This window comes from Perca fluviatilis, chromosome 18, assembly GCF_010015445.1.
Source record: "Perca fluviatilis chromosome 18, GENO_Pfluv_1.0, whole genome shotgun sequence".
In the NCBI taxonomy this organism is placed as follows: Eukaryota; Metazoa; Chordata; class Actinopteri; order Perciformes; family Percidae; genus Perca; species Perca fluviatilis.
Window position 1 is genome coordinate 31,331,857 of NC_053129.1, and position 144,179 is coordinate 31,476,035.

A 144,179-nucleotide genomic window follows, 5' to 3' on the forward strand; every position below is an offset into this window, starting at 1 on the left:
GTTCTCTACATTGGCTCCCTGTGCATTTCAGAATAAATTTTAAGATTGGTACTGGTTTTAGAAGTCCAAAGGTCTAGGTATAAATGGGGGTGTTCAGACTTTTGCAGTTGCTGCCCCGAGACTCTGGAACAAGTTACCCCCTGATATTCGCACTATTACAGATTACTTATTTTTAGAGCCAAACTCAAAACCTATTTGTTTAGAACGGCTTTTAATACGTAGTAGTGGTGTGACAATTTCCCTCTCCTCCTCCTGATTCTAAGTAACCTTTTTCTGATTTTACTGTTTTCTATGTTTTTATCGTATGATATGTTTTATTCTTGGTTCTAGCATTTTGGATACCTGCTGGTTGCTGTAAAGTGCTATATAAATAAATGCTGATTAATTGATGTTGATCTAAAAGAGTACCCCAGCAATTCACTGCTATTATTTTTTTTAAGTTTTAAATATGGCCTAAGCTGCAAAACTGCTGGATCCTACACTCGCCAAAACTCGCTCCCCAGTCTGCAACAGCTACGCTTTAAATTTGTGGTCTGAGATAATTAGGGTGATATATGTCACCTGCCTATTTATTAGTAGTCCAACCCCTAGGCCAGTTTTTTCCTTTGACCACCTTCTCTCTTTCCTGTTGGTTTCTTGGGATGTCGGAGGTCTGGCAGCTGAGGCAGTCCCCGTCAATGAGCTTCTCTGGATCAGAGCATCGTCTACACATCCTAAAATATAAGACGGCTCAAAGTGCTCTGTGGCTCGCTGTGACAGTTTAATAGATGGAAGAGAGACTCCGAGAGGATTCCGCCACAGTTTGAGTGCAGGGTGTCTGCTTGAGGTCTGGATGTTGTGGTGGGACTTATGGGAAGAAGTATCTGAGCACACACACACACACACACACACACACACACGCACACACACACACAGCCTCACAGCCATAATGTTCCTGCAGTGCAAGACAATTAAGCATCATTGCCTCGATTTCCATCTGTTGCATATTTGTGGGAGGAAAACAGCCTCTTCCTCATGTATATTTGTGAGAGACGGACACCTATACAGAGTATATGTCTGTCAGACGAGGTAAATCCAGTCAGTACATCAAATAACTAACACTGCTCCTTTTGTTTCACATTTCCTTAAGGTTGTCAGTCTTCTACCTTTTTAAAATCAGGAATCATGTTGAGAGATGAGTGTCTCCTCTTTTAGGAGATGCAGTAATGCAGTCTGTCCACTGGGTGGTGTTCTTTTCACATTCAAAAAACATTGTTTTTAATTGTTGCATTTAGAAACCCACTCAGCAGTTGGATGGCAAGCTTTTTAGTAACTAATAGTAAACAGTTCTGTCAGATGGTTCAGTGTGAAGTAATATGATTTACTCCAAGACAGGGAGGGATGATCTTCACCAATGAACAGTCACAGATGTAAAACTTCTTTCACTTGCTTTTAGAGTTTTGAAAAAAATATAATATTTGTCCTTAAATGACTCATTGAAGCAAAATTAAAATTTTTGAAACATTTAAAATCACTTACAGGCTGCCTAGTTTTAGTGACTGACCTTGTGCGGGAGGCAGACTCTGCAACAGAGATGATGGTTCTGGTACCTCAACAATAGTCACCTGTATTAATCAAACCATGTTTTTCCAAATCTGTCACTCAGTTCTGAAAATTTGAGGGAGTACACTGAAAATATCAAAACTGACCAGCAGTCGTCTTATCAACTTAAAGTGGAAAAGACAGATGTCTTTTGGCAGGTTAAGCCACAAAAAGGTCAAAGGTCAGATGTCAAAAATAATTCTATTTTAATAATAATAATTCCCTACTATCTGGATAATTCATGTTTTACTCAAGGGTAGTCTATCTGGCTATCAGCAGACCTAGCTCGATCTTTTAAGACTGAACATGAGTCTGGGGAGTCTGCTCTGTATTCTCTACTGCACAACGGGCATAGCTCAAATGACTCTGTACGCAATTGGATAGTCCTTCAACCAATCAGACCAACGTGACGTAGCAGCGACCGCAGAGAGCATCAACCCGCCCAATAGCGCGCCGGGTGGATAAGCCAGTTTGGGATTGGTCCCCGCAGATTTGTAACGGAAGCAGGATAGAAGAACGTACAGGTTTCCCGCCTGAGCTGCAGGGAGGAATCAGATCACCGGCAGATCGGGCTGGGGTTACCCAGTCTAGGGTACCTCCGCAGTGTGAAGGGTTCCAGATGATCTCTGTACACACTGGGGGGCTAAACCAGTCCAAATAGTCCATTCGCCCCTCCAAGGATTCAAACAGGCCACCTTTGGGCCCCTGGTTAGCACACCTGGTAGAGCAGGCGCCCATATATAGAGGCTTATTCCTCGACGCAGCAGCCACAGGTTTCACTCCGACCTGCGGCCCTTTGCTGCATGCCATTCCCCCCCCTCTCTCTCCCCTTTCATGTCTAAGCTGTTCCATCCAAATAAAGGCTTAAAAATGCCCAAAAAGTAATCTTAAAATACAAATAAAAAAATAAAAAAATCAGGCAACCTTAGATGCTGCAGGTTGACAAAAATAATCTGAATTTCAGTTTCATATGAGTACATTTTTTTATTGATTACAGCATCTTTGAGGTGTTTTCACCATTAGAACGTTAAACAAAGACAAGTCAAAGACAAACATATAAACAAAGTAAATTATTATACAGCAGAAACAGGACATGTACAGTAATGTATAAAACAAAGCCTCAGTACGGTACAGAGGCACAGCTGTGCATCTACAAATGAGATCATTCACTCCTCTCGTACAAAAATAAAACTGCAATCCTCCCGCTCAAAACGTCGTCATCCTCCTCATTGTTACATGATTTCCTTCTTCTGGGTTCAATAAAAAAAAAAAAAACGTTTAAAAAAGTTTGCATCGGTGAAAAGTAAATTGGGTCCATAATGGTTTCCATAATGTTGATTCCAATGTCAAAACATGTTTGTTTGCCCCTGATCGGTTTGGATTTGATGATTTTTGGTGCAAGTTTTTAGCCGATATAAACATATACCAGCTGATTTATTTAAATATTGTACCGCAGTCAGTTGAAATCTAAAGTTCCAGCTTGAACTGTATTTCCCTCCGACCCTCCTGGAGACGATCTATCGGTATTTAGGCTTCTGCAGGTTTTCCAGGCTGGTGTGTGAACTGTGAGGACCGCTGGCGCCTCCTGGTGGCCAGCTGGTGGCTATGCGCTCTGCAGACTCAAGGACTCTGCAACAACAGCAGCACCACCACAATGAAATCAAACAAACAATATCAAACGCTGATCAGCACACCACAGTTATATTGGTGTCGGTATCGGCCAATAAGAAACAAGAAATTGCAGAGCACAAAATCTAAAAAAGTAGGGCTGGGTTCAAATAATGGAATCTTTGATCAAGTGATCTGATATCTATTAATAAAATCCCAAAAGCCTTTTTAATAACTATCGTGTCAGTCCTCTTAAGTAAGAAGTACCTTTTTGGCGATCAACTCAATGTAAACGTTAACCTGGTGCATGATAACAAATATTTGAGGGTTGCTCCTTGCTTGTACACTTTACATCCGAGCTAAACTGGTATTGTAACTAAAATGTCCCTAACTTAACTAACCCCCGTTGGCGATACCAAGCCGTAGCAAAAGAAAATATTTGAGGTCATTTAGAGACATGGTTTGTTAAAATGTTAATTGTTAATTTTAAAGTGGAGGAAGTCACTGCGCCTGGCAGAGAAATGGCTATAAATGCACATCCACATAAGTCGTATGAAGTCGTTTTAAGAGGAGGATTTAACCTTCCTGTTGTCCTCGGGTCAAATGTAACACGTTTACAAAAACTGTCTATATCAGAACTATGACAAAAGAACGTTGGAAAAATCGACAAAAACTCAGGAGAAAAAAACAAAAGTGACCAAAAAAACCATAAGCAAAGATGACAAAAACTTGTTTAAAAAAACATCAGAAAAAGCAACAAAACTTTGACAAAAATGGAAAATATTGACAAAAAAAACTAAGGAAAAAGTGACAAAAACAATTAAAAAAAAACCCACAAAAATTGACAAAAAAAATCAAAGTGTGGAAAAAGAACAAAATTTAGAAATTTCGACCCAGAAAAAGCCAAAGTTGCATGGTCGAGGGGAAGACAACACACGGGTTAAATTGTCTTGAGGGGAAACTATATCTGCCTGTCTGTCTGAACATCAACCTGAGTCAGCGTCAGTCTGTGAACACCCTGTCTCACTTAGTCCTGCTGTTACCTGTGTGCAGCGTGGCCGTCTTAATCCGGCTTTCCTCCAGCGTTAAGAAGCAGCTGCTCTTCTCCACAGCCGCGCCTCCTGTCCCGATATCACAGGTCATCACCGTGATGGGACCCTTCCCCCCCTTCAGATGGATCTGGATGTTGTCCTGCGTACACACGTACACACGTACACACACACACACACACACAGCTTTTAGTCTGTCTACCTGCTGAATGTATCAGCTACAGGAGAAACATCTATGTAATATTACCTGTAATATCTCCAATGTCTTTATTCTAATCTCACAAATAAATCCTCAAAGTATTTCATCATTACTGTAAAGTAATTTTTGTCCATTAGGGCTGCACAATATGAGGAAAATATGCGATTATGCGAATATCGCCATAGCGATTTTACTTGCGATAAATTAACATGTTAAAATGCACTTAGTTCTTAGTCTGCTAAAATGCAACAAATTGCTTGTTGAATTTAAAAACAAGTAAAAGGAAATCATTTCTAACATTCTTTTATTGAACATTGAATTGACAATAACAGGCACCACTAAAAAAAGGCAGTTACACTTTAAAGTGCAGATTTCTGATATTTTCTTTCAACTAACAAAAAATCCCGTCGTGTCTATTGCGATATGTCGCAACCTTTTGCGATATGTATATCACGCCAGCTGATATCGCGATGACGATTAAATTTTTTTTTTAAAAAGCGATATTGTGCAGCTTTATGGCGTTTTTCCATTACATGGTACCTGCTCGACTCGCCTCTACTCGCTGTGCATCCATTTTCCATTGCAGATTTTAGTATCGCCTCAGCGTGGCTGGTCGTCATAGCGACTGCCGTGGGCGTGGCTTTGTAGCTTGCTTTTCCCATTGACATATCCCCGCATATCCCCGACTCATTTCCTGGTTCTCCGTCTCCGTAAACAACATGATATTAAAGAGATAGTTAACGTTTACTGCTCCAGATTTTCCACCGTGGTCACATATATATGACTCTAGAGTCGCTACTCGCTTTGTTTCTCTCACATATATATGACTCTAGAGTCGCTACTCGCTTTGTTTCTCTCACATATATGACTCTAGAGTCGCTACTCGCTTTGTTTCTCTCACATATATATGACTCTAGAGTCGCTACTCGCTTTGTTTCTCTCACATATATATGACTCTAGAGTCTACTCGCTTTGTTTCTCTCACATATATATGACTCTAGAGTCGCTACTCGCTTTGTTTCTCTCACATATATATGACTCTAGAGTCGCTACTCGCTTTGTTTCTCTCACATATATGACTCTAGAGTCGCTACTCGCTTTGTTTCTCTCACATATATATGACTCTAGAGTCTACTCGCTTTGTTTCTCTCACATATATATGACTCTAGAGTCGCGCTACGCTTTGTTTCTCTCACATATATATGACTCTAGAGTCGCTACTGCGTTTGTTTCTCTCACATATATATGACTCTAGAGTCGCTACTCCTTTGTTTCTCTCACATATATATGACTCTAGAGTCGCTACTCGCTTTGTTTCTCTCACATATATATGACTCTAGAGTCGCTACTCGCTTTGTTTCTCTCACATATATATGACTCTAGAGTCGCTACTCGTTTTGTTTCTCACATATATATGACTCTAGAGTCGCTACTCGCTTTGTTTCTCTCACATATATATGACTCTAGAGTCGCTACTCGCTTTGTTTCTCACATATATATGACTCTAGAGTCGCTACTCGTTTTGTTTCTCACATATATATGACTCTAGAGTCGCTACTCGCTTTGTTTCTCTCACATATATATGACTCTAGAGTCGCTACTCGTTTTGTTTCTCACATATATTACTCTAGAGTCGCTACTCGCTTTGTTTCTCTCACATATATATGACTAGAGTCGCTACTCGTTTTGTTTCTCTCACATATATATGACTCTAGAGTCGCTACTCGTTTTGTTTCTCTCACATATATATGACTCTAGAGTCGCTACTCTTTGTTTCTCTCACATATATATGACTCTAGAGTCGCTATCGTTTTGTTTCTCTCACATATATATGACTCTAGAGTCGCTACCCCTTTGTTTCTCCACATATATATGACTCTAGGGTTGCTACGCTTTGTTTCTCACACATATATATGACTCTAGAGTCGCTGCACGGCTTGTTTCTCTCACATATATATGACTCTAGAGTTGCTGCCGTTTTGTTTCTCACATATATATGACTCTAGAGTCGCTACTCGCTTTGTTTCTCTCACATATATATGACTCTAGAGTCGCTACTGTTTTGTTTCTCTCACATATATATGACTCTAGAGTGCTCTTTCGTTTGTTTCTCTCACATATATATGACTCTAGATTCGCTACTCGCTTTGTTTCTCTCACATATATATGACTCTAGAGTTGCTACTGGCTTTGTTTCTCTCACATATATATGACTCTAGAGTTGCTACTGTTTTGTTTCTCTCACATATATATGACTCTAGAGTCGCTACTCGTTTGTTTCTCTCACATATATATGACTCTAGAGTCGCTACTCGCTTGTTTCTCTCACATATATATGACTCTAGAGTCACTACTGCGTTTTGTTTCTCTCACATATATATGACTCTAGACTCTAGAGTCGCTACGCTTTGTTTCTCTCACACATATTATGACTCTAGAGTCCGCTACTGGCTTTGTTTCTCACATATATATGACTCTAGAGTCGCTACTCGTTTTGTTTCTCTCACATATATATGACTCTAGAGTCTCTACTCGTTTTGTTTCTCTCACATATATATGACTCTAGAGTCGCTACTCGCTTTGTTTCTCTCACATATATATGACTCTAGAGTCGCTACTCGCTTTGTTTCTCTCACATATATATGACTCTAGAGTCTACTCGCTTTGTTTCTCTCACATATATATGACTCTAGAGTCGCTACTCGTTTTGTTTCTCTCACATATATATGACTCTAGACTCTAGAGTCGCTACTCGCTTTGTTTCTCTCACATATATATGACTCTAGAGTCGCTACTCGCTTTGTTTCTCTCACATATATATGACTCTAGAGTCGCTACTCGCTTTGTTTCTCTCACATATATATGACTCTAGAGTCGCTACTCGTTTTGTTTCTCTCACATATATATGACTCTAGAGTCGCTACTCGCTTTGTTTCTCTCACATATATATGACTCTAGAGTCGCTACTCGCTTTGTTTCTCTCACATATATATATGACTCTAGAGTCGCTACTCGCTTTGTTTCTCTCACATATATATGACTCTAGAGTCGCTACTCGCTTTGTTTCTCTCACATATATATGACTCTAGAGTCGCTACTCGCTTTGTTTCTCTCACATATATATGACTCTAGAGTCTACTCGCTTTGTTTCTCTCAAATATATATGACTCTAGAGTCGCTACTCGCTTTGTTTCTCTCACATATATATGACTCTAGAGTCGCTACTCGCTTTGTTTCTCTCACATATATATGACTCTAGAGTCGCTACTCGCTTTGTTTCTCTCACATATATATGACTCTAGAGTCGCTACTCGTTTTGTTTCTCACATATATATGACTCTAGAGTCGCTACTCGTTTTGTTTCTCTCACATATATATGACTCTAGAGTCGCTACTCGTTTTGTTTCTCTCACATATATATGACTCTAGAGTCGCTACTCGCTTTGTTTCTCTCACATATATATGACTCTAGAGTCGCTACTCGTTTTGTTTCTCACATATATATGACTCTAGAGTCGCTACTCGCTTTGTTTCTCTCACATATATATGACTCTAGAGTCGCTACTCGCTTTGTTTCTCTCACATATATATGACTCTAGAGTCGCTACTCGCTGCGGAGATAATCGCCGTCACTCTCTCACTTCTCCATCGCTCACTAGCTCCCCACACACACACACATACGGCGACTCGACACACACACATCACACATGCACACACTAGCGCACAAGTAGAACCATCAGGCCACTTGTATGCTACGGAGAAAGCTCTGCGTGGAGCCTCCGGCAGCAAAAAAACACCGCTGGCTAAACTATTTAAAAATGCTGTCTCTCGCTAGCAACGCAGCGATCAGTGACGATTCTTTCCGACCAATCAGCAGCCTGCAGGTTTTCACGTCACCTTCTCGGCTCGCTTGGAACATCGACTGAGGAGGTACTAAAAAAAAGTACCTGTTAGCAGGTACCAGGTACTTTTTTTCGTAATGGAAAACCAAAAACGGCGAGTCGAGCAGGTACCATGTAATGGAATAGCACCATTACTGTCTATCTACAAAATAAAGAAATCCTAAATGGAATCGGTTGCAGTTTTGAAAATATTGAAACCCAGTTCTGGGATGAAGCCCCTCTCTCCGTCTCTGGTGGTTTTACCTCTTTGGGCGGAGGAACCTCCAGCTTGGTTTCCTCGGGAGCTTTGACCACGAGCACCGTCTGCTCCTGGAAGGCTGCGAGCCGCCGGACGTCCTCGTGGGTCACGTAGGCCGACGTGCAGGAAAGGTTAAAGAAAAACCGGCTTCCATTTTATTTTTTAATGCACATTTACACAACTGTTTTATTCACACCCACACCAGAGAGCGGTGTTTAGTTTGACAGTTTCTAACACACCTGTTTCTACTTCAGTGGTCCTGTCTGTCTTGGTGCATAATGCGACATCAATTAAACACAGTATCTAATATTGTTGGGCAACGGGAAGAATGCATTGGGAACTGAGGACAGAACAACTGTTATTTTAACCTGCAATAACCAAAACAAGCTGTAGACACTAGGGCTGAGGGAAATATCTAATTGAGATTATTTTGACTGATATTGCGATATGATTCACGATATTGGAGGGAATTAGCATTTTTTGTATCAATATTCTCATTTTCACTGAAACATATGAGATTGAAGTGTGATTTTTGCGAGGATCTGTACCAAACAAAGATGTTTTCTGTAGGATACTATTTGTAGGCCGGGACGTCTCTGCAGCACCACAATACTATTTTAGAACGATTTGACACATATTTTGCCTTTAACAAATACTGCGCCCCCACCCCCCCCGTTTTGGATATTATAAAATTGCGATTAATTCTGCAGCCCTAGTAAACACAACACTGACTTATCGGCAAACTTGTTAGCAATACACAGAGTATTTACGGAGCAATCAGCGTTCATTCAAAGCCATGTTTCCTTCAACATGGTGAATGTAAGTCCCATATTCTCTCTTTAAGCTCGGTTTTTGGTCTGCAGTTTGGGGTCCAGAACCTCTGGGATTTGGGTCGTTAAGTTGGAAATCTATTCTAAAAGACAGGACGGAGGGTTTCGGTTTCCTTGTCTGCCTTGGTGCATAATGTGGCATAAATAGAAGTATGCACTGGGACCTTATTTAAACCTGCAATAACTGATGTTTGGGGGCCAATTTGGGGCGCAAAGCAAGCAGTAACTAAACCTGAATACCAACTTCATATACCGGCAAACAATTATAAACAGTTGTCCGTTATACTTCAAGCAATAAGCAGCGACTTAGCGTTCATTTGTTTTTTTTTTTATGTGAATGTAGGGGTTCAGGTTAGAAGAAGCTCTGGGATTCGGGCTCTTACGCTCCTGAAGCAGTAAAGAGCTCATAAATGATGAATGGAAAAAAATCTATTCTAAAAGACAGGAGGGACTACCGCTCCTCTGAGCCAATTCTGGTGTGAAAGGATATGCAGCATTTTCCAAGTCGTCGGTCATGTCGAAGAGCTGCTGGGCGCAGCTTTTGATGAAGGTGTCCAGCGTGTCCTCCACCAGCTTCAGGTTGTCCAGCTCCCTCTGGACCCTCTGCTGGCTCAGCCACAGAAAGCTGGAGATGTGACAGCTTCCTCTGCACAGACGACAGGCAGAGAGCAGGATTGTTGCAAAGCATACGGGCAACAAAGACTGTATAAACCCACAGATATTCCAAATTTTTAAAATGGAAAGAGGAAAATCCTCAATTTGAGCAGCTGAAATCAGCAAATGCTCAGCATTTCATGCTTGATAAATGACTTGAATTGCTGACTCGTTTCATTTTCATTCATTTTCTGACGATCGACTAATCGATTTATTGACTGTGTTGGTGTGTATGTCAGCCGATAGTTACCAAGAAATGACTGAAATGCCAAATATATAGGCTCATGTTAAAAACGAATAACACCAAATATATTTTTTAATCAGACCTTACTCGAATATCTGCTTCAGTATCAGTCAGGCTCTAATGCTAATTATGCATGTTTGTTTTAAAAGGAACACGCCGACTTATTTGGACTTTGTCTTATTGAGCGTATCCCCCAGAGTTAGATAAGTCCATACCTACCCTTCTCATCTCAGTGCGTGTCGTAACTCTGTCTGACGCACCCACCGCTAGCCTAGTTTAGCACAGATCCTGGAGGTAACCGGCTCCATCTAGCCTAGCTTAGCACAGATCCTGGAGGTAACAGGCTCCATCTAGCCTAGCTTAGCACAGATCCTGGAGGTAACCAGCTCCATCTAGCCTAGCTTAGCACAGATCCTGGAGGTAACAGGCTCCATCTAGCCTAGCTTAGCACAGATCCTGGAGGTAACCGGCTCCATCTAGCCTACTGCTCCCAATAAGTGACAAATGAACGCCAACATGTTCTTGTTTACATGTTGTGATTTGTATGGTCACAGCGTGTACAAATAACAAGGTCACATGACACAGAGCCATCTTCTAACCGTATACATACTGGGGACTATATTCTCAGAAAGGCGAAGCACTGCTACTTCTGCTACTTGGGCGGAGTGATTTGCTCGCAGCACCTGAGAAGCCCCGTGGTGAGGAGTGAGAGTTCGCCTGGAGTTGTGCGAGCAAATCACTCCGCCCAAGTAGCAGAAGTTGGTGCTAATTCGTCACTTATTGGGAGCAGTAGGCTAGATGGAGCTGGTTACCTCCAGGATCTGTGCTAAGCTAGGCTAGCGGTGGGGGCGTCAGACAGAGTTAGGGTATGTATGAAGTTATCTAACTCTGGGGGATACGGTGAATAAGACAAAGTCCCAATAAGTCGGCGTGTTCCTTTAACATGGAGCAATGGGGACCATTACAGAACTAAAGAGTACAAATGAGCTCCAAAAGCACCGAAAATGTAAAAGCAAACATGCACAGTGAATAATCCAACATGAAGACATCCTCTCGCATCCTATCTGTTCATCGGTTCGCTCACATCCACTTGACTTTGTTGGTCGACTGCTTCTCGATCAGGTTGATGCCTTCCAGGACGTTGGTGATGTCGTAGACTCGCCGCCTGCGGGTCTGCAGGCTCGTGGTCACCTGCCGGAGGTCGATGGAGCCGCCCGGCGCCGCCAGCAACAGCTCCAGGAAACGCTGCGTCAGCATCCCCAGGGACACGTCTGAATGCAACCCCACAGCCAGAGTTAGAGACAGAAAGAGACACATTTCCATCTTGCTAAGGCTTTATACGGTTTGCTCATATCTATGTCGATTAAAGAACTTGCTATCCATCAAGCTATTTGGGTTTCGTACAAACCGTTGTTACTGCGAAACTCCTTAAAAAGAATTGATTTGTTTAAATGAGAGAAGCACCCACCCTGCCTGGTGACTCTCTTGGTCTGGATCCTCTCTTTCTTCTGATGCGGGCTGACGCTGGAAAGAAAGAGATCCAAAATTTCTTGTTGTCATTTCTGCCAACATGAGCACTTCAGTGTGCCACTATAAACATCTCATCCCAGATGGGCATTACAGAAGAGAAATAGATAAGTACAATTTAAAAAATAAATAAAAATCAACTGAAACAAAATTTCATTTTAACTGAGAGTGAGAGCAGAAATGAACCAGCTGTGTGTAACATGTAAAGGCTCATTTATGCCCCCGTTACATACCAAAATAGATACGTCCAGTTCCAAACGATGTAATCGGCACTGCCCACAGTGGCGATTTTTGACCCTTTTTTTTTATCTCAGCCTAGAGCCTGGCAATATATCGATATCATATCGATATCGTGATATGAGACTAGATATCGTCTTAGATTTTGTATATAGTAATATGGCATAGATGTTGTCTTTTCCTGGTTTTAAAGGCTGCATTACAGTAAAGTGATGTACTTTTCTGAACTTACCAGACTGTTCTATTTGCCTTTACCCACTTAGTCATTATATAAACATTACTGATGATTATTTATCTTTTTTCATATCATATATTGTGTAAATATTTTGTGAAAGGAAACACTACAATAACGTTGCGGTATCGATAGAGGTATTTGGTCAAAAATATCGTATATTTGATTTTCTCCGTATCGCCCAGCCCTATCTCAGCCCCCCTAAATATTAAAATATTTTTTAATTTGATTTTAGAGTTTGCGAACTTGTCTGTTTGTGACAGAGGGCAAAAAAATGACAGCTTCACACATACCTGCAAACTCAGAAGGTCTGAAAAAGGTGACACTAACGTCTGTTTTCGGAGCATCGGAGAGAAGCGCAGGCATTTAAGCGGCACCTAAATAAGGCACCGATAACCGCGTTGCTATTCGGTCCGGTAGATAACGGTCACGTGGATGACATTTTCTCGTCTGTGGAACTCCCTGCCTTTAGAGATTAGAACAGCCCTCAACCTTGCTATCTTCAAGTCGTTGGTAAAAACCTATTTACTCTCATTAGCGTATTGATTTCCTCTTTAGGGTGGTCCTTCTTTTGTATACTTGAGTCAGTGTTTTAAGGTTGCTCTTAGCTTTGTTGTTTTTATTCCGTGTTTTTGCTTTGTCTTGCTGGTTTTATGTTTTTACATGCTTGCTCTGTAAAGCACTTTGGTCTGTCTAGCGGCTGTTTAAATGTGCTATATAAATAAATGAACTTGAACATTTTCCCATTCAAAACGGCGATTTTCACCGAAAAGCAACTAGTTTTCAGGTATGTTTAATATCCTGTGTCTGCTGCCAATTCTAGGCACCTGTAACCCAGTCAAAGTTTTATTTTTTATTTATTTGTATACCTCATTATCATTTGATTTGATTCTTCTAGTCCATAAAAAGGGATTTTCGCAGTATTTTGAGATGTTCAATAGTTATAATAATAAACATATTCATTGTTATCCAGTGAAATTACTGATTTAGGGAGGGGTTACACTTTTGCAAGGGACAATATCTGTGTCACATTCTCATTAGGGGCTGAGCCCCCCTAAAGGTCTGATCCTAGAATCGCCCCTGACTGCCCACATACTGATGTGTCCTGTACGTTGCCGTGGATGTTGAGCAACATCAGGGGCGTAGCACAAAATTCTGGGCCCTGTAGAGAGGCATGTTCTATGGGCCCCTCCCCGCATCCACAGCTATTCATTCTAGCATCTTTTCGGGCCCTGGGTACTCTGTCCCCTTTCTCCCCCCCAGTCCGACGTCCCTGAGCAATATATACCCACAACAACAACAAAACGGTCTTGCACGGACCTTCACTTTTCCTTTGCTACTGTCAAACTCACATTTAATTCCTGTTCAATCCCCCCCCCAGCTGTAATAACCGCTTGTCGCTGTGCTCGGGCAAAATAAGTACAGATGTTTGAAATGTCTAACTTGCCTAGCAGCACCAGTTTGTAACTTCTGGCTACACTGCCCCCTTGATTTCCGGTAGTACTGCTCTGTTTTGTCCGCGTCTGTAAGCTTTTAGAAAACGTGCACAAATACGGATATAACGAACACAGAGTACAGACAGAAGGCTCCGTCAGTATCCAACGATAAAGTAGATTACCTTTTGGATCTACTTGTGAACTATGAACCGCAGAGGTCTCTTAGATCATCAGGGACAGGTCTGCTTGCCATCCCCAGAATCGGAACAAAAAAAGGGGGAAGCAGCGTTCAGTTTCTATGCACCACGTATCTGGAACAAACTTCCGGTAAACTGTAGATCAGCACCCACGCTCAGCTCTTTTAAATCAAGGCTGAAGACCTTTCTTTTCGATACTGCCTTTGTTTAATTATTTGCACTGCACTGTATTGTGAATTTTATTCTTTTATTTTCCTGTATTTAATCTGTTTTTTATTAATTGTTTTTAATTTGGTATGAACTGCTTTTAATTTTGTATTAAGTTGTATTAATTTTTAACTCTGTTTTAATGTCTTATGTAAAGCACATTGAATTGCACCACTGCTGAAATGTGCTATACAAATAAAATTGTCTTGACTGGCCTTAATGTTGAGCATAAATGAGCCTTAAGCGAAAAAAAAAAAAAAAAAAAGTTACCCAGTGGTCTTGGCCCCTGAAGTCTTGTTGGCACCTGGATCCTGAAATTCAGAAAGTGAAAACAGCAGGTTACATTTAATACGCTGACTGGCTAGTAGTCCTTACCTAGCTACTGCGCATGTGTGACTCCCAACAAAGACGGAACAGAAGTGAGATGTCTCACTCTGTAGCTAAAACAGAGAGCTCAACACACAGGGTGAAAAGAGGAGCTGCAGCAATGTGCAGTACAACAAAAATGTTTTTTGAAAATGAAACTATGTAAACCTATTCTGATACAACCTCTAAATACAATTATGAACCTGAAAATGAGCATAATATGAGCACTTAAAACAATTTTTGGGAGTTGCTTAAGTCTACTGTTGGTGGATATTTCGATAAATCAAAAGAAAACAACTTTTTACTCAACTACAAAATCAATAAATATTCAATAAAATAGTCCAGAGTTACTGAGAGAAGAATCACGATGGGTATTTATCTGGCTCAGGACAGGAATGTTGAATGGGACCTACTTTATGGTATAAATGAATATACAAAAAGGTGTTCAATTTCACACATAGAAAAATATAATGACAGATTAACAGTCTCCGACCTGATGTGGTGGATCCACTGCAGGAGGTTCTGGCGCTGGAGGCTCCACGTGAGCAGGAGCATCAGCCCCTTCATCATCATCATCATCATCATCATCGCAGCCGCCACCGTTGGTCCACTGGTCCTCCTCCTCAGACGACTCGGCTCCCCAGGGGCTGATCAGGCCCATGGGCCCGTCCAGGTAGGGAGGCATGATGGGAATGGCATCGCTGTTGACCCCGTTGTTGGAGATGTCCTCCGGCAGGAAGTGGTCTTCACAGATTAAATGCTGCTCCGTCGAGTCCTGCTTGTTAGTCTCCCTCAGCGCTGCCAGCCACACCTGAACAAAGACATCAGTCTTACCGTCGGCCCACTGTTCATTTTTTTTTTTTACATATTAAAACACATATGTACAACAAATATGTTTGACATTAAAGTGCCCATATTATGAAAAAAAACTTTTTCTAGGATTTGGGGTGTTCTTTTGTGTTTCTGGTGCTTCCACACACATACAAACTTTGGAAAAAAATATCCATCCATGCTGTTTTGAGTGAGATACGGTTTCTGAATGTGTCCTGCCTTCAGTCTCCTGGTGAGCTGTTCAACATCTGCACGGCTTTCTACGACACAAGCCGAAACGAGCTGGCTAACTGCAACCGGCTAACATTAGCATGCTAGCTCGTTCTCAATAGCAAAGCACTGCTACAACACACACAAGTTCACCATAATCTACAAAAGAACTACTTACATGTGCGTCCTCGTTTAGAAGTCTCCCAGCTAATCCTGCCTTGTAACTGACCGAAAATGGGAGAAACAGCCTCTCTTTTACTGTCTCTAGAGCTAGCTAGCTGACATGCTCTACATCTGAGCTACTGAGCATGTGCGAGTGCAATCAAAGATAGTACAGAAGAAGAAAAGAGATCTCACTCTGTAGCTAAAACAGAAACCAGGTGAAAAGAGGATCTGGAGCAGTGAGAGAGAGCTGTGCAGTACTACAAAAATATGGTGTTTTTTGAAAATTAAACCATGTAAACCTATTCTGGTACAACCTTAAAATACAATTATGAACCTGAAAATGAGCATAATATGGGCGCTTTAAAGGCATACTTTTGCAACTTTTCCAGCTCCGGTCCCCCCTACAGGTTGTCTCATTGGAACTGCAGCTCGCAAGCTGGAAAAGTTGCATACTATGCCTTTAAGAAACAAATGGGTTGTATGTTTTTGTGCAAAAGTTCAGGGTATATGTGCGTTTAAAGGGGTGGTTCAGAATTTTGGACATAGGACCTTATTTCCAAGTTAGCCAGTGTGTTATTTATCAGTGGAGACCGTTTTTAACACTTTTCATCCAGTCCTTCCAGTTGCAGAGTTGGCTGGTGCTAGGCTAGCACAAGTCAACAGTATCTGCTAGCCTGCCACTAAAAACAGTCTTACCCGCTCCACAGTACACCCGAGGCAAATAAATTACAACGCCAAACTATCGATGTTAATGTCTGTGTTGATAGAATAATGTTAGAAATAAAACTAACCTTGCCTCGCATTGCAATAGTTCTACTTTGTTCCCTGTAGTTGGTAGCATAGGCTACAGCAGCGGCGGAGTGATATTACCTAGGCTACCGAGGAAGCCGGTTTCAATGACAATCACACGCGTTTATTTATTTACTCATTGCTACAGAAGCAGAGCACATTGCACGAACGTTATCTCCACTAACGTTGTCAGTCTCAATCTATCAGTAGCAGCTAGGCTAACGTTATGAAAAGGGGCTAGCTTTATTATCTAGAGTAGCCTACCAAAAGTTATTACCGGTCCATCAGTAGCTGTTGGTGCATCTGAAAAGACGAATGGGACTGCATCCGTTGTCAGTGACTTGTGCTCTCTTATATAGCGTTTTATTTTTATTTTTTTTAAGTCGTCTGGTCTGAAATGATCACTACACATTCGCCACTTGAGTAGAGTCTCGGCCGGTGTCTTGATGTCCAAGCCAGCAGAAAGAAGCCACAGTCGGTTCCTTTCTGGATCTCGCAATGGAAATTTGTGGAAACTTTGTGGTGCCCTACCTGTTTGATTTATTTTTACATTTTCTAAATGCGCACTGAAACACCATGTTGCCTAGCTAGTCCTTAGTTTCCAATCCAATGCTTCAACACCACTGCACTAGGCTACTACTACTACTAGGTGTCCCGACTGGGGACTAGTGATGTGCGGATCGATACTGAAGTATCGATATTTACGATCCCAACGTCTCCTGCTCTAGTATCGATTCTCATATAAAAAGATCGATATTTAAACTCAGTAATTTGGAGTGAGTGTTTATGTTATCATAAGTAACTTGTCGTCACCAGAAAAGTCTAATTATATCCGGTCAGGGAAAGGAACTACTTCTCCTTCCACCAGTCAATTGTGTGTGCACTGCGGCTCTGTGACTGTTCAAGAGTTACCCAGAATCCCAGCATTCTTACAACAAGCTAACAGAAAGCAGTTTGTTCAAATAGAAAATACTAGTGAAACATGAAGTAAGCTATCCTAATGAAATAAATGCAACAATGAGTAGCTTTCCCGAGATCAGTGCTAAGAGTGTATTGAGAGAGGCTGCATATAGCCCATAGTTAAAACTAATAGAATTTAGAGGGATCTTTTTCGTCCGCCTGGACATCATGCTGTACAACAACTCCTAGTCATGGCAGGGCGGACAATAGACAAAAGAACAATTTCTACCTCCATCTGTACTTTTTACTTCCATCTACACTCCATTTGCACTGCTTACTGTGACTACTGTGTTATAAGTTAATTTGATTTTTAATATAGGTTTAATCTATGTATGTTTCATATGCTACTGGATACTTGAATTTCCCTCTAGATAAAAAGTATTGGTATTGGTATCGGCAATACCAGCCTGGGTATTACTTGGTATCGGATCGAATAGGAATTAAGTGGTATCGCACATCACTACTGGGGACCACCTAGTCGACACCGTTGTTTACTTTTCGGCGCAGTGCTACTAACCGGAGCAAAGTAAAATTCCGCCGCTGCTGAGAAACTAGTCCCTCAAAATGTAACGCGATCACTGATGCAAGGACAGTTGTATTTCTAAAATTATTATATCAACACAGACATTAACATCGATAGTTTGGCGTTGTAATTTACTTGCCTCGGGTGTACTGTGGAGCGGGTAAGACTGTTTTTAGTGGCATGCTAGCATATACAGTTGACTTGCGCTAGCCTAGCACCAGCGAACTCTGCAACTAGAAGGACTGAAACGTTAAAAACGGTCTCCGCTGATAAATAACACACTGGCTAACTTGGAAATGAGGTCCTATGTCCAAAATTCCGAACCACCCCTTTAAACCACCGTATCGTAGCTTTAGGTTACGTAACGGTAACGTTACCTTGACCCGTGCTGGGTCTTTGGGGAAGTTGAAGAACCTCTTCGGTTTTCGGTGGAAGACCCCCCGGTTGACGTTCACCGCCTCGCGGTTCGGACACCCAGAGACAACACACTTCACCATGGTAACCGTCACTCCTCCACCCACACCGAACCAACCGGTGCTAACGGCACATCCGAGCCGTGTTGGTTTTTATAACGGTTAAACAACCGCGTTTGTCCGGTTTGTTTATGTCGCGTTTCGCTGTTGTTGTCAGACCGGAAAAGACGTCTTTTTGAACCGGAAATACAACAATGGAGCCAAATAAAGCAGAGCGCGCCAATTTAGCTCCGTATACTGTCTGAGCCCCGTTATTACACGTATTTAGAATATATTTCAAATGATAATATGAATTTAACATAAGGGTGTACTTACTTATGCCCCCCTGTATTTTAAGGAAGAACATTCATTTATTTATTTACGATACATTATTCATTCACAAAGAAAATTGGTGTCCTTAAAGGTTGGATTTTTCCTCATTTTTTTTAAATTAAGGCATTAAGATCAATTTCCAAAAGTAGATTTGTTTCATTCCTCTTTTTAGTCAACTTTAGCATGGGTGTATTCACTTGCTGAGCACTGTATATTATTTATAACTGTGTCACCACCTTGTGACCTGTACAATATAGGCCTACAATTTCTTATTCATCTGCAGCCTATATATCTGTATTCTCACTCATCTGTAAATAAAAGATGTCTGTGGTGTACTTATGTTTTTACTATTTCTTACTATTATTAGCTTACTCTTATTTTTTTGTTTTTTTTATTCCTATTAGCATATATATACATATATTTTCTATTCTATTTATCTGTATTTGTTTTATCTGTTGTGTTTCCATTTAAGTTTCTGTAACAAGGGAATTCTCCCAGTGTGGGATCAATAAAATCTGTTATCTTATCTTAAAAAGAAATGGAAACGCTCAAGTAAAGCAGGCTACAAGTACCTCAAAATTGTACTTAGTATGTATTTAGTTACATACACAAATGTCAACAACACCCAGCCCTGTTAACTGTGATGACTTGTTTATCTTCAGCAGGTTTTATGCTCCACAAGTTGATTTTAATTAATTGAAACTACTGCTGCCTTGAAGGAAGAAAAGATACACTTGACAGTAATAAAACATGCACACAAAAAATACGGGGTGATCCATTACTGTGTATTATGAACTTTCCTAAATATGAGCTTCCAATTCAAGACGAGAACAGGTCTTAATCAGTGTTGCAACACAAGATTTATTCAGAGCAAGAGATGCCAACACCAGCATGATAAAAATTGTACAAACTTCACAAGTCAAATGAAAATATCACGTAGTGTATCTCGTGACCTTAAACGTACAGCAAAAATATCAACAAAACCCATGCCATGTGGTAAGAAAACTGTTATTGAAAGTTTGCGAGAAACACAGAAAAAGGGGTAAAAGGAGAGAAATGAATGTTGTATAAAAACCCCTTATCAATGCACTGCTGAAAAGAAACTGTAACATTTTCATAAACTGATGATTTCACAAATAGTCATATGGATTTATTTTGCATTCTAGCATGTAACATGTTAGTGTTGAAATTCTCTATATGTAAATAGTTACAGTTTAGCTTTTACATCTGATATTACAATATCTAGTCTATTGACTTGTCTTTAAGTGGCAGAATTGTGCTTTAACTCCCATTTCCTTTGTTATCAGTAAGAATAACTGACTACATAAAAAATACAAGCCGTCAGTCTATCTAATGCAGTAGTTTACTGGCAGGAAGCTGCAGACACAAAGCTTTGGACAGAGATGGGAAGTCAGGGAATGAGGCTTTGCAGTAAAAGTCCAAAGAAGAAGCGTCTTTAAAGGAAACTCCCCCTGTTAGTACTTTCTTTTTCCAGCCTGAGGGAAACTATAGATTGAAAGCAAACTGGAGAAAAACATCAATTGGCTGTTAAAGGTGCAGTAGGTAAGACTTATAAAACTAACTTTCTGTCATATTTGCTGAAACTGACCCTATGTTCCAGTAGACCTAAATGAAGTAGGTAATAAAAAAAAAAAAATCCAGCTCCTCTGGCACCACCTACAGCCTGTAGTGTGATTTGCAAAAATCCACTGCTCCCTGTTCAGATGCACCAATCAGGGCCAGGGGGGGGGTGTCTAACTGCGTGTCAATCACTGCTCATGCACACGCATTCATTCTTCCTTGTGTGGGGAGGGGCTAAGAAGACTGTTTTGGGCTTTAGCAGAAAGTGGGGAGGGACTGAGAAGTTGTCAATGTTAAAAATGTTTGGCTAAGTCCTGGATCTTCCCAATCCTACCTACAGCACCTTTTAACATCACGTTTAGCCAGGAATCAGTCCCTCAGAGTCACCAATCAAATGGTTATGATTTGGTGGAAGTTATAGTTAACTCTTGATTTTTCCCTTAAATATCTTTACATCAGTAAATATTTCCCACACATTGGAGATATATAAAGTTGATGTCGTTTTTATAGTTTTAACGTAAAATCTGCTGGACATTACTCATATATTAGGACATTTGGGGTTGCTACTTGAATTTTAACGGTCAAAAATATGTTTTTATTTAACTGAGAGCAACATCGTTTGATCCATTTCTCTACTGAAAGGCATTCTGGGAAATGTAGGAAATCTCAAACTGAAGTAGAATGGGAAGAGGCGGGTTGATGTACGACACTGAACCAGACTGAGGGCTTTTAGCTTTTGAGTAATCACATTTTTATTTATTTTTTCAAAACAAAGGGCTGTAGTTGCCTAATTCATCCAAAATGGACCCAGAATCCAAAAGTAAATCTAAGCTGTAGTTAAAAAGAAGAATTTTAAATTTACATGTTATACATGTCTAAAGAATGCCTCTAAAACCCGAATAATACCCCACGTCTTAATTGGAAATTGCTATATTTGGAATAAGGCCTTATACTTGAGCGTACGTTCTGCGCGTGCACGTGACGTAATACGTCTCCATAAAGCAGGCAGCGCTAATCTGTATTGTCGCCCAAAAAATGAAAACCGTTAATGACGGAACATCTCTCTAGACCTCGTAAACACAGAGCACGCTGTCGTCAGTCACTGTTTTCATCAGAGAGGGTTGATAGTAGTCAAGAAGGATCGTTGTTGTCATTACTCGCTGAACGGAGGAAAATACGATGGCTAGTAATGAGAAGATGCTGGCGTTGTCCGCTCTCGGGCTCTCCCGTTTTCTCGTGCACTGATTCGCTAGTCAAGGTCTAGCACTCCACCAATCAGATTGGTCATTGAGTCCGACTGCCCACTGGCTGATTCAACAAGTCAAATTGGGCAAAAAAAACATACTGGAATGGTGGTTAACAATGTAAGGGTACCGAAGGGGGAGTTTTCCTTTTCCTTAACAAATCAACCAAGTGAAATTTGTTCCAGGTTGCTTTCAAACAGGAATCACCAGCACAAAGTCTTGTCAAAGTCACAGTTTCCACAAACTTGCTGTACAGTTTTTGCTTCATTTACCACGTGATAATACTTTGACATACTCCAATAAAGTGCATGCATGATCGACGGTATTCAGAAAACGTATTCCATCAGTACTGTGATTTCAGATTGAATGTCATCGTAAGGCCGATTCAGATCAAATACTCAGTCGGTGCGTTACGACTGCTGGCTCTACTTTTTATTCATCTTTTCAATAACAATCAAAGATAATAAAAAAAGTGCTGCTTGGTCATCATGTCGTCTGGCATCATGTCCCATTGTGGCTCACACAATAAGATGCGTGATTGGAAAGACGTTTTCTACAGAACAAGTGCAATATACAATGATGGATGGGGACGTTTGACCCTGTAAGTCCAGTGGAGCCGTCAGCCTTTAGAAAGAAAAATCATATCTACAAATCCTTTCGCCTGCCAAGTGCCTCTTAATCGACAATAAAAAACATCAAAACATGGAAACAAAGGTGTCCCTGTGCAAAGTCGAACATGACAGAACCAAAGTCCTTTCACCCGCGTCAGATTTCCTAAAACATGATTGTAGTAAAAGGTTTATACAAAACGCAATACATTTATAGTTAGTAAAAAGATCTATCAGCTCTTTGCTAGTTTAATTCATAAGAAATTGCATATACCCAAACATTTTTTCATATAGATTGCATCCCATATCTAAACAAATGATTTAATATTATCATACCAATATTGCTGACACGTTGTCCTATTAGCTAGTTCAAGGTTGATGAATAAAAGAAATTCAGAACGGCAGATTGTCTCCTACATTTTCTGTAGCCATTGGTCTTTCCGCTTCATTCTCCGCACAAACACAGAAAAGCGACAGAAACAGGACAGTCTGAAACCAAACAACACCGAAGGGGATGATGGGATTTGCACCAGTAAGTTTCCGTGTCATGATGTTTGAAATCTTCTTGCTTATAGCATTGGTTCTTCTCGTAATTTTAGCTAAAGATTTACAGTAATATAAGTGTCCACTTTTGAAACAATACAAAAATGAATGATGTACATCCATTAAACAACCTCCAGCTTTACAGCTTGTGAGAGAAGCCTTTCGAAAATGATTGCTCGTAAGGTTCCCCCTCGCTGCTCTGCTCCCCGTTAAAACCGTGAGGTCCAGTTTTTTGACGTCTCGCGTTAAAATAAGAAATGATTCAAGCTTACAATGAATAAATAAATAGATACATATACACTAGAATGTGCATACATTAGCAGCTATAAACAGTACATCACATTATATTAGGTCATATGAAAATGTACAAAACGTGAATGTTCGTTTTAAACGTTGGTAATTGTTTTCAAAGCAAGGCAACGACAAATAAACAATAAAAAAAGAGATACCCATGGAGTTGAGAGCATAACAGCAGAAGAATTAAAAGAACTATTGTAGATTACAGCAGCAAAAAACAACCCATTCCCCTTTTTTTTTTTTACTTTTTTGTTGTTGTTTTTGCTTTGCATTTGTTATTTTGGCCTCAATCAGGGCTAGACCTGGATACCCTGAACTGCCTGTTTGATGTTCTCCAGCAGCGCCTTGTTCTCCGGGCTCTGGTACTGGTCCTGGTGAGTATACATGTCTGTCAATGTACTCACATAAGTGTCAAAGTTCTGTTCATTCATTGGCTCCTGTGAGGGGAAAGAAACCCACGAAGAAACAAGACATCAGAGGGATTAGAGTTTGTGCTTTTAGAGAATAAGTATGTTTTCTGTAAGACAGTGTGGGGAAAGGTTTGGAAGACAAGCGGACAGCAACGGACGAAGGGAACATCATCAGGGAAGCATGGCTCGCTTACACAAACTCACTGAATACTCCTTTGTTATTAAATTGTAATATTATGATTAATAGCTATACTTCAGCCTGTGAAGGTCTACGCAATGCAACTCCAAAACATGCGAAAATCAGGAGAGGGATGGATAGCTGGTGGATAGATGAAAGGTTAATGTTTAGCATATGGAGACAAAATCAGAATGTTAAAAACTAATGGGAGGTTAATGGGCAGATGAATGAGACACAATTCGTTCCACTCAACTTAGCCGACTGGGAGTTTTCGTCTTTTAAGAGACAGAGCAGCTTTGGCCTTAAAAATAGTACAATTGGTTGAGTTTAACCTCAGTGGCTTAAGTGTTTTAAAAAAAAAGATAAAAATGTGATTATGACTTGTTTGTTTGGACGAGCACAGTTAGTTTTATATGTGGTGTCCCACAAGACTCCATTTTAGGCCCAGTTCTTTTTATCCTGTAATGTGCTTTCTAAGCCCAGTTTCCCTAGCAATTATGCCTAATGTGAATATTTCTGCATTTAATATCTGTGCCAAAGTTTATTGCCAACACTGGAAGTCGAGTGCCTGTAAGGGTGTAGAGCTCGAGGCAGGGGTGAGCATGCAACACACAGAGTTTTTTGTTATTTCATCAGAATTGGACTTACTTTACTTGTTGCGTTATTCAGGAATATGTAAATAAAAGCAAAATACAGATTTCTGTTGCCGGTGACCTAACCTGGATCCAACTGCACTTCGGTGAACTGCGGTTTAACTCAACCAATCAGATTATTTCAGATTTCAGAGCAGCTTTGCCTTAAGGTTTGTTGATCTAAAACTACTATTAGTATTTAGAATAAGAATTGTCCACAGGTATATTAGTTATTGTTACTAAAACAACTGAGTTACACTCTTGTATACTGCAGTATAAATGGATAGCTGTAATGTGTGGACACCACAGTGGGGGGGAAAGGGGGTGACAGAGCAGAAGAGAAGGATAATTGGATAAAGGATAAATGGATCTCTTACTCTGGGAGGCATCTGTAAACAGCAGTTATGCTTTACTGGGGCCTCTTTCTGTGGCAGCGGTCTCTACAGGAGAGGGTGTACAGAGAAGTCTATTAGCCCGCTACTTATACGGCGGTGTCACCGAGAAAAAGACACAACATCCGCCTTAGCAAGTGATTTCTCCCTCTGGCTCTGTTCACACTGCAGCTGAAAGTTTCCCCAATTTGGATTCTTTAAAATAAAAGACAAAACAAAAATTCTCTTTTGAGCGCTCAAATCAGAATGTCTGTTACTATACCACAAGTAGATTTTTAATCATCGACTTGAACGAGGCAAGACTGTGGTGGAGACACATCATGACACCTTTTAAAGGTAGCTCAAATTGGAAATAAACTGTACTGAAACTAAAATAGATATGACCTATTTTGTCATGTATTGTTTATTTCCTATTATTATTATTATTATTATTATTATTATTATTATTAATGGATGTATCTTATATCCGAGAGAACGTATCAGCAGAAAACACAAAAGTCTGGAAACAATAAAGGAAAAACTCTGCAGAACTTTTCACTCTGTCTGGCAAAAATCAACTAATTTGAGGAAAATTGAATCCAAACTAGTGAAAGTGAGCAAGATTTAGAGCTTATTTGGAAAGGGATGAATATCAAATTTCTTGTTAAGACGGACATTGTCCTTGCAGTGTGATATGAAGCAACATGAATGGAAAGAGATTAGGCTAAGAGTCCCGTTATAAAGCAACTTGGGGGCATACTGCTTAAAGAGAGATTATCCAATTAGCCCCAGTCTTCTTTCTACACTGAGACAACATGACGTCAAAACAGCCATGAGCACTTCACTCAAACTGAAAAAAGAGACCGTTTCTTTGTGTGAAACTCTGTGAGGCGTTGTAAAGCACTGAGGAAGCACAGCATGGACTGCTGGAAAAAAGAAGAAGAAGGTGGCGAACAGAAAGAAGCAGATGAAGAAAAAACTTGAGTGTTGCTACAGAAAAGGCTGGAGAAGACTTTAACACCTCGAGGGATTAAAATCGTGATGTTAGTTGGCTTCAGACCAGTTCCAGTCTTTCACTGTCCCACAAATATTAAAATGTTTAACATAAAGAAGTAAACAAATATAGCATTTTTGTTTTTTGACAGAAGTTCTAACCTCTGAAAATGAAGTATCTTTTATTTCAAGTTCATAATTGTGCAAAATATCTAAATTTTAACAAATCATTTTGTCTATTATTTAGTCATAAACATTATATTTTCTTCATTGAAAGAGCAAAAAATAATTCTGTCATGTTTCAAGATACGACAACCCTCTATAGATTCTAGAAACACTTATTTTGGAAATGGATTACTTCATATTAACATAAATCAGATCAGATTTCTTCGAATCAGTCGATTTACCTGCCAGTGTGATAATTGCAAATTTCAGGTCATTTGACTGAAGTGAATCTAAGGCAAAGCTGATGAGTCTAGATACAAGGAAATATGACTTTCCAAGTTTGTAATCTCCCTCTCTTTAAGGCCTTGATTGTAAAAATATTTTACCAAACAAACCATTCGCCTAAATGTGCAGTCAACTTATTTCTTACCATGTGTGGAAGCTGGATGTTAGCTAAGCTGTTGATGAGTGACTGGCTGAGGTTGGCCAGCTCGTGCAGCAGCGAGTCGTTCTGCTGCTCGATCACCTTGTTCTCCTCTTCAATGGACTTCAGGTTGGTCTCCATGGTGGTGATCTGCCAGACGAGGACATCAATTATTAGCAGCAGTTACATTTTGGGGGGTGAAATATGTCCCCTTCCTCTTTCTTTGTGTTGGCGTTCTAACCTCCGGTGGATTTCTGAGGACTATGGTTAACTGCTCCTCAGATCTCTGCAGGGTAAATCCAGACAGCTAGCTAGACTATCTGTCCAATCTGAGTTTTCTGTTGCATGACTAAAACAACCTTTAAACGTACACATGTTCCACCCAAACAAGTTCCTTCCCGAGACTATTTTGCAGAGTCACCGGGGCTCTGTTCCGCCCAAGACGATTGTGATTGGTTTAAAGAAATGCCAATAAACCAGAGCACGTTTTTCTCCCATCCCAGAATGCTGTGTGGAGTTGTTTTAGTATGTTTTAAGTACAAACATTTGTTATAAACTTAATCATTTTTTTAGATGTTTATCAGCCGGGGAAGGTTAACCTGGGATTGAAATGTGCTTTTTGGAGTCAGTGTGCATCACGGTTTTCAACAAAAAATCAATGTTATATCTTTACAGTAAATTACTGTAAATTCTAAATTAAATTAAAGCCAATTAAATAAAGGCCTGGATGCTATTTAAAGAATTTACAGCAAGCTAGTTCTCTAACTTTGCAAGATCTTCCGTGTAAAAGGCTGCATCATCTGTGAAATGTCTTAAATTAACAGAGGCTCTCCCTCTCATTCTACTGTAGTGAATTCACTTCACAAATGTTCTACACATTTTCTATATCTGGTATAAACCCTTAGTAGCAGGAATAGTGTTTGGTTTGTTACAGGATTCACCAGACTCTTAGCTGTTTTCCAAACCAGCATCAATCAACGTCATACTTTATGTATTTATGCTGCAGTAAACCCACACTCAGAAGTTTCTTACTTGTGTCCTCAGTTTTATCATGTCGGACTCCGCTTGAGTGTTGGACTCGTTCAGATCTTTGATTTCTTCATCCAGCTGTTTGATTTCTTCATCGTTTTCGATGCCTTACACGAAAAAGAACATTTAATTAGCTTTATTTATTTTATTTATTTTATTTACTAGCGTCAGGGATAATGCAGAAAACAATAACGTGATACAGATTGCATATAGGCTTTCAAGACAAGGCTAATTTGCAACCCTCCTTGGCTTAGCTTTTCTGCTCTTATCTGTCACTACCCGATCCGTACCGGAAACCCAATCCGTTCAGGTCCTATCCCCTGACCAATGGGGCTATCCTGACCTGAACCATTCAAGGGCTATTCCTAACCTCAGCCATCTACGCATATGCGTAGAAAGGATCAGGTTTCTGATATGGATCAGGAAGCCACAGCATCTTCTCTCAGTTTTAGGTTAGGGTTATGGGTTTGGGTTTGGCTCTGACCTTTGCTTGCTCTTTGCTTGATTGTCAGCATCTCCACACCGCTCATCCTGGCTTTCTTCATAGCCGAGGTGGCACGGGGACAACCGGAGAGACTGGAATAAAACACACATACACACACATTGACGAAAGCTTGACTGCAAATGGATTATCAATCTGCTTCAAATGTACATGTCTGTGCTAGCTGATTTTCATTTTAAAAACAAAAAAAGCAATGGCAGCCTGTAAGGAAAAAAAATGTATGTATGTGAATTATGATTTGCAAAATGGTCATCAGGATAAACATCAAAGCTGGGGGAAAAAAAGCTTTCAATTAAAACAGTTATAGTATCAAAATCAAATTTCTGTGATACAATTGAAACAGAATGACACAGAGCCACGCCCACCTCCGATGCGTCAGGAAGCTCCCACTGACGTGTCCCGAGCCGTCGCAGCCTGGGGTTGGGCAGCTCATGCCGTCCGTCTTGCCAGATTTCCAGACAAACTGCGAGCCGTTGACGTAGCTGTCCTTCTGCCTCTTTGCCGCCAAGGGACAGCCTGACGCGCTGCGGTGGGAGGCGTACTTCCCCGTCACATGTCCCTGTCCGTCACAGCCCGGCACCGGACACCTGAGAGGAAGACGAAACACTGAGGTGTCAAGGAGCTTCACAGTCAGCATTTAGGTTGCCTTTGTTTGGTTTAACTGTTAACACCGCCGAAAAGGCATGCTGGGTACAGCTCGCTCCCTTGCTGCCTACAGTACTTTCAAGAACACATGAAGAAAGAGACATCAGAGATGTTACATTTTAGCAAACTCAAACATTTCAAGCATCAGTGATATCATTTTCGAATGAATGCTTTTGTTCCGGAAAAATAGCCTTGTTCCAAATAACTAGCTGTTAGCATATGACACGTATATTCGGACACAGCTATGTCATGGCAGGTGTATTGCTCAGGACCCAAGGAAGCGCAGTGTCGAGTGCGAAGTTGTTTGGATGAGCGGTTCTCGAGCAAGCAGCGATACCACAGGCCAAGCAATCGGCCCGTTCCCCACAGGCACGTTTTCAACGGGCACTGCACTTGGAAATACTAATTGTCATTGCATACACTTCAATTACTGCAAGTCGTATACAATTTAAAAAAAAATACTTTTGCTATCCGGAAGGGCAAAAATACATATGAAGAATATCAGACTGCCACTTTGCAATGCCATAAGAGAAATCAAAATGTCTTCTCAAAGCCAGTTAGGGAATGGTCCTACCTTTCAATTGCATTACCAAGCTACAATAACATAATTTTGACAAAACAAAGTTGGCTAAATGTTGACTATGATGTGTTATCTATCTGCAAATGGGAATGGGAATGAATTGAAACCAATGGCTGTCTGAGAGGAAGCAAAGCAATCTAAAAACTGACGGATGATTTGAATAATGTTGCGGCAAAAGTAATCCTTATACGTATATGCAAAGGGTAGCTGTTGAGCTATTAAGGATCTGTTCAGGACTCTCCTTCTCTCCCCTCCAAGGCCCTAAGGCCACAGCGGTGTAACGACGAGCAGGACAAACAGCGCTTGCTCTGCAGGTGACACCTCCTCAACTTCCAGCCAGTCTGCTCTGCCTCCTGTATCCCAAAACGCCCTTCGCCGTGACATTTGTGCTGATTAGAATGAGCCGAGCGTCGGCGGGCCGCTCTCCAGCCGACCTCAGGTTAAGCTTAATTACGATTCCACTGTTAAAGATGATGGTGGATGGGAACAGAGGTGGCAGCAACAGCTGGCTGCAGACTGACACCAGCTGAACTTATTATTCACAAGGTCCTATTGGCTTAACATTATGGCTCCGCTTTAAGGTAAAATGTCAAACGCTCGCTAGTGCTAACCTTTAGCGGACTCGGCCTGCTGGGAGCGGGAGGTGAAGTGGAGGACTGTCCACAGCTCCTCTCCAAAAAACATTTTTTTTCCAAAGTTAGAAAGGTCAGCGCACACAGGCAGCATTTTAAGAGAGAGTAGATGGATGAATCTGTCGACAGCAGGACAGACAGAGAGCCATAGTTTCGTTTTACACACCAGGAAATATGAACCTTGAATTTATAAAGTTATAAAAACGGCATCAATACAAAAAGCTCAGTTCCAGGGGCAGAACTTTTGATACATTTTTTTAATTCAAATTACATTTTCAAACTACTGCTGGATTAATCGATTAGTCAACAGATTAATTTTAATTCATCAATTAATCGCCATTCATCAACAGTCACTTCCCTCTGTTTTGTATCATTGTAAACTGAACATCTTTTGGGTTTCGGACTGCTTGTTGACAAAACAAGTAGTTTATAGACTCTGGGCTGAAATAACTATTTTCCACCATCTTCTTGCATTTTATAGGCTCAAAAGCTGACCAATTAATCCTAAATAATAATGGCAATAATCATAAGTTGCAGACATAATTCTATATTACATTTTGTTACTCAAATTCAAGTGTATATATTCTAGCTTAAAGAAGTTAGAATGATCTCTAGGACTGACCGAGAGGCCACTGACTGAAGTGGCAGACACATGGAGTTTGCGCAAAAAAAAAAAAGCACCTAAAGGACTCTCAGACAGTGCGATAAAATAATCTGGTCTCATGAAACCAAGATTGAACTGTTTGGCCTCAATTCTAAGCGCTCTCTTATCTCATCACCTGCACAGTACGATTAAATGGCGATGTGGGATTTGTGGGAACAAGTGAAGAGTACTCTTCAATAAAAAAACCTGATCCAGCGCTATTAGGGCCGAAGGTTCAACTTCCAACAGGACAACAGCACAAAGCCAAGAAAAGACAGGAGTGGTTTAGGGAAGTGAAGCCAAAACTGCAAAGGGGGAGGGGCCCCCTGGCTGCAGTATCACTCATAAATCCTGCCCCCCTCCATGTTAGCGGATGGGTCATGGGCCAAACTAAAAAATCAAAGTACACATCAAATAAATTTCTTCCAAAGATGGTTTCTGTCATTTTGAAGGTAAAAAATATGTTAACACTACTTTTAATTAATAAATGTCCTCAAAATATGAAACTTTGCTCTGAAATAATTTTTGTTCTGTTTTTCTTTGTCCTCTTGATACTTTGCCAAAGACTGCTTATATATATATATTCTCTTCAGGTTTTGGCTGTGAAACAGTGTAACTGGATGTGATGAAGGTATATGGCTGTCTTCCATGACACAGAGGTTGGAAAGGAAAACATGAGCGCATAATTTAGTTAATTGAGGGAATGGAATGAGCGTATTAACTGCAAAAATTACTAATCTGAGGGTACGATTTCACATAATTCCCCTCCTGAAACTTCCCAGGCTTTATATCAAAGCTATATAGAAACCTTACTTGATTGGCTCCTGGTCGTCCTTGTCCTCTTTGCTGTGGAGGATTTTGATGCCGCTCTTCTTGGCTCGTGGACAACCGGACAGACTGCAGGACAGAAGGCCAATTTAGAAAGACACGTAGAGTGAAGTACTGTATCTTTTGTTGTTGTTGGCTGTAGCGCTGTGCGTGGCTGCAGCCAGTATAAGTCTAATGCGTGGATACTGTACCTCCTGTGGGAGGCGTAGTTTCCAGTGATGTGTCCGGATCCATCGCAGCCGGGGGTCGGACACCTGAGGCACAAACGTTAAACAGTGTCTTGATCTTGTACAATGGACTTGAACCCCCATTTGGACAACCTCCACATTGCTCAGATTTGGGGCTGCAGACCAATAGTCTTTTTTTTTTTTTGCTTAGGAATGTTCCAAACTGAGTGCGTTGACCTAACAGTATCAAGGTGTGGCAGCTTTGATCAGAGCAGGTGGAATTCTCTAAATGCTAAGGGAAGGCGCTTCAATGCTTCAATTTCTTACCTCCTTTAGCATAGGGTCGCAAAATTACAAAGCCAGGTGTGAGTGCAGTCGGATTCTCTGAGCACCGCAGTTGTCTTTGTCCAAGACTGTCCTCCCCCCCCCGAAAAAGGCCCACAAGCTCTTTCTTCAAGCAACAATTACAACTCGTATTTACGATTACATTTAAAGTTTAAAGTTGTGACGCCCTCTAGTGGCAGTAGTAGTTATGACGGGAGCAAAGAAGTAAGTTGACGAAGTATAAGAGCGCCAAAGAGGCAGGGTGAGGTGGTTCGGAGACCCGGGTTCATGTCTCGTTTTAAACAGTAAATATATAACCGTAAATGGCGAATTTTTTTTATCAAAGAAATGGACCCACGTCACAGTGTTTGATGCTGGTCATGTGACCTGTAAGGTTTCATTCTATCCGGTCAAATAGGAAAAGTTCCGGTCAAATATTTTCCGTGTTTATTGCGCTTATCACAATTGATTGGCAGGCTATATAAATAATATTATTAAGGGATGTAGATTTATACTATTATTATTGAAATATAGGCTACTTGCTACAGGCAGAGAGACTAAACAGATTAAATCAATGCACCTAACATTGTCATCCATCCATCCATCTTCTTCCGCTTATCCGGTGTCGGGTCGCGGGGGGAGCAGCTCCAGCAGGGGACCCCAAACTTCCCTTTCCCGAGCCACATTAACCAGCTCTGACTGGGGGATCCCAAGGCGTTCCCAGGCCAGGTTGGAGATATAATCCCTCCACCTAGTCCTGGGTCTTCCCCGAGGCCTCCTCCCAGCTACAACCTAACATTGTGCCGATCTGAATTAAAATAGGCCTATTGTCCATTTGCTAGGCAGAGGAAATAAAACATCACAAACTACGGTCTACAGTCGTTTTTTAAATGAAAAAACATGATCGTTCATTGTTTTAATAAAATGAAAGACATGAAAATCACTGTAGTCTATTTTAACACAATATAAATTATTTGGATTTTCGGTCCTCCCCCTTTTTTCCAGTCAATGACCAGTAAGTACCAGACAACAGAAACTCAGCCATGTCACGTTCATAACCGGAAGTGAAGTAAAGTCTGATTTTAACCCAAACCCCAATCTTTTTCTAAACCTAACCAAACTGCGACCGTTGTACAAAGTGTTTAAAACCGCGGCAGTTACGTTCTCTGGTTTAGATATGTATTATGTATTAGTGGGGGTAGGAATAAACAACCTGTATCGTCGTATGGTTCGAAGGACTTGTTGCTTAGTCCTTTTTTTAAAATTTTTTCTTTACATCTTCCCTTGACCTAGCCTGGCTCCGCCCCTCCTACGTACTTCCATTCAATTTTCATTTCCCTTCAGTACTCCGTCTGGGTTTGCGGTATAGTCTTGGGTTTTCTCCGGCCAAATAGTTACCGGTCCAATCAGCGAACAGAGGAAGTGGCTGAGAACGATGACGTTGAGGTCGTGCGCTAGTTTGAGTTGTAGTTCTGTAATGGCGGCGGAGAAAGATGCGAGCGAAGCCATTTGGTCCGTTATGGCAACGCTGCCGAATATCCAGAAGTTAAAGCCCGAGCAAGAACAATCTTTGCTGAGTTGTGTTGGGGGGCCATGATGTCGTGGCCCTCCTCCCCACGGGGTTCGGGAACAGTTTGATCTTCCAGCTCGCTCCGTTAGTGGTGAAGGAGTCGGCTAAGGCTAACGCTAGCGATGCTAAGCCAACGTCACGACCAAAAGTTAGCGATTGGTTACGGCAGATCCAGAGTGGCTCGGGGGAGATCCAATAGTTTTAAACTTCAACAGAGTACCCACCTTCAAGGAAGTTAACACTTGTCAATGGAGAGTGGCCAGACTCTCTGGACTAATGAAATGTACCAGAGTCTGGTAGGACCAGGCTAGTGGACCAGAGTCTGGTAGGACCAGGTTAGTGTACCAGAGTCTGGTAGGACCAGGCTAGTCTACCAGAGTCTGGTAGGACCAGGCTAGTCTACCAGAGTCTGGTAGGACCAGGCTAGTGGACCAGAGTCTGGTAGGACCAGGCTAGTGGACCAGAGTCTGGTAGGACCAGGCTAGTCTACCAGAGTCTGGTAGGACCGGCTAGTGGACCAGAGTCTGGTAGGACCAGGCTAACGTACCAGAGTCTGGTAGGACTAGGCTAACGTACCAGAGTCTGGTAGGACCAGGCTAACGTACCAGAGTCTGGTAGGACTAGGCTAACGTACCAGAGTCTGGTAGGACCAGGCTACCCTTGACCATCGAGGTCAAGGATAAGTGTTTAGGAAAAGACATGGGGCATACATGTTTTTTACTTTTCGACCACAGGCTTGGTCTTGTTTAGTGGTCTTGACTGCAGCCCTGCTCTGAACACACTCAGGATTATATTGACTTTGTAGGCTCACCTGAGTTCTTGTGGGTTGGGCGTCATCATCCCGCGGATGTTCTTGTCGGCCAGCTGGCAGCTTGACAACCTGCAGCAGTGAGAGAGACACAAACTGAACACCAACAACATTCTCACTTGATTCCTTCAAATGAAACATTTCTGTCTTGTGTCTTTGAGATGAGCAGCTTGAAATAAAAAAAGACGTTCTTCTTTTGTACCTATGGGTACTGTATTGCGTTTTTATAATTATGTTTATATGTACTGCACGTCTTCAAGGCCAGTTTCCCACATAGGGACAAGAGCAACAGTGAAGTGTGGTTGGCTTTGACTGAGTACTGCTATGACAGCGCTGCTTTGATCAGGTTAGAGGTACGAATGAGCAGCGGTGGAAGAAGTATTCAGATCCTTTACTTAAAACTACATTGTGTAAGCATTTATCCCATGTTCTAGCCACTCCAATATTAACTTTGGTCTTGTTGCTTTGCCTGTTGCGGTGTCGTTTTTAATTCTCTTTTTCCTTCACGGCTGGCATTCGTCACGATGCCACTGAGTGTAAAAGGGCGAAAGGCCGAGGTATGTCCCTCTTTGGCTAATGTATTTTAAAGATGAAGGCGCTACATGGCTGCTGCCATTCAGAGTTTTTTTTTTTTTTGACTCGCTAGTATGTATTCTGAATGATTCTGAATGTCAGATTCTACACTTATGAGAATACTTTGATTAGTTGGTGGAAGTAATTACACATGAATGAGTACATATTTGTGAAAGAATATATATGGAATGTAGAATTTGTTTTTGCTAAGAATCAAGTCAAAAAATTACACAATGGAGCTTTAAGTAAAAGTACTAATACCACACTGTAATAGATGTGAAAGTCCTGCAGTGAAAATGTTACTTAAGTAAAAGTCTGTACGTATCATCAGGAAAATGTTCTTAAAGTATTAATAGTAAAAGGACTAATTTAGTAATGCAGTAAAATCCTCTCATTTTAGAAAGTGTAAAGGATCCAAACTGTTGTGTGTTTAATGGTCTAATCATTTTAGCTGGACTTGTAGGCCGTTATATTGTTGGGTAGTTACTTTATTAAAAAACATGTTTTCTGTGCCAAAATCTTAATTTATAAAGTAACTAGTAACTAAAGCTGTCAGATGAATGTAGTGGAGTAAAAAGTACATTATTTCTCTCTGAAATGTAGCGGAGTAGAAGTAGAAAGTGGCATGAACAGTACCTCAACATTTGCACTATCTATACAGTCTATATTAGACTGCACAAACCACCCCCTACGATCTGAGTTTGAAACACTCCCCTTAGGGCGTAGATTTAGAGCACCCCATGGTGTTGGGTAAAATTGCGTTGTATATATTGCGTAAAGGAAATGTTTGTACGTTGTTTGCATGTGTTTTTTTTTCTTGCACTGCGATCAAGTTTCCCATTTGGGGTTAGGATTAGGGCTAGTAAATGTACTTAGTTATTGCACCACTGTGTGAGTGAGTCTTACGCGATGAGCTCCTTCTTGCTCTCCTTGCAGGGCGGGTACTTGTGGTGTTTGGGGCTGGGCATGGTGACCTCGGCCGGGTAGCGCTGCTCGTCCAGCAGCTCCTGGAAGGGATCCAGCTCGTCGCTCTGGTGTAGGGACGAGAAATAAGAAGACTACGACACGTCACTACGGGCTCCATGTGAACACATTAACACATCTCACTTTGATTTTCGCGAGAGGCAAAACGTTGTGGTAGGTTTTTCATTTGCAACACTGCAAGACATTTTATTGGAAGACAGATATTTTACACTTGTTAAGAAGTAGTTTGTCATTTCATCTTCTGGGGAACAGCTTTACTTTTTAAATTACTTTTTCCCTTAACCCCTAACGAGACATATGAGCGATCACCTCTTCTGTCGCATGGCTGAACAAGCACTTTTGTCGTAATTTAAGCCTTTTTAAGCCATTTAAAACTTTTAAAAGTCACTCAAACACAAGAAACTTCCTCTTTGTTCGCTGTTAAACTTTAGCAAAACACTGTTTTGGTGTATCGTGATGACATGTGTTTTGTAGCTTGTTTTTACTGCAACAATGCATGTTTGGTGGAAAGGTGTATTTATTCTTATAGGCAAGGAATTAATGACCATATAATGTAATTTTATGTATAAAGCATCATCTTTTGTTTAATGAAAAGGAATCTCTTCATTTTGATAACAAATTAATAAACTTATGATCTCGATCAGAGCTTAAACAATAAGTCCATCGACAGAACAAAATGAAATAATTCCAGTTCCCAGCTTCAACGTTGTGATGATTTGCTGCTTTTATTTATCTTACGTGATAATAAACAGAATCTTTTAGGATTTTGATTATTGGTCGGACTACACTGGGCCTAAGGTAATTATATTTTATAGGACATATGAAAATAAGTCAGTTGCAACCCTAATCACAATATAACAATGCCTTAAGAACTATGGCCATCAGCTTCTGTACGTTTCTGATTCAGACCAAAGAACCTACACAGGCTGTAAAAAGAAATGCATTCACTTTGAAATAAATATGCTGTTCAGTAAATAGAAAGGAGTCATTTGACAAATTATTATTATAGTTGGACAGTCTTGACAATCTCAAGAACCTGTTTTCTTTTCGTTGTTATATATGTATGTGTATGTACACCACCACCAGACCCCTCCGATCAGCCCATCGTGACATGTTGACTGTTCCCCGGTCATGGAAGAAAGAGGCCGGTGATATGGCGTTTTCTGTAGCGGCTCCTCTGCTCTGGAATAGCCTGCCAGAAGCCCTTAGACAGGCTGAGTCTGTGATGTTTTCAAGACGCGCCTTAAGACGCACTTTTATTCTCTGGCTTTTATGTTAGTTGCGTTTAACCGGTTTTCTTTCCTTTTTATTTTATATATATATAAAAAAAGAAATATATATATATATATATATATATATGTATATGTGTGTGTGTGTGTGTGTGTGTGTGTGTGTGTGTGTGTATGTATAATGGCATGCCGTTTAGGAAATTGTGTGTGTGTGTGTAGTTTGAATATATTGAATGAAACTCTGAATATATTGAATAATAGTCTGAATATATGGAATGAAACTCTGAATATATGGAATGAAAGTCTGAATATATTGAGTGAAAGTCTCAGTATATGGAATGAAAGTCTGAATATATTGAATAAAAGTCTGAATATATGGAGTAAAAGTTTGAATATATGGAATGAAAGTCTGAGTATATTGAATGAAAGTGTGAATATATGGAATGAACCATTAATATATGGAATGAAAGTGTGAATATATGGAATGAACCATTAATATATGGAATGGAAGTCTGAAAATATGGAATGAAAGTCTGAATATATAGAAAGTCTGAGTATAGTGAATGAAAGTCTGAATATATGGAATGAAAGCCTGAATATATGGAATGAAAGCCTGAATATATGGAATGAAAGCCTGAATATATAGAAAGTCTGAGTATAGTGAATGAAAGTCTGAATATATGGAATGAAAGTCTGAATATATGGAATGAAAGTCTGAATATATAGAAAGTCTGAGTATAGTGAATGAAAGTCTGAATATATGGAATGAAAGTCTGAATATATGGAATGAAAGCCTGAATATATGGAATGAAAGTCTGAATATATTGAATAAAAGTCTGAATATATGGAGTAAAAGTTTGAATATATGGAATGAACCATTAATATATGGAATTAAAGTCTGAAAATATGGAATGAAAGTCTGAATATATAGAAAGTCTGAGTATAGTGAATGAAAGTCTGAATATATGGAATGAAAGTCTGAATATATAGAAAGTCTGAGTATAGTGAATGAAAGTCTGAATATATGGAATGAAAGTCTGAATATATGGAATGAAAGTCTGAATATATTGAATAAAAGTCTGAATATATGGAGTAAAAGTCTGAATATATGGAGTAAAAGTTTGAATATATGGAGTAAAAGTCTGAATATATGGAGTAAAAGTTTGAATATATGGAATGAAAGTCTGAGTATATTGAATGAAAGTGTGAATATATGGAATGAACCATTAATATATGGAATGAAAGTCTGAAAATATGGAATGAAAGTCTGAATATATAGAAAGTCTGAGTATAGTGAATGAAAGTCTGAATATATGGAATGAAAGTCTGAAAATATGGAATGAAAGTCTGAATATATAGAAAGTCTGAGTATAGTGAATGAAAGTCTGAATATATGGAATGAAAGTCTGAATATATGGAATGAAAGTCTGAATATATGGAATGAAAGCCTGAATATATGGAATGAAAGTCTGAATATATTGAATAAAAGTCTGAATATATGGAGTAAAAGTCTGAATATATGGAGTAAAAGTTTGAATATATGGAATGAAAGTCTGAATATATTGAGTGAAAGTCTCAGTATATGGAATGAAAGTCTGAATATATTGAATAAAAGTCTGAATATATGGAGTAAAAGTTTGAATATATGGAATGAAAGTCTGAGTATATTGAATGAAAGTCTGAATATATAGAAAGTCTGAGTATAGTGAATGAAAGTCTGAATATATGGAATGAAAGTCTGAATATATGGAATGAAAGTCTGAATATATGGAATGAAAGTCTGAATATATGGAATAAATACTTCAGTGAGATATATCAGCTCCAGTTAACCACTTTAAAGTCCTGCTGCACCAGTTGGACTCAGTGAACAGAAGCCTCTGTGGCTGTGAGCACTGCAGTCTGCTCTGTAGTCCACACATCACACCTCCTCTGTCGGGAGCAGAAATCGTTCAGGACTGTCTGGAGAAAATCCCATCAGCTCCAGGCTCCGGTCTCCTCTGCAATGTCGTGCTTCATTAACAAACGCAATTACTCTCCTGATTAAAACCTTTCACTTCAGCGCTCCGAATCCAACGAGGCAAATGTAGCGATTTGCTGCATGGATTGCTCTGTGTGATATCAGATCTGCGAGGATTTTAAAGCGTGCAGATGATCTATCGTGTTTTACTTATGTATTAGTGGTGTAATTCAGCATTTTAATGCACCGTGCCCGAGCTCCTGAAGCGTTCATTCAGAGAGCTGCTGGGTGTGAGCAGAGCTGATGCAGTGCTGCGTTCAACCACATGAGAGCGCACCGAGCCTGCAGGAGAGAAACGGCTGCATCCATCCTATCAACCGGGGTTATTTATCAAGCTGGGAAAAGGAGAATTTAAAAATTAAGTTAAAAAATATAAAGAAAAACTCCTTTTGTTTGCTCCTAGAATAAATGCTTTCACATTTATTTTGTCTTATACATGCTCTGAAGTAAAACAAATAAAAATAAAAGGTCAAAGATAGCCTGTTAGGGTCTCAAATGTTCTGGAGTGATTGTAAAAAATGTCATTATTTTGAAGATATATATGTAGTAGTTTCAAAGTACTACTAGCAGCACAAAACTGATTTGGCTTGTCATACTAAATTCTAACTTGTTTATATTTGGATGGATTTGGATAGCTCTATTTATTAAAACCATGTATGTATTTGCAGAACAACATCACTGAGTAAAAATAAGTTTGTCCTATGCAAAGTAAATCTCTGGTTGTGTCTGAAATCACTCCATATTTGCAATATAGTGCACTGCATTTGACTTCCTCTATTTTATTTAAGTGTCTTTCTAGTTATGATGTAAATTATAATGGTTGATAGGTGTCCGAAATCTCAGTTCATTGCTCACTATTGAGTAAACAAGAGTCTTTATTATATAGGGAGTAGTGAATGAGTGAACACAGCTCTGTTCTCTGAGCAGGTTTGCACTTTGCTGTTAGTAATAAGAAATTCAATTGCATGAAAATCAGGGGCGGGTTAGGGGGCTCCAGCCCCCACTGTTTTCTCAAAAGCCCCGAATCTTTGAGGATTTTAAAATAACTTCAACTTTGTGTCATCCACCCTCAGTGTCTTTGACTTGACCGCCATTTATTCTGTAAACGCAACTAAAAGCAAGGTTTCAAGATTAGTAATTGCTGTTTAGTGGTGTGTTTAGTTAGGTCTCCCAAGAAAATCAATCAGACAGCTGCAGCTGATTCAGAACGCTGCTGCCCGAGTCCTCACTAACGCCAAGAAAGTGGATTGCATCACCCCAGTTCTGAAGTCTTTGCGCTGGCTTCCTGTGCCTTAAACAATTGATTTCAAAATAATTCTGTTGGTTCATAAAGCACTAAACGGTTTAGGGCCAAAATACATTTCTGATCCACCTCTCGGATCGTCTGGGACACGTCTGCTTTCCGTCCCCAGAATCAGAACTAAACAGGGGGAAGCAGCGTTCAGCTTTTACCACATATCTGGAACAAACTCCCAGAAAACTGCAGGTCCGCTGCAACTCTCACTTCTTTTAAATTAAGGCTGAAGACCTTTCTTTTTGATACTGCCTTTCTTTAAATAATTGTTCATTTCTTATAGTGCACTGTACTTTTATTCTCGTATTTCTCGCTTCAATGTTTTATGTAAAGCACTTTGAATTTCCCTGTTGCTGACATGTGCTATACAAATAAAGCTGCCTTGCCTTGCCTTTACATCCAATTCCTACCCTACCTGCGCTAAGTAACATAAGACAATTGATGTGTTCTGGTTTCAGAATGATGAAGACAGTTGGAGAACAATTAGCTACAAAACAGGATGTCGTCTTTACAGGATGATTCTTTTCCTCTGCAACTTTCATGTTTTTCCCAAATGATGTATATATTTTTGGGCATTTTATTATCATAAATGGCTTGAAAAATAGTGCAAATGCTGTAGCTGCCGTAAATGTAGCACTGCCTCCAAATGTTGACATCTGGCTTCGCCCCTGTTGAGAATGCGTCTTATTCTTCTCTTTCAGCGAAGAACTTTCTTAGTTTTTGTTTAGAACATTCTTAAATATAATTCTTTTGGGAGGTTTGATGAATACAAATCCTGATCTGATTCAGATAAGCTTCATGCTGCCTGATTGTTACTTATAGCATTTAAACTCCCTCTCTGCACTGGCTGTGACACATTTCCTTTAATATCAAAGTTTTTAAAACTTAATCAACATTTTCTCTTTTACAGCAACGGTCTTGGTCTTTTTTTAATATTATTATTTGGCTGCAGTGCTGAATGATTTCTATTTAGTGGCTCCAGGGTGAAGAATAACCACAAAAACCGTGCTGTGATGTACAACTTTGGCAAGCACCACCGTTCTGTGCAGTGTCCATGTCTTTGGTTAAGTAAAGTTGTACATACACACATACTGGACCTTTCCAGACTCACAAAATACCTCTAATGTATGTAAAGTGATGCAAAAATTATGCGTAGCAGCAACCAAAAGTACGCCCTCGCAAAATAAAGTCCACAACTTCTCTGTGGTGCTTTTCTGCTACGCATCATTGGACAATCATCCCTTTAAATGGCTTATAAAGCGCAATCATCTCTTAATCTATGCCTGCGCCCTTTAATATAAACTCCTTAAATCTCACAATTTCATGCCTCAAATTATCCTTTCTTGGCATGATTAGGGAACGGGCTGCCTAAATATTAAATTAGGTGGTTAAAGCCTTTAATCATAACTGTAAGGGCAGGGTGGAGCATGAGCAGCATTTAGAGCTTCAGTTGGGTCAGAAAATGATTCAATTTTTACAATTTCATATCACTTATTCAATGCATATACCGTACATTCATCTGCAAATGAAAAGTTTAAGGTGGTCGCCGAACTTTTGAACAGTTTAAACGGAATCTATTGTATAGAAATGACCCCAAGAATCTATTGATGTGTGCAAACATGACATGTCATCTACAAACTGCTGAGGTACTTTGGATATAAACTCACTGACGGATCAGCAGCAGCTCTTTGGCCTGTAAACTTTAAAGTTGTATGCTGATGTTGTTTCTGTGACGTTATTGTATATTGACAAATTCCGCCGGATGTCCGTCACCTTCTGCTTTCTATGTGTTGGCGTTCTAACCTCCGGCTGATTTGTGAGGACTATTGTTAACTGCTCCTCAGATCTCTGCAGGGTAAATCCAGACAGCTAGCTAGACTATCCGTCCAATCTGAGTTTTCTGTTGCACGACTAAAACTACTTTTAAACGTACACATGTTCCACCAAAACAAGTTCCTCCCAGGGGCTATTTTGCAGAGGCGCCATTGCCCCGTCCGATGATTAGCGGCACGCCCAAGACGATTGTGATTGGTTTAAAGAAATGCCAATAAACCAGAGCACGTTTTCCTCCCATCCCGGAATGCTATGTGGACTGGCCAGACCTTCCTCCTCAGCGCTGTGGAGGAAGGTCTGGCAATGCGAGAGTAATGTAACGTGGACCTTCCCGTTACCTCTTTGTGGTCCTGCTCGTCCCCCAGCCGTTTGATCTTGGTGTAGTTGACGGGCAGGTCCCAGCAGTCGGCGTCGCTCAGCTGGTAGCAGCGGCTGCTGAGCAGAGCCTGTCGCTGGGGCGACATCGGCTGCAGGGGGGTTAACACCGTCCCGCTGTCCTCCGGACCGCCGGGCTGACCGGCCACGTCCACCGCACCGCTGTCTTCCAGGTCGCCAACCGGACTCTGATGGAGAGAGGCAGGGTAAGGATCTGACGATCACTGGTGTGGCCTTAAACAAAATACAGTGCAATCCTGAGGGTCAGTGCATAAAAGCAACATTTTCTAAGTTGGTCACAATTCTTCATAAAGTCGCCACCAGCGGTCCACGGAAGCCATGCAAGTCGGACCTAAATGCCCAATGACAGGATGCAAGTTGCAGGTTGAGAGAAGAGTAGTATTTTTTTTAAATATAGATAATTTTTGGGGCATTTTAGGCCTTTAATTGACAGGACAGCTGAAGACATGAAAGGGGGAAGAGAGAGAGAGGGGGAATGACATGCAGCAAAGGGCCGCAGGTCAGAGTCGAACCCATTCCCGCTGCGTCGAGGAGTAAACCTCTATATATGGGCACCTGCTCTACCAACTGGGCTATCTGGGCGCCAAAGAGAAGAGTAGTTTGGAAAAAATATTGTTTGCGTTTTTCATGATTTTTGCAACAAATGCCCACCTAGCATGTTCTCAAAATTCTGAGAAACGGCGCTACCTAGTGGTCAATCCGCTACATATTTTGCCAACAGCATCAGGGGAACATGGGGAACTACTGAGTCGAGTATCGTGTTAATCAGAACTGTTGCCAAGATACGCAACACTTCTTGTTTTGACTGCCATCTACAAAAAGTTGTTCCTACAAAAAGTTGTGAATTTTTGGGATTATCAAAAAAACTTTTGATAACTTTTTATCATCAGCGTCCATCGAGTCTACATGCTAAGTTTCGTGCAGTTCAGAGTTACATTCTAGGAGGATTTCCAAAAGTATGTTTTGTATACAGTATATTGTTATATTGCTAATTGTTTAAGTTCTTTTTAAAAACAGCACCATCTAGTGGCCGATAGACGTCAAATTTTGCACACAGTCTCAGTGGACCATGAGGAACTTCTGAGTTGAGTTTTGTGTTAATCGGACTAACTATTGCCAAGATACACAACACTTCCTGTTTTGACTGCAACCTACAGGAAGTTGTTCCTCTATAACTTGAGCATTTTTTGGATTATCAAAATTCTTTTTGATAGGTTTTGTTCGTGAGGGTCCACTGAGTCTACATGCAAAATGTTGTGCTGATCAGACCTACAGTCTAGGAGGAGTTTGAAAAAGTAGTTTTCACATGTACATCCTACCAGCCATATGCACCCTCCCTCCAAATACCCACGTCTTTTTAAACTTCATGTCCCACGTTCAGTTTTCTGTTAAAAGTTTGACATCTCAAGATATGCGAGAATACCCTCATGGCCAGGTTTACAAGTCAGTCTACTCGTCAGTGCTAAACTGATCTTCAAGTATAAAATCGGTGAAAAATGTGCGTTTATGTTGCGTGTTAATGTTAAAAAAACAAACATTGGCTGAAATATTATCACTAGATTTTCTCTCTCCACTCTGAAATATCAATATCTGCCTAGAAATGTCAGTATCTGTCTGGGTGTCGTGCAAAAGTTTGATTTAGATCAATATCTGACTACCTGGTCCATATCTGGGTTCATATAATGGTGTTCATATTGAAGATTCCCAGATTCCAATTAACTGCCAGCATGAACGCACCCTTAAAGCATAATGTTCATTTTAATAAAACTTGGGTCGTGTTTTCATAGTTTAGTCTATCATTTCTATCAGTAATAATAACATTGTACTCACCAAGTTGACTGCTGAGATCTGGAAACATGGAAAACATGGGAAGAAACAGTTTAACCAGATTATCTAAACTACTTTATTCAGAGGTAAAACAGCAAATGTGCGCACATGAAGCGTTGGTAATAATCCCTCATTGAACAGGACCAGTATGTTTGTTAAGTAGTTCAAAGTTAAACCAAGATGTTAATCTGTAAACTGTGATAGATGCTTAAAATAGACATTTTGGGTCAAATTTGATTGCCGCTCGCCTTTGTTTTTTCTTCTAAATAAGTTTACAACCTGTCTGAACGTCTGACTGCTCGTGACCCATCTTTTTAGTGATTTCATCACGTTCCCAGATCTCAACTTTTAGGTTTTGTGGGTACATTGTTATCACTACTGATAGAAAAGATGGCCAAAACAATACAAAATAAGACTAAAGTTATAATAAACCTGAATTCTTCTATAAAAACTCGCCATGATGAGCATTAGTCAAACTTTTACCATCTAATTTTGAACACTTTATTCGATATCTTATATACAGTATATCCTATTCAGTGCTGTAATCAAGGCAACCTTTGTCGAGTCCGAGACCAGGACTAGTCGAGACCGAGTCAAGTCCGAGTCCAAATGAGAGACAGTCATATACCCGACGACCAATGTCAATGCCTGTTTCAGATGGATTTTGAATTAAACCAATTCCCATTTTATGAACAAGGGCACTTCATCAATGGTTTTGTTTTAAAGGAGAAAGTTACTTAATAAAAAAAAGCATATCTCTCAGTCGAGACCAACTAGAATATTTTGCGACAAGGGCATAGATTTTGTTTCAACATTAGGGCAACAAATTTTAAGCATCAAACACTTAATTTCCTGCATTTTGGTGAATTTATTTTTCTTCTGTTGTGTCTTTAACCCCCCAGTGTAGCACAAGTAGACACAGTTACTGTAGATCTCGACATTTCCGATCGCATTGAAGGCAGCTTCATTTACCGGAGAAAGAGAGAAAGAAAAGAGACAGAGCGACTGGGCTTTGTGCCACTGCAACACGAACGTGCACTGCACGGCCAATGGTACGTGTCTGGGATCGCCCTGCTTCCCACGCTAGCGGGCTCGCCATCTAGCCTGGTTGACACCAGACCTTTTTTGTTCCGGACATTACATTTTTTTCACTTTTAGTATTTTTCATTTGTCCTGCACCTGCCAGAAGGTGGGATATACATGACACCAGACCCCTCTCAGTTGTGGGTCTGGGGAAGGTTCATTCACAGCCCATTTCCAAAGGGGCGTCACCAACGGACGCCGCTCAAATGCCTCTGGGCGCAATTAGACAGACCTAAAACCAATCGGGGCGATGTACAAAATCTGCTTCAAACGTCTCTGCGCTAACTCAGCCTCTACGGTTGTGATTGGTGCCTCGATTTGGAAAAATTGGAAATGGGCTTGAATGGGCTCTTGGCCAGACTCAGATTTGCCGGAAGTTTGTCAGGGTTTTCCCAGGCTATTCGCCACCAGTTTCTCTTCAATGACCACTGACAAGCAAAGGAAACAAGCTCCACCCTCCTACAACGGCGATGGCTGCAGCTGATTGGATGAATGCATCACCTGGGGCTGGCTGTTCCTGTTTTTCCAAACAGACCATAATGGCGGCTTGTTCGGAATACAATCTCGTATTTTACGAAAATAGTTCACCGAAACGTGTTTCTGAAAACATTTTAACCGAGAAATAGGCCATGCAGTTGCTGAATCAGTCTTCATTTCAGTTAGCCAAAGGTCAGTTGAAAAGATTTTTGTCAGCTTTTGCGAGGCGTCGAGCCGATAAAGTTGGCTGAATTCAACTTTATGCAAATGAGGAGCAGGCGACTCAACGCCCCACTTCTCCAAAGTCCCTGCTTCCATGGAAATGAATGGGAAGCATTAAAATGACGCTGACAATGGACACAGACCATAAGATGGTATGTCTGAAATCTTTGGGAAACACATTTACAGTATACATGTTTAGAGCCCCCTGAATTGTTATTTGTACCTCATTTTTTGGAGTGGGTTGTCTTTCATATTTTTTGAGGGGGGGACAAATAAATCTCTTATAAATATTGGAGGGGATATCCCCTACATTACCCCCCAAAATCTACGCCTATGTTTTGGCCAAGTCCGAAACCAGACTCGAGTACTACAGCACTGATCCTATTCGTGTCAAAGTAACGTTCTGATAATTATTGTAATGTTTATTTTTGTTCCTGCCGTTGCGTTGCAAGTGTGACGTATGAATGTGTGATGAATGGTGTGTTTGTGCACACCGCCTCAGACTACCTGTGTCAGCAGGTCCTGGGGTTTCCCTCCCAGAGCGTGCGGGAGCTCCCTGCACCTGGTCGACAGGTTCAGGATGGCTGTGGCCGCCATGTGGGCCGCCTCCATGTCGTGGGTGTAGTCAAAGCTGCTTTTACTGCAGGTGCTGCTGGCGCTGCTTCCTCCTCCTCCTCCCCCTCCTCCTCCTCCGTCTCCTCTGCCGCCTCCAACTCCACAGCTCAGGCTGCTGCTGGTGCTGGGAGCGTAGCTGCTGGTCGTACTGCTGGCCGGGCTCGACGTCTTACAGTAGCGCTTAGCTAAGGGGAGGCGCACACACACACACACACACACACACACACACGTATGGTTGATTTGTTAGATCGGGGCTGGCGTTCAGCCAAACTGTGCAGCAGATGGATGAAAATTTTTAAAAAGAGCTTCTTGAAAATAAGCAACTAGACAGACTGATGAACAGAAAGGGAAAGTCAACAGTGAAGCCAACAGTGAATTTATCTACTAACAAGTATTGTGTGTGTATCACAGCCTGATATATTGTCCTTTTCTGTGCCATATAGTTTAGTTTTGCTTAATTGCATTTCTGTGTTATGCCAAACATTTTGGCCCATCCCACATGGGATTACAAGACACCACAAACTTATTGAGCAAACGTCTTCTGGTCGCATATACAAATCATTCAGAGAAATACATGAATACAAATATATATATATATATATATATATATATATGTGTGTCTGTATGTGTGTGTGTGTGTGTATATATATATATATATATATATATATATATACAAACACACAACAAATCCTCATCTGCAGTTCATCTCGATAAAGAGCTTTTTTCCTCTTCTCCCAGGCTTTCGCAAGATAACTGGCTAGTTTATATGTTTCACATGTGAACAGCCATCTCAGTCTTTGAGCATCATCCATATTTACCAAATCAATATCTGCTTTTATCTTACTGAACAAAAAAATCACGCTGTTCACAATGAAAAGGACGGTAGAAAACAAAATGGAACTCATTTTCTATATCATTCAAATAGGAAAGATCAGTTTTTCCTCTTCTAAATTAACATATCGGCCAGATCTCAACTGAGCACATAGAGATCTTTGCCTTTTTGACAAATTATATACAACATAATTCTCTGAGCAATATTCAGGTTTTATCATCACAAAAACACGCAATTTTGGCTTAGCCCATATATGGTCAGCCCACTGCTTTTTGTCTTTAGCAAACACAGATTCTTTAAACAAACCAATATTCAACTTTTCATTATTAAGAAACAACTCACCATAAATGAGCTCAATGATATAAACATCATTGAGCCAAACTGTTGCACTGAGTGAGATGTTCCTTCATTACCTAAACACTAGTCTATAGCACTATATCCAGGACGTTTAATTTTCGGCTGGATGTCCGTCCCCTTCCTCTATCTTTGTGTTGGCGTTCTATGGTTAGCTGCTCCTCAGATCTCTGCAGGGTAAATCCAGACAGCTAGACTATCTGTCCAATCTGAGTTTTCTGTTGCACGACTAAAACTACTTTTGAACGTACACATGTTCCACCAAAACAAGTTCCTTCCAGAGGCTATTTTGTAGCTGCACCGTAGCTCCGTCAGGCGTTTAGCGCCGCCCAAGACGACTGTGATTGGTTTAAAGAAATGCCAATAAACTAGAGCACGTTTTTCTCCCATCCCGGAATGCTGTGTGGACTAGCCAGACCTTCCTCCGCAGCGCTGTGGAGGTTACACAGGCTAATGCGAGACTACCTGAACACTAGTCAACATTTACAGGATATACGGCAGCGCTGGATGTCGCTTGCCTCTGTTCTCCTCGGGTAACAAGCTAGCAAGCTCTACACGCTTGGATGGAGCAACAAGGCAGGCCTGCTCGGTTCTTTCAGAAAATGATTGTAAAGATTTACAAAGAATATGTTTAGGGCATTTCCTCTCTAACTGGGACGTTTTGGGACCGATTGGTGGGATTGCTGTGGACGAAGTACACACGGTGATACGCTGGTAAGAGCCAATGAGGTTTAACCGTGTATCAGCTAATTTAAATATCTCACGTTACTGTATTGTGTCAACAGTTAACTTCATTTAATATTGTATTGGCGTTTTCTTTTGCGGAGTGCAAATGTTCCACCAAAACAAGATCCTTCCCGGGATTTTGCAAAGCCACCACCGCTGTGTCCGGAGCTTAGCACCGCCCAAAGACGATTGTGATTGGTTTAAAGAAATGCAAACAACCCATGGTGTTTTTTTCTCCTTTCCCAGAATGCATCTGTGGTGTAGCCAGACCTTTCTCCACAGCGCTGTGGAGATAGAGCTGGAAATGCGAGACTACCTATACACATACCCCGTCCTGCTGCCACAAATACTTACTAGAGCACCAAATGTGGATTAATCCGCTGCTGAAAATAGTCCCCAGCAAATACCTTTTCCTCCTGTTTCCTGTTTGTTTGATGAAAACTACAGTAACCAGCTGTTTTAGGAAATTCTGGACTATATCCGAATATCTAAAACTACATATTGTCGCTGTCAGGTGAAAACCTTGGATGTCCAAAACTGCTGTTTTTCAGGAAACGGAAAAAGGCTTTGAAAACATTTGAGCTATCTACCTCAGACGAAATCGCCTCGTTACTGTTTAAATATTTGTAAAACCCACAGACAGACGTAAAGGGTGACAAATAGCATTGATTTACGAAAAAAAAACGTTTCTGCCCAACAACGAGATAAAAAAATTTCAGTAGAATCAAATGGGTTTCAAGCCACAGACGAGAAGTCGGAAAGTAGCTAATGAAAGACGGACTGACACCTTTTTGGCTTTGCATTTTTCGTGAGATTAGTTGACAACAAGAATAATGTAGAATAACACCAGATGTGTTGTGTAGAAGAGGAGAGGAAAATAGAGGAAGCTGTAGGGACAAAGAAAAAGGGGAGAAAGACACAGCGATTGTGTGCTGGTGCGATGGTTGAATCGGGGCTCAGCAGGCTGGAGTGATGCTGATGGAGGGGAGGATGTTGGAAAAGGAGGGAGGGAGTCGTGACGGAGAGGGGAGCGCAGACACCTCGTCTAAAAAGCCTCCCTCTTGCCTGCGTCTCACTGATGGCTCCCAGCCAAAGAAGCAGGGCTCGCCTCCATTATCTCCCTCCCTCCCTCCCTCCCTTCCTCCATCCATCCATCCATCCATCTCTCTATCCACTGCTCAGAGGACACAGGCTCTTGGCTTGGCATTTCCATAACTCTGCTCTGCTCTCACTCTAGCCATGTGGAGAGGTGGAAAACACCAGCGTTTTCAGCGCTATAACAAAGAGAACTGTACTGTGTGTGCGTGTGTGTGTGCGTTATCAGGCTTTTGTTGTCAAGTACAAAATGTTCTCCCTACAATGGGGAAAATGAATGGAAATCCTCCATAGCGGGATCATTTTGCAGGTTTTATTCCCCTAAAAATGTCCACCTGTTTTTTGTTATGCTCATTTGGATATTTGTTTTTAAGAATTAAGAATAATAACACCATGAATTCAATTAAATGCTTTTTTTTGTTTGCCAGAGCTTGAGAATTTGGCATATCAATAAACAGAAAATGGGATCAAGAATTTGACAGATTTTTCAGATCAATAACGACACTGCGACGCCTCCTTGTTCTCGTTACTACACTGTAAAAATTATCAGGGTGGTTCTACTTAAAAATTTAAGTTCAACTGCTGCCTTAAAAATGTAGTAGAGTAAAGCCAACATTAAGAATAGTGTTGTTTCAACCCATAAAGTTAGATTATAGAATATGTTTAACTAATGATCATTTATTGTTTGAACTTGATACTGTGATTTAAAACAACTATCAATACTACACTGTCCACTCAAGGAAACTTGCTTCCTCTTGTCAAGCAAAAATACAATTGTATGCTATTTCAACTCACGAAGGTAAGTTAGAGAAGATGTTTAATTAATAATAATTTATTGTTAGAACTTGATACTGTAAGTTAAAACAACCATCTATCTTACATTGTATATTCAAGGAAACTTGCTTCTTTTTGTTAAACAAACAATACAATTTTACATTTAATTTCAACTAACTGTATTCATACCAATTGTCTTTTCAAGTTAGGTGTACTCATGTTTTTAAGGCAGCAATTGAACTTATACTTTCAACTTAAGCAGACTAATGTTTTTACTAAAAGATCACACACTGTAATAAATTTCATGGTAGTTTAACTTGGAAATGAAAGTTCACCTTCAGCCTTGAAAATCGAAGTTCACTCAACTTGAAGACTGCTTTTGTTTCAACTTAGAAATTAAAGTTAATGAGGGTGATGTAACTACAGTGTTCTAGTTTTGTTAAAGTTGTTATTTTAGTTGATTTAACTTTTAATTACTTAGTTTAACTTCATACTTTAAGTTAAAACAAATAAATTACTTTCTTTAATAATGCAAGAAACCTTCCTTGCCTAGTATAACAGACATACTTTTCTGCTTTATTACAACTCACGGTTTAAAGTTATAATAACATAACCACATTTATAGTGGAGATAATGTGGGTGCTTGGGTGCAGCCGGCCCAGCGCCCCATACAAAATAGGGGTCCCTCTAAAGCCTCTGATCGTGCGTCACTTGGGCTAGTGAAGTGTCACACCGCAGATTATTAGCTGAAGGAAGCCTATTACTGCTCAAAGTCTAATGCTGCAATACTCCAGCTCTTCTTATCAAACATAACAGTCACTTAACTCATGGTTACAAATGTAAACCAGCACAACAATGACAATTACCAGGCAACAAAACACTACATTCAAGCACACGTTTAATAAACGGAATTCAAACAAAATGCAAACAAATTGCAAACTTTTCAGCAAATTTTAACACAACTCTATTTACCGCCTTGCATCATGGGAATTGACCAGCCAATGAACCAATTGCACCTGACTGCAGTATGTAGATTGGGGTTGGGCTAAATGTGGGCGGAGCTGTTTGACTTTTGAAAAGTACTTTTCAAGTACATTTCAATATGAGAAGAGTGAAATGCCAAATTCACAATTCACAAGCCTTTGACAGGTACTCCCTCCTCCCACTAGTGCTTTGTTGTTTGCCACAACACTTGTTATATTTTAGTAGAAATTTGCATAGGCATACATCACTTATCTGTCCATGCTTTAACTATGCTGTGAAGACAGGTTATTTTAAAATCGAAAGGCAACCATTTTTTGTTGCAACACACACTTTTTTTTTCAACTGATAACTTACATACCCAAGTTCAATCAACACATACATATCTGATAAAAAATTTAAATAGTGGACCCAATGAATAAATGCAAGTTTAACTTTCAAAAACTCATAAAGTTGAGTTCAAAATCCAAAACTTGTATAAGCGTGTTCAGTTAAAAATAAGAAATAAGTGGACATAACTAAATGGGTCTGTACTTTTTTACAGTGTACTTGTTATTATTCTTCTTTTACTTCATTTCAAAATGTCCAGTATTTTACTGGACATGCAGCATCTCTGTGTTGTTGCCACCCACTATGACATACTTCCTTTCCACCAGGAAAACTCAACTCCTAAACAAAGGAGTTTCTCACCATCGTATCCCTTCGGGGAGGTGTCTCGCCCGTGGTGGGACTTGGTTGTCGGGCCTCTCTTCCCGTAGCCGCCATGCTGGCTGTCGTAGCCGCCGTAGTCGTAACTCGTCTTGGAGTATTTTTCCAGCTCTTTGGCCAGGTTGGAGCGCGGCGTGCTGGTGGGAACGTTGTTTTTGTAGCCGTACTGAGGAATCTCCAGCTGCTTGACGAAACACATTGGCCTGAAAGGAAACCAGAAGCAGAAGAGGGTCAGAGATTATGTTAACAAAATCGTATCGTGAACTTAAAAATCACGTGCATCGTTACATCCCCTACTTCCCAGACAACCCAGAAAGGGAACAAGGCTGAGTTCATGTGCTGGTGACTTCACTGCACCATTTGGCATCCTTTTATGTAAAAGACACACACGAATGAAATCTTAAGACATTTGCCAAAGCCGCTTTGTTTTATTGAACCTTTTAAAGGGGCGAGGCTGGACTGATTAACAGCTTTACTGCACTATTGAGCTTCCCCATTTCATTGAAGTTCACATGATCTGTAGCTGGAAGTGTGGGGACTGCACTGCACCATTCAGCATCCCTGATTTAAGAAGAAAAATGGTAAACGCAATCCACAGCTGTTTAACAAAACCCAAAAGCATCACGACGAGGCAGGCTTCAAGTTTTTGGAATATGTTTAGATTGAAATGCCTAATTAAAACATGAAAATTAGACGTTTCCATGCATGACAAAACAGATAATTATTATTCAGACACGTTATCTTAAAGCTGGTCTAACTCAACGTGAGTGGGTGGTACCTGAGAACGCGGTCTGACGTCTGATTGGTCTTACTGCCGCTGTCAGTCGGGAGGATCTTCTCGTGGACCTTCGCCATCTTCTCTGCCGCAGCGATGGGACAGCCCGACAGACTGGAGGAAGGAGGGAGGGAGGAAGGAGAGAGCGCACGGCCTGGTTACACACTGTACTGTCCACACACACACACACACACACACACACACACACACACACACACACACACACACAGCATCTGGCTGAAGAGCAGTTCAGCTGTCAGTAACAGCAGTTCAAAATGAATTATGGATTTAATACGGCCAATATGATGACTGCATCACTCTACTGACCGACGGTGTGTGACTGGTTAACTGACTCAAGGTTTGACTGGCTTACTGACTGAGGGTTTGACTTTGTTACTGACTAATGGTACGCGTCCATTGTCAGCGTCATTTCCCCCGCTTCCCATTCATTGTCTTAATGAGCAGGCGTGCAATGCATTCTGGTAGCGTCGCGGTGACTTTTCAAGAAGCGGGGCGTCTTTTTAAACCGACCGTTGTCGATCAGAAATGAAGACAGATTCAGCAGCTGCAGATTCATTTCTCGCAATGAAATGTTTTCAGAAACACATTCTGGTAAAATAAGAGATTGTATTCTTAAACAAGCCGCCATGTTGGTCTGTATTGAAAACCGGGAGCAGACAGCCCCACATCAAGCGTTCGTCCAATCAGCCATCGCGGTTGTAGGAGGGCGGAGTCCGTTTTCTCTGCTTTTCAGTGGTCAGTGAAGAGAAACTGATAACTGCTAGGGGGTGAGCCCACCAAGCGTCCAAGTCTGGGAAGCGGGGCGATCCTTTCCGTCAAAGAAACGCCACAGTGAACACGAATCATAACTGACTGGTTCACAAAGTCAAAGTTTGACTGATTGACAGACTGACTGACTGACTGACTGCTATATTAACTGACTAAATATTGACTAGTTTAGTAACAGAATCATTACAGATTCATTGACTAACACAGTGGTTCCCAAAGTGGGTTCCTTAACCCTGTCGTCCATGAACTTGTCATTCCGGGTCAAAATTGAAAAATTAGGTTTTCTTGGAACTTTTTCCGCTTTTATGCTTTTTTTTTTATACGTTTTTGTCCCTCTTTTCAACACTTTTTTTTAATTCATGGTCAATAAACCTAATAAAATGACATTATACCTCTTTTTTTTAGTTTGAAAAAAAGCAGATATTACGAATTATTTTGACTAATAGAATAGTTAAGATCAGAGGATGTTGAGTGAATCACAGACTGGTTTGAAAACATAAAAAAAAAAAAAAAACTTCCATGAAAAAAGTTAAAATTAAATAAAACAACCAAACTTCAATGGAAGTAATCATGAATCTTACCTGCGAAGAACATGGATGCATGGATGTATATGTTGTATGGGTTCCATACAACGTACATGCATGCATCCAAGTTATTTTGGGGCAATTTGGTTGTTAAGAAACCCATATTTCTGATATAAAAGACTTTGAAAAGGAGAGGACAACACAAGGGTTAAGGAAGTGCCAGGGGGTCCGAAGCACAAAGGGGAATCATTTATTTTTTACTTTAATTCCATCCATAAGTAACACGATGACAGAATGTGTAACCATTTTGGTCGTTGGTTTCATACACTTTCTGTAATAAAACATCTAAAATCAAAAATCCTATCAGAAGGGGGAGCCTGGGTACGAAATCTTATCAAGCGGGGCTCAGAGGTCGTTGACATGAAAACGTTTGAGAACCACTGACCTAACAGACTGGTTTACTAGTTCACTAACTGACTGTGTAAGAGCCAGTTAGCATTCAGGGCATAAATAGGAAGCAATCTTTGGTTCTACCCAGAAGCACAAACAGGTTTTGACCACACATACACACACACACACACAACACGGCACCACTACAGACCACATACACGCCACAGTCACGGTTTGTTTGGAAAAACCGTGAAGCTGTACTGGAAATAAATGGATCAAACAAGGGAAAATGTGCATCAATATTCAACCCGTGGTACAGCACCTCAGGGGCTTAAAGCTAGGGCTTATAGCCTCCACACACTGGTTATATACTGGCTTGCTTGTGCAGTGATTCTTTCTTAACTGCTCAACAACTAACTTACTGCGTAGTGACTGGTTAGGTCTATCATTTCTGACCGCCTGTTTACTCATTGGTTGACTCACAGCTGGAAGCAAAAAGCCTTGAGGGCTGCTGCACGCAAACTTTTATTTTCTCACTTCTCTTTAACACCGTGTTACTTCACACCAAATCCCAAAGACGAGCATAAGTAGGCAACACCCTCGGAATTTGTATCAAGTTTCTTTTCCGTTCCTTGTCAAGTGTAACCCCAGAGGCGGCTATGCAGATCACACAAGTCTTAATACTTTCCATCGCTTGCTGTATCTGCAATCATTGCTTTAATTAGAGTGCATTACTTTTATTTAGCAGCCGCTTCGGTCCCTAATTGACATTTACTCAACCTCCACAGGAACGAAGGCTAGAAGCTGCAAACGACTGCAAGTGCATTACTTCTAAACAAAGAAATACAAAAATCAAATGTCTGACAATAGACACTTGTGCTACGTTTACGGACATTTCAACCTTTCCGTTTTCAGAAAAGTGTTCGTTTATATGTACCTGTGTGTATATATGCCCTCAAGAGCACGCCAGACCTGTAGGTGGCGGTGTAACGAGAAGCTCAAGCCCACGTTAGCCAATCAGAATCCTGACAATAGCAACAACAGCAACCAATCACGTCCTCTTTCTCTCTCTCTCGGCTGCCTAAACCTCCGTTTGTCTCAGTTTACGTGCAAACGGAGATTTCCAAAATCTCCACTCTGGCTGGAGTTTTTAGAAATAATCGTTTTCTGTGATAAAAACGATTATTTTGGTGTAAATGAGAGGCCAAACCGCAGGAAAATATCTGCGTCTTCCCTTCGTGTAAACGGGGCCTTAGACAACAGTCTTTGTTGACCCAGGCTGAAATGTCCAATGGTTGGTTCAGCTCCTGAAAACTCATATGGCTCAACAAACAGACCGATAGTTTCGTGGTATTTCTGGTGGAGACAGTTCGCCCTAAATAAAGTTGATGACGTGCTGAATTCAGGGGAAAGGAGAAAACGGATTGTATTTAAAACTAAAACTTCCAGCTTCTCCCTCTTTCTGTCACTCCGGGCAATTCCTAATCACTTCATACACGGAGGGAATGAAATACTGTTTTTGACAACACACACACATTTTTAAGGATGGTAGGAGTGTGTGATGGATCAGCACGGCAGCGGCAGCGGCTGCTGCGGCTGCTATGAGAGCGTTTCCATGGCGACTGCCAGACATGAAAGCTGTGTGAGCTGGTAGCTAACAGTAGCTAAGCTAGCTAGCGCTTTGTTTCCTCTCCCAGTGGAGCTGTGCTACATAACACACCCTGCAGCCACGTCTGTGTGTGTGTGTGTGTGTGTGTGTGTGTGTGTGTGTGTGTGTGTGTGTGTGTGTGTGTGTGTGTGTGTGTGTGTGTGTGTGTGAGCTCCTCTGTCTGCCAGCACACGTGTGCTGCTGTCTGTGTGCTAATTTGTAAGTGTGTGTGATCCAATAAGACTGTGTGCATAAAACAGTGTGTGTCTGTGAATTGAGGCTCTACGTATGTGTGAGAAAATTAGTGTGAATCCTAATCACTTTACATAATCCAAAAGTGTGTGTGTGTGTGTGTGTGTGTGTGTGTGTGTGTGTGTGTGTGTGTGTGTGTGTGTGTGTGTGTGTGATGCTCTGCTCTGCCTGTTAAACAGCTGAACTGCTGCTGTGACGCAGACACACCTTCAGCTCAAACATGGCACCATTTAAATCCAAGCCCCTTTTCCCACATTCATCTAAACCCGGGGAATGTTCCAGCATTTCTACATGAAGGCAATAGAAACAGAGATAATTTTCTAGAAGGAAATTGGCAATTTGTGGAATCAGGGTCGAGATAAACCGCTGCAAATCCAACAGTTCATTTTGGGACAAAAACTGCAACATTAGTGGGTAAAAAAGGGCTCTTAGTTTGTAAAAAAAAAAAAAGAGACTTCCTGTGAGAAGTTTGCCTTGGTTTTTTCCCCTGATTTTAAAACTGGAAGAGTACGCCACCATAATTATAAAGATATAACAACTTCTACTATCCAATGAAATCAACAGAGACTTGATGTCTTAAGATTTAAGACAATCCTCATGTTTTGGCCTGGTCAAATCTTGGTCTAAGTTGTGTTAAAAAAACACTTTTAACAGCTATTAACAGCTTTGAAAGTCATTTAATGGTCACCATTCAGAGCCTAAAAGACAACCAAGTTACAGTTTTCTCAAACACTTGTGACTTGGACTTGGACTTGAAACTTGCTGAGGAATCCAGTTGCTGAATAATGTTTCATTTTCAATATGAAGTGCTTTAGTGTTTGAAATGTTACACATCAAGTCAACAAGAAACTTGAGTCTAATTAAAGGTCCCAAACATGCTTATTTTCAGGTTCATACTTGAATTTTGTTTTCGTACTAGAACATGTTTACGTGCTTTAATGTTCAAAAAACACATTTTTCTCATACTGTCTTTCAGAATATACCTTTCTGTCTGAAACGCTACATTTTTGCACCTGTCTCTTTAAGACCCCTTCTGAAAATGCCCAGTCTGCTCTGATTGGTCAGCGTTTCCAGGTCATTCCTATCAGTGCTCTCGGAGTCTCTGCAACGTCACTGTAGCCGGGGAATGACTGTAACGGCACCGTAGCGGCACTTTCAACTTATATATAAAATAGTTGTGACATCACAACCGTACAGATACATGTGTTTCTCTGTGGATTGAGTGTTTTGATACTTTCACAGTATTTGTATCTATCCAGCACCTCGGCCTGCTTTATAATAAAAATAAGACATGGAAATCTCACTTTTTACAATATGGGACCCCAAATTTGGGGAAAACAAATATAACATTTTGCCACTGGAGATGTGGCTACCAATTGTCAGCACTGAAATTACACTCATCTTAAACTTCTCCATCAAACAACACACAAGCTTACAGTACACTGCACTGTAAATCTGCCACATTCACCCGTGGTGTAATTCAGCTGTTAGCGGCCCGGCTGAAGGCCGCTCACTCACCTGCGGTGCGAGTTCCTGTTGCTATTGACATGACCCCGTCCAGAGCAGCCGGGAGTGGGGCACTTTAAAACATTCTCATACATGGCAAGGACTTTGACAGACAGGAAAAGGTGAGAAAGACAGCGAGGGTTAGGAGCAGACAGGAGAGTTACCGGGCGTTCAGCTGCGACGGTTAGGCATGCACAGATTACAGCTGCATGCCTGACACGTTGGATTACAGCTACATGACCGACACGACAACGGGCCACTCAACTTCACAAAATGAGCACGAACACTGCGACAAGATTCAGTGTAATGACAAACTCCAACATGAAAGGATTAGGCGTACAACAACCGTTCACTTAGGTAGTGAAAACTGTACTTTAGTAACATTTCACAAGTTGTAAAAACATCATTTTAAATTCAAGGTAAATGTCTCTTTCTGTTTTTAGTCATGTCTTCTCTGTGTAATCCTTTCCTGCTGGGAAAGCACAAGTCCCATTTGCATTTTGATCACTTTGCTCATTTCACGAAATTTCATGAGACGAGAACACACTGGAAGCTAAAGTTTGTCATGCACTGTTAAAATCTACTGATGACTCTGCAGGTGGGAAAGGAACAGTGCGTGGGATGATAAACGTATGGTGGATAATGATTTTGCTTCAGAATAACTTAAAGGGTAACTACCGTTTTTTCCAACCTAGACCCTATTTTCCTGTTTTTGTGTCTAAGTGACCGATGGGAACAACAATCTCTGACATTGGTCCAGTATTAAGTGAGATCGCTTAAGCTACAATGTAAGTTAATAGGCCAATTGTCCAGCTTGTATTTACCTTCACAAAAGTGCTCGTTTTGCCGCTGACAGGCTCAGATTAATATTCTAAGTGTCTGACAACATTATGGAAAGGATTTCTAAGGAGGTCGATCTTTCTGTTGAAGAGTAAGATCCTTTTTTTAAACATAAAAACATCCGCGAAATTATGTTCGCTAAACCCACCAGACTCCATGTAAATAAACTGTAATTTTAGCATCGTAAAATACACTTCATTCAAAGTCCACAGAAACAAAATAAAATCGTCTTTCCACTTTCCAACCATCACAACTCTAGTTGATTTAAAATCACTCCCTCTTTGATGAAAACCCTGAAAAGGTTTGGACTGGATGTGTCTGGGAAAATGTGTACTTTATTACCATAAACTTGATTTTTGGTAATAATACTAAGTTATGAGATAAGATAGACTTTAATGATCCCACACTGGGGAAATTCCCTATCTATAATTTCTTGGGTCAGAAATTCACTTTACCTAACAAAATTTACAAAAATGGAGTCTTTGCTAAAATGGAACTGAAAGACGGAAAAAGGAACATAACTTGGATGTTTTCAGTTATATATATCGACACAATTGCTATTTTTCCTAGTATTATTACATGCTGTATGTGTAAGCCCAAATTGTATCTAATTTAATGTCCCAAATTACCTGTGAGTTCAGTGTGCGTGATTCTCATGCGGGTCGTTTTTTTTATGACTTTTCTTTGCAGCCAGCAGGTGGATCAAACTGATTCTTCATGCTGCTCACGTAACATCAGCAACACAGATACCAAAACCAGACATCAGGCAGGTGTGATGAGGAGGAAGAATAGAAAGTAAAGGAGGACACAAAAACTAAAGCAAAAAAAAACAAAAACTCAATTGTGCCACATTATAAGACGACCAACTTTTAAGAGCATGTTTGTACAGAAACAACAAAATATTCACTCCAAATCTAACAGTCAAAAGGATGTTAAAACCACCAGTAGTCTGAATTGGTTTATCACACATGTGCTGATTAAATTCTGATTCATAACAAATGGACATACATCCACAGCTCCGCTTGTAGCATTTACCAAGTCAACATTAAATATCTGTAAAACACAACAAGACACAAATGCAGAGTCATGCAGGACGGATGCATGGTGGTGGAGAGCGAACATGCCCCATCATTGTCCAACTTTCACTGCCACACAATCCATCTAACAAGTCATTTGAAGTCAATGTTAACTTCTTTTAAATCTTAGTCTAATGTGTCCAATAGAAATTTAGATTAAAGAGTAAACGTAAGTTAAAGTAAGTTAAGTTTTGGATCATGAAGTGGGTAAAATGCTCAATGTATCCAACTCTGATTTATAATAGGAAACTAAAAGGTTTTATCGCCTCAGCTGCTTGTAATTATGACCCAATTTGACCTGAATGCAGCATTAGACAGTGAGAACCATTTAAGTCAAAATATGACAAATGGAAGAGGAAGAAACAATTTTAGCACTACTAATAACCTAACAAAAGTCAGCTAACTAGCCTGGCTAACCCCTGAAGTTCAACATAGTAGCATAATATTAACGTTAGCTAGCCTGCTGAACTTCATACATAATTTATACGTTTCTAATGGTTTTTATATCACCAAAGTTCCTTTCTTTGCCTTTCATTTTGGTATTTTGCCAACTTTAGCATTAGATCACAGTGAGAGTTTTAAGCTAACGTTTAATTTAACCAATAAGATGATTTCTTCCTCCAAAACAACCCACAACATCAGAGTAAGGTACTAAGCTAACTGAAATGACTTGTCAGACTTATTATTTTGAGTTTTCTTTGGGAGGGGGGTGTTTTTAGTGCAGCATAACATCCAGGCAGTGGGACCTACTCTCAGGCGGGACTCGGTCTTTGTGAGGACACCCGGACAGGCTGCGGTGGTGCGGGTACAGACCCGTAACATGGCCAGTCCCGTCACAGCCCGGCGTCGGACACTTGCTCTCCTTCTTCTCCCCCCTGGAAGAGTCTGGAAAGGACAGAGATGCGTTTTGAGTCAACAGGTAATCGACAGCGTCAGCGCGCCGGGTCGGTGTTTTCAAACCGGCTCTGGATGATATATGGATGCCATATTCAGCTATTAGCCTGGTGCTAGAACTCTGAATTGCAGCCAACATCGCAGATTTGTTTAGAGGATTGAATAGGTCTGATGATGTAGCCTACCCACTGATGGCTGTTAAAAATGGGTACCTCATCTTCATACAGATGAGACTGACCAAGTTGAACAAGTTAGTTGAAATGACAACTCTTAAATCGACATATTTCAGCCACAACTACAGCTACAAAGATGAACAAAATACCAACAAGAAATCGGCGAACATGAACACAACGTCAGGCTGAATGAATGACGTGAAACAAGATGGCAGGCTAAAGCTTTATGGGTGCAGATAGGGGTTGACTGCGTTGAAAATAGCAGCACTCGTGTCGGCTTTGACACCTGGAATTGGCCCGAGTTTACTGGTGAGATTGACCGTAACAAAAGCTTTCCTGTGGACTAATAAAAACTTCCTTTGGGACAACAAAAGCATCCTCTGTGTTAATGAAGCAGTCTGAAGCCAATCTGAGTCTGCTGTGTGGCTGATAACCGACTCCCTCCCGGCAGCGGTGGGGTTGTATTTGAGTGGATTTAAAGAAATAGGCCGCAGATAGCGTCCCACAGATGGATTTGCTCTCTTAACGGGCCGTGCAGATTGCCATTACTCATGCCTGACAAGCCGGCCGTCTGATGTTCCCACACCGGCCTATTTTAACAACATAAGCTGCTGTCAGAGGAAAACTGTGCATCTACGGGAAAATAAAAGTGCGTTGGTCCTGAATGCAGAAAAACAGCGCCCATTATCTCAACAGCGGCCATGTACAACATTTCCGAAATAACACAATGGGATTTTACCAGGTTTTAAGAGCCCAGGGGTCAGAGAACTCATCCAATGTGCACAGAAATGTTTGAATCAGTGGGGAAAAGACAGACATTTAAGTTACAGTTATGTGTTTTTTTTTCCTGCTACAGCTCTAATAGCCTCCGGCTGCTGCCGTGCCGAGGATTACAACATGTCAGGCAGAGAAGATAAACTTCCTCCTTGCTGACCTGGGGTCAGATTTTTGGAGTAAAAGCAGATTCAGGTCAAATATGATGCAAAGAGGGGATGTGAAATTGGTAGAATCTGGAGCGGAAACATGTTGAGAGGATGACTTTGTGAACACAGTTCAAATACAGTTTTCAAGAATACTGTTTGTATAGTTTCATAGCTCATTTATTGCTTACTTTTACTGCAGAACATTTCTTTTCAAACTGTTATGGAAATGATTTAGTCTAGGTGCTATGACACTGTTTTTTGTGTAGAGCTACATATTGACTGTCTGCACTAAATTTGCCTCTGGAAGTCCAGCCATCGTAGTAAAAATAGTCCTGGCTTGAAAAAAAAAAAACGGCCAGACAACAGTTCCTCTTTCTCAGCTGTAAAATTTCTGAATGTAGGACCACATGGATGAACATTCAGATGCTTAAGCCACTGTCTGCACCTTCCTGTGCCATGTCCTTTGAAGGATCCAAGACTGTCTTAGGAAAAGTCCAGCCAAAATGCAGTATTTCCTCCTTAAGTGATACGGTTTCTAGCAGCATGCAAACAAAACCAGTTTGGTTACAAAATGCCTTGGTCGCAAAACACACACCATGCCATTTCAAGAAATTATTAAACACAAAGCATTGTTTAAGATTATGGGATAGATAGGAGTTCAAAACAGCAGCAAATATTAGAACTTATACTCTAAATGTGTGCAGATATGTCGATAACACAATATGTTATACACTAAGATTTTCCAGCAGTGTCCGTAATGAGCAAACATGGAGATCCAACTTTGCTGAACGCAAATCAATGATGTCACAGTGAGGGTCAGTGTGTGGGTTTTCGCTGCCTACCTTTAGGGTAGTACGCCCTCTTTAACCCGTCATGGTGCATCCTGGACTTGCGCTCCTCGCCAGCGCAGCTCAGCCTCGAGGTATGCTCGCCGTGGCCTCGATGATGGTGGTGATCCCGGCGTGGCAACGAGTGCTCCGAGGCCATGCGGTCCCTCATGACCTTGGCCCGCTCTGATTCCAGGGCGATGGCCTTCTCCAGCAGCGACAGGTTTCCCTTGGCCATGTCGAAGGTCTCGTCCGAGCGGTCGGAGGCCACCGACGTGGTGTCTTCGTCTCCCTCCTGGCTGCAGCTGGTTGGATAACCTCTGGACCCCGGGCTCAGCTGCTCCTCCAGCTTCATCAGGTTCACCATGTCCGAGTAGCTGCGTTCCAAAGACCTGTGCTCCTCCTGTGCACTCTGCTGGCAGCTGTCGTACCTAAACCGTACCAAACACTGGATTACTGTGGCTGCTAAGTTGAGGTTGTCTGGCAAAATTTTCAAATCTGTTCTCAGAGCTGAAGGAATAATGGTTTGTCCAGGAAACCAGACACTGTGTGAAGATTCTGTTCCACTCAGTCGCTAATATAACTTTTGTGCAGTCCTGTTTTAAAGGAAGCAGTTCATCCATTTGGTGTTTAGCTGTAACGATCAGTCGACTAATTGATTTGTCGATTGACAGAAAACTAATTGCCAACTATTTTAATAATTGATTCATTGTTAAAGTAATCTTTCATGCAAAAATGGCAGAACATGCTGATTTCAGCCTCTCGATTTATGGGGGCTTCCAACTATATATAAAATTAAACTGAATATCTTTGGGTTTTGGACCGACAAAACGAGACATTTAAAGACATCACCTTGGACTTTGCAAAACTGGGATGGACATTTTTAACTGTTTTCTGACATTTTATAGACCAATTGATTAATGCAGAAAAGAATTGATAGTTGCAGCTCTAGTGTGTAGTCTGAAGTCAAATTGTGACAGACAAAAGCGTATTGTCTTTTGTTCCATTAAATCAATGGTTTACATGATTTTCAGAAATATAACATATGTCCCCACGTGAAGAGAGACACAAACCATTGCAACCAACATATTATAATGTTGCCATGGAGTCAGTGAGACAGCTGCTGGGCTACAACTTGTGGGGCCTTTTTTTTTGCCTATATTTGTTTACTTTTCAGCAATTTAAAGTATGCCGAATTAGCTTTTAGAAGTTCTTGTTTGCAATAAATCAACAGATCCATCCATCCATCGGCGTCCGCTTATCCTGGGTCGGGTCGCGGGGGGAGCAGCTCCAGCAGGGGACCCTAAACTTCCCTTTCCCGAGCCACATTAACCAGCTCTGACTGGGGGATCCTGAGGCGTTCCCAGGCCAGGTTGGAGATATAATCCCTCCACCTAGTCCTGGGTCTTCCCTGAGGCCTGCTCCCAGCTGAACGTGCCTGGAACACCTCCCTAGGGCGGCGCCCAGGGGGCATCCTTACCAGATGCCCGAACCACCTAAACTGGCTCCTTTCGATGCAAAGGAGCAGCAGCTCTACTCCGAGCTCCTCACGGATGACTGAGCTTCTCACCCTATCTCTAAGGGAGACGCCAGCCACCCTCCTGAGGAAACCCATTTCGGCCGCTTGTACCCTGGATCTCGTTCTTTCAGTTATGACCTCCAGCCTTCATGACTATAGGTGAAGGTAGGAACGAAAACTGACCGGTAGATCGAGAGCTTTGCCTTCTGGCTCAGCTCTCTCTTTGTCACAACGGTGCGATAAAGTGAATGTAATATCGCCCCCGCTGCGCCGATTCTCTGGCCCATATCCCCGGCCCATATCCCCGGCCAATATCCCCGCTCCAATATCCCCTCTACAGACAAATATCACTGAATTACTTTTAAACTGCCAAAAAAAAAAAAGCAGTGAAAGACTGATCATTCTCAGGTAATTTCTGGAGTCAAAAGGAATATCTTTTTTGTAAGATTTCTCTTTCCAGGCTCTAATGTTTTTAAACGGTTTTAATTGCCTCCGTGAGCTGTGAGTCCCAGCTGTTGACCGTGTTGATTAAGGGTCATACAATAACTAACATCCTGTTGTTTTTATGCGCCTGTCCCTTTCATCTCGCACAGCCTCCTTGGCTCGCGTCTCTGCTCCGCTCCCCTTCAACTCCCTTCAAAGCCAACCCATCGAGTCAAAGCACAAATGTCAATGCCAATTATGCTAATATTATTATTATTAGCATAAATAAAGCTCTTATCTACCTGCGGAGCCTTTCATATAACAAAAACGTGGACGGCAATATGAATATGTGGAATAAACAACAATGCGATCAAAAAGACTCTTTAGAGATGACATACTTGTTCATGTGATGCACCGCCTGATGGTCTGTCGGGATTTGGAGTTGGTGGTGGAGAGCGTGGAGGGCGGGCCGATCACACGACTGCGTCTCGCTCAGTTTCCGAGCCAGATCGAAGCATTGGTTCCTCAGACACTCCAGACTGCTGAGACACACCTCCTCCTCGCTCTCCTCCGCCTGAGCCCTAACCCCCGCCCCGGGCCTCCCGTTGGCGTGGGCGATGTCATCGGCCATGGCGCCGTCTGGGTAGCCGTCCTCGGGCAGCATGGCGCCGTGTCCCTGCGCCAGGAGCTTCAGGGAATCTACCGTCTCCCTGACCACGTCGCTGTCCAGGTCCACGCTCAGTTCGCCCTTGCGGTCGCCGTGATTGCTGTACTCGTCGTCGTCTTCGTCCTCGCCGGCGCTGTTGGAGGAGTTGCTGTTCATCTCAGACTCGGTCATGGCCTGGTAGGCCGCGTCCTCGGCGATCTTGCCCAGGTTGAGCAGCGACTTGGCGACCAGCTCGTCGTAGTTCTCGTAATCCTCTCCGGTGCCGTTACCGGCGCCGATGGTGCAGCTGTTATTGTTGTTGTCGTCCTTCTGAATTGGAATGAGCTTCGATTGTCCACTGGGTTTGTAGTGATTTTCTACTGTCGGGAAAGAAAAGAAAAAAATAAACTCTCAGGCTTTACATCTAAACAAAAAACCCATCTTACATCACTGCCTGTTTTCAGCAGTTTTGCTCAGTATTTTGCATCATAAACACCATAAACAGTAGGTAATTGGACACAAATAAAAGAAAAAATTGATTCATTTTGTAGATAATTTAACTATCTGTTCATTTATAGAATATGAATCCTGCAGATGAAAAGGAAACAAAAGCTTTTGCAGCCTCCAATAAACTCAGCAATGCTGATAAGCCCAGTTTCTTCTCATATATTCCTGAATAAATTAGCTGCATCCCTCCCAATTATGATCCACTGTTTGCTTACAAAAAACATACAACCCAGAGCTGTGCAGAGCTGTAGAGAGGAGAGCTGCTCTCTCAGCTAAGCCTCTCTGTTGATTTTGGGGACATAGACGGCGAATGGGAGCAGAGAAATTGAAAAGGGAGGCGTGCGACGTGCTCCGATTCGGGAGCCATAAATATTCTCAGGAGGAGAAGCCGAGGCAGGCGCATGTGACACGTCCGCCGAGACGAGGAGGCAAACGGGGACGGGAGGGGAGGGTGGGAGTTAATAACTCAGCAGAGCTTCTCTCCTGATTATTCGTGAAGCGCTGTCAGAAGCGATTGAGGACACGGGGGGTGTTGGGGGATCGAGGGAAACGTGGCGGGAGGGAGAGTGTCGAGCATCTGGTCTGTAACAGATTCAGCTCAGCAGCTCTCATCACTTCCTCCTCTCCCACTGCAGATTCAAAACACAATGCAAACCAACACCAGTTTGACCAAAGACATTGCCGGATTCATCTATCTGTTAAAGTTATAGCGTTTCATCTTTCATACATTCAAATTCCATGTTGACTCTGTCTGAACATAATTTCTTGCACATCGAGCTGCAGTTGTCCCAAGATATATGTAGCATCTTACACATAAGACTGTCAAAAGAGACTGTCCTCCCCAAAATATCAGACATTTGCTCAAAAACCTGACCTATGACCAATGCTTGTGTTTTCTTGAAAAGGGACCCCTTGCGGCTGTGTGAGTAATGATTATAAAACCACAGATATTTTGTGAACTGCGGCAAAGACCAGCTGGATGCCGACAGGGATACTCCCTGAACAGGTTTGTCACAGGGCTGACACATTAAGACAGACTATTCACACCTATGATGGGTTAGAGTCGTCAGCTAACCTAACCTTATTGTCTTTGGACTGTGGGAGGAAACTGGAGCATCGTGAGGAAACCCACGTAGGCACAGGGAGATCATGCAAACTCCCGGGCCGGCCGTCAGGTTCAAGACCAGAACGTTTTTCCCTTTGGAACAAATTCATATACTTTGCAAACTCAGTTATGGGTGCGCTGTAGTCTGGGTCTGATCGTACGATAGTTTGCTCTGAAATACAATAAATCTAGAGTCTTTGAACAAATTTTGGTTTTTGCACCGGAGCAAAGGAAGTAGATGTTGAACAGCAAAAACGCTAGATGGGAAAAAGTATCTGACGTTGACACCATCTACTATAGTCAACAGTCAACTTTGGTTTCTGTTAACCATGACCACAACCTATTTCTAACCTTAACCAACTTAATGTATGGACAGGCCAAGACTGCCTCAAGATTAATTTTCATTTTAATGTAAATTTTGTAATAATGTTTTACCACATCAACAGACATGGCAACATATACATTAACTACATTAATATGTATTTGTATTTGTATGATTTCAATGTAAAAATTGAAGAATTTAGTAGAATCAACAAAATTGCCATAATCAATCAAATCAAACATGAAATGTATTTACATTTTGTAATAACCTCTTTATATATTTTAATCGTTAGTGGCGGAGTTCGCCATTCCCATGCTAAATTGAAATCAAATACCTATGCACAAGGTATTCACAGGAATCAAGACAAACGTGTAATCCAGAATTTAACCGGTAAAATACGGGGTGGCTTTTATTGTGAAGGAGTCACCGGAAACATCATTTATTTAGGTTAGAGCTGACTGCGATTGTTATTCAAAAATGTATCTGCAAAACAATGCACAAAAATTCTATGAAAGGGTGGGATGGTTTAAAAGACGTTTTAAACTCATATGATGACAAACAACGATGTCAAAGACACTACGAAAATGCAGCCAAATAGAGAAAACAGAAAACTCACCATGCTGACGATTCTGCTCCTCCTCTTCCTCGTCCTCATCTTCCTCTCCCTCATCATCCTGCTCCTCCTCATCATCCCCATCTTCCACTTCGTCCTCTTCCTCATACATCCCCTCCTCCTCATCCTCCTCTTCCTCCTCCGCCTGCCTTCCTCCCATTGTCGTATCTGCCCTCTCCACTTCTACATCCTCATCTTCTTCCTCCTCCTCCTCCTCTTCCTCCTCTCCCTGCTCCTCGTTGTCCTCCGAGAACTCGTCCTCCACATCGCCGTCTTCGTCTCCTTCTCTCTCCTCCTCCTCATCCTCCTCCACTACCTCCCCTTGCTCCTTCCCTTCCTCCATGGCTTCGTTCTCATAGATGGTGTAGGCGCCGGCGTCCTCCTCCTCCTCCTCCTCCCCGTGCAGGAGGTGAGGAAGGGCCTCCTCTTGGCAGCCGGCTCCAGTGGTTGTTTTTCCAGAGCCTTCCTCTTCTTGGCCAGCGGGCAGCCGTAGATGCTGAAACGAGACAAGAGGGCACACACATGATCGGTAGCCATCTTTGTTCTCATGTTTACTTTTTGATCTTCGTTGACCCAAAGCTTTCCCTCCTGCCGCTAAACGGAGCATATTCTCCGGTCAAATAAGTATGAACATCGGGCCAAATCTGGCATATCTGGCACATATGGGCTAGAGCCGGCTGACTCTGGATCCTACAGAGCCAGAACACAGCTGAGTATGCCGACATTCAGACATTAACAACACAACTAGGTTGGCCAGCTGATGTTATATCAGAACTAGTCTCGCATTGCCAGACCTTGCTCCACAGCGCTGCGGAGGAGGGTCTGGCTAGTCCACACAGCATTCCGGGATGGGAGAAAAACGTGCTCTGGTTTATTGTCATTTCATTAAACCAATCACAATCGTCTTGGGCTGTACGGAGCCACGGTGCCTCTGCAAAATAGCCCAGGGAAGAAACTTGTTTTGGTGGAACGTGTACGTTCAAAAGTAGTTTTAGTCGTGCAACAGAAAACTCAGATTGGAGAGGTAGTCTAGCTAGCTGTCTGGATTTACCCTGCAGAGATCTGAGGAGCAGTTAACCATAGTCCTCATTAATCCACCGGAGTTTAGAACGCCAACACAAAGAAAGAGGAAGGTGATGAACATCCGGCCGGAAAAGGACATCTTTGCTCTTTTACCTGTACAATGTTTAACTGTTTAGTTCTTATTTGGTGCTATTTTATTTCCAAGAAAGGCTGTATGAGCTTTCCCTATATACTGTATATACAGTATGTGTTCACTAACAAGTCTAAAACAAGAAACCATTGCAATCAGCAGTGTTTGCTAGGCACCAGGCTGAAATCTGTACTGTTTTGAATGTGTGGTTAACAGTTTTGACAGCAGTGTGTTAGCATTTGAACAAAGTGCTGTAAATTCACAGTGTTGTGCAGGTTGTAGTAAAGCCATGGGATAAGGCTGTAGAGTTTTGAAAACTGTGATCAAGCAATGAAAAACTAACTACTGTAGAGTTTGGTCCACATGAACGGCTGATGTGCGGACTGTGGTTAGAGTTTTGCACGTGTCTCCAGTTATGCCCACTGTCGTCTAGCAATCTATCAATATTCTTTTAGCTTTCAAACATGGAGGCCTTGGATATACATGATATACGTATTTTAACTTAGAAAGGACAAAGTCTGATGTCATAGTATACTGTTATAATCAAAAGAACCATCAGAAGGAAATGGCTTTGTGTGTAAAAGTCAAATGTCAAAGTGCTGTGAATTCCCTCTGTTGTGGTCTACGTGTTAAGACGTTGAAGTGGATTTCCACTCGGCCTCGCTAAGGAGGAAAAAAAGCCTCTAAAAAAACCCCAAAGCTTATTCAGCCGGGGCCTCAATTACGCAAATCCCATAATAGTCATTAACTGTTGGGAAAATTCTGCTTTAATTGCTCCGAAACAGCAAGCACAATTATACACGGCTTTAATGTGGATTTTAGGAAATCAATTAGTCTATTTCCATATGAAAGAGCTTATTTTATGTTTTGAGGCCGAATTGGAGGAGGTTAACGCTGACAGAAAGCGCTGTGTGTTTGTCTGACAAACATGCAAAAAAAAACTGTAACCATTTAACAATACCGTCCTCCTTTTTCTTTTTCTAAGTGTCAATGTTATCCTGCTACTGAACTGACTTTCATATAGATTCTCAGCCAGTTATTTCTACAAACTGTCTGAGATAAACTGAACTATACTAATCACAATCACTCACTATCACTTTCTTTATATTTTCACATTTACTGGAGTCAAATAATCCCAATTTGGGATATGAGGGGTTGGTACAAGCATCAACCACCACAACGAGAAAATGTCATAAAATATACCTCTCTTTAAGCATTGTTATCTCTTTAATAACAATAAAAGGAAAAAACTAAACAGGAGGCAGCATTTAGCCACAGTGGTACTTTGAGCTAAATGCTAACATGCTAATGTTCAGCAGGTATAAGGTTTACCATGTTCATCATCTTACTTTAGTGTGTCACCATTCTAATATGAGCTAACAGTAGCAGTTTACACAGCTAAGGCTGATGGAAATGTCATTAGTTTTGCAGGTATTTTGACCATCAAAGACAGTAGCATTCATCCTCCACGGATCATTAATATATTAGGTATTAAATCTCATGGCAAAAGGTTTTTGAGATATTTTAGTCTGGACCAAAGTGGTGAATCAACCAATCAATCAATCATGAACCTTACAGGTAGCTATTGAAGAAATGTAAACATACAGCTGGTATAATAAGGTCAAATGTTTTACCTTCTGCTAAGAGCTTTTTAGTTAATGGTTTTAACTGATTCCTGAATAATGAAAGTTGCTGTAGTCAGGCCGTGACAATAACAAAGTGTGACGCGTCTTCTCAGACTCAGCGAAACACCAAAAAAAGATTCAAACATTGGGCCAAGTTTATGAGTGCTGTGCTTGATATTAATAAAGAGACCTGGGGTTTGGTGGTTGTCCTAATGTTTAGAGCCAAGTAAAAGGAGAAGTTCTGGTATCACTAACACTTCATAGGCGATACATCGAATAAACATTCTAAATATCAGTTACCATAATTAAAAGACTTATAGTACAATATAGTTGAGTATCATCTGCGTATTTGCAGAACGGATGCTGTACTTCCAAAACTTTAACCAAAGTAGGTTGAAAACAATAGTGGACCTAGAATTGACCCCTGTGGAACTCCACAGGAGATTTTGAAGTGTCACTTTGCTGATTTTTAAAATCAGAAATCAGTGAGACCAACAAGATTGTTCAGCTTTAGGAAACATGTTTAACAAAGATAAACCTAAATGACTGTAATACACAATACTCATACACAAAAGATCCCTCGTAAAAGTATTTGTATTGTTAATGATATTAGTAAGATAATATATATGGGAACACCATCGCTTCAGAAAAACACTTTATCTGTTATCATATTTCATCTCATGTACTCTGTGGTCTGTAATTAGATGTTTCCGTTTCTTCGTGACAAGATGTACAGTATATTCAATTTCCTACATTCTAGGCTTAATTAATTACATGAATATGTTCATGATTTTAACCTTGATACGTTAGAAATGCCGATATTGAGGTTGAAATCAATGACAGAGGAATATGTGATTAAATCGACTTCATGTAACACTGCAGCATATATTCCAACTACACTTCCCATCAAATGATCCCTCCATCTTTTACATTATTGGCTGTCTGCTGCTTGCCTTTGTGTACATGCGTGTGTGCGTGCGTGTGTGTGACCTTAGCCACCTTGCTGTCTCCCGCCAATTAAAATTCTGGTGGTAATTAAAGCAGATCAGAAACGAGGGAATGCTGCAGACAAGGGCGAGAGACTATGCATGGTAATTATGTGGCGGGAGATAGAGAGAGGAGGGGGGTTCACACATTTTCTCCTCACACTAAACTGATCAGCTGCAGTCTGATATGATGCACCGTCATTGATTACATACTGTCTTGGATCGATCGATAACTTATCGGTTCTTTGTATGAAGACCTTGACTGATGCTAATGAGAATGAGGCTCAAATATACAGTATACAGCAACTATTTGTCTGGAAATTATGTTTCAGAAAGAGTATTATATTTGAAGGACTGCATGTTTATTTCCAACATCAGATATTCTTTTTAAAGGATTATGATAGTACCATAACACCAGCTTCTAGTGCTCTAACCTACACCTGGAACCACACTATTGTCTCTACAAGGACACTTGTAGTTTATTTCTGTCTCTACATGGACACCTGGAGTCCATTTTTTAGTCTATGAGGACAGGTTTGTGTCTACAAGGACATTTAAGTGCAGTATTCTCTCTAAAGGGACACCTGTAGTCCATTTTGTCTCAATGTAGACACCTGGAGTACATTTCTGTCTCCATGAGAACACCTGGGGTCCATTATTGTCTCTTATACAATTGTCAACTTGCCAATGAAACAAAGAGAGGCTGTGTTTTAATCCACCTTTGTGTTTCAAAGTGTGTTTGTCACAAGTCACTTAATTTAACTGCTTTCAGAGCCTGAAGCATCAGTAACTGTTGCTACGGTTACCTGCAGTTTAATATACCTTACACACTTATTTAGACCAGAACTTTGCTCGAGGCATGTCAGCCAATCAGAAACTGGAATTTTCTGCAACTGTGGTCAAAAATAAACTTTATTTTCAAATAGTGTTGTAATTAGTGTTGACCACTGAAGTGATGTTTACTAATTCCTAATAAACTATCCAGTTCTTCATTAATAAAATATGCTAAATCATTGTTTAATTGGGGAAATTATTAACTTAAATATCTTTATTTTAAGAGTGAAAAAAAGAAATTGTCTTTGGTGTCATACAGGATAGTGATACAGGACAGAAATATCCGCTGCCGTGTGATAATTACATCAAGGTATGTGTGGTTAAGGTGGAATCATTGCCCCCGGCAAAGCCACGCGCCAACACTCATCACCGTGGCAACGCGTTGCCACTAAAAGAGGAGGAGGGGGGGAGAATATATAAGAGATTGGGTGGTGGCAGTGAGCTGAATAGGCGATGGTGGGGGAGGAATGTGGGCGACACAATGTTCACATCATATTCACTTGCCCGGTGCCATGTTAGAGACAGGCTGGTTCCTCCTGGTCATCATTCTCTCTTTCGCCTCGCTGCCCGAAAAAAGAACAGAGAGAGAGAGAGAGAGAGAGAAGAGAGAGAGAGAAGGGAAGAGAGTAAGAGGTAGGGAGGAGAGAAAGGAAGGGATTTTTTTTTTCCCTCCCCCCTGTTTTTTTTTTTTTTTTTTCCCAGCAGGGGATGTGGAGAAATGTTGAGATTTAAAAGTTAAAAGGGGGATGTGGGAATGTTGTGATTGGCTCTCGAACCAGAAGGTTGGGTATTAGGAATGAGATTCGGTTAAAGGATAATAGGAGCCTAGATTCTGTCAGTTTCTTATTGTCAACAAATTCCATAAGAAGACCTGACAGACTCCAGATTTCCTGCATGGGATTCAAACTGCATGCCTATGCTGTGGTCTGATTCCATACTAACTTTACAAATCAACCATGAATTAAATCCTAACGGTTACGAGTTTAAGCCATAAATGTATAATAAGAACTGGATACAGCGTTCAAGGCGGAGCCCCGTTCATTTATATGAGAGTTGCTCAGTGGCGAATTATCTAATAATGAAACGAGTCAATTGGGGGGGGGTTGTGATGCACAAAAAAATATATCCACTGATTTTCAGTTGTCTCTTTCGCCATGTTAATCTACAGAAAAAAAGTATTTTTGGGTCAGAGGGCATCACGTGACAGGCGTAGAGTTATAATGCCACTGTTTGGCTGCTATTTTAATTTAATGTCCAGAGTTATTTTCAGTGAAAAACCTCTGTACATTGGGATTGTGAAGAAAGTATAACATCCAGTAGCCAAATTCTTCAGAGGAATTGGTGGAGACCAAAAACAGAGCAAAAGGGAGAGTGAATATTGGTCTTTTTAGTTTTTTTTTTAATTCTCATCAATCTACACTCAATACCCCATAATGACAAAGCCAAAACAGGATTTTAAAAACTGAAATATCAGGTTGACAGAAGTATTCAGACCCTTTGCTATAACTCTTGAAGTTTAGCTCAGGTGCCTCCCATTTCTCTTGATCCTCTTTGAGATGTTTCTACACCTTGATTGGAGTCCACCTGTGGTAAATTCAACTGATTGGACATGATTTGGCAAGACACACACACCTGTCTATATAAGGTCTAACAGCTGACAAGCCGTGAGGTGCAGAGATGAGAGACAGGATCGTGGCAAGGCACAAATCTGGGGAAGGCTACAAAACCATTTCTGCTGCATGAAAGCACAGTGTCCTCTATAATTCTTAAATAGAAGAAGTTTGGTCGCATCCTTTTTCATTTAATACATTTGTAAACAATTATTAAATCCTGTTTGTGCTTTGTCATTATGGGTTATTGAATGTAGAAACATTTTATTAAAATATTTTGAGCCCAAGGCTGCAACATAACAGAACTTGGGTACTCAAAGAGCGCAGACCTTCGCCAAGGCATGCCGTATCTCACAATATTAATGCAGTGTGAATTTTCCCAGTTGAAAAACTATTTGTTATGATTTTTCCAAAACCACATGAATGCAGCATAAATGTCCTTGCAATCTCGAAATGTTCACCAAAGTGAAAAATACAATCCAATCCGAAATTATATTGGTTCTTTCTTGGCCCATCTTACACCCTTCCACCAAGTTTCATGAAAATCAGGCCTGTAGTCTTTTTGTAACCCTGTTGACAGACAAACCAAGCCGACAACATGGCTTCCTTGTCGGAGGTAATGGAGTTTTTTTGTGATTATTGCGGGCAAAAATCCTTGATTATGCGGCACATTTTCTTAAAAAAATGCGATGGAATATGCTATATGATATTTCTGCAATTTTATGCAATGAAATTGCGGGAACTTGCAAAAACTGCGGTTTGATGAAAAAGAGAAAAAAAAGTGATTCCCCCAACACCCTGCTTTTCGATGATGTTCACGTCGCGTAATTACGTCACTTCATAACGTTCCCATGGAAACAGGGGAAAATGGCTGCTCTTGTATGAAGTAAACGCAACATTTTTCAACTTTCTGCTAAGATATATGTGACTTTTTTGCAACGAAAATGCGGGGATTATCATGCAAGCCCCGGCCCCTGCATAAATATGCGAACTTTGGCTGATTATGCGTTGAATTATGCGATCGCATAATCACGTTTTTCTGGAGGGACTGGTAATGAGGCCTGGATACTGTCTAAATGCACTTTATTTTCATGGCCACTCTCTCAACTCCAAATGAATTATGTTTTCCGCTGGATGTGTAAAAAGACACCTTAACAACTTTCTAAAGTGGTAATATTTAATATTTTGCATTTATAGCTTGTTGTGCTTCCCCCAGATGGCCAAAAAAAACTTTAAACACAAAGGTGGTCACTGTTGCTTTATATTATCATCATACTTGAGATAGGCTTCTTCCGGTCTTTGTGCTAAGCTAGGCTAAACACATCAGATGAAACTGATATCCATCTTCTCATCTGACTCTGGGGACACTTACTGTATGTCAAATAAAGTTAGATATGGTTGAACAATGTTTGGTAGAGTCAGAGGAAACTTCCCGACCTGTATAGAAAGGATTTTTTGAAAACACGGAAACGATTGACTCCCTCTCTGCTGTGTGTTTTTGTAAAATCAGACTTTTGTGTACCGTACACTCCTGTGATCAGCTGATGATTAACTGATTACGTGATTCAGCCGCCGTTTCCCCGGAGAGGGGAACATCAGACAACCTACTTATCTCTCTTTTCTCTCTTTCTCAGCCTCTAGCTCTTGTCTTTCCTTCTGTCACTTCAGTAATTTGTCGGCATGACTATTTATAAGAGTCGATAAAAGGGAAAGCAGTGGGTGAGATAGTCGCCGCTTGTTTTCACTGTCGAGAAAGAACTTTGAGAAGTCCTCAAAGTGTTTGGACACACACGTGGACATTTGAATATGTATAATTCTACGACAACTGGGCAACTCCGTCTGCTGATGAAGATTATGGGCTGATCATAAAGGAAGAACAGTATTATTTCATAAAGCAACTCACAAACATGTCTCATCCTTTAAAAACTGCCTTTTCTTTTTCAGTGCATATCTGAGATCTTATTTTGGAGTTTGACTCTCCGTACGTCAGATGAATTTTCCAGAGTGTCTCTGTGCCCTTTGCAGCACCATCAATCTGCTCTGCCAGCGATTCGCCATCCTGCCCTTCTCATTATCTCTCTGTTACCTCGGGCGTCAAACCACCGCTGTCCAGAGCTGTGCAACCTCTATATGCCAGCCTCCCACACACACACACACGCACACACACACACACACACACACACACACAAGCCTCAACACTGAAATACAATACCAGAGAGATACACCAAAACATCTCAAGTGCTTTGATTCCATAATGGATGTTTAATTTGACCTAAAATATGCCTACCCAAATGGAAAAATGTTCAAATTCCTTCCTCCACAGCTTTACATCAGCCTTCAAATTATATTTTCTTTGAGTGAAATCCTCTGTGGTCCACTTCAATGCAGCTATACAGTCGCTTTGATGTATATTTCACCTGTTTTATAAAATGTATGATGTTTCGACCACGATTTGTGCAGAAGAATGTTCTAGCTTCACTGAAAAAATAGAATCAACATATTTGCATTAGGAGAAGATGAAATCATCTCATCCTATTGCCAGTTTCTTTTTAATTACTGTGAGGAAAAAAAGATATTATTAAGTTATTATTATTATTTACTTTAGAAAAACAAAGATTTCAGCACTAAGTGAGAGCAGAAATGACTCGTAGCGAGCGCCACTTTTTGCAGCGGCTCCCCCTGCGTTTGCTGGTAATTTTTTCCCGTTTCCAACGGCGACAGAGATCTGAGGCAGAAACCATCCAGCAGTCTACCATCGGTCGGTGTGACCTCGGGCCGTCACAGCTCCACACTCTGCCTGATTGGTTTTCTATCTGCGGCCCTGTGACAGAGCGCTGGGTTTTACTGAGCTGGAGGCTGCGACCTGCAAACGCTGCCAATCCAGGAGGTGTGAAACCGTGACGTGAGCTAATTTATTGTCCGTACGGTTCGGTTTCGGAGCTGCTGAGTGAGATGTTGTAAGTCTGCAGGCAACCCCACTCCCTTAAGACTTCTTTTACAAGAAGAGTCTGCGCAATTCTCAGATTATTTGGAATGTTTTCAACATTTTATTCCACGGTTTTGTTTGTTCTGTTATATTCTCTGTAAATGTTGGCCCCCTACATTCAGACAAAATTTATAACCATTCATTCAAAGTCATTCATTCGAATTGATCAGAATCAGCCTGTTAATACAATTTTTATGTATTTGTAGTAGGCTATTATCCGTTGTCAGTTGTCAGAAAAAATACCCAAGACATGAGCTTGGTGTCCTCAATGGTAGTTACAGCGCTGCCTGCAGGGTCAGCTGCCCCCGTCACATCAAACCCCCTCAATTAGAGAACCAAATCCAGGCTTTGGACAATCACATGTCACCGGCATATATCGATATCGAAGCATTTGGTAAAAACATTGTGATATTTGATCTTCTCCATATCGCCCAGCCCTACTAAAGCTCATTGACTCAAAGAACTGTCTAAAAGATAACTTCATTATCAACGTTCAAAATCTGTCGAGCGGTTCATACCTGCGGTGTCTGGCGTACTTCCCGCTGACGTGACCGCTGCCATCACAGCCTGGAGTGGGACAGCTGAGGAGGAAACACACACACACAAACACACACACACACACACACACACACACACACACACACACACACACACACACACACCGTCAGAACACACACAGCAGCACAGAAACTGTTCGGTAGTGTTGATGCAACAGCGTAAATAGCTTTGTTAGTAGGGATGCCCACTCTTAGTCAATCAGTCAGTGGTTCTCAAGCTTTTTTCAATAATGTTCCCCCTTTGAACAGTTTTTTTTTTTAAGCCATGTACCCCCTAAACAGCACGAATAATTTTTGGTTGAAAAAAAAAGTCTATATAAAGAGGAAGAATACAGCGATGTCAGCGATAGATTTACTAAACAACAGCCTTGGACCTGGAAAAAACATTTAAATGCTGATGGAAAAAGGCGACAAAAACGTAAAAATAAAAACGACAAAACCTTGGAAAGACGGTATAAAGTGAAGGCAAGAATAGGTCAAAAATATTAATAAAAACTTTGGGAAAAAACACAGTAGAAAGAAGGAAGGCAACACTAGGGCGACAAAAGTGAAAAAAAATTCAAATAAGCGACAAACTTTGAAAAAAGTGACAAAAACTTAGAAGAAAAAAGACAAAAAAGTAAGGAAGAAAGGCAAGAACAGGTCAAAACAAGAGCCAAAAACTTTGAAATAAAAGACAGTAGAAGTAACTACAGCCTTGTAACTAAAAAACATTTTGCAAAAAATGTCAGGTACCCCCTGCAGTCCTCCAAAGTACCCCTAGGGGTACACGTACCCCCATTTGAAAAACACTGAATTAGTCGACTAATCGGTTGTTTTGGTCTTAGTCGACTAAGATTTCTTTAGCACATTGGTTATTTTTTTTATCCTTTTTTTTAATGCTGAATTTCCAAGAAACTTATGAGCACATCTCTGGTTAACACCAGATTTAAGGTGGTGCTTTTGCAGGATTCTTTGTGAAGAAACTCAGTTTTACAGACCTGTCGATTAGATTGACTATTAGATTTGTCCAAATAATCATGAGTGTTTATTGACTAAGAATTTCTTTCAGTCCCTCGAGAAAAACGCGATTATGCGATATTGCATAATTCAATGCATAATCAGCCAAAGTCTGCATATTTATGCGGGGGCTGCATTTTTTCAAATACGCTTTAATTTCGCCACATAAATTGCCGATTTTCTGCGCAAAATATGCGGGGCTTGCATGATTTCATAATCCCCGCATTTTCGTTGCAAAAAAGTCCCGTAATATATCTTAGCAGAAAGTTGAAAAATGTTGCGTTTACTTCACACAAGAGCAGCCATTTTAACCTGTTGCCATGGGAACGTTATGAAGTGACATAATTACGCGACGTGAACATCATCGAAAAGCAGGCTGTTGGGGGAATCCATTTTTTTTTCTCTTTTTCATCAAACCGCAGTTTTTGCAAGTTCCCGCAATTTCATCGCATAAAACTGCATAAATATCATATAGCATATTCCATCGCATTTTTTAAGAAAACGTGCGGCATAATCAAGGATTTTTGCCCGCAACAATCACAAAAAACTCATTTTTCTGGAAGGACTGTTCTTTAGTCGAGGACAGCCCTAGATGTTGAATGTTCGGGAACCACAAGCTTACTGTTAACCTGAGGTTAATACATGTGAATGAGTATGAAAGGTTAAACCAGCCTTCACTTGAGAAAAAGTGGAGAAAGCTAACATTAATAAAGATACATTTTCAACATTATTTTTCATCCGGCCTTGATTTGGGATTCAGCAGCAGGTTGAAGTGTTTCTGTCTGTTTTAATGTTTTGGTATCGCAGCTGCAGTCGGCAGCAGATTTCTCCGGAGCTCTGAGTCACACGCTGCCTGGCTTCAGGGTCCCCACACCCACGACCTCTGACCCCCCCACACACACACACACTGCAGAGCTCCGCCCACCCTCCAGCCAACATCACCTGATCCATACACTCTGTAACGGCAGGCTAAGAAATGAGAGCTGCAGATAAAGGTGAAGATTTGGCATCACGAGCGCAGGGAGGGAGAGGTGGAGAATGAAGAGGAGGAGGAAGACGAGGAGGACAGGAAAGGAGATGAAGAAGAATAGAGGAGAAAGACAAGGAGGTGAAAAGGGAAGAGGAAAAGGGTGAGGAAAAATACCAGCAAGAAAGGAGTAGGAGACGAAGACAAGTAGGGCAAAAGAAAGAAGAGAGAGAGGGGGCAAAGAGGTAGAGGAGGAGGAGGAAAATGGAGAGGAGGAGGAAGAAGATAAAAACAAGGAAGGTGATGTAAAAGATGGGAAAGAAGACGAAGGTAAAGGTGGAAGAGGAAACGGGGTGAGGAAAAAGATGATAATGGCAAGGGAGGAGGAGGAGGAAGATGAAGACAAGTAGGGGCAAAAGAAAGAGGAGATAGAAGGGGGCAAAGAGGTAGAGGAGTAGAAGGAAGGAGATGAAAAGATGGAAAAGAGAAGAAATGGAAAAACGTAAGGAAAAAGAGGACAACGGCAAGGAATATAGAAAGAGGAGATTAAGAAACAGAAGCAGGTTGAGGAAATGTAGATCGTAGAAAAAGGAGGAAGAACAGGAGGAAGAGGAGAGGGAGAAAAAAACATGATGAGAAGGAGAAGTATAGAAAGAAAAAAAGAGGAAGAGGAGGCGATTTGTTCAAGGTGAGCCTGATCAATCAGTGTGTGAGACTGATCGTGTTGCTGTATTGATCCCAGCTGTGTGTGTGTGTGTGTGTGTGTGTGTGTGTGTGTGTGTGTGTGTGTGTGTGTGTGTGTGTGTGTGTGTGTGTGTGTGTGTGTGTGTGTGTGTGTGTGTGAGTCTTAAAATCCTCCTTTTCTTAAGACTACAAAATGTGTTTTTCCTCTGTGGAGAGAAACTTCCACTTGTTTCCAAAGCAACTGAATATTTCTTTCAGTAAGTTTCTTGTTAGCGTTGTTGTTCTTGATCTCAGTGCAGAGATCTGTATGACTTATTGATGTCAACATCAACACAGAGAAGAGACACAACTATAGAAACGGCTTCAATCCGGGTTTTTTAAGTAAAGAAGGATGCGTACTAAACGCTTCTGAGCTGTTGAAGCTAAAACAGAAGGGCACCAGAGAGGTTTTTCTATACAAGAGAAGAAAGAGTAGTCTGGCTATCACCAGACCAAGCTCAGTCTTTTAAGATTGAACATTAGTCTGGGGAGTCTGCTCTGTATTCTCTACTGCACAATGGGCATAGTTCAAATGACTCTGTATGGATAGTCCTTCAACCAATCAGACCAACGATCCGAGTGACGTAGCAGCGACAGCGGCATCAACTGGTTGCTGCGCTTCGGTGGCCGCTATGTCGAATGTAAACAAAAAGCTGCTTGCCGTCGCTTCTCTATCGTCATTGTGTTAAACCCGCCAATAGGTGGATAAGCCAGTTTGTGATTGGTCCCTGCAGATTTGTAACCAGTAGTCAGGATAGAAGAACGTACAGGTTTCCAGCTTGAGCTGCAGGGAGGAATTAAATCGCCGCAGATCGGGCTGGGTTTACCCAGTCTAGAGAAAGGATGTTTAAACACAGTAAATATATTCAGGGCAGGCCTCAAAAAAAGGCAAAAGGTCCAGACACACCAGAAAGTCTCAGAATAATTCATTTTTGGAAGCTTGGTGGGTGATGACTACTTGTTGGTCAGGTAATATAATAGCTCCCCTCAATTCTGACCCTCTGATCCTCAGTTCCCCGCAAAGTATTGCACATCAAAGATGGTTTGCAATTGGTGAATGGCTTTGCTTTTGAAAATTGCACGTCAAAGTGAATCTAATTATCGAAGCGATTCCATTTGAAATATATTTGTGCTGGCCGATAAGGGCACCTGCGGGGCATCCATTAAATTTAGCTATTTCTCGGTAACAAGTGGAAATTGCCAATTTTGCCCAAAAGGAAAGGTCGTTGTGCTCTGGTGGCACCAACATCACCATTTTTAATCCCCTCAGCTAGCAGTTTGTGTTCCCGCCTTTTCGTTTGTATTAGTAGGATGGGATTCAACCTTAAACCGCCCCAAATATGGGTACGCTGTAAGTCTGAGTTACAGTATCCACGTGTGCTTTACAATCTGCGATGAGGCAGAGCAACAAACTGTAGCACTTTGTAACGTTTCTCTCCCAGAAATAGACTGCGCTAGTGTTTCCGTGGTCAAACCAGCCGCCGCAAAAGTTGGAGAGAGCAGAGCAAAGTCCCGGTGAGCAGAGCAGATGTATTAACGTCACTCGCCAAACAATGTCTGAAAAATTATTTAAGTGAAATGAGCTGGTTTGACCATGGAAATGTGTTAAAATATGCACCACTCCAGAACACAGGACCCTCTTCCCGTATTTACTTTCTTGCTCCCGTCCCAGACACATCTGACCAGCTATCGCTGGTAGTGAAGCATTTTTGTACACTTGGATTTTTCTCCGTGTGAAGCACAACAGAACCAAGGGGAGGCTCCAAGTTTGCAAACCAATAAACTGATTTGGACTAGAGCAAACAAACTAAAGGTGTGAAAACGCCCATAGACAAACTGAAGTTAAAGTTGAAATTCAGAGATTTGATGCAGCAGAAACTGTGATTCCCACTGAGCTGACACACGTGATGAGTATATTTAGCAGTTAACATTAAATCAGGGAAGACTTTTAAAATCACGGCCACATGTCTTTTTTCCCCCCCTAAATCTGCTACATCACACCACATTGACAAATTGTTTTATATATATGTTCATCCCTGCAGATTAGTCAGATTAGTCAGTGACTGTGAGGGAGAAAAATATTCAGTGAAGACTCCTGGCATGCTTATAGTATTTCACAGTATTTACTGTATGAGTCATATCTAACTTCAAAGCTTTTGTGTCCACATCTGGCCCTGGCTGCACAACCCTCACCAGCACCCATCAGATTTAAATCCTGAGTTTTCTGCTCCTCTGCTCGGGGCTCGCACTGCACAGACGGGATGTGTTGTTTACAGTAAAGCGTTGACCTGAATCAAACCGGGTTCAACCATAATCTGCTGCACACACCAATATTTGTCAGTTTTACTAAATGAGATTAAGTGAAGCAGAAACACACACACACACACACACACACACACACAAAACAGGTAGCAGTGATATTCAGCATTTACTGTCAGCAGCTGCTGGCGTGTTTCTCCACTCATGACGCAAAATGTAGTAAGTCATCAAAATGTGATGAATTATTGGTTGATTTAGATTGAAAATGTTACATATTATCACGATGCACTGCTGATCCCCAACTGTATGACAATCTGGTATAATAAACAGTGTCAATCCACCTTTTAATCTCACACTCCATCTTAAACTCACTCATGAATGAAAGCCAATCAATTGTTTTCGTGGGGAGTATCATGGTTTCAAACTTTAATCATTCAAGTTTCATTCAAGCTGCTTCATACAAATGTGCACAAGAGGACTCAACAACACTCTATCATCTGCATAGAAGCAAACATTTAATCCAATGGTGTAGTAGTGTCTTCAGCAGTGGTTATCCTTTGGCTTGTAGCCTATTTACTTTACTTTAAATACATTACTTTAAGGATATCTTCATATCACCAGAAGGCGGTTTGTTCATTTTTAACAGGGGAGGCAGAGACTTGAGAGAAAAAGTCACAAATACGTCTGCTACATCAGCAGCACAGACCGCGCCATGGATTTATGAATACGCAGATACAGTAGGCTGCTGATATTTCAGAGCCATGGTTGGGTCCATAGGTTCTAACTTGCACAAACCTCAGTCTGATAAAGGATCAATGAGTCAGGCAGATAAAACAAACGTATTCAACTAAACAACCTCTTTTGCTTCGGCACTTTCTCTCTGCTAATTGGGAATGTAGTCGGGGGATGGCAGGTAAACAAGGTGCATGCATTTTGGTCATTTTGCTCATCCCCCCCTCACACCGCCTACATATAATGTGCTGTCTTTCTCCTTTTCCCTCTTGCTTGTAACTGTTGTCAGTGTCATTGTTCTTCTTTTTTTCAGTGTGTCCGGTTTACCTACCTGAATAACTCCTGTGTCACTGCTTCCACGGTGGCTTCAGACAAAGAGAAAACAAAAAGATGAATTTTGTGACTTCCACAATCAACAATAATTAATGATCTGCTATGTGTGGGCTTCAGATTCATTTTACATTTCTAATTATGTTCAGAGTCAAGTATTAACCTATTTATGTTCGGTATAAACTTTTGACCTTTGGAGATTCCTCCAAGAATTGCGTTTTTCAGCAATTGGATGGCGAGCACATCTGTTCTGGAAACTGTTCAGAAACCCCATTATTGTCAATATATGAAAACCATACATCCTCTGAATGCCCTCAGACTCTAGTTTGTGGTTGCAGAGTTTCATGAGGCTGTGATTATCATATTAAAATTATGTCAGTTAAGTATGTGTTTAAAACCGTGGTTTATGAGGGCGGAAAACGCTCCTTTGGGTTGTATTTCCTGCCACCACTAGGGGCGCTAGTTTATGAAACACTCCTGTGTGTATTAGAGGGTAGGAATGAACAACCTATATCATCATTTGGAAACTCTTACAACAGGGACCAACGAAACATATGGATGAGCCTTCGCTAGCATGTTCCCTTTAAGGTGCAGTGATTCAGAGAGCTATATATAGAAAGCAGATGAACAGGCTCATACCTCTGACTCCTTTGGATCGTGTGCGATGGCGTTTCTTAACCGCATTCACCTCCATCTGAAGAGGAAAACACAAGTGAACACAGAACATGTTTTGTTTTTTTATTTCATCACATAATTAAGTGTTTGCTGCAGAGAAAATCCCTTCTTAAAAACCCTAGCTGGTGGAGTGACAGTGCATCTTTACCTGGTCGGAGCTCGGTGTGGCACTGGTCCTGTAGCTGAAGAGTCTTTATACCAAACAGGAATTCAGAAGCTGTCTTCCAGAGTCATGATCTTCAAAAAACAAAATAACAACTTGTCAGATTCCTGTGAGCAAAGACTCACTGTGTATTGCCCCTGTGAAACGTATAATGATAATATTCAAATGGCCTTTCAACACTTGAGAGACTCCTACCCAACACGAGCTACACATTTTTACTGATATTTTTTCAAATGTGACATTTTATTCATTCAGGTTTAACAGGATGAAAAGATTTCACTAACCTACAGCTTAACAATTAATTCACTCAGTAAATTAGGTGTTACATTAAAAAAACAGTCAACAGGACGGATAAAAGAAGACCTTTACAGCATTTATCTTACTCCTAAAAGGATAAGTTGCTTCAAAGGACAACACATCTTCTTACTACGCTAGACGAGAGTTTACATTTTTAATATTGACCGGTTTTGAAATAAAATCCTGAATCAATTTGTTTGAGACCGAGACAAGACAGAGTAAAAATGCAATTGATTCTGAGACAAGACGAAGACCTTCAAAAAGTGGTCTTGAGACCGACCTAAAGTTCTGCAACACTGATTCACTCCTGTTCGTTAACTCACTCACTTATAACGGGCACTCGGGAGTTTATCTCTAAAGTCAGCCGTAAACTGAGATTTCAGACACTTATTAATCATCTTCAGTAAGACCGCAGCATTGCTAATACATCACAAATGCGATCCAAAATAAAACAATTAAATGTTTTGTGTTCTTCTTTAAATTTTAAATAACACAAAACTCTCATGAGATGCTGCTGGGAGCGTTACATTGCATAAAGCAACATAAAAGAGAGTAAGACAATCGTGGAACAACAGTTTGATGATGAAGACGAGAACACAGCCGCTCTGCGTGCTTCTCTCTCCTCAGCTGCAGTGCAGCTCCGGGGGGTTTGCAGCGTTAATATAAATGTAAATTGTGGACAGCCTCGCCTGAACTCTCAGCCTACATCCATTATATTGCCACAGCATACCGAGGCCGGGTGCATCTGAGGCCGCCACTCCACTGAGCGCTCTCCAACGCAACTTACATCAAACATAGTCTCCCCTCCCTCCACTGTGAAGAGCTCAGCCGAGAGAAGACAAAATCCTCCACCTCCCTGGAATCTATACGACTGTGTGTGTGTGTGTGTGTGTGTGTGTGTGTGTGTGTGTGTGTGTGCGTGTGTGCGTACAGATGATGTACGAACCTCAACAGTGAATATGTGCATTGTCGCGAATGTGTGTCCATAGGCTGTGTCCTTGTTCTGCCGCTGCACGTGAGTGTGTTCTTGTATTTCTATCTTTGTGGGGACTGTCAGTTTTAGACCCTCAGCATGAGGACATTTATGATTGTCAGGATATTTATGAAACATTACGACTTATTTGCAAAGTGAGGACATTTTTAGATTTCAGGAGTTGTTGTATGAGGAAAAGTCAGAAATATTTTAAAGGGCCTCAACATTTTACAAAGTGAGGACTATTTGGAAAATTAGAAGATTTTTGGAAAGTCCTGATGAATTTGGGAAACAAGAACAAGTGGGGACATTTTGGCTAGGGAGTGTTTTTATGTCAGTGTGGGTCCCCGCAAGTATAAAACCAAATGTGTATGGGTGTACACATCTGTTTACAATAATGTACAATATTATGCTCCTCTTGAGTTTTTTTTTGTTGCAGAAGCTCTTTAATTTATTTTGGTTTTATGGGAGGCTAAGCTGAATTATTGAAGCAAAAAGTAAAAGACTTCAGTAGTCAGTCGGGGTGTGTGTGTGTGTGTGTGTGTGTGTGTGTGTGTGTGTGTGTGTGTGTGTGTGTGTGTGTGTGTGTGTGTGTGTGTGTGTGTGTGTGTGTCACAGTGTCCTATATGGCTGGGTTGGTGCTGTGTGAAGAGTGGAGCTTCCTGCTGTTTAGTATTCAGTCCGACACTCTGCCTGTCTGGTACAATATGATGCAGAGCTCCCCTATACTGAGACACACACACACATCAATATACAAGCATGTACACACAAACACACACACACACACACACACACCCGCACACACAAACATGTAGACTAACAGAAAAGCACCAAGCTTCACCCACTTTGCCAAAAGAAAGAAGTATAGTACACTCTGTACCTGTGTGAGTTTTCTTTCTATAATGCAGCCTGATGGTTGCAGCGTTCCCTAGAGGTCAAAGCTAACACAACACCTCACACTGATGACACAATTTTCTTCTTATTGCTCTAAATGATCATTAAATAATCACATAATGTGCTTGGGAGACTAGTACGTGAGCGAGGATGTGCAACAAAGTGTATAGATGTAGAAGCTCTTTCCGTAATGTCAAATATTAAAGTATAATAATGGGTGTTTGTCTTCAGTTGATTAGATAAGTTGAACCCGTCAGTTAGCTGCTAACGGAGCCTAAAACATCAGAGCTGTTGCTATGGTTCCCTGCAGTTTAACATAACTTCAGTGCTGACTGAGAATGGCAATATTGTTGGACAAAGCTACTGTTTGTCTATCTGTGCCTGAGACCAGGCTGTTCTCATGAACCATTCGTACATAAAGCTATGAAAAGTAAAGCACTGTAATTTGTAAGTATTCTACTTTATTACTTAGCCACAGTAACTGCTGCTGTATGAGAGCGTGAAGAGCCCTTAAAACACAAGGCTTTCAATCGGGGGAGCGGTTGTCGTGTCCCTGAAGAAGTTAAGCAGAAAATACAAGTCATGTGACCACTCAGCGGTTTCATAATTTCGTAAAACATCATACGACTTGTTGTGCATACGTTTTCCACCAAACAAGTATTTCCACCTCCTCCAACAGGTGAAGGTATAGCATATGTTTTTCAATCTCAATCTCCCGACCGTCCCACACTGGATCTGAAAGTGATGTCTATTAATTTAGCCCTTTAGCCTGGATTATTTATAATAAATCAACAAATGTTCAATCCACAATCTGATTAAATACATCAAAATATGTACGAAAGTTAAATCCTGCTTTGTGGCCTGGAAGCACGATGTTAACTAGGCAGAGTGGTTTTGGAAAGAAAAGCTCTGCGTCTGACTGTAGAATGGAAAGAGCAGCTGAGAGAAATTTGGGATAAATTAAAAATGACTTCATGGTGCAGAGATTTGAGGATCTTGTTTTCTGTTAACCTTCGGAGCATCTTGTTAAGCTGATTTTGGGTGTTTTGTGGGAGAACAGATATTTAGGTGTCTAATAAAACTGAATAATGACAAAAGGTTTTATATGACAATACATTGTTATGTAGGAGGGTCTACAGGATGCCTTGGATGCATTTCTTGTGAAAGTGTTTACATACACTTAAGTGATATTGCACAGGTTTACAAGTGAGATGCAGCTTGTTGCAGGTTAATCTGTGAAATAAATTAAAATGCCAATAATCATGATAGACAGATAAGATTTAAATAAATAAAAAAACTGAGGATTCAATTACATAGTTAAATATGTTGTGTTGTTGTTATGCTTGTTGTAGTCACGTCCCAACTCCCTACAAATGTTCCAGTTTCAGGCGTGCACAGCCTGCGACACAAACACTCACAGGCAAATGTTTGTGAGCCCAAACAAAATACACACACACACACACACACACACACACACACACACACACACACACACAACACACACAGCAGCAGCAGCAGCCAGGTGAGGTGTGTGTTTGCGGCGGAGCCCGACAGCAGCTCAGTGTTTGATTACAGCAGAGCACTTTTATCAAACCCAACAAACAGAAACACCTGGTGTGTGTGATGTGATGCTGCAGTGCACAAACCAAACAACACAACTGAACGGAGAGAGAGAGAGAGAGAGAGAGAGAGAGAGAGAGAGAGTTAGAGTTAGAGATAGAGGTGCAGTGCTGCTTCAGGTCTGTCTGATCTTCTGTCTGTCTGTACATCTGAACTACGTCAAAGCGGCTACATTTTTAGCCACAGTCAGAGCTCCAGGGAGGGTGATGATGGTTGGTCAGTTGGTCCACTACTTTGGTCCATACTTGAATATATAACCATAGACTGTAAAAAAAAAAAATAATGGACAAGCTTCCAGGTCTGAAAAGTGAAGCCAATGCTGAAGTCTCTTAAAGCTGCATTCTATCTAATTTCCAGCAGGGGGCGACTCCACTGGCTCCAAAAAAAAGTCAGTTTATAAAGAAATCTATGAGAAAATGAGCCTACTTCTCACTTGATTTATTACCTCAGTAAACATTTTCATAATGAGTTTATGGTCTCAACCGCTATAGTTTAAAGTCTTCTTCAACACAGCATGATGTTCATTTTGTAAATGACGGTTCCATTTATTTTAAAATAGACGATAAAGCTAAAGGGATGCTTTAGGACCTGTCAGTCAGGACAGAGGCTTAGCGATGCTAAACATGCTAACACTGTGGACATTAAAATAGACCTTAATTTGGTTCTTTTGGTTGTTGTCCATGTTTGTATCTTAAACTTTGACCCTGTCACTGTGTGTTTTCACTTCATCAAAGTTAATTTGAACATCTTGGTCGTGTATTAGAACATTCGGTAGTGTGATAGGTTAATTTGATATATTTACAATTTAGAAATAGTTGAGTCAAAGATCAAAGAGATCATAACTGATGAGTCAATACATTAACAGGTTAAATTCATAAAGGTGTATGTAAAAACATCTATTAAAAACTAAAAAATGTGTGTGACAGTAATGTGTAACGTGTTTAGTATTACTTGCCCTTTTTCATGAATATTTACCACCACCATCAATTCCAAGTTTTCCTATTGGCTTGAAATTTTACATTTGCGTTCGCATGAACTGGGGTAGACGCTCCATATTCATGCCCCATCTTAAAATACGTTAGCCGGTAAGGGACATACAGGACATACTGCTCCGCCTTTCGCGTTTTCTCTGTCACATGATAAACTCTCAGGAACAGGAGTCTTCTTCTTCTTCTTCTTCAGGAGTCTTCTTCTTCTTCTTCGCCCAGAAAAAGAAAAAGGAGATTGAAAAGAGCAAGAGACCGGCTTTTTGAAGCGTGAAGGCTACCGTAGCTGGAATACGTACTTTGAACTGCGTGGTGCGAGAGAGTTGATTGCGATATATGATCTCAACGCTAGATGGGAGAAATTCCCACACATTGGACCTTATAAAGAAGGTTAAAAACATTTCTAAAATGTTTAGCATGATTAATATAATTTGAGATTTGATTATGTATAATAACTGTAAAAGATGTCAGTTTAGTTTAATCCCTTTGAGAAAACTGATCCGTGATTGAGAGGGGAGAAATCATCATCATTCTCGGTGGAGCTACCGGGGAGAAAGCATCGTTGTCTGAGTGATCATTTCTATCTCCCTTTTCCAGGCTGTTACAGTAGCACCTTGCCAACCAAGGCTAGCTAGCACTAGTGTTAGCGTTAGCTGGTACCTGAAAGTGTTCATATTATGCTCATTTTCAGGTTCATAATTGTATTTAGAGGTTATATTAGAATAGGTTTACATTGTTTAATTTTCAAAAAACACCATATTTCTGTTGTACTGCACATTGCTGCAGCTCCTCTTTTCACTCTGTGTGTTGAGCTCTCTGTTTTAGCTACAGAGTGAGAAATCTCACTGCTGTGACATCTTTGTTCGCACATGCTCAGTAGCTAGGTAAGGACTACTAGCCAGTCAGAAGCAGAGCATGAGGGCGTGCCCTGACAGTACCTAGGTAAAGACTACTAGCCAGTCAGAAGCAGAGCATGAGGGCGTGCCCTGACAGTACCTAGGTAAGGACTACTAGCCAGTCAGAAGCAGAGCATGAGGGCGTGCCCTGACAGTACCTAGGTAATTTATTGCAACCATAAATAACACTGACTTGGTTGGTCATCCTCCCCAACTCCACCCTCTCATCACTAAATTGTCAAACTCAAGGTTTCAAAACGGCAGTCCACAAAGCAATGGGTGACGCCAGTGCTGCTACGTCCAGACATTCAGGTTTCCCCGAAGATAAAACCCTAATGACTTTGGTGATTGACTTTATTTGGCACCACTTGCAGATCAAACTTTCTCACTTATCCAGGGAAACATCTCAACTTCTGATTGATGGATAAGCACCAAATTTGGTACACATAATACATAATTGCCTGATGACGAATTCTGCTGCATTGTGATGCATTTCATTTACTGTGAAGGACTCGTGTAGAAACGGCTCTGCAGTACAGTTTGGTGGTGTGAAAACACACAAGAAAAAGCAGCAGCAGCTAAGCCTGGTGTGAAGGCCCCCGACTCCCTCCTGTACATCAGCCCCACTCCTGGTTTCCATGGAGACTGGACTGATCGGGTGATTAGCCGCGTCAATTAACCTCTGACCAATCACAGAGAGAGCCCGAGCAGCAGCAGCAGCTGGCTGTGATCTGCAGATACGATCACAGCTGAATTCAGACATCCAAACACTGCATGCTAAATAACAATGAACGCATGTGGGAATTCTGCATTGGCATAGCAAATTACATCCCTGCACTTGTTTCATAACCAAGTCCATAGAGCCATTCTTTGAGGCTGTTAAAATACTTGTGGTCCATGTATTTACTGTCTGTTTAATTTGGAAAACGGAAAAATCTAGTTTTTGTATTTATTTTTGGGCCTCAAACATGCAAAATGTCTTCATGTTTTCCTGTTTTCTAATTAAAATCTATCCAGATAACTTTTATTGCTGCTTTTTTTGGTGTCTTTTTTGACATTTCCAATTTGAGAACATGGATGGATACATATTCCCACTCCACACATGGATTTAAAGACCCTGCAGGATTTACTGGCCATAATGAACCCTGTTACACTTCATGTTCACCCTCTCAAACCCTGTAAATGTGAGAATGTGAAAGGGGCCTGGACTGCTCGGCCTTCCCACAGCTCGATGACCTGGTCTGTGGTGTCATGTCAGCACTTCAGAATAGATTAAGTCCTCTTCAGCATTCAGACTATCTTCTGTCAGAGGATATTCACTTCGAAACAAGAACTCATCTGCTCTGAGTATCTCTGCACATGGTTGCAATATTTAAACGTCTGCAGGCTGACTCTGTTTCACATTGAATTTTGCTTTTCAAAACCAGCTGCTTTCTGTATGTCAAATATCTGTGAAAAAGGTCTCAGAGGTACGTAAGTAATTCCTGGGCTTTTAAAAAAAAAAAAAAAAATGTGTTTGTTTATTTTTTTAATAATCTCTCGGTTTGCACTTGTCTTAAACAACACTGCAGCGAAGAAAATATATTTTAAACCATACATTCTGATTTGAGACATGGAGGGCGGACTTAAAAGTGGACATTTCAGAAAACGATTGAAAGAAAACTTGTGATGCATATACCTGACCTTTTGTTTTAAAGCTTTAGTGCGTAACTTTTTTATATTAATGAAGGTCTGTTACATTCAAGCCATTGCCAAATGAGTTGCTACAAAGCTAATTAAAGTGCTCATATTGTGCTTTTTGGCTTTTTCCCTTTCCTTTATTGTGTTATATATATTTTTGTGCATGTTACAGGTTTACAAAATGAAAAAGCCCAAAGTCCATCTTACCATCTCCAACAGAAAGCACTGTTCACAAACTGCTCCAAACAGCTCTACTGTAGTCCAGCCTTTACTTCAGAGACAGACGTGGTCACTTTGTAACACACGTTATAATGCTCGCCTAGCTGCTAGCGTGGCACGCCCTCATACTCTGCTTCTGACTGGCTAGTAGTCCTTACCTAGGTACTGTCAGGGCACGCCCTCATACTCTGCTTCTGACTGGCTAGTAGTCCTTACCTAGTCAGGGCACGCCCTCATACTCTGCTTCTGACTGGCTAGTAGTCCTTACCTAGGTACTGTCAGGGCACGCCCTCATACTCTGCTTCTGACTGGCTAGTAGTCCTTACCTAGGTACCGTCAGGGCACGCCCTCATACTCTGCTTCTGACTGGCTAGTAGTCCTTACCTAGGTACTGTCAGGGCACGCCCTCATACTCTGCTTCTGACTGGCTAGTAGTCCTTTCCTAGCTACTGTCAGGGCACGCCCTCATACTCTGCTTCTGACTGGCTAGTAGTCCTTACCTAGCTACTGTCAGGGCACGCCCTCATACTCTGCTCCTGACTGGCTAGTAGTCCTTACCTAGGTACTGTCAGGGCACGCCCTCATACTCTGACTTTGACTGGCTAGTAGTCCTTACCTAGGTACTGTCAGGGCACGCCCTCATACTCTGCTTCTGACTGGCTAGTAGTCCTTACCTAGGTACTGTCAGGGCACGCCCTCATACTCTGCTTCTGACTGGCTAGTAGTCCTTCCCTAGGTACTGTCAGGGCACGCCCTCATACTCTGCTTCTGACTGGCTAGTAGTCCTTCCCTAGGTACTGCACATGTGCGACTCCCAACAAAGATGGAACAGAAGTGAGATGTCTCACTCTGTAGCTAAAACAGAGAGCTCAACACACAGGGTGAAAAGAGGAGCTGCAGCAATGTGCAGTATATAAAAATATGGTGTTTTCTGAAAATTAAACCACATAAACCTATTCTGGTACAACCTCTAAATACAATTATGAACCTGAAAACGCGCAAAATATGAGCACTTTAAGACTATCAGCTCCACACAACTCTCTCTGTATTTCTCAGTGTGACTATGTTCAGAAGATTGTGTCGTCTGGTGACTGTCCAGCGCAGAAACTGGAGTGAAGATAATGACCTCCTCTGAAGAGTCCATCATGCTTTTTTAATCCTCCGTGTCCTCCTAGCTACTGTGTGGAGGGGTGGGGGGGCACACGTGCGCGATAACGGAAGGCTTGTATCGTGTGGATGCGCCAACAGTGTTGTTGTCATTACTTAGAAGTTCTCATGGGGGGCGACAGAAACAAATTAAAACATTCTGGAGGAAGGTGATCAATAAAACTATGTTCATCTTGTCTGTGACCATTCCCCTTGGCCCTTAGATTATTTTGATACACCTGTATCCAACAAAACCTGAAACCCCAAGAATTGTTGACAATTGTAATTGCAGTAAAAACATTGTATAAAAAATGAAATATTCTGTTAGAATAAAAGTGTGGTTTAATAGTGATGATCCTAACCCCCAGGTTACACGTGGACCCTCCCTCATCAGTGGGGGGGGGGGGTTACTCTGTGATTGGCAGGTGTAGGGGTGGATGTGGGCAGTGAGTGAAGCTTTAATGATCTGTAACAAGCAGGCGAGGCAGGTCGTCAGCGGCTACAGAGATCCTTAATCGTTACTCTTGAAAGATTAGTGTATGTGTGTGTGTGTGTGTGTGTGTGTGTGTGTGTGTGTGTGCGCGTGCGTGTGTGTGTGTGTGTGTGTGTGTGTGTGTGTGTGTGTGTGTGTGTGTGTGTGTGTGTGTGTGTGTGTGAGAGAGAGAGAGAAGGGCAAACGTCCAGACAAGTCGGAGGTTATAATTTGTCCCTTTTCACAACCGAAGAAATTTGACACAAGGTTTTCTTTCTGTATCCAGACAAGGTTTGGGTACCGAGACCCCGGTGCTAATACGGCACTTGTGCCTTAACGACCGGTATTTACCGGACCGAATAGCAACGCGGATTTCGGTGCCTCATTTCAGCAACAGAAGCATCGCTGCATGTGACGCTAGTTAACGCTACACTTGCCAGCAGAGGATTCCAACAGCAGGACGTCCAACAACACCGTTGTCGGACAAACAACACAGACAGTTCGTTTACTTGAAACGTGCCTCGCCAGCCTCGTGGTGCATTCAAAGTTATTGTAAAATACCCTTTTCCCATCTAGTGGTTGTTTTTGTAGTTTACCAGCAATTTACTGGTGAAATAAGTTATTGCTATAAGTTGTTATTACATTATTAATAAATCATTTAATTTGGACCATTCGGCCTTAGCAATAAACAAGCCGTTCTTAAATGTCGCAGACTGTCGTTTTGTGCTCCTTTATTTATTTATTTATTTATTTATTTATTTATTTATTTATTTATTTATATATATTTTCAATCTTTCAATTTTCTATCGGTTCAGGCACCGTTTGGGCACCGGCACTGTTTTAGTATTGGAAAAAATCCAAATGATACCCAACCCTTATCAGACACTCTGTCAGTCACACCGACTGAAGGAAACCTTCAGTTCCCAGATAACACTGTTACAGGTAACTAAGTATGGAGAGGTCAAAGCTCACAGCACATGGAGCAAATTGAAAAAGTTTTCCGTTAATCACAGCTTTGCCACTCGCATGCAGGATTTTACACACACACTCTTCATGAAGAACAGGATCTACCCTCGATGATTCATTAAAATGTGTGTGTGGTTTATACAATATCAGCGCTCCAGAATAGAAAGCGGATGATGCCTTCTTGTGTGTGTGTGTGTGTGTGTGTGTGTGTGTGTCTGACCTTCATTGTTTAAAATGAGTTAATCAGATTGATGGGTGTCTTGGCAGCAGCTTAGATTTAATAAACCGACAGACAGACAGACAGACAGACAGACAGACAGGTAGTTCAGATGAGGCCTCGTTGTTTCGACATGACAGTTTCATCACCAACTAGACAGTAACCAGCTAAATCTCCATTATGGAGGAACACTTTCAGACACACGCGTTGCAGCGTAAACATATGTCGGTCTCATGTCAAAGTCTTATATGCGCCAGACTTTTTCCGTAGCCACTAAAAAAAAAATTGGGTTGACATTTGATGTGATGATGGATTCATTTCCTGAAGAATCAACGATCTGGCTCCCGATGTTCCACTTCCTCTTTCTTTGTGTTGGCGTTCTAACCTCCGGTGGATTCGTGAGGACTCTGGTTAACTGCTCCTCAGATCTCTGCAGGGTAAATCCAGACAGCTAGCTAGACTATCTGTCCAATCTGAGTTTTCTGTTGCATGACTAAAAACTACTTTTGAACGTACACATGTTCCACCAAAACAAGTTCCTTCCAGAGGCTATTTTGCAGAGGTGCCGTCAATAGTTATTGAGAGGGAGCCCGCCTGCTGACCCTGTAGCATATTGAAGCCATTTGTTTGGTAAGACAAGTGAAGGGACACGATTCATGCACGGAAACGTTTCTGATACCAGAGAGGCTGCTAGATTAGTCTCGCATTGCCAGGCCTTCCTCCACAGCGCTGTGGAAGAAGGTCTGGCTAGCATTCCGGGATGGGAGAAAAACGTGCTCTGGTTTATTGGCATTTTTTTAAACCAATCAGAATCGTCTTCGAAGGTGCTATGCGCCAGACAGAGCCTCTGTGCTGCTGCAAAATAGCCTCTGGAAGGAACTTGTATTGGTGGAACATGTGTACGTTCAAAAGTTCTTTTAGTCGTGCGAGAGAAAACTCAGATTGGACAGATAGTCTAGCTAGCTGTCTGGAAAAATGACAACACAAAGAAAGCCCAAGGTAAAAAAAAATGGACGGAGCAATCCCGGAAGTGGAACGTCGTGGATATAGACTAGGCTAGATAAGCAGGGATTGACTGCTGAGCAGGCCATGTTGAACCATTTAACATTGTGGTTTAGCCTGAGCAAACACTGTGGATTACAGTTGCAAAGATTAGATGTAATCTTTAATTAATTGCCAACTATTTATATAATCGATTAATCCATTTCTGTTATTTCTTATGAAAAAAACTAAATCTTCTCTGATTCCAGCTTGTTAAATGTGAATATTGTTCTAGTGTCTTCTCTCCTCTGTGACAGTAAACTGAATATATTTTGAGTTGTGGACAAAACGAGAGAGTCATTTTGGGCTTTGGGAAACACTGATCCACATTTTTCAGCATTTTCTGACATTTTAGAGACCAAACAACTCGTATTGATTGGGAAAAATAATGAAAATGAAAATATGAAAATAATCGTGGTTGCAGTTATACCGTAGATACAAGACCTGATTAAGCAGCCGAGTATCTGCTCTTTGCCTGGTTTGGAGTCGGATTTAAAAGGTAGTTTTAAAAGGAGCTTTAGGGTTAGAGAGTGAAGTATTTGTTGTCATAACCACACAAAAATCAATTTGTAACACACAGATTGCAAATGGTGGCAGCATCATGTTTCAGAAAGCTCTAATGCTCATGCAACAAGTGGGCTTTGATATTAATTTGTGTCAAATTAAGTGAGAGGAAACAATGTTATGTTGCAAATCCCAGCTTGCAAATTGGTAATTTGCTGAAACAGGTCCCCGGTTTGGTTTGTTGTAAAGCTGCATTCAGCGCTGTTGCTGTAACTCCAGGGCCACGCTCAGCCCCGACAAAACGTAGCAACACGTTTTTTAAAACTGAAACCGGGGTGCGCAAGCGGTCTGCCTTTTTATTACCACGAGTTTAAAGACAGGTGGTCTCTGCTGATTGGGTATCACCTGTGACACAGCCAATGAACGAGAGACACACCCACCAAACGAGAGAAAACATTTCTCAAAGCCTGTTGCACACCGTTCCGAGGAAACGTCATTAAGATTGAGATTGCACGTGTCCCAGATCTTTGCACTTAAGTTGGTGAGTAAAATGTCAGAACAGACAGGAATACAGTAGTCTCATATTGACAGACCTTCCTCCACAGCGCTGCGAAGGAAGGTCTGGCGAGTCCACACAGCATTCCGGGATGCCTCTGCAAAATAGCCTCGGGAAGGAACTTGTTTTGGTGGAACGTGTACGTTCAAAAGTTGTTTTAGTCGTGCAACAGAAAACTCCGATTGGACAGATAGTCTAGCTAGCTGTCTGGATTTACCCTGCAGAGATCTGAGGAGCAGTTAACCAGAGTCCTCACAAATCCACCGGAGGTTAGAACGCCAACACAAAGGAAGAGGAAGGTGATGGACATCCGTCCGAAAAGAGCGGCACCGGAGCAATCCCGGAAGTGGAACTTTGTGGATTTAGACGCAGATACGATAACCCTCAGGTTGCATTCACTGACGTTGAAACACAGTTCAGGTCATCACAGAGAGCTAGTTCTGGTCGTGACTGAGCTGTGATGTGAGTAAACCGAATCACTGCTGCGTCACGCTAAAACACAACAATCCCTTCCGGTTAGATTTGAACTGCGGAGATATGTGAAATCTGCAAACTTGTTTTTTTTCTGTCGTCATTTTCGTCCGTAACTGAAACATTTAAAGATTTATAGTTAAACACGGAGGTACGACCTATCTTTCGTCTATGCTCAGCTTATTTTCTGTACTGAGTTGCTTTGCTAGTGTCTTTGATAAACCTTAATCTAGCGTTAGGAACAGCAACATCTCACCACCGGTCAGTCGGACTGACTGCTAGTTTGGGTGGTGTCATTTTCTTTAGTCTGTGGCCCAACAGGTAAATTAGCTCTCCAAGCTAACGTTAGTCAAAGTGTTGACATATGAAAGCATCAAACATACATTTTAGATGAATGAGATGAGAGTATATCCAGTTGTTCATCCTCCCCGTTTGCTTTAGCGCCGTTAAATTGTTTTCTACCCCGAAGAGTTTTCTACCCCGAAGTTACTGTAAACCAACATTGTGATTTGGTCTTCAGAGCTACAGGTGTGAATGGAGAACTCTATCTGTGAGCACCAGTCTGGTATGGTGGCGGACTGTAAGCTGCGTTTAATATCCTCTGTCACGCACGTGTGGCGTTCGGCTGCAGAGAGGAGGAAGCTTTATTTGGGTCGGCAGTTATGAATGATCACCAGACTCCGACTCCCCGGCTCCGCAGAGAGCAGACAAGGAAATAAAGGAGTTTTTCTCTTTCATTACTTTTTGCGCCGAGTTAACCTGATCTCAGTGTTTAAACAGCAAAACAGCTGGCTCATCTGCCGGAGCCTCAGGGCAGTTTGGACTGAACCAGATTAGTGATTTGTCCCGTCTCCACAGCCAGTGTTGTTGTGACCCCGCAATGAAGAAGATGATATAATGCTGATATAATGCTTATATATATATATATACAGTGCCTTGCGAAAGTATTCGGCCCCCTTGAACGTTTCGACCTTTTGCCACATTTCAGGCCTCAAACATAAAGATATAAAACTGTAATTTTTTGTGAAGAATCAACAACAAGTGGGTCCCAATTATGAAGTGGAACGAAATTCATTGGCTATTTCAAACTTTTTAACAAATAAAAACTGAAAAAGTAGCGTGCAAAATTATTCAGCCCCTTTACTTTCATTGCAGCAAACTCTCTCCAGAAGTTCAGTGAGGATCTCTGAATGATCCAATGTTGACCTAAATGACTAATGATGATAAATAGAATCCAGCTGTGTGTAATCAAGTCTCCGTATAAATGCACCTGCTCTGTGATAGTCTCAGAGGTCCGTGTAAAGCGCAGAGAGCATCATGAAGAACAAGGAACACACCAGGCAGGTCCGAGATACTGTTGTGGAGAAGTTTAAAGCCGGATTTGGATACAAAAAGATTTCCCAAGCTTTAAACATCCCAAGGAGCACTGTGCAAGCGATAATATTGAAATGGAAGGAGTATCAGACCACTACAAATCTACGAAGCCCGGCCGTCCCTCTAAACTTTCAGCTCATACAATGAGAAGACTGATCAGAGATGCAGCCAAGAGGCCCATGATCACTCTGGATGAACTGCAGAGATATACAGCTGAGCTGGGAGACTCTGTCCATAGGACAACAATCAGTCGTATACTGCACAAATCTGGCCTTTATGGAAGAGTGGCAAGAAGAAAGCCATTTCTTAAAGATATCCATAAAAGTGTCGTTTAAAGTTTGCCAAAAGCCACCTGGGAGACACACCAAACATGTGGAAGAAGGTGCTGTGGTCAGATGAAACCAAAATCGAACTTTTTGGCAACAATGCAAAACGTTATGTTTGGCGTAAAAGCAACACAGCTCATCACCCTGAACACACCATCCCCACTGTCAAACATGGTGGTGGCAGCATCATGGTTTGGGCCTGCTTTTCTTCAGCAGGGACAGGGAAGATGGTTAAAATTGATGGGAAGATGGATGGGGCCAAATACAGGACCATTCTGGAAGAAAACCTGATGGAGTCTGCAAAAGACCTGAGACTGGGACGGAGATTTGTCTTCCAACAAGACAATGATCCAAAACATAAAGCAAAATCTACAATGGAATGGTTCACAAATAAACATATCCAGGTGTTAGAATGGCCAAGTCAAAGTCCAGACCTGAATCCAATTGAGAATCTGTGGAAAGAACTGAAAACTGCTGTTCACAAACGCTCTCCATCCAACCTCACTGAGCTCGAGCTGTTTTGCAAGGAGGAATGGGCAAAAATGTCAGTCTCCGATGTGCAAAACTGATAGAGACATACCCCAAGCGAACTTACAGCTGTAATCGGCAGCAAAAGGTGGCGCTACAAAGTATTAACTTAAGGGGGCTGAATAATTTTGCACGCCAATATTTCAGTTTTTTATTTGTTTAAAAGGTTTGAAATATCCAATAAATTTCGTTCCACTTCATGATTGTGTCCCACTTGTTGTTGATTCTTCACAAAAAATAACAGTTTTATATCTTTATGTTTGAGGCCTGAAATGTGGCAAAAGGTCGAAAAGTTCAAGGGGGCCGAATACTTTCGCAAGGCACTGTATATATATATATAGAGAGAGAGAGAGAGAGAGAGAGAGAGAGAGAGAGAGAGAGAAGAGACCCACAAACACTATAGAGGTTGCACAAGAAGTAAAAGATATTGTATATAAAGCAAATCAATCCTAATATTGTTTTAATGTTCATAGTTTGTATATTTAAATGTCTTTACATTTTTTTATTAGAATTTAGTTCCTTTTAGTAGAATTATTTGTTTTTGTTTCATATTGCTTAATGACTTTTGTTTTCATATTTGTGTTTCATGTTTGCCATACAAAATATATATATATAAAATAGATTTATATAGTCAATATAAATTATCCTAATATTGTGTAAATGTTCATAGAACTGTTTATTGAGTTTTGTCCAAATATCTGGACAGATTGTACGTTGAAGCTTTGGCAACATTGTTATTGAAACTTTCATGCCAGTAAAGCCGCGTTGAAATTGAATTTGAGAGAGATAGAGAGAGAGATAGAGAGAGAGAGAGAGAGAGAGAGAGAGAGAGAGAGAGAGAGAGAGAGAGAGAAGGATGTTCTCGGTATCCATTGCTTCTAAGCACAGAGGCAGAAACAGTTTCCTGAACCCACAATGTCGAAGTGACTAAACTAATAACGAGCTAAATAACCAAAACGACTGACCAATGAGCTCAATACCTGACTGGATAAAGAACTAACAAGCTAACTGACAACCCCCTGGACAAACAAACATGCTTGAATTGGATTCGCAGTTAAAAACACAACGTTACAGTGTGTTGCTGAACAACATGAATCGATATACTTGGTAACTCAAGGGCAGCAGAACCAACTGAACGCACCTTTCGACACACAGCACTGATTGCAGCCTGTTCTCGTGAACCATTCGTTTTTCGTTGCCACAAAAAGCTACGAAAAGTTAAGCACTGTAATTCGTAAGCATTCCACATTTTTAGGTAGGTAGGTGGTAAATGCTAATTTCAAAAGGTTACCGACATATAGACACTTTACAAACGGATAACCCCGTCATTGTAACCAAAATATGTCTGAGTTTATTTGCAGAGCTGATATCAGTGAACTAGCATGGTGCTACTCCCCACAGTAGGCTGCCTGAAACACAGACTATCAGCACACAGGACCACTTGACCAATCACAGTCCTTGCGGATGCGAAGTTACACATTTTTGGAGGTGCGCGTCGAGCTACGGTGGAGGGCTCGGAGGGAGGTTCGGGGCGACGCAGAGGGGTCTGCGGGGGTACGCCGTCGATTCGACGCAGAAGCATAAAACAGCCTTTAGCAACTAGCAACTAGCAACTGCCGCTAGGCGTTATGGAGCTAGTCACGTGACAAATTGGCGGTCTCCTGATTCCGTAGGATATCACACGTCTTGGTCTTTTTCATCAAACCGCAGTTATTGCAAGTTCCCGCAATTTCATCGCATAAAATTGCATAAATATCCTGCATATTCCATCGCATTTTTTAAGAAAACGTGCCGCATAATCAAGGATTTTTGCCCGCAACAATCACAAAAAAACGCCACATTTTTCTGGAAGGACTGCTGATTGGGATGTAGCGCAGCTTTAAAGGCACAGCGAGTAAAAACAATGACAAGACAAAAAAAAATAATCCCTCAATCGTCACTTAACAGCTGTGGTTCCTAAACTTTTTCTGCAGGGGCCCCATTTGGTAGATTCAAATATTTTAGCTCCCTTTGCCATGCAAATAATAAAAATTGTTTTAAAAAGCAGTTAACATAATCCAACAAATAATATTTAGCTTGTTCTCAAATCAAAACTGTACGGAAGCGTAGTGCTGCCACTGCCGAAAAAAGATCAACTTATCAGTATCACGGTATTACGTGAAAAGTTTATTGTAATAACAAGATGTTTTTCTAGATTTTTTTTTTATTTTACGTGCGCGGTTATTTTAAAGTGGCAGAACACTAAACCACAGTACACAGATACACTTATGGCAAGTGGAAGCATTAATAACCATGTTACAGCAGCACTACGCTTCCATAAAACTGCAGACAGCAGTAAGCAGAAATGTGTTTTTTATGAAATAAAGCATGCGCAGGTATCACTGCACGCTCTCGCCTTCCCTCTCTAATTTTTCTCCGTTACTCCGCAGCGAAAAGTCAAGTTTCAATCATTCCTTCAAAAAACCCATCGGGGCGAGTGCGTCTGCAGAGCTCCACTCGACACTCCTCTGATCCTGAATCTTCAGGCAGCAGCTCCACACACAACCTTTCTCATCTTTGGTTTTGTGATCGAGATCGTCACAGTCTTTGATGTTTAACTTGGAGCCTCCACTTCACCGCTGATATTTAGTTTATTGCACCAATACAACTTTTTATATCAAGTTTGACACTCTGATTCTGACTTGAGTAGGAAGAATATTTGATATGGCCGCAGTACACTTAATATAAGAGCACATTATAATCCATTGGACCCTATAAGGTTATCCTGGAATAGTTCAGAAATGTTTATATATATATATATATATATATATAATTTAAGTTTAGTTTGAGCTACATTTTTTACTGTGTGTTTGATAGTTTTAGTTTAATTTCAGTGTTTCAGAAAGTTTTAGTTTTAATATGTTATATTCAGTTGTTATACTGCAACATAAACTCGTGTCAACATACCTTTATTTAACTTTAGAAGTCAAGGGTGTGTTTGCAAAGATTCTTGCAAATTAATTAAAAAACTTTACGGATATTATTAGTCCTCAGGCACAGATGCTGTTGCAAATGTCCGTGTGCAAACAGAGAAAATAAAAAAATGAAAAGAAAAAGGTGCCATAAGGTCACTGCAGACTCACTAATTAGAAACACAGACACACTGTGGAAGCATTAAAGCCATAATATGAACACTGACACCCTGTAGGAATATAACATATCACACAGCGGTCCCAGCCTGGATTATCACATCCTGTTATCCTCCATTCTATAGCCACTATACGGAACAATACAGCCTTCACACAGCACCCTGTAGGAACATTACGGACATATTATAAGATATTATGGAGCACCATGGGCGTCTTAAAGTCATAACACAAATTATATACGGCTGTGATAATGAAAACATGAGCATAAATGTCAAAAGGTGCCATCAGGTCACAGAAGACGAAGCAGCACAGCTCACTGGAGGAATGTAGCAACATTATTCGGGATATAAAGCTAAATATAAGAGTATAGCGCTGCATTATGACACATTAAAACACAAATATTACAGGAATATCATAAGACGCGAGCCTTGAGACAAAAATGACTGGAGTGTCATAAGACACATGCGGGCACACTTTCAGAGCTTGTTGCAGAGATATTATGGAAGGTAAAGCTAAATATAAGACTATAACGCAGCATTATGACACATAATAACATGAATATTACAGGAACATCATAAGATATGTGCCCTGAAACAACAGAAGCATGACCACCACACTATAGTAGCATCTTATGACACATGCAGACACACTTTCAGAGCTCATGACAGAGATATTACAGAATATAAAGCTAAATATAAGACTATAACGCTGCATTATGATACATTATAATATAAATATTACAGGGATATCATAAGATATCGTGCCTTGAAACAACAGAAGCATCACTGCCACTAATATATGGCACATGTAAACACACTTGGGGAGCTCATTACAGAGATATTATGGAAGGTTATGTTAAATATAAGACTATAACGCAGCATTATGACACATAATAACATGAATATTACAGGAACATCATAAGATATGTGCCCTAAAACAACAGAAGCATGACCACCACACTATAGTAGCATCTTATGACACATGCAGACACACTTTCAGAGCTCATTACAGAGATATCACAGAATAAAAAGCTAAATATAAGACTATAACGCTGCATTATGACACATTATAATATATATATTACAGGGATATCATAAGATATGTGCCTTGAAACAACAGAAGCATCGCTGCCACTAATATATGGCACATGTAAACACACTTGGGGAGCTCATTACAGAGATATTATGGAAGGTTACTTTAAATATAAGACTATAACGCAGCATTATGACACATAATAACATGAATATTACAGGAATATCATAAGATATGTGCCCTAAAACAACAGAAGCATGACCACCACACTATAGTAGCATCTTATGACACATGCAGACACACTTTCAGAGCTCATTACAGAGACATCACAGAATAAAAAGCTAAATATAAGACTATAACGCTGCATTATGACACATTATAATATAAATATTACAGGGATATCATAAGATATGTGCCTTGAAACAACAGAAGCATCGCTGCCACTAATATATGGCACATGTAAACACACTTTCAGAGCTCATTACAGAGATATTATGGAAGGTTACGTTAAATATAAGACTATAACGCAGCATTATGACACATAATAACATGAATATTACAGGAATATCATAAGATATGTGCCCTGAAACAACAGAAGCATGACCACCACACTATAGTAGCATCATATGACACATGCAGACACACTTTCAGAGCTCATTACAGAGACATCACAGAATAAAAAGCTAAATATAAGACTATAACGCTGCATTATGACACATTATAATATAAATATTACAGGGATATCATAAGATAACGTGCCTTGAAACAACAGAAGCATGACTGCCACACGTACGACGCATGCAGACATGTCAGAGCTGATTCCAGAGACATGATAGAAGACTGTCAACACATCTGCGCTGCGAGACAACAGAAGCGTGACTGACACACTCAGTCAGTGAACGTTACAGGGATCATTTTAGAGGTGACCGGAGCTGTGAGGCGCGTTCAAAGACGCACGCAGGCTACATCGCGTCGGACGCAGTTCTAATGAGTGTTATGAGGAATGTCATAGAAAGAAAGAAAAGAGAAAACATACTGGAATGGCGAAGATGGAGACTCCTCTACAGTATCTCTTCTTCCTCCTCTCCCTTTTCCTCCTCTGGTCGGAAAGTCTGCAGCCTCTCTCTCTCTCTCTCTCTCTCTCACACTCTCTCTCTCTCTCTCTCTCTCACTCTCTCTCTCTCTCTCTCTCTCACTCTCTCTCTCTCTCTCTCTCTCTCTCTTTTGTCGCCGTGATATCTGGCCGTGCCTTCACTGGATGGAGGGAGGAGGAAGAGGAGGGGGGAGACCCAGACAGACAGACAGACAGACAGACAGAGACAGGAGGGAGAAGAGGATGTTGACGATGAAGATGGTGGAGGGGGAATCAGACACTGCAGCAGCGGCAAAGGAAGAAGACGGCGGGTTTACCTCTTTCTCTTTTCCTTCCTCCTCTTTTTTTTCTTCCTCTTTTTCTTTATTTCTCAGGGACGCGCACGCAAAGACGGCGACGCGCCCGATGGAGAGCCAGCGTGCGTGCGTGCGGGCGCATGCAAGCTCCTCAAGGATGGCAATGCATTCCCTGCCTTTCTCTAACACATCTCTCTCTCTCTCCCTCTCTTTCTCTCTCTCTTTCTGAATTATTCTATTTCCCACCCTGCGCAGAACAGATTTCTCTCTCTCTCTCTCTCTCTCTCTCTCTCTCTCTTTTGTCACACACACACACACACAAGTCTCTTTAGGCTTCGAAACGCATCAGTGTGTAATTTCCTTTGTTCAGCTCTGTGTAACAAAGCAGTCAGACTCTAATTTAGACTCTAATTTTAGCCTTTTATTATTCACATCCTGGTATTATAAGTATTACATTTTTTTTTATTTTCTTATTAAAATAACTTCCCGGTTGTTGGATTGTCAAATCTAATCAATCAATTTGTATTTAAAGTGTAAAAATCACCATTAAACTTGATCTCGGTGCACTCCACAACCACAGGAACGCAGAATCAACAGACAGCAGCAGCAACAACTGACAACTGACAACTGACAACACACAACCAGCGACACAAGAGAACAAGTGATAATGGGTTGTTTGTGAAGGACCCAGAAAGAATGGGTTGCTGCCTGCTTTTTTGGCTTTTTACTTCTTTGAGAAGACCTCCTCCAATGGATGGACTGTTGAACCACTACATGAGACTGGGAGCTCCCTGAGCAGCTCCTTCACCAGCAGACTGCGGCCCCCACCCCAGTGCAACAAGGAGCGCTTACCGCAGGTCCTTCACTCCAGCAGCAGTCAGACCCTTTAATACAACATCATAATGTAGCATTGCTAGCTGGTTCTGCAATATGAGCCATCGCTGGACAATATTCTGCACTATGCATTTATTCATCACTCTTTGTTAGCTCCGACTGTGCAATATGTCATATCTATTCATCCACACCTTACTCATCTGTATATCTGTGTATATATGCTGTGTGTTTATATAAGGTTATTGTGTAAATGTCTGTTTTTATTACTATTATTATAAATTCTATTTTTCTTGTTCTTATACTTTATGTATATTTTTTTCTCCTATGTCTACTTAATGTGTACAGTGCTGCTCATGAGTATTGGAACTCATGCTACAGTTGACTAAATAGAGGAATACAAAAATCATCTTTTGGAAATTGATCTTAATGCCTTATTTGAAAAGATGAGGAAAAATCCAACCTTTGAGAACACACATTTTCTTTATGAATGAATAATGTATCGTAAATAAATAAATGTTCTTCCTTAAAATACAGGGGGCATTAGTAAGTACACCCTTATGTTAACCAAAAAAGGAAAAAATTTTTTTTTTAAAAAACAAATTTTTAAATAAATCAAGAAAACTATGCATCCTGATAAAGTTCCCTTGGCCTTTGGAATTAAAATAGCCCCCCCCCACATCATCACATACCCTTCACCATACACCCACATCATCACATACCCTTCACCATACACCCACATCATCACATACCCTTCACCATACCTAGAGATTGGTTTTATTTCAGTTAGCCTAATAGCTGGTTTGATTTGCATTGAGAGACGATCTTATGGAAAGTACCCCATGCCAATCTGCCAGCCTCTATGGGAATTTAACATAGGGGTGTACTTACTTATTCCCCCTGTATTTTAAGGAAGAACATTTATTTACGATACATTATTCATTCACAAAGAAAATTGGTGACCTTAAAGGTTGGATTTTTCCTCACTTTTTCAATTAAGGCATTAAGCTCAATTTCCAAAAGATGTTTTTTTTATTCCTCTTTTTAGTCATCTGTAGCAGGGGTTCCAATACTCATGAGCAGCACTGTATTTGTGTTATTCTGATGTGTGTACATTGTTTTTCTTTTGAGCTGCTGTAGCACAGGAATTTCCCCAGTGTGGGATTAATAAAGTCTATCTTATCATATCTTATCTTCTCAAAAAGATCCGCACAGCATCTGCACCAAAATCCATTTGCAAAATCCCAGATTAAGTAAGGCGAGGCAAGGCAGCTTTATTTGTAGAGCACACTTCAACAACGAGGCAATTCAGAGTGCTTTACATAAACCATTAAAGAGCAGTTAAAAACAATTAAAAACATTCATTATTATAATAAAAGAGAATATAAAAACAGCAAAAATAGAATATCACAGGTTTGAAATACAAGAATAGAAGTTACAATGCAGTGTGAGAAGTAAAAAAAAATAAAAGGCAGCATGAAAAGCAAAAGTCTTCCGCCTTGATTTACAAGAACTGAGATTTGGGGCGACCTCTAGCTCATCCAGTGAGAGCGTGCGCCCCATGTAGGTTGAGTCCTTTGAAGCGGCTCGGGTTTGAATCCAACCTGCGGCCCTTTGCTGCGTGTTATCCCCCATCACCTTTCCTCTCTATCCACTGTCACTAATAATGGAAAAACAGTTCAAAAGAACTGAGAGTTGCAGCGGACCTGCAGTTTTCTGGGAGTTTGTTCCAGATTATGTGGTGCATTCAAAAAAATGAACGCCGCTTCGCCACTGTTACGACACCTCTGATGGATCCAGGGACAGTAACACGACAATCAATAGAATGTGACAGAGTTAGTGTAAAAGTGAAAACATTTGGTTTTTATTCCAAACATGGAAATATCTCACAACAGGAGGGGTGGAGGATGGGACCTGGAGGTTGTGCCAAACAAATGAAATCAATATAACAAAACAGGGCCTAGCTCACCACTAGCTCTACAAACAAAACAAATCAAACCAAACACCTAGCCTGCTTCTCTACAAAAAGATTAAGAGAACGTTACAAGCCTGGTGTATCTATACAATGATCAACTATGTGCAAAAATGTACAGGGTACCCCAACTTACCTACAGTCCTCAACCTCCACCTCCCAAAACTCTACATTTTAAACCAAGCAGCCACAGCTAAAATGACCAGAAGACTGGCAACCAGCCAGCAGTGCAGAGCCCGCCTCTGCTTCTCAGGAGTCCTTTTATTGACTGCCACCTTGAATGCTGATTGGTCAACTCCAACACACAGGTGGAAAGCAATCGTCTCAATCACCTGGAGAGAAAACAGAGTGAGCAAGGGAAAGAACAACAAGAGAGAGAGCCACATGCAGACAGGGGTTCTGCTCGTTCAGTCTGAATAGGGTGGGCCCCAAACAACATTTCTATGGTCAAGTGATGAAGCCCTCCAGCAGGAATTAGGCTATACGCCTCTTGTCTGTTAGAATCAAAGGAGCTTTTAAACATGACTGCAGTTGATCCCTGACCTCAATAAATGAGACGTTATAGCCTAACAGGCTGTTGCATGATCCATTCGTACATATAGCTACGAAATAGTCTGACATCCAGACCCACATCCAGGTGTTGGGTCTGGGAAGTCACCATTGACAGGGCTCAATCCGAGGGGCGGGATAAACGGTTGTCTTTCAAATTCCCCTCTGCACGCAATAGGATAGCGCTACAACCAGGCAGAGCAACGAAGAAGGTAGCGGAGCTAGTTGATAGATAAAACTTTTGCCGTATCCGGTCGGCAAAACTCCGAACACATCTTCCTTTTTTAAGAATGACGCCAGTGCCGTTCTTTGTTCTTTTCTCAAAGAAAATCTGAACTCCAAGTCTTCCAGAAGACAGCTGTTCCCAGCAGCAGCAGCAGCCATAAGCCCCGCCCACCGACTCTATACACGATGTGATTGGCCTGACTAGAGTTTGTTTTTTTCCAGCTCGCAAGTCAACAGAGAGTGCCTAGACCCCCCGCCCCTGGCTGCAAAATAAATTTGCTGCCACTAGGGTGCGTCTAGATTTCTAGGCTAGCTACGAAAAGTAATCCGCTGTGATTCGAATGTATTCCACGTATTTAATATCAACACGTAAAATACAGACACGTGGTCAGGGGCCTTTTGCCGTTGTTGTTGACGCTGGTGAGTCCACACAGTATTCCTGGATGGGATAATAACGTGCTCTGGTTTATTGGCATTTCTTTAAACCAATCACAGTCATCTTGGGCGGCGCTGAGCACCAGACAGAGCCCCGGTGACTCTGCAAAATAGCCTCTGGAAGGAACTTGTACGTTCAAAAGTAGATTTAGTCGTGCAACAGAAAACTCCGATAGGACAGATAGTCTAGCTAGCTGTCTGGATTTACCCTGCAGAGATCTGAGGAGCAGTTAACCAGAGTCCTCACAAATCGTTGCTTTTGAGACAGTTCAACAAAATTAAAAGGGTTCATTCAGCGTTTTCGTTTTCGGACCAGAGGAACTTCATGGTTCTAAGAAACCTTTTATTTGTGTCCTTTTTTGATTTATTTCCCTCCAATTCTCAATGTTTTACCTCTTTTCTGTCCCTCCATCCTGTCCCTCTTTTCTCTTCTTCCTTCCTTTCTTTCTCCAATCCTGTCCTCCACACTTCTCTTAACTTCACCTCTTCCACTGATTACTTCCTCCTCCCTTCATCTTTCTTTTATCCCACACCCTTGTGACTGTCTATATCCTTCCATTCGTCTGTCTCCCTCTTTTTCCACACCTCTCTTCTTCTTCCCTCCGTCTCTCCGTCAGTAGACCGGAGTGAACGGAGGACACAGAGAGAGAGAGAGAGAGAGAGAGAGAGAGAGAGAGCTTAGTTTGAACAGGGTGACCTAGTTAGACTCTGCCTTCAATAAAACATTGAGACTGAGATAAGAAACACAGGTCTCTCTCTCTCTCTCTCTCTCTCTCTCTCTCTCTCTGTCTCTGTATAACTCTCTTTGCTTTCTTTTGGAGGTTTCAGTCTTCGGTTAAAGATTTAACTCACAAATCCATTTTCCGTTCACTCAGTTTGAGCAACAAGTAAAAAGGTTGAAGATGCTGATTGAAGTTGTAGTAGTCTTGCTTCGCCAGACCTTCCTCCACAGCGCTGCAGAGGAGGGTCTGGCTAGTCCACACAGCATTCCAGGATGGGAGAAAAACGTGCTCTGGTTTATTGGCATTTCTTTAAACCAATCACAATCATCTTGGGCGAAGCTAAGCGCCGCACGGAGCCACGGTGCCACGGTGCCTCTGCAAAATAGCCTCTGGAAGGAACTTGTTTTGGTGGAACGTGTACGTTCAAAAGTAGTTTTAGTCGTGCAACAGAAAACTCAGACTGTTAACCAGAGTCCTCACAAATCCACCGAATTTAAATTTCCAACACAAAGAAAGAGGAAGGTAACAGAAAATACATGCATCCGGCAGAATTTCCTGCAGCCCATAAAAGCCGGCCCTCCTCTCAGCGTCTCTGTTTTGGCGCTTACCCGCTGCTAGTACCAGCTCTGCTCAGCTCGGCTCGGCTCAGCCGCGGTGTCCCGTCTAGAGCTGTAATCGGTCCTTAAAAGTTCGGCCCGACAAGGCCCGACAAGGCCCAACAAGGCCGCTCATTTACCACGCAACCAGGGTGCGAACTACGGGGGAGCTAGGGGGAGCTCGGCTCCCCTTAATAAGACATGGGCTCCCCTGAAAACGTGATTTGTGAAATTTTGGGGGGTCTCTAAAAATATTGACAATGTGTCATTTTGACGTGCAATTTCAGTTTTTTGTAATGTGATCATCGTGGATTATTATGTGTAAAACTGCAAAAATATCATTCATGCATGTCGGCGATTTGAACCTAATTCACTTCAATAAAGAAAACTATATATGCTATTCATGTTATGAGCATCGAGCGCGGCGGCGCTGCGCGTACAAATTCAACTCATGTTAACCATAGACAGTATATAAGAAGATGTTAACTCAAAGATTCGTAGAAAAAATATAAACGTTGGAGGCCATTAATCGGCGCGCAAAATCCTTGAAATCCATTCTGCAGTAAGCATCATATAGCCATGGCAAAAAGAAAACAAGGCAGTTTAAGTAATTTTGGTTTTACTAAGAACTTGTGTAGCGATGACGTTAATAGCACGACTAATTCACCTGTTGCAAGAAGCCCTGTTAGCACACCTCCCACCGGGGTGACAACGCAAGAAGAAGCTGAAGAAATAATGTCCTCTCTGGCTGAAGATGATCCTAACCCCACCTTGCTCCTCTCTCTCCCGTTAAATTGGAACAGCCGGCAGTGGAGAGACTGGAAGAGCCCATATACATGAATACATACATAAATGGCTGTTTGTTAAGGATGGAAGCTTGGGGTGCGTCGCTAAGGTGTAACTGAACGGAGGAATTCTGGTATTCTTCGAGTAACTTTAACCGTTGTTCATGTGAAATCTCAAAGACAGTCTGGTGCTTTGTTTATAGACTATTTGTGGCTGGCTGTTTGCTATTTGACCTATCTACTCCTGTCGATAAAGTATAATAGGGGAAATCCTTTAGTGCATACACTTGTAGCTGTTATGTATCTTTGTAAAAGTCATTGTAAGTCGCAAGCGCACGGACCCCCCCCCCCACATGGAAAAAAAGTGGGCTCCCCCGAAGGCCACGGTATAGCTCGAACACTGCACGCAACAAGCCCAAACCCGCCAAATCCGGCAAAGATCTTCAGCTCTACCCCGTCCTAATTTTTCCATTGTAGATTTAGTACCGCTTCATGCGTGAGGCGAGCGTTGCTGCTCGTCATAGCGACGCCGCAGGAAACTGCCGCGACCTAACATAACACACACACACACAGAACGTCAAAGGTGTGTTGTTTTTGATTCTCGGCATGTGGCTGTTTGCTAGAAGACACATTTAGTTTCAAATGAAGCTGGAAGCAGCAAAAAAATAATGGTGGGTTTGTTGTTGCCGCTAGCAACGATGCCGCAGACAATTCTCTCCGACCAATCAGTAGTCTGCAGGTTTTCACGTCACCTTTTGGTATGGCCTCAGTACCGGGAACTTTTTATCATAGTGGAAAACCAAAAAGGGCGAGTAGAGTAATGGAAAATCGCCATTAGTTTCCTAGGCTCTGGTTTGGTTTGACAGTTTTGACGTTTTGTCTTTTGGAAATAGTTCTGTTTCTTTATTTTTAATAAAAAACACATTTATTCGCACTTCAACTTGACTAGCATATAATAATTCAGAGATGCACAAAGACATGAACTTTTTGAATCATTATTCTTATAGTGTATGGCTTTCATTACTGCCAGAATCACATTCAGGAGGGCAAGTTTCTTTTTCATTTCAGCTGGTGCTTTTACTGTGAAAGGAAAAGGCAAGTTTTTTCGGTACAGCACCTTTCAACAAGGCAATTCATTTACATAAAACATAAAAGGCATTGAAACAAGCCATGAAGGAAAAATGATGATACATAAAGACATGAGCAGAATTTAAAAAGAGTAATATAAAATAGACGATAAAACTAAAAAGAGAATAAGACAGATTAAACAGGAGAATACAAATTAATTGAATTAATTATATAAAGAGTAATTGATAAAGATGCTCTTATCTGCATGTTATTTTTCCATCTTTTGGAAAATTTGCTTAAAACTTGCACAGACTTTGGACAGACACATAATATTAGATTTACCATAAATTCTCAAATAGTGACAAAGGACTAAAAAAAGGACTCTAAGGACAATGGCTTGAAAAGAAAAGGACTCTAACTTCTTAAAACGTCAGCCACCTTTTGTCTCGATAAAAAGAAGAAAAAACAGATATGAATTTTCACATTAATAGTTTTGCGGCTTTGCTTTGCTTTGGGGATAGGCAGCAAGAAATGGCCTGTTAAAGTGGAACAAAAAACATCGCCCTCTGTTCAAGGACAGAGGTGGGTGTAGGTGTCCTATGCTGTACAGATTGTAAAGCCACCTTGAGGCAAATTATATAAATAATAATAATTATTATTATTATTATAAAAGTTTAAAATGTCCCTGCCGTGCTGATGGAATTTATTATTAGATTAAATAGACATTTTTCACGGCAGACATGTTGACACGTCATGGTAGGAAAAGAACAGGTGTATTAAACCATTAATGATGGCTGCATTCCACTTAGGAGAGGTCCTGGTATTAAACCATTACTGATGGCTGTATTCCACTTAGGAGAGGTCCTGGTATTAAACCATTACTGATGGTTGCATTCCACTTAGGAGAGGTCCTGGTATTAAACCATTACTGATGGCTGCATTCCACTTAGGAGAGGTCCTGGTATTAAACCATTAATGATGGCTTCATTCCACTTAGGAGAGGTCCTGGTATTAAACCATTAATGATGGCTTCATTCCACTTAGGAGAGGTCCTGGTATTAAACCATTACTGATGGCTGTATTCCACTTAGGAGAGACCATGGTATTAAACCATTACTGATGGCTGCATTCCACTTAGGAGAGACCCTGGTATTAAACCATTACTGATGGCTGCATTCCACTTAGGAGAGATCATGGTATTAAACCATTACTGATGGCTGCATTCCACTTAGGAGAGGTCCTGGTATTAAACCATTACTGATGGCTGCATTCCACTTAGGAGAGGTCCTGGTATTAAACCATTAATGATGGCTGCATTCCACTTAGGAGAGACCATGGTATTAAACCATTACTGATGGCTGCATTCCACTTAGGAGAGGTCCTGGTATTAAACCATTACTGATGGCTGCATTCCACTTAGGAGAGGCCCTGGTATTGGGTATGCTGACTCACTAAAATAGCTTACTGGGACACTTTGTCACTGCCCGATGTGAGTCGAGTGGAGATGTGAGTCGCGCATGCTCAGATTTAAACGGTTTACTGCATAAAGAGTCATACCCGATGTTAGCCGAGTCAGACCGGCTCTGGTTGAGTGCAGATCTGAGTTTCTCTTTAAATACGATAACAGAAGATGGTAATCATTTCAAAAACGTTGTAGCTATCTATGATTGTTTGATTGCTAACGTTAGCTCAAAATGCCAATCAAGTGACAGCCTTTGTTGTGTTTGATTGCTAACTCGTAGCTAGGTTATCTAAGGTTACCAATGTCAGCTGTGCTTTTCCGACTATGACAAGTCAACACGTCTGCTGCGAATAAGGTCTATTAACAATGTACTAAGTTATTTCGCCCCCCCCTCTTTGTTTTTTCACCCAGCCTGTTTGTTCGCGACCACGAATTTAAAACTTTTCCATAAGAATTGACGATAAACTAGAAGAAGGTGACCTTGTCTTCCTCCTCAGTGTGGCCCTCGCTGCTGGCTCTCCTCACATAACTCTGACAATAAAAGCGCCGTGATGTTTACTGTGATAGATTACAGATACTTGAGCAAGTTTCCAGCCTCTGCCGGTTGGTTTTGACGGCTCACATTCACACCTTTATGTACGCACACGCATGCGCACACACACACACACACACACACACACACAAATCTGTCATCCTCACACTGATCTAAGCTGGTTAGTCAGATTTCTGTCGTGCCTACCTGTTTGGATCTGAACCAACCCACCGTCGACTTCTTCGGATGAATTCGGAGCCGTGCTCCCTCCTCCCATCCCTCCCTCCCTCTCTCTCCCTCTCTCTCTTTCTCTCTCTCTCTCTATAAGTCTGCAGTGTGTAGGTGTGCAGCAGTGTGTAATAGGTTTTTCAGTGCAGCTCTGCAGCCTGAAGCCTCCACCGGGCTCAGTGGGAGAAAGTCAATTACAGCAGGGCTGAGCCTGGCCTGCGGGGGGGCGTATGGGAGCGAGATAAGAACGTAAAGATGGCTGCCGCCGAGCGCTCCCCCGGCTGCATGCATGGGCGGCGAGCGCTGCACTTTGCCCTCCTGCATCTTTCCCGACGCAGAGCCAGAAAGCTGCAGCAGAGAAACTAAAACAGGAGAAAACGTGGCTGTATTTAATATCACTTATTTGAGTATAATATAAGTTTGTTATCGATTGAGTTTTATTCAATAACTTAATGTATTTTTGTTGTTTTGCCCATCATTTATGTCCGGAAATATCTTTTTATTAATCACGTTAATCGCCGTAACACAGCGACATCACCACGATAATGTCTAATTGTCACAATATCAGTCTGAGGCACTCGCTTTGAACGTTATCAGCCGATTGAACGGGCGTTATCAGTTGTTATCACTACCATAGATATGAAGAGGAGATCCCCACTCTATCTGCTAGTTGGCTCAAGAGACAACATCATCCTTTGCTAAGCTGGATCACCCGTCCTCGTCAATACTTAACGATCGGAGCAACCGCTCGACCGGAGCGCTGTAGAACGACGTTGTATGAAGACAGACAGTGGTATGGAGTAGTATTTAAACGCTGAAACTCCGGGTAAGGAGGAAGGTTGGGATGGGATGGTTTGAGTCAAACAAACTCACGACTTTCACGTAGGAGACCCAAGTTCTTGTCCCGTGTGAAACCAGATGTCATCGTTGACTTTTTTTAAGTGAACTCGTACGTAACATTTCTTGCGTAACGTTCCTTGCGTAAAGTTCTTAACTTACTCCATGACTGTAAATATTTTAACCCAAACCACAATCTTTTACTAAACCTGACTAAAGTAGTTTTGTTGCCTAATAGCCGAGACACACCAACCAGACGGCCGACCGTCAACAGAAAAGCCAGTCGGGATGATCAGTCGGGTCCCGAGATCCAAAAAACTGCCTCGGGACACACTGAGGCGACACCGACTTGAGAATCGTAATACGTCTCCATAGCAGCAAGCGGCGCTACTCTGTATTGTTGCCCAAGAAATGAAAACCGGCAGCTGATTGGAGGAAAGAGTCACGTGGGGTCTGGTTTCTCCGGAAATTCAAAGCCAGACTGTCATGGCGGCTCGTTCAGAATACGATCTCATATTGTACTAAAATAGTTTCACCGAAACATGTTTCTGAAAACATTTTAAGAGAGAAATAGGCCGTGCAGTTGCTGAATCTGTCTTCATTTCAGCTCGACAAAGGTCAGTTTAAAAGATTTTTGTCAGATTTTGAGAGACTCTAGTCACCTCATTCTGCTCGCCATTTCCGGGTGAGTCCCGACTGCCCTGCCGCCGACTGAACATGTCAGGTCGGCCAAAATGAACGCCGACAGCCCCCCCCCAGACTGACGACGGCACGGGACACACCCAACAGACTCGAGTCACCGACCTCGCCAGACTGTCCAACGGCCGATTATCGGCTTGGTGTGTCTCGGGCTTTAACCTAACCAAGTAACGTTCATTTTGTTTGAATTCACAACAGGTCTCCCAGAGCATTAAAAGGTTAACGCCGAGGGGTCCAGACCAAGCTAACGGCGACCGTTGCCGTTTGAATAGATGAGAACGGCCTTCTGAACCTTGTGGTAGGAATAGCAGGCCCCTGACCCATATCTATGAGGCTGATAACCACTGATAACACTCATTCAATGTTAACATTACATGTCATTTAGCTGACGCTTTTATCCAAAGCGACTTGCAATAGCTACATATGTCAGAGGCCGCACGCCTCCGGAGTAACTAGGGGTCAGGTGTCTTGCTCAGGGACACATTGGTTGATGTATCGCAGTGGGAATCGAACCCAGGTCTCCCACACCAAAGGCATGTGTCATATCCACTGCGCCATCACCACCCATGACATTCAAAATGGGTTTCTGACGGCGCGGTTACACATGCATGAAATAAACATTGGTGAATATATCCGCCTCCTGTTCACTTGATTCGAAGAAAAAGGGCGGATAGAACATTCGTTTCTGGTGGCAAAGCACAGTTGCATCTTTGCATCGCGTGGAGTTCAACTTTAGTGAATTATGACCAGCAAAGTCGCAGCGGTTGACCCCACTTGGCCGTCATGATGGAGATGGAGGAGACGTTGGTTGTTGATGTCTCTAACCAGCTGGTTGTGTATGATATTGGCCATGAAAATTTAAAAACTGCCCCACAAAAGAGATGCTGACGGGCCATCTTTCTCTGCTCTTCAGTAAACATTTTTCCATGCAGCAACCAACAACCACGATGACTCAAATGGACCCCAAACCAGCAAAGCGATGGTCACTTGCTTGCATTTACACATATGTCACGCCCTGATTCTAGCCCTGCTCATTTACCTGCATACTAGTCTATATCCACGACGTTCCACTTCCGGGATTGCAGACCCTCCTCTGCATCGCTGTGGAGGAAGGTCTGGCAAAGCGAGACTAGCTGCATACTAACTCCCTAAACAGGGGCATCGGACTGGGGGGAAAAGGGGACTTAGTACCCAGGGCCCTCATGTGAGGAGGGCCCAAAAAGGTGCTAGAATGAATAGCTGTGGATGCAGGGAGGGGCTCACAGAAAATGGTTTTCTACAGGGCCCAGAATGTTGTGCTACGCCCCTGTCCCTAAACGGCACTATGAGAGCGGTGAGAGTCAACCAGAAGGGTCGTGGGCCGCACAGATAAACGAACATTTGTCTGGTCATCATTTCTTCAAAGGGCTGTTCAAGGGTTAAAGTTAGAATTTAGAATTTATTTAACATTAGATCTGCAAAGATTAATCGATTGAATCCACTAGCTGTCAACTATTAAATTAATCACCTATTTTTATAATCGATTCATTCTCTGATTCCAGCTTGATAAATGTGAATATGTTCTAGTTTCTTTCCTCTTCTCTGTGACAGTAAACTGAATATCTTTGAGTAGGTTCTTGGGCTTCTGGGAAACACTAATCGACATTTTCCACCATTTTCTGACACTTTATAGACCAAACAACTAGTCAATTAATCCAGAAAATAATCGACAGATTAATCGACGAATGAAAATAATTGTTAGTTGCAGCCTTATATAACATTGTTAGGTGCTAGAAATTGTGGTTTTGTCAGTTGAGAGTTCTCACAAGGACATAAATACAGTACAACAATGTGTATGTGTGTTTCTGAGAGCTTAAAGCTCCTGGCTGCACAGGATTAACAGTCTTGCGTTTCAAACACAGAGCGAATGTCTGCCTCTCTCTCTCTCTCTCTCTCTCTCTCTCTCTCTCTCTCTCTCTCTCTCTCTCTCTCTGCAGAAGCTAATAAGCTCCACTGGTTCCCCTCCTGCAGTGAGCTGATTACAGCGTTAAACCTCATATACCCTCATTCACCTCCCAATACACCACTATACTCCCCATAAACTACAATATACTCTACTTCCATACCTAAATATACCTTGACATATACTCCAATGCACTATTACCAGATTGTTCATCTACAATTTAAAGTATCTCATTAAACATGTCTCCTGATATATTCCCACATAAACGTCCATACTTTTCAGTAGATATTTCAATAAATGTATGTAAATACTCTCTAGTCCGCCGCTGAAAATAGTTCCCAACATATGTATCCTTTCCCCTGACCAGCTGGACCCTATTTTCCAATGTTTTTGTGCGCAAGTGACTGATGGGAACAACAATCTTTGAAAGTGGTCCAGTTTTAAGCCGGTGACACACCAACCTGATGGTCGACCTTCAGCAGAAAAGGCAGTCAGACCTCCCCGAGTTGGCCAAAAAAAGTGCCTCGGGAACACACCGAAGCGATGCCAACTGCCGACAGCAGCTGATTGGACGAACGCGTCACGTGGGTCTGGTTTCTCCGGAAATTCAAAGCCAGACCGTAATGGCGGCTCGTTCAGAATACGATCTCATATTTAACAAAAATAGTTCACCAAAATGTGTTTCTGAAAACATCTTAAGCGAGAAATAGGCCGTCCAGTTGCTGAATCTGTCTTCATTTCAGATCGACAAAGGTCAGTTTAAAAGATTTTCGTCAGATTTTGAGAGGCATTAAGTCACGATCATCCCGCTCGTCATTTCCGGGTTAGCACTCCACCAATCAGATTGGTCGTGGAGTCCGATTGCCGGCAGTGCCCGCCTTCCGACCGAGAATGTCAGGTCGGCCAAACACCAAACAGACTCAAGTCACCGACCGCGCCAGACTGTCCGATGGCCAATTTTGGGTTAATGTGTAAGGGGCTTTAAGCGTGAACGGTGTAACCGGCAGCCACTGACCGGGCTGCAATGTAACCCTATGGGGCAAATGTTCAGTGTCAGTCAGCGTCCACTAAAAGTGCTGTTTTTGACGCTAAAAGGCTGTGTGTCTGACAACATAATGGAAAGGATCCCTACAGAGATAAACATTTTAAGACCTTTTCTGTTTAACCATAAACAGCTCTGAGGTCGCTAGCGCTGACCCCCCCCAGACTCCATTTAAAAAAAACTATACTTTTAGCGTGTATAGAGCCAACATATTTTCACATTTAAATCGGTAAACTTTGTGTTTATTTCAACCAAAACTAGAGTTGTGATGGTTGGAAAAGTAGAAAGACGACCCAAAACGTCTTTTCATAGTTTTATTTTGTTCCTCTCGACTTTGAATGAAGTGTGTTTTACGATGCTAAAATTACTGTTTATTTACATGGAGTCTGGTGGGGTTTTTTTCAACATAGTTTTAGCTGTTTGTTGGTTTTGGTATTTTTGTGGGATTTGTTACACACGCATTTCAAGTTCCCAAGTTAAGCATGGACAAAATACTGTAATTACACTCGTTTAATTAGGCTCACATCACAATATATCGACACATTTCAGCACAAAACCAGCAGGGAATTTGCAAGGTGCAACCTTTTCTTTACTTTTTGAAACATGCCTGTTGGACTGTTTTTGATTAAGCACTCCACCGACAATCTCCATTGTTGAAGCGCAACCTTCTCTTTCAACAAAAAAAAAAACAGATCAAGATATTTCCTTTTAAAATCACATACGTCAATCTTTTCCGAGCAGATAATAACTTGTACTGGGAGCTTGCTGTGGCACCACAGAACCTTTTAATGCTGGAATTAAATCAACTAAATATACTTTACATCGAGCAGATTGAACCATGACAACCATCGACATAACACTTCAGTTTACATGGCAACCTCTCAAATCCAATAATTAACACCTTCCACTATTTTTACTCATGTTATTTTTACCACTGACCTTTTTGTTGTTTACTGGAGTTGAAACTTTTTAATCTTAACTTGTATTTAAGTAGTTTTCCATTGTGTTATTGCTAACTCTACACTACTTAAATATTAAAGCTAAAGTAAAAGTCAAAAGGATGCTGAATGGGATGCTTTTCCACCATTTATACCCCTCCATATGCTGTATCTCTTTAGAGCTCAACAGTGTGGATCCAGGAGTGAAAATCCTGTTCATTTTCTCCAAAAGGAGTTTGATTATTAGCCATAATGTCTAAACAATCCAAAGTAGACTGACCATGAGATACGGGATTGTGAAACGAAGGTTTATGCACCGGTAGAAGCCAGAAGTTCATATGAAAAATCAACTTTGTTTAAAGAAAAGCAGCGTAACAGCGACTTTATCGTTGAAATGTTTACCGCACCCGTGATCCCGCAAACAGCTAGAGAGCTGTTACCACTGAAGTCTTTGATCGTTTCTATACACAATCTATACACAAAGCTGGTTGGCTTGGTTCCAGGCTTTAAACTCTTTATACAAGATTTTAATGAAACGTCGATGGAGATATTGAACGGGGGAAAACACTTCTGGAAGCAGAGTCGTTCAAAGAGTGGGTGGTCACTGTTGAGCTTTATTTGCCTCCATACTTATCCAAGGATTCTCCAAATATCCCGACATACCAGATGCCATTAGATTTCCCACAGTTCCATAAGTATTTTGATTATCAGCCATATTGTCTAAAAACGATCCAATGTAGACTGACCACGAGCCTAAAGATAGTGAAACGATGGTTTATACCCCTGTTGTGTCACAATTGTGGGTTTCTGTTGTAGTTTTTCCTGTTTTATTTTGTGGTACTCTTTTTTTTTTTTTTTTTTTTTTTTTTTTTTTTCTCTCTCTCTCTTCCTTGTTAGGTCTTGTTTTACTTCCTGCCTTGTGTTTTCCCGCTTGTCTGATTGTCTGCCCCACCCTGATGGCTTTCACCTGTTCCTGATCCCTCTAACACCTGTCCCTTGTTTCACCCTCGTCTCCTTGTGTATTTAGTCTCTGTGCTGTCATTGTCTCGTGTCGGTTCATCGTCTTTCCTTCTTGTCTTCCCTTCCTGGGTTTCCCTTCGTCGCTCCGTCCTGGTTGTTTTTCCCGTCATGTCTTCTGGTTATCTTCATTTGTGCCTGCCTGCCTTCCTCAGGACACCTTATTTTGTAAGTCTTTTGTTTAATAATTTACCTCAACTCTGCATTTTCGAAGCCTCGCAATTCCTGAAATATAGAAGCGACAAGTCCGTACGAAATAGCCCTGTACGCGTAGCTGCAATGTCTCTGATTGTTAGCCTCGTGAGACCGTCCTGATCTCACGAGCTCCAGTTTTCCACTCGCAGATCAGTCTGGCATCTTGAGATAGAGAAAATTTTGAGCCGTTCACCAAACGACCGACCAATCAGTGTTGGTTTTGAGGCGGGTTTAGGTGTGACGCAACGAGAAGCGTCTGTCACCAACGTCTGTCGGTGGTGATAGACAGATGGTTTATCCAATCAGCTAACCAGGATTTTTGCCCCTTCCCAAAAGTTCTCCAACGGTAAGTTCCCAGATGGATATGCCGAGCAAATGCGAAGCGATCCATCTGGAGGAGTCTGATTGTTGGAGTTTGTCAGTTTTCAAAATGTTTTTTGCGTTGCATCAAATGTTTTATGGTTAATCTCGTTTATCATCGTCGGGACTCTTGGCGTCAATTTTTCACGCTCTGGGTCGGGACATACGTTTAACTGACATGCGGAACGAGAACAGGACAGTTAGATGTAGAAAAAGTGGTGGGTGGGGTTACAAAATGTACGTTTCAGTGACAGGCGGGACAAGAACGGGACACAAACTCTGGTCTCCTGGGTGAAAGTCCTGTGTTCTTTGATCCATCCACCACCCCAACCAACCTCCATATGCAGATTTTAGGTATTTCATATACTACTAGCTACCGTTGTCTTTCTTCATACAACATCTCACAGCGCTGCTGCCGAGACACTGCCTTGCCTGGTGCGTCCTGTACAGATGCTAAAAGGGTGATTTTTGCGTCTGAATCTGATGCTAAGAGCCACTGACCAAGCTTCAGAATTCAAAGCATCCACTTTTCTCCAAATACCCCGACATACTACCCTGGAAATCCAGAGTTCTCGCGAGAGCACAGTTTGAATTTGCTCAGTAATGATGTTCGGTAATGATGCTCATTAACTATGTCCTTGTAGCCGAGCTGCACCAATCACATCGGTGTATCTGATATAGGCGGGCAAGAGGCAAGCTAAACAGATGACGACAGCGCTGCGACGTCAAAGTCATTAGTAAACATTGCAAGATGGCTACGGATGAACAGCAGTTGTTTGTAACAGCTTTGGCTGCTACAATGAACGAGTTAGACTTGGCTTTTTATCTAAAAGAGGAACAGAAGACAGCACTCAAAACGTTCCTTTCAAGAAGGACGTTTTTGCTGTTTTGCCGACCGGATACGGAAAGTTAGCTCCGCTGGTAGCTAAGAGTTTAATCTATAGATTAAACTCTGGTATACCGGTTAGCTCCTCTGGTAGCTAAGAGTTTAATCTACCAGTTAGCTCTACTGGTAGCTAAGAGTTTAATCTACCAGTTAGCTCTACTGGTAGCTAAGAGTTTAATCTACCAGTTAGCTCTACTGGTAGCTAAGAGTTTAATCTACCAGTTAGCTCCGCTGGTAGCTAAGTGTATGGGGCTTAGCGAAAACCCACTGGTGTTGTGATTGGTCGTAGTTTTATCAAAGTGAGATTTTCAAATGCATGCTTGGTGCTGCCCCTCGAGTTGGGCCATTTTCATTACTCATAGCCAGACCCTTAATCTTTCGGATCTGGGTCTGCATTTCCAGGGCCCAGTTTTTCAGAATTTTTTATCTGGATCAAATTGATACGGATTTGGAAATCCCATGTTTTGCTATCCAGGATCACCTGATCCATCTTATTTTTATGCCAGTTTTTTAAAGGAACATTGGATTGGATCACTGTGATCCAAATTTCAGGATTACCAATTACTGTTTACCAGCGCCTTTAATGGAACCAACAGTGTAGCCTACTTTAATTTTAAGAAACATTTTACAATCTTTATTTTGTTAATGTTTTTTTTTTTTTGTTTACCATATCTCATTAGATGTTACATGCTTCACACATGCTTCAAATATGAAGAAATGTATAGATCATCAGTAAACATTAATTTTGTGATCATTCACTTTAAAAAAAAAACACTAAAAAAAATCACAACTGAATCCACCCTTCTTGTTGATCTGATGGGATCAGGATAATCCAGTTTTTTCGGATCAAAGAGATCCCAAACCGAGTTCGAAGTTTGGAAAAACCCAAAGGGCAGGTTTGATCCAGAGCAAATGTAAGATCGGATGACATGCTCTGATCTTAGTTCGCAATCCCTCTTTTGCTTTTGAAAACCCCATTTCCAAGATTTGATCCAATCTGTGATCCTAAATCCCACTGGATTACTTTTGAAAAACTGGGCCCTGGCAACCAACCTACCAGACGTCTAATATGTTTCCCACAGTTCCCCATCGTAAAGGGCTGTCTGACAGCAAGGTAAAGCCGGAAAATATTCTAAATATACTATACACTTAAAGTGATATCGATTGTTTTTTAGGTGTCTAAAATGTGTTTAGCTGCTGCCCCACAGCAGGACATCGAGTCAATACTCCTGCCTGCTTCTCCAAACTGGGGGCGTGCCCAAGTGTTGGGACAGACTGTTTATATATCCCGAGTGTCTCTGCTCCCCTGCTTTATATTCTGGTCCTGACTCTCTCTTTCACACAGCCATACTGATGGTACTGGGGACGGACAGATAGAAGAAAGAGAAAGAGACAGCGAAGACCAGAGAGCTACACAATGAATCCATCCTTCTTCCTACTGTGCTTTCCCTTCCTTCCCTCCATCCTTTAGTCTTTCCTCCTAACCTCCCTCCTTCCTTTGTCCCTCCATCCCTTCCTCATCTCTTGACGTGCAAATCGTGCACGGCTGATTCTTTAATACTTACACAACAGTCGAATACTACGATATTCAAAGTAAAGGTTTCAACAATTTCTATATTTCTGGTCATCAAATCTCGTGTGTGTGTGTGTGTGTGTGTGTGTGTGTGTGTGTGTGTGTGTGTGTGTGTGTGTGTGTGTGTGTGTGTGTGTGTGTGTGTGTGTGTGTGTGTGTGTGTGTGTGTGTGTGGCTGTAAAATTGTTAATATAATAATACAGTGTAGAAATAATTTGATACACATAAAGATCCTGCATTCAAAATTGAATTTGGGATAAAACTGCATTGTATTCCCCCGGTGTGTGTGTGTGTGTGTGTGTGTGTGTGTGTGTGTGTGTGTGTGTGTGTGTGTGTGTGTGTGTGTGTGTGTGTGTGTGTGTGTGTGTGTGTGTGTGTGTGTGTGTGTGTGTGTGTGTGTGTGTGTGTGTGTGTGTGTGTGTGTGTGTGTGTGTGTGTGTGTGTGTGTGTGTGTGTGTGTGTGTGTGTGTGTGTGTGTGTGTGTGTGTGTGTGTGTGTGTGTGTGTGTGTGTGTGTGTGTGTGTGTGTGTGTGTTTTTGTGTGTGTGTGTGTGTGTGTGTGTGTGTGTGTGTGTGTGTGTGTGTGTGTGTGTGTGTGTGTGTGTGTGTGTGTGTGTGTGTGTGTTTCCGCTGGCTCACACAAAACACAGTGGGTGTCTCTCACGCAGCAGTGCATCATGGGTAAAACAAACATCTGGATGGCATAAAAACACCAAACTGACTCCTCTCTTGCATCCAACTCCTCTTCACCTCTCTCTCTCATTTTCTCCTTCCTTCTCTCGCCTTCTATCTTCCCAACATTTCCCCATTTCTCATCATCATCTGCTCGCTCCTCCACCACTCTTTCTCCTCTGCCTCCTTTCATTGATGTTATTATTTCCGTTTTCCCCCCCTCTCCTTCCCTTGATCCTTTTCATCTCCTCTCATGTCCTGTTCTCATCCACTTCTCCTTTTCCCGCGTTTCCTCCTCTTCTTCTCACCTTGTTTCCTCTCCTCTTGTTTCCTCCTCCTCTTCTCTCCTCCCTCTTCTCATGCCTCCTCCCGTGATCCATCCTCTCCTTCTTCGTCCTCTTCTCTTCTGCTCTCCTCTCTTCTTTCCTCCTCTCACCTCCCCCTCTTCTTCTTCTTCATCTTCTTCTTCTTCTTTTACCTCCTTTTTCACAGTTCCACCTGTGGTTTCTCCAAGCGTTGGCGCCTCAGGCACGAAGATCTCCTTCTCACACCTCCTCAAAGCCAACCACCTCCTCCGTCACACACACACACACACACACACAGAGAGAAATCCATATTTGAATTCAGTTATCTAACGTTATTGAGGCCTGTCATGTTGCTGTGCGCTCGATGTTCGGATGTGGGAGATTTGGGAGTCGTGTGTGCGTAAATTATTCATCGCCCCTTGAAATGCAAACGACAGCCGAGGCGAGGGAGCCGCCGCGCTATGTAGGTCACTTCCTATCTTCGCACGGCCGCGGAGCTGGAGGAGAGAGTATTGAAGTAATGAATCGCCAATCAGAGGCGCACGCAATCACCACCGACAGGAAGAGGAGGTAATGGTGAAGGCAAAATCTTCTTCCCTTCGCATCTCTCTCTCTCTCTCGTGAAGTAGAAAGGGACATTTTTTAAACTTATACTTTTAGTTAAAGTAGAATTTGTGGGGTGAGTTGTTGGGCATTTGGGGTGGGGGTGGGGGTGGGGTGGATCAATGTGGAAATAAGGAGGACATTTTTTTTTGGAAAAACTGTGATTTGTACAGACTTTAAACTTGTACCGATGTTTCAACAATAAAAATTATATAAAAAAATGTCTACTTTATCGTTGCTTTATCTGTTTCTAACGACACTGTTCCATGTGCGAAAGTATCGTCTAATAAAATACATAAAATAAGTCTTGCTCCATCGGCTTATTTCCCGTTCATACCTGTTTGCATCTCAGTATTGATATATAATTTATGTATTCCTAGGCTACCTGTTTACAGTATAAGCTGTTCATCCATCACAGTCAAATAAAGCTGTAACAGTTCCAAATGTTGCAGTACAATTAATTTTTATTAATTTATCCTGCCGGTATCATAGCAACAGCGCCGGAGATCCGCCCACAAAGCTACTTGTGTTTCACGTTTGATACTTGCGTTTCAGATCGTTAAAATAGGGCCCAAAGTGTGTCTCACTGACTAGGTTTACAAGCTGTCAATTTTCGGGTTATGGTCGGGTTAAGGTCACTATTCGGGTTTCTGAAACATTCGGAATAACCCGTTTACATGGTGAGCAGAGAGAGTTACTCCTGTATACATGGCATTTGTAATCAATTGGCGATATCCCGACGTAAACGGCGACGCACGGTTAGCGTCTGGACGTAGCCTACGGACAACCTTAAGACGCAATAACTTCTTTTCACCTTCTTATAAATCTCACTATCTCGGTACTTTCTGCCGTCAACAAAAGACATTATATTCATGGTTTTCACCACACTAATGAAGACATTGGTTTCCTCCTCGCTCCAAAAGTGTGGTGCTGTGCTGCGTCTCGCCATGTTTACCTCTACTTCCTGTTTACTTCCGGTATACTGCGATCAGGTTTTCTGCATTGACATATATATATAACTATATTATTATAGTATATAATTATTATTATAACTATGTTTTCTGGCGCATACGAGAAGTTCCTCTACTCAAAAGACCGAGACTCCTTGCGAATAGAACCTGCGCAGAACACAAATCAATGTTCCTTGTGATGGGGATATGCCGATACGCGTTTACATGACCAAAATTTCGGGTTAGAAAAGGGGTAACCCAGGTAGCATATTCGGGTTTTTAAAAACCGGAATATGAGCATATTCGGGTTTTTGCCGGTGTTTACATGGCCGTGCGCGACCGGGTTATTGCTAATATTCCGGTTTTTAACGGGTTATTGGCTGCATGTAAACGTAGTGAATCTCCAGCGTTTCCTAGTGTTTGTTTCCAGTGTTTCTTTCCAGTGTTTCCTGATTGTTATTGCCTGTATTTTCGACCGCGTCTTCTGCCTGTTGGATTTGTACCGTTGCCTGGATTGTTTATTTATTACCTTGACTTCGGGTCAAATTGAACAGTTTTCAATTTTTGTTTAATATCAGAAAATATGGGATGTAAAAATAAGCGCTGAAACTCTGGAAAAAGCCCAAACAAACTGTGAAAGGTTGACGGGAAGACAACACAAGGGTTAATAAACAAACTCACCTTCTACTCAGAGTTGAGTCGAGCATTTGAGTCCTACGTTGTACCCGTGACACTTAGCTAATGTTAGCAACTCATTGTGGTTAAACAAAGATTATTTAAAAAATGAAGCAATAATGAGTTTTGGATGTTAAACAGTGTGATACATGGCTCTTACTTGGACCTAAAGGGATATGTGTCTGTAATTCATGGCTTTCAATAGAAATTAGTGGAATTTTGCTATAAAAGTCTTTAAAGCCCATTTTCTCAAAATGACTTTTCTATCATACTCAAGTTCGAAATCTCCACTTAAGTAGCACCTTTATACACCAAACTTTCCAGTCTTGTATCTAGTTATATTATGAAGACGATTCCAGAGGGATTTGTAAATATATTATTCCTAGCCTGATTTATATAACATTTTATTCCAAAAAACATGGCGAAAATTGATTTTTTTTTTTTTCTATTGACAGTATATTCTGATTTACAGGATAACAAAAGTAGATATCCATAAATCCCTCTGTAATTGTTTTCCCATCTAATATGTGAACACAATGAAAAAATAATTTTGAACCTGGCTTTATCCAATACTCAGATTTTGTTTTTTTAAATATATGCAAATTAGCGCATATTTAATTAGATAATGCATAATTTGCATATTTAAACATCAAATTACAGAAAACTTGTAATAAATTTTTTTCTCAACTGAATGTAAGTAATCAACTGGGAGAGTTTCATGGTGATATCTGCTAGTTAAAAATGTTATCCTATTCACCTGTAGTGTCTCGCCTTAAAGTGATGGTTCGGAGTAATTCACCCTAGGGTCCTTTGCACCATGACCTCGAGCCAAACACCCCCCCAGAAGCTTTTTTCACCTGGGTCGAACATTGGGAGAGTTAGCGTAGAGTAGCGTTAGCCGCTGAATAGCTTAGCGCAGGGGCTAATGGACCCACGTTTGTATCTTGTAAGTTACCCCACTAATAATGCCCGAAATGATACCAAACGTCTACAAGTAGTACGAATAGGTTATGCTCTCATAAAACGATGGATTGGAAAGTTTGTAAGTACACCAGAAGTTTATGAACACTTGCCTGCTGGCTTCTGCTCTCTACTGTTGTTGCTGCTGCTACCTGCAGTTAGAGAGTGCTTAGGGCCGTCTATAAATTATTACACCGAAAAGAGATGCAACAAAAATATTTATTAATTCAATGATTAAATAAGGTAATGTCTCCAAACTTACCTCAATTATTACTTGTCTCCTGCTAGTTATACTACAGCACTTACTTTAAAAAAAAAAGTAGTTAAATTAATAAATATTTTTGTTGCATCTCTTTTCGGTGTTGTAATTTGTAGACGTCCCTAAGCACTCGTCTTACAGCAGCAACAACAACAGCAGAGAGCAGAAGCCAGCAGGCAAGTGTTATTTACATAAACTTCTGGTGTACTTACAAACTTTCCAATCCATCGTTTTATGAGAGCATAACCTTCTTGTACTACAGGTAACGTTTGGTATCATTTTGGGCATTATTAGTGGGGTAATTTACGAGATACAAACGTGGATCCATTAGCCTCTGCGCTAAGCTATTCAGCGGCTAACGCTACTCTACGCTAACGCTCCCAATGTTCGACCCAGGTGAAAAAAGCTTCTGGGGGGGTGTTTGGCTCTGGGTCATGGTGCACTTCTGTCTCCAATCTGTTCTCATTATGTACATACATTAACTACATTACTGCACAACCGGTTTACACACAGTTTATATCCAGTGTAGGAAATTTGAAAAATTGTTGGGAGGCAACTGTCTAAAGCAGTGTTTCTCAAATGGGGGTACGTGTACGTGAGATATTTAACAAAATGTTTAATAGTTACGAGGCTGTTGTCCAGAACATTGTTCCTCTTTATGTAGAACTTTTTTTTTTTCCTACCAAAAATGTGACATTTGTGTCTCCTTCTTTGGACCTAATTTATCCTTCCTTCCTTCTACTGTCCTTCTACTTTTTACAAGTTTCTCTGTTCGCTTTTTTCTTCTTATCTCACTGTTTTTGAATTTTTTTTTATACTATTTTCGACCTATTCTTGCCTTCCTTCCTTCCTTCTTTCTACCGTCTTTTTAACAGTTTTTGTCTTTTTTACAGTTTTTGTCTAGCAGTGTTTTTTTCAGTTACAAGGCTGTTGTTTAGTAAATCTATCGCTGACAGCGCTGTACTGTTCCTCTTTATATACACTTATTATTATTTATTTATAATTAGCGCTGGTCAGGGGCTACTTGGCTTAAAGAAACAATTCAAAAGGAGGAACATTATGGAAACAAGTTTGAGAACCACTGGCAGCAGCCGCGGGTTCAACTCCGGCCTGAGTCCCTTTTCTGCGTGTCCTCTCTCTCTCTCTCTCTCTCTCTCTCTCTCTCTCTCTCTCTCTCTCTCTCTCTCTCTCTCTCTCTCTCTCTCTCTCTCTCTCTCTCTCTCTCTCTCTCTCTCTCTCTCTCTCTCTCTCTCTCTCTCTCCCACCCTTCCTGTTTAGCCACTTAACAAGTCCTCCGAACCATATGACGACATGTTTATTCCTACCTTCTAGTTTGACCCACAGGAGCGTTATCCGTCCTCATGTCTAAATTCATCCAATCTTTAAGAATCCAGCCTGGATCTAATCAAACTTTCTTGAACGGTAACTGTGTTTTCAGACGGAACATGAAGGCAACACGAGTCACAGCTCTCCAACAGGAATAAATGGGCTTCCAGTTCAGCTTAAAATCAAATAAAAACCTAAATCCTGTGACCTCTCTGTCGCCAGTGGAAGAATGAGACTATTTCATTCATGTCCTCGGCGGCGGTGGTGGGGAAGGGAAGTCGGTTGTCTCCGTGGAAACGGCAGCCATTATGGATTCTCACAGGGAAGTTGATGGCGTAAAATGCAGCTGCCATCAATCAAACTAAGGTTCCCCGTGGTAACAGTGGCGTCTGATCCGAGCTGCAGAGAGACCACACACACACACACACACACACACACACACACACACACACACACACACACACACACACACACACACACACACACACACACACACACACACACACACACACACACACACACACCATGCTGGTTAACGTGTACAGATCATTGATCCCCAGAGGGGGAATACAATAGCCTGATGTGGTCCTACTCAGATTCTAGCCCGACCTCGAATGTTGTGGGCGGGGCTAAGTTCGGCTGGCATCCAGGCTAGGAATACAATGCAGTTCTATCCCAAATTTAATTTTAAATGAGGACCATACCTGCCAGCCCTCCCGTTTCTCTTCCCAGGTTACTCCCATTTTTTAGCCCTATCTCCCGGACCCCTCCCGGTTTATTTCTCCCGGGAAACTCCCGTAATTTGCACGGCCCAAACTCCTTTTATAAATAATCGGAATAATATGTTTGTCTAATGTTGACCAGTTGCCAGATCTTGTATGCAAGGCATCCTATTCACACAATCCACACACCATATACAATGTTCAACCCGTTTGTCACCTCAACCTGGCAACCCATAACCTTCAACCTGGCAACCCATAACCCAGTTGCACCCAGTTAATCAGTAAGTACTGTAGCTATTCGCTAACAAGTTCATCAAAACAACTACTGACCAAATTGGCAATGTGCTGTGCATATTATTGCCCCTTTAACCTTCTCCTCCGGAGTCACCATCAGGCCAAAGTTTCCACCTGTATCCAAGAAATATCTCATAAAAATACGATAACATGTTTTGACAGCACTTTACCTCCCTAGAGGATGACCTAAAGTCTAAAAATAGCTATCTGTCTGTCTGACTTGTATTTAGGGAGCGTGGCGTGTCTCTCTGCAGAGCTTTAGCTTTTGAGAAGGTTGTTTAAGACTGATTTCTGCATAAAGAATGAGCAGAATATTTGGAGCTGAATTAAGAAACTCGAAGCCGGAGAGAGCAGCTGAGTCTGTAGGAGGCTGATTAACATTTAATACAGCTGAGAGGCAGACAGGCAGGACAGACAGATAGACAGACAGGCAGGACAGACAGACAGACGGAAAGACGGACAGACAGACAGACAGACAGACGGAAAGAAACACAGACAGAAAGACGGGCAGACAGAAGGAAAGACACAGACAGACAGAAAGAGACAGACACACAGACAGACAGACAGACAGACAGACAGACAGACAGACAGACAGAGAGACAGACTGATGGAAAGACACAGACAGAAAGACAGACAGACAGAGAGGCAGGCAGACGGACGGACGGACGGACGGACGGACGGACCGGACGGACCGGACGGAAGACACACAGACAGACAGACAGACAGAGACAATGCTGGCTGACAGTGTTACTGAAGAAATTCGTACAATCTGCTAAAACTGTAAAGAAACAATATGAGCCAGAGATGGGTTGTTGCTGCCCTCTAATCTGACTCACAGGAGTGTTTTCTGTCCTCATATCTAAACCAGAGAACGTATGGAACGGTCGCAGTCTTACAGTTTTTCTCAGTCGCATTTCTCACATCACTATTTACTTTTGCACAACAGTTAGTTCAACCTCCACAACGTTTAGTCATTTATGCACATCATAGTAGCAGTTTCTCATTCCTTCCAACAAATTGCAAATGCTTTTGGACATGCTTCAATTGCTTTCATACAACTCTCTGCTGTTTTATAACATTATCATTTGCTTATGTCATGTCAGTCAAAATTAACTATACTTGTGAATGATGAATAGTCATTCCATATAAAACTAATAGTCCTCATTTCATTGCTTGAGTCATTACATACTAAAATGTTGAACTAGTTGTCAAAATCTGTCAAGCAAATTTTACAAATTTTTTTTAAATCTTTTTTTTCCTGAAAATGTCTCCTAAATTGAACAATTTCTCTCAGGTGAATCTGAGCTTTCACTGATGAGAAGGCGTGTGTGAAGCATTAGTTGCAGCCAATGATAAGCCACTTCTCTACAACCACTGTCAGAGCTGAATCCCATAAACCCCTAATTTACAATATGAACCAAGCAGGACATAGTGTGTAGCCTTTCTACAATACTGTGACACAGAAATGGAAGGTCAGCCTCGTGGAAGAGGGGTGAGGGTGCGGGGAGGAAGGGGAAGGGGACAAAACAGAGGAAGAGGAAGAAGAGGCCAAGTACATAGGCAGATCCATGATAAAATCAGGGCTACAATTGTGGATCATGTTGTCAATCACGGCCTCACAATGGCTGAGGCTGGTCGTAGGGTGCAGCCAAACGTTGGGAGAACCACTGTAAATTCAATTATTCAAACATTTCGTCGGGAGAACAGGTGTGTATAAATGGACAGTAATTCAGCACTAAACAATCTGCACTGCACTACTGTCATTGTGTCATACATGGAGCTTGCAGTAGGGACATTAACTTGTCACTGTACATTTTACATATAGACGTACAGCTTTACTGCATCACACATTTAGTGTATTGTAGTGTACAGTAGTGTTACAGTAAAAGATTTGCCATATTTACTGTAATTTTACTCTGCACCACACAGGATTGCAAGACAACCTTGCAGAGGTGGAAGAGGGCGTATTTTTACTCCGCAACAAGAGGAAGCCATTTGTGCAATGGTGATTGCAAACAATGCCATAAAGGTTGAGAGAGATACAAAGTGCTGTTATAGAGGATGACGACGTCTTTGGAAATATTGAATCTGTTTCAGTCGCTACAATTGACAGAGTGCTCAGGAGGAATGAAATGCGCATGAAACAATTGTACAATGTGAACAGAGTGAAGGAGATCCGTCACCAGTATGTACAGGTAAAACATGTATGTGTTCTATGCATATTCTAATGTTCATTACTGTAAACGGTTTACTTTGTGTAGTGTCATGCATTACACTTACATGACAGTTCTGTGTATGTGTATTCACAGTGCATACTGTACAATATGTTGTCCAAAATGCATTATGTTACACAGGAAAAGTTGTTATAGTTTTTCTCACTCCCTCTTCTGTAATAAAGCATGTACTGGAGCTGGAGGCCAGGGAACCGCTGCACACATTCATATACCTTGATGAGGCGGGTTTCAATCTGGGAAAAGGTAGAAGACGTGGAAGGAATCGCATTGGACAGAGAGCAACCGTTGATGTCCCAGACCAACGAGGAGGGAATATTACTATGTGTGCCGCCATCTCAGAAAGACCATCTCAGAGACCATCCGAACAAGCATGTTGTTGTTTTGGATAATGTGCGTTTTCACCACTCAGATGTCGTCAGACAGTGGTTTGCAGCACATAATAGGATGCTGGTGGAATATCTCCCTCCCTACTCACCATTCCTAAATCCAATGGAGGAGTTTTTCTCTTCCTGGAGGTGGAAGGTATATGACCGGCATCCACATACCCAAAACGGCCCTGCTGGCGGCCATGGATGCAGCATGTGATGACATCGCAGCAGAGTCCTGCAGAGGGTGGATTCGCCACTCGAGGAGACACTTTCCTCGCTGCATTGCAAGAGATGATATTCGCTGTGATGTAGATGAAAATATGTGGCCAGACAGAGAGGAACGTCTGGATGTTCATGAATGATTACAGTACTATGTATGTTGTATGTTGTATGTTCAGTTCAAATATGTACTGCAATATTGTTTACCGTTGTGCACAGCTGTACCCAAAGGGAGTTTATGTTTGTTATAAATAAGGGTGTATTTTTTTCTTTTGCACAATGCTGTGAACAAATTAGAATTGCAAAGAGCATATGCAGTAAAAATGTGAAACATACATATTCAGTGTCTTGTACTCATTTACCTCACTAAATACAGTAATGTGTAACTTTACTGTATTTTTCAAATGGCTGTGCAAATAGTATATAGTGCTGTCTTGAGCATTTTCAGGTAGTGTCACCAAGATCTGACTTTTTTGCATTGGAAAACATTTACAGAGTAAACTGTCATAATGAAAACATGACAAAGCCATCTGACTATCTTGTTCATAAACAATGGTGTCAGGACTTTTCATCTTGATGACACTTTCATTGACATGAATACTTGCTTTTGAGGAATGAGCTATCCATTTTGAGCAAGTGACACGCTTTTGCAGGTTATTAACTAGGTTTTGCATTTTGTACTAATTGTTTTGAGAACTGCATTAACTGTTGTGCAAATGTAAATAGTGATGTGAGAAATGCACCAAAGCGACTGAGAAAAACTATAAACACATCGCTGAATTTCACGTTTTGGTCCTTTTCACGTTCCATACCTTAACATAGTTTGGTTACAATTAGGCACAAAAACGTTTTAGAAAAAGATCATGGTTTGGATTAAAATCAGTCATTACTTCACTTCTGGTGAGTCCTGTGTTTGCGCTTTAATACTTGGTCACCTTACTTCCTGCTTTGCTCCCTTCATAACTACTACGGCCACTAGAGGGTGCCATTACTATGAACGTAAATATAATTCGTAATTGTTGCTTGAACAAAGGACTTATGTGGAGGTTTTTTGGGGGGGAGGGCAGTCTCGATTGTCTAGCTGCCAAAATGTAGACGAGAGAAGCTGTTGAAAAAGTCTTAATGTTATGGTATGTTATGGTTTTATGTTAATGGGTGCTTCCCCTCTCCATTCAAAGAGAGGGGGAAACACCAGAGCAGGGCGAATGAGAGGGGGGAAACACCAGAGCAGGGGCGAATGAGATGGGGAAACACCAGAGCAGGGGGGAATGAGAGAGCCCAGGGGGAACGAGGGAGGCAAGAGGCAGGTGACGAGGGGGAAGCGTGGAGCGGGGCAGGAGGACTGTAGGCAGGGGGAACGGAGGGGCAAGGAGGCAGGAGCAGGAGGGAAGCTGAGCAGGAGAACGAGGAGGCATGCAGAGCAGGGGGAATGAGGAGGGGAATGAGGAGGGGGAACGCGAGAGCAGGGGGACGAGGAAGCATGGAGAGCAGGGGGGGAAGAGGAAGCATGGAGCAGGGGGGACGAGAGGGGGAAGCCAGAGCAGGGGGGACGAGGGGGAAACGTGAGCAGGGGGGAACAGGGAGAGCATGGGCACGGGGAACGAGGAGGGAGGCCAGAGCAGGGGGGAACGAGGGGGGCCATGGAGCAGGGGGGACGAGGAGAAAACGCCAGAGCAGGGGGGAGGAGGGGAAACGCCATGGAGCAGGGGGGAGGAAAGGAGAGCATGGAAGGCAGGGGGAAAGCAGCAGGGGGAAGCGAGGAGGCATGGAGCGGGGGAACGAGGAGGCGTGGAGTGGGGGGAACGAGGAGGGAAAGCCTGGAGAGCAGGGGGAACGAGGGGGAAGCATGGGAACAGGGGGAGAGCAGGGGGGAAGCATGGGAAACGAGGGGAGGGGAACGAGGGGGGAGCAGGGGCAGAAGCATGGGGAACGGAGAGGGAGACGAGAGCATGTGGGGGAGGCAGGGGAGGGGAGGAGGCTGGGCAGGGGAACGAGGGGGGCGTGGAGCAGGGTGACGAGGAGGCATGGAAACGCAGGTGACGGAGGCAGCCAGAGCAGGGCGAGAGGGGGAAACGCCAGAGCAGGAGAACGAGAGGGGAAACGCCAGAGCAGGGGAACAGGAGGCAGGGGCAGAACAGGGGAACGAGGGGGGAAACACCAGAGCAGGGGGAATGAGAGAGCAAAAGATATTCGTTTTAAACCAAAACGTAGCGATTTAAATGTAGCCTGAAACCAAATCCACACCTTGGCTTGTAGAATTTTTTCCCATATTAAGTTTTTCAACAAAGCCTCAGACACAACAGCAACACACACACACACACACACACAATCTGTTTTGATAAAGGATTTATGAGATTGGGCGTTCTTGAAGAAGGAATTAAGTTTGTTTTTAGTCATTTGACCAACATAAATAAGTCCAGCAGAAAGTCCTAATAAATAAAAAATCAATAGTCCTGCAAAAGTCATCTCATGAAGCCCAGTTTGGTGTGGAAAGACTAAATTGGGATTTTTGTAGATATTCTTTTTTGCTTCTTAGTCAATTACGACACTCCCACGTAATAATGATTCCTCCTATTAACTGCGGACTAGAGCACAGAGGGAGATCCACTTCCCCCGAAGCAAACGATGTGAAAGATATGATACCGAGTGAGGAAATGAGCCAAAGAAACGAGCTAATTTATGTAGAAATATGCAGATGCTCATTGGCCTGTGGCAGATCTCAGAGGGCTTCGCTTTGGCTCGCTGTAATCAAGTGATACAGCAGAAGCACACGATACGTTCGCCCGTCATTGTTTGGGTTTCGTCAAATGGAGACCACATTTCCCATCAGCCCCCTTTTCCCTCGCCGATGAGGATCAAACAGCACGTATTCCCTCCAAATCTGATCCAGATTCTGTCTTGACTCAACACGTCTGTGATGATTTATTGATGCTGAGACGCAACCTGTAACGCCTCCAACAGTGTAAATGTGTGGATGAGGACGTAGTCTGTTCGAGGCAGGATGTGTGTTTGGGATTCAAGTCTGCCTCACTGGATCTCTGCCTGCTGCAGACCTGAACAGCATTTTTAACAGCCAGCAGGCAGCTCGCAGCACCACAGTGTCCCATTTCTACCACACACACATTCAGGACTGAAAGCAGAGCAACTTTTGGGCTAGTCTGGCTATCACCAGACTAATGTTCAATCTTTTAAAGGTCCCATGGCATGAAAATATCACTTTATGAGGTTTTTTTAACATTAATATGAGTTCCCCCAGCCTGCCTATGGTCCCCCAGTGGCTAGAAATGGTGATAGATGTAAACCGAGCCCTGGGTATCCTGCTCTGCCTTTGAGAAAATGAAAGCTCAGATGGACCAATCAGGAATCTTCTCCTTATGAGGTCATAAGGAGCAAGGTTACCTCCCCTTTCTCTGCTTTGCCCGCCCAGAGAATTTGGCCCACCCATGAGAGAGAGAGAGATCATGGCTTTCAAACGAGAAAAGTGGAAGTTGGTCAGACACATACAGAAGTGTCAAGTAACGAAGTATAAACACTTACGTTGCTTAAGTAGAAATTTTGGTTATCTGTACTTTACTGTTGTAATTATTTTACAGCATACTTTTTTACTTCTACTCCTTACATTTTCACGCAATTATCTGTACTTTCTACTCCTTACATTTTAAAAATAGCCTCGTTACTCCTATTTCAGTTCGGCTTGTTTTCATTCCGGCTCGTCATCGTTCAAAAACACACACACACAAAAAAAACAACTATCCAGATAAATCACGCCATCCGGAGAGAGGGAATTTGATTGTGGTTGGATGAGAAGTAAAAATACCATTCCGACACCCTATTGGTTTGTACGAGATCCTTCACACCTGCACAGACGCGGTGCTAATACGGCACCGGTGCCTTAACGACCGTTATTTACCGGACCGAATAGCAACGCGGATTTCGGTGCCGTATTTAGGTGCCACTTAAATGCCTGCGCTTCTCTCTGACTGACGTTAGAGGGAACTGAAACATCGCCGCACGGGACGCTAGTTAACACTACACTCGACAGCAGGTAACGTTAGCCTACCGCTAGCTAGTTAACACTACACTCGGCAGCAGGTAATGTTAGCCTACCGTTAGCTAGTTAAAACTACACTCGGCAGCAGGTAACGTTAGCCTACCACTAGCTAGTTAACACTACACTCTGCAGCAGGTAATGTTAGCCTACCGTTAGCTAGTTAAAACTACACTCGGCAGCAGGTAACGTTAGCCTACCGTTAGCTAGTTAACACTGCACTCGACAGCAGGTAACGTTAGCCTACTGTTAGCTAGTTAACACTACACTCAGCAGCAGGTAACGTTATCCTACCGTTAGCTAGTTAAAACTACACTCGGCAGCAGTTAACGTTAGCCTACCGCTAGCTAGTTAACACTACACTCTGCAGCAGGTAATGTTAGCCTACCGTTAGCTAGTTAAAACTACACTCGGCAGCAGGTAACGTTAGCATACCGTTAGCTAGTTAACAGTACACTCGGCAGCAGGTAACGTTAGCCTACCGCTAGCTAGTTAACACTACACTCTGCAGCAGGTAATGTTAGCCTACCGTTAGCTAGTTAAAACTACACTCGGCAGCAGGTAACGTTAGCCTACCGTTAGCTAGTTAACACTACACTCGACAGCAGGTAACGTTAGCCTACTGTTAGCTAGTTAACACTACACTCAGCAGCAGGTAACGTTAGCCTACCGTTAGCTAGTTAACACTACACTCGACAGCAGGTAACGTTAGCCTACCGTAAGCTAGTTAACACTACACTCGACAGCAGGTAACGTTAGCCTACCGTTAGCTAGTTAACACTACACTCAGCAGCAGGTAACGTTAGCCTACTGTTAGCTAGTTAACACTACACTCGACAGCAGGTAACGTTAGCCTACTGTTAGCTAGTTAACACTACACTCAGCTGCAGGTAACGTTAGCCTACTGTTAGCTAGTTAACACTACACTCAGCTGCACTATTAGGCCCCTGTGGGGCGGGCTAAGCTTTTGTCCTTAATGGCATTTTTTTCCCCTTGCATTACTTTTACTTTTATTGTTTTGAAACCAGTACTTTTACACTTTTACTTGAGTAAAAAGCTTGAGTTGATACTTCAACTTCTACAGAAGTCTTTTTAAACCCTAGTATCTATACTTCTACTTGAGTAATGAATGTGAATACTTTTGACACCTCTGCACATAAATGGCACATCCTAAGGAAAGCTCATTGTGGGACTGGCTCTAGTGGCTGTAATTCTGCAAGACTGAATTTCGGGAAAGAGACTTCAGATACAGTATTAGGGGACCACTAAGGTCTATATAAAAGAGACTTCAGATACAGTATTAGAGGACCACTAAGGTCTATATAAAAGAGACTTCAGATACAGTATTAGGGGACCACTAAGGCCTATATAAAAGAGACTTCAGATACAGTATTAGGGGACCACTAAGGTCTATATAAAAGAGACTTCAGATACAGTATTAGGGGACCACTAAGGTCTATATAAAAGAGACTTCAGATACAGTATTAGGGGACCACTAAGTTCTATATAAAAGAGACTTCAGATACAGTATTAGGGGACCACTAAGGTCTACAGTGCCTTGCGAAAGTATTCGGCCCCCTTGAACGTTTCGACCTTTTGCCACATTTCAGGCCTCAAACATAAAGATATAAAACTGTAATTTTTTGTGAAGAATCAACAACAAGTGGGTCCCAATTATGAAGTGGAACGAAATTCATTGGCTATTTCAAACTTTTTTAACAAATAAAAAACTGAAAAAGTGGGCGTGCAAAATTATTCAGCCCCTTTACTTTCAGTGCAGCAAACTCTCTCCAGAAGTTCAGTGAGGATCTCTGAATGATCCAATGTTGACCTAAATGACTAATGATGATAAATAGAATCCAGCTGTGTGTAATCAAGTCTCCGTATAAATGCACCTGCTCTGTGATAGTCTCAGAGGTCCGTGTAAAGCGCAGAGAGCATCATGAAGAACAAGGAACACACCAGGCAGGTCCGGAGATACTGTTGTGGAGAAGTTTAAAGCCGGATTTGGATACAAAAGATTTCCCAAGCTTTAAACATCCCAAGGAGCACTGTGCAAGCGATCATATTGAAATGGAAGGAGTATCAGACCACTACAAATCTACGAAGACCGGCCCTCCTAAACTTTCAGCTCATACAATGAGAAGACTGATCAGAGATGCAGCGAAGAGGCCCATGATCACTCTGGATGAACTGCAGAGATCTACAGCTGAGGTGGGAGACTCTTTCCATAGGACAACAATCCGTCTATACTGCACAAATCTGGCCTTTATGGAAGAGTGGCAAGAAGAAAGCCATTTCTTAAAGATATCCATAAAAAGTGTCGTTTAAAGTTTGCCAAAAGCCACCTGGGAGACACACCAAACATGTGGAAGAAGGTGCTGTGGTCAGATGAAACCAAAATCAAACTTTTTGGCAACAATGCAAAACGTTATGTTTGGCGTAAAAGCAACACAGCTCATCACCCCTGAACACACCATCCCCACTGTCAAACATGGTGGTGGCAGCATCATGGTTTGGGCCTGCTTTTATTCAGCAGGGACAGGGAAGATGGTTAAAATTGATGGGAAGATGGATGGAGCCAAATACAGGACCATTCTGGAAGAAAACCTGATGGAGTCTGCAAAGACCTGAGACTGGGACGGAGATTTGTCTTCCAACAAGACAATGATCCAAAACATAAAGCAAAATCTACAATGGAATGGTTCACAAATAAACATATCCAGGTGTTAGAATGGCCAAGTCAAAGTCCAGACCTGAATCCAATCGAGAATCTGTGGAAAGAACTGAAAACTGCTGTTCACAAACGCTCTCCATCCAACCTCACTGAGCTCGAGCTGTTTTGCAAGGAGGAATGGGCAAAAATGTCAGTCTCGATGTGCAAAACTGATAGAGACATACCCCGCGAACTTACAGCTGTAATCGCAGCAAAAGGTGTGCGCTACAAAGTATTAACTTAAGGGGGCTGAATAATTTTGCACGCCCAATATTTCAGTTTTTTATTTGTTTAAAAGGTTTGAAATATCCAATAAATTTCGTTCCACTTCATGATTGTGTCCCACTTGTTGTTGATTCTTCACAAAAAATTACAGTTTTATATCTTTATGTTTGAGGCCTGAAATGTGGCAAAAGGTCGAAAAGTTCAAGGGGGCCGAATACTTTCGCAAGGCACTGTATATAAAAGAGACTTCAGATACAGTATTAGGGGACCACTAAGGCCTATATAAAAGAGACTTCAGATACAGTATTAGGGGACCACTAAGGTCTATATAAAAGCATCCAAAAAGCACCATGTCTTGGGACCTTTAAGATTGAACATTAGTCTGGGGAGTCTGCTCTGTGTTTTCTACCGCACAAGAGGAGTGATCAACAGCCATAGTTCAAATGACTCTGTACGCAATTGGATAGTCCCTCAACCAATCAGAGCGTAACAACAGGGTTTGAGCTGAGCTCCATTCTTTTGGCCACCAGCGGGGCTATAGCTGGTAAATTAGGCTTTTACCAAAGCCGGTTGGTAGTAAGGCAAACCCATCCTTCTTTTGTAGGAATTGTTTCAGGGCAAGTTTCTGTTCCGTGATAATCAATGACATAACATAAAAACATTTTAAAAATGGTAACTTGCCCTTTGATCTATTGCGCAACCCTCTCTAGTAACCAGACCTTGATGCTCTTTTTGAAAGAGTTCAGGCTACGATCTAACTTGTCTTAAATTTATAAAGGAAACGCAGGTCAGATATGCTGCTACGAGTATAAATACTGTGTGTCCTTTACCTAAGTTATAAGACACGACAAAAAATTGGGACACTACAATAAAACTTGCCGGTGTAACCCCCCAAAAAAAACATTATAATTTCCTTTACATAAATAAAGACATTTGCCCCACAACTTGATGCCGAAGAGGCTCAAATTGTTGTCGAAAAATTCACCAGAACGCAGGAAATGAAGTGTTTGATATGCTTTGCTCAAGTGAAGATCAGACAAAAACGAAAATGTGATTGATTTTTTTTTTTAAGGCATGTTTTATTGTTTAATTTCCAACTCTTCTTCTCACTCTCCATCTTTATTTGTCATTGTCTTCCACAGATGTTCCTCATTTCACCTCCTGCTGATTCTCCTTTCTGCTCTTCTTCTCCATCTGTCTCCATCATTCATCCTGCTTCCATTCCCTCGACCACCTTACGTTCTCCTCCTGTTCGTCTTCCCACTCCCTCCCCCATCTCCTCCTCCTCTTCATCTTTTGCTTCTTATGTTTCCTGAAATGTCCTCCGATTCCCTCACGGTCTTTCCTTCTTTTGTCCTCGCTCCCTTCCCTCGCCGTCTCTCGTCTCACTCTCATCTTTTCTCATCTTTTCTCTCTCTCTCTCTCTCTCTCTCTCTCTCTCTCTCTCTCTCTCCCTTCCATCACGTCTGTCCTGTCTTTCGTCTTCGGTTTCCTGCCTTCTGAAACATCAGCGCTCACAGCGGGGCTGTCCAACCACCCGCCGATTCTTCCCAACCGTTCACCTCTCCTCATAATGAGGATGGCGGGCGCTCGCGGTGCAGAGTTCACACACTGAAAGCAGCAATTAAACAGCGTTTATGTGTCAGTTTTAGTAAGGAGGTGGAGGCGGGGCTGTGGAGTTTGGTGCTGCAGTCCGCTGAGCGTTTCCCTCTGATGTTTTTATGATAATTCTGACACAAAGACTTTTATTTGGCTTCTGCTGCAGCATCTGCCAGATCTCTGGACGTTTCTGTCCGTTGAGGCACACATCCTGCAACATGACATCAGGACTTCGCGTAAACATACACGCCACTTTCCTAAAGCCAAGTGGCGTGTTATCTGTACGCATTTTGAGCTATCCGCGTGTATGTCTACTCTGCTCTATGCAGCGGACGGCAGTCCGCGACGTCACAGCGTAAACATACTGTTGTGTATTGAGTTACGGCTTAACCGCTAGAGGGCGCTGTAGTCCACAATACATTGTACTGGATGTTGGTAAGAACCGAAAAGGAGAAGAAGAAAAAATAAAGAAGAGAGTTAAAAAAGTTGATGCTAGCTGGACGGTCTCGTCTGTTCTGGAGTGAATAAAACTGAGACATAACACATACATGCCACATGCCACTTTCTAAAGTGCAACACGTGGCGTGTTAAAACAAACGTGGAAAGGAAACATCACACGTGGGACACAAAGTCATGTGCGGGACGCGATCCCCGCACTCCTGCGTGAAAGTCTTGTGTTTGACCCATCCTCCACCCCGACCAATCTCCCTACGCGGATTTTCGCCCTTTCATACTACTCGCTACGGCATCAATTCACACGCAATTGCAAGGTAATGTAAGTCAACGGTGGCCAAACGGCGTTGATAAACACGCTAAAAAGCGATCACGCGTCTTGATAACACGCCGATAACGGCATACGATTTGGCGTGTCATACATACGCCACTTAATAAGATCAAGGCAAGGCAATTTTATTTGTATAGCACATTTCCGCAGGGGTGCAACTCAATGTGCTTTACATAAAACATTAAAACATAGTTAGAAGTTCAATACAAAATTAAAAATAGTTGATACAGAATTAAAACAATTCATACAAAAAAAACAATTAAAAACAAAAATAAAAGAATAAAATTCCCAATACAGTGCAGTACAAAGAATTAAACATAAGCAGTATCAGAAAGAAAGGTCTTCAGCCTTGTTTTTAAAAGAGCTGAGCGTGGGTGCCGATCTACAGTTTACCGGAAGTTCATTCCAGATGCGTGGTGCATAGAAACCGAACGCTGCTTCCCCCTTTTTTGTTCTGACTCTGGGGACAGCAAGCAAACCTGTCCCTGATGATCTTAGAAGCCTCTGCGGTTCATAGTTCACAAGTAGATCCGATAGGTAATTTGGCCCTAGACCATTTAGCGACTTATAAACCAGAAGAAGAATCAGTCTGCATCCTGAACTGTGATCAAAATAAAACGTGTCTCTAATGCACAGAAAACTGTACTAAGGCAAGCTGTTCTCATGAACCATTCGCACACATAGCTACGAAAACGTTATTCTATGTCCTCGACGTTCCACTTCCGGGTTTGCTCCGGTGCCGCAGGAAATTCTGCCGAATGCATGTCTTTTCGCTGATGTCCGACACGACATACGAATTGTTGTGCATAAGTTTTCGTACGATATCGCATACAAACTAAACTGCATCGCCCGCTGAGAAGGACCGTCACCTCACGGTGCTCTATATCCAGCTCACAGTCACCTTTTTTCGGCTAAACTTACTGTCACGTGACCGGCCGGCTGGTCGTTGTAATTTCGTAAGATATTATACGAATTGTTGTGCGTACGCTTTTGCACGACATGCGTTGGCTGAGGTAGCTCTCCTTTTCCACACAGTGTTACATGTTTAAAAGCCAAGGCAGCTTTATTTGTTTAGCACATTTCAGCAACAGGGCAATTCAAAGTGCTTAACGTCAAAATTATTCAAATACAAGAATAAAAGTTACAGTGCAGTATAAGAAATTCAACATTAAAGTGCCCATATTATGAAAAAAACACTTTTTCTGGGATTTGGGGTGTTCTTTTGTGTCTCTGGTGCTTCCACACACATACAAACTTTGAAAAAAATCCATCCATGCTGTTCTGAGTGAGATACGGT

The 144,179-nt window shown here is 41.7% G+C and overlaps 2 protein-coding genes across 2 annotated transcripts; both read right to left on the bottom strand.

Moving 5' to 3' along the window:
- Positions 1 to 2,545: 2,545 nt before the first annotated feature.
- Positions 2,546 to 18,629, bottom strand: e2f6 (E2F transcription factor 6). Its single transcript, XM_039782637.1, has 9 exons — positions 18,363 to 18,629; positions 15,001 to 15,318; positions 14,412 to 14,452; positions 11,774 to 11,829; positions 11,390 to 11,576; positions 9,898 to 10,053; positions 8,583 to 8,697; positions 4,233 to 4,380; positions 2,546 to 3,210 (listed from the first exon to the last, which is right to left on the bottom strand). Exons 1-9 carry the CDS (start codon positions 18,480 to 18,482, stop codon positions 3,185 to 3,187), a joined length of 1,167 nt encoding a protein of 388 aa, XP_039638571.1. The 5' UTR covers positions 18,483 to 18,629; the 3' UTR covers positions 2,546 to 3,184.
- A 4,678-nt stretch (positions 18,630 to 23,307) lies between these two features.
- Positions 23,308 to 105,039, bottom strand: myt1la (myelin transcription factor 1-like, a). Its single transcript, XM_039782316.1, is given in 26 exon segments — positions 23,308 to 23,480; positions 24,641 to 24,703; positions 26,223 to 26,366; positions 27,249 to 27,352; positions 27,730 to 27,821; positions 28,113 to 28,334; positions 31,061 to 31,144; positions 31,267 to 31,329; positions 33,948 to 34,016; positions 35,424 to 35,575; positions 42,213 to 42,437; positions 44,101 to 44,118; positions 46,387 to 46,679; positions 51,947 to 52,167; positions 52,743 to 52,853; positions 57,861 to 57,951; positions 60,515 to 60,649; positions 62,597 to 63,012; positions 64,922 to 65,549; positions 67,720 to 68,095; positions 68,098 to 68,212; positions 77,429 to 77,491; positions 83,479 to 83,512; positions 84,117 to 84,171; positions 84,301 to 84,389; positions 104,678 to 105,039. Coding segments are annotated over 24 exon segments (3,915 nt in total). The 5' UTR covers positions 84,301 to 84,389; positions 104,678 to 105,039; the 3' UTR covers positions 23,308 to 23,339.
- Positions 105,040 to 144,179: the final 39,140 nt, after the last annotated feature.

What these genes read in the sequence shown, in the direction of transcription:
- e2f6 (XM_039782637.1), bottom strand. Translation starts at nt 18,482, where the DNA reads ATGGTGAAGTGTGTTGTCTCTGGGTGTCCGAACCGCGAGGCGGTGAAC. An exon ending in CAGTGGATCCACCACATCAG is followed by an intron (nt 14,453 to 15,000) that starts GTCGGAGACTGT and finishes TCTGAATTTCAG; the next exon opens with GATCCAGGTGCCAACAAGAC. An exon ending in TCAGGGGCCAAGACCACTGG is followed by an intron (nt 11,830 to 14,411) that starts GTAACTTTTTTT and finishes CTTTCTTTCCAG; the next exon opens with CGTCAGCCCGCATCAGAAGA.